The 109,010-nt window shown below is 40.2% G+C and overlaps 2 protein-coding genes across 9 annotated transcripts; both read right to left on the reverse strand.

Moving 5' to 3' along the window:
- Positions 1–9,213: 9,213 nt before the first annotated feature.
- KCNJ11 (potassium inwardly rectifying channel subfamily J member 11) lies at positions 9,214–12,457 on the reverse strand. Its single transcript, XM_080405565.1, has one exon. It carries the CDS (start codon positions 12,451–12,453, stop codon positions 11,251–11,253), a length of 1,203 nt encoding a protein of 400 aa, XP_080261691.1. The 5' UTR covers positions 12,454–12,457; the 3' UTR covers positions 9,214–11,250.
- A 5,863-nt stretch (positions 12,458–18,320) lies between these two features.
- On the reverse strand, positions 18,321–100,693 carry ABCC8 (ATP binding cassette subfamily C member 8; the record flags this gene model as incomplete). 8 transcript variants are annotated; one of them, XM_080405476.1, is made up of 39 exons in its annotated part: positions 18,321–18,459; positions 22,761–22,823; positions 24,173–24,306; positions 25,068–25,171; positions 26,744–26,852; positions 27,757–27,835; positions 28,387–28,517; positions 28,678–28,798; positions 29,443–29,556; positions 30,979–31,081; positions 34,642–34,734; positions 35,659–35,816; positions 36,513–36,582; positions 37,962–38,122; positions 39,123–39,370; positions 39,923–40,022; positions 40,722–40,847; positions 43,267–43,404; positions 45,944–46,024; positions 47,246–47,330; positions 48,179–48,277; positions 51,385–51,420; positions 52,992–53,027; positions 57,721–57,826; positions 57,918–57,993; positions 59,845–59,955; positions 60,188–60,293; positions 64,657–64,802; positions 65,133–65,173; positions 69,946–70,108; positions 73,117–73,251; positions 79,668–79,823; positions 81,829–81,993; positions 87,064–87,252; positions 88,111–88,353; positions 90,491–90,657; positions 96,236–96,357; positions 99,032–99,173; positions 100,370–100,565. In XM_080405476.1, the coding sequence occupies 39 exons, from the start codon at positions 100,563–100,565 to the stop codon at positions 18,322–18,324; spliced, it is 4,791 nt and encodes a 1,596-aa protein (XP_080261602.1). In that variant the 3' UTR covers position 18,321. The 8 variants fall into 8 exon arrangements, 7 of the variants coding, with proteins under 7 accessions (XP_080261602.1, XP_080261603.1, XP_080261605.1 ...); XM_080405477.1 differs by lacking the exon at positions 48,179–48,277 and having other exon boundaries at positions 100,370–100,693; XM_080405479.1 differs by having other exon boundaries at positions 90,491–96,357; positions 97,816–99,173; positions 99,733–100,476.
- Between the last annotated feature and the right edge of the window lie 8,317 nt (positions 100,694–109,010).

Genomic DNA, 109,010 nt, shown 5'->3' on the forward strand with positions numbered 1-109,010 from the left:
ATAAATGGTTCCCACAACAGAGAAACCACTTGTACTCCATAATTCACCACCTTTTAAATTGCTCTGTTGTAGCTGTTTCAGGGACTGTGAGAAGGACTAGCAAGGAGAAGCTGGGAACTTCATAAACCTGGGAAAAATAACAAAATATATAATTATGTGTTACATTTGTTATAGAAGCCCTGTAGCTGCAGAAGTGCTAATTTATTATAAATAAGTACATTTTCATATCCAGAGGACTATGAGTTCATTGTGTTTAAGCTGTTAAAAGAATATTATTTCTCGTACTGATTGTATTCCTTGCTGAGACTGGATCCCTCTTGCTTCTTGTATAAATAGCCAAATATATAAATACCAAGGCTATAAAGACATAAATAACCAAGTTTCTTTGATCTCCTTTTCAGATCCTTATCTGCTTATCTAGCATTAGCAAATACTATATCATCTCCCCGAGTCTCTGTGTAAAGTAAGTGATTTTTGCCCTGAAGAGATTTAAATGCAGTGGTTACTGGAGGAGGATATAATCAAGGATAATGTCAGAAAAGAGCTACGGGGCCACTCAGGCGACTGCTTTTACGTACAGTATGTGCTTCAGACCATACCTACAGCTTTCATGTTTGCCAAAAAAATTGCTTTCAAAATAATGTACAAAGCCTGGAGAAACCCATCACAAAAGAGGTATTTCTAAGGCTTCCAGGTATGTATAATACATCTATGGTCCCTTTCGCTTAAAGGGCAGTACAGAGCACTATTTGATGTAACTTGAGGGGGATGGGAATAATTTTGTTGCAGGTGTACAGAGTCCTTTGGGACAGGAAGGTATAACTTATGAGTCACTGTGCAAGCCCCAGGAGACTCTGGCTGTAGCTTTCAGTTGAATTAGTCCACACAGTGCTCCAGTAAATATATTCATCTGGCATGTTATTTATGCTACTGAGAGTCTCTACAGAAGTCCCAACAAACTGGTATAAACAAAGGTTGAATTTAACTTGAGTTTTTGCTTTCTTCAAATTGTTTTATTTTAAGTGAGTGATGAGTGTTCTATTCCCCACTATGAAAGTTGCTAAAAATAAAGTGGCTGGTAAAAAACATCAAAGCCAGAAATTGAGGTTCTGTTATCTTGAATTCAGCCATTCCACCACCAGTTTGTTTTCCAGGAGATATCACAGCTGACAGGAGCAATTTCACTTTCCCTCTCTACTCTCAACCACAAGATGTAATTGTATATTTACCCTGCTGTGAAATTCTAGTGATGAGAAAACAATATAGATCTTAGATTTCATACTTGAGGAGTGTTAGCATCCATCCCTTGTGGGGGGTTTACATCTTAACTAATTTGTCCTCCAACTATAGCTCTTCTCTTACTTTGTAGCAAGGTAACAATATTTTAGTTGGTGGAACTGATAATGAACGGGCTGCAAACAGCCTGCTCAAGACAAGTGCTAACTATCATGTTGATAGGGCTCATACTTTGGTCTTACTCCTGCTGCCAGAAAAAAACCCACACCCTTAAAAAAAAAGAGAGCAATTTTTCTTTCTTTTAATATATGTAGTATGACACACTATGTATGTATATATTAAGTGCAGTGTCTGTATTACTGAGCCCAGGTACAGAGCAGCAGGCGTATACTTTTTTTCTGTTGCAATTTTCTTCTGTAATAAACCACTCTTGGTTCAGTGTCCCAGGAGTATTCTACTGCAGCAGCTTTTTAATGGAAGACTTTCTCTGTTACTTTAGCAAAGTCCTCTGTTGTCTCCAAGGTAAGAGAAATTCCTACACAAACCACAGTCAACAAGACCGTCTGTCTTCAACTTCCCATATCAAATTTTGTACCTGACAACATCAAGCACTACATGTATGTATCAGAGCCACAAAGACCAGACAGTTACCTGAAGCCAACCAAATAAACAAACTAGTATTGGAGAAAATAGATTAAATGTTTGTATGAGGAAACTACAGTTGTCTCCAAAGGCATCTGACAATATTAAACTACTAAGATGCGAGGTTTTTCATCCAGCAACCCAACACTGCATAGAACAAGCCTTTCAACTCGACCTTGCAGGTAAACTCTATTGTTTTATTGTTTTTTGTTATTTCTTAATATTAATTATATTAATTAATATTAAGTTAGTTTAAATTTGGATACTAGTTTGCAAATACTCATACTTCTTTTAGTGTGGCTGGAAAATGGAATAAGACATCCCACAAACTTATTGGAGTCTTACCTAAAGAAGGTTATAACTTTAAGGGAGTATTTCTGTGTGTCAGAAAAATGTGGAAATTATCAAATTTTCCATCCCACAGTTATGCACTGAATGAGCTACAGCTACACTGTGAACTTTAAAAATGACCTAACAGAATTTCCCCCCTATGATTCACTAAGGATCAAATCAAACTTCTCAACTAATGCTCATCAGTTTGGTTTTGGTTCTTTTTTTGTATTTAAACTGTTTCAAAAAAAAAAAATGAAGTACAAGTGCCAGCACACCATTTTAGTCAGGCATTCTGTGAACTTCATCCAGATTTTTTTTTTTAAGTCAGTAAGAAGACACCGGTTGAATTTAGCGCACTTTGGTAGTTTCTCCAAGAGTCAATGTGAAAACCAGTGATGACTGAATATTGAGTAATGACAACACGCTAATAACAATTTTGTGGACTGGTGTAAATTTGGCAATATGTTTTAATACAAGATTGTGGATTTTCATATGGATGCATTAACTCTACGATACGTCAGTATAAGATTATTACTATCATAAATACTTTTATTTCTTCTACAAAGTAGAATAACCTAACAGGGCTACTAATAAACTGTCTCTGACTGCAAGTCAGAGCCACACAGAACATCTTAAGTATTAGTTTTAAAGCAGAACAAAACTATAAAGGCCGTTCTGATAACAACATTCCTGGGCATGATTCTCGCCTCACCAGGTGAACATCTCTGGAAGGTATGGCAAGTGAAGGATGGCTTATGCAGCAGCTGCACACCCCTATATCTCCTAAAGGACTCCAGGTGTAGAATTAGCAATACGTGTGTAAAAGGGGAAGAAACGCAGGGTGCATATTGTCCACCACCACCAAAGGAGCTGTCTTCAAGATAATACTAGTAGTTGTTAAACAAAGATTTTATTTTTAGTTTTGTTTCTTTTAAAAATGGATGTCACCTGAAGGAGGCAGCAAGAGATCTCTGACAGTCCAGACAGAGGTTCACAGAGAAGGTTTTTAGGCATTCAACAGTTACACATTGGGTCACCTCAAGGCCAAGTCCAAACAAGGAGAATAAGCAGGCAGGGAGTCTTGTACTTATACTAGTCTCTTCAGGTAGTTATTTAATGTTATGGAACATCAGCGAAAAGTAAAAATTGCAGTTTTACTAGTAGAACACAAACCACTCAGGCAACATAACACATTTATGGAGTGGCTTTGGTGCCAAGACCTTTATCCTCTTCTCTCTGAAAACATAAAATCAAAGATTCTGGTTCATCTAGCCAAGAAGCAGTTCCCACTTTGAAGATAAAAGGCTAGCATGGATGTGGCATTTCAGTGCTGCGTATCTGGAAGGAACAGAAACAGGGTGAGTTTAGTTGCCAGGTTTAAGGGACTATTCCCAACTGAGGAGGAAGCAGAAAATAAGGACTATGAGGACTGATCTGATTTCATCTCCTGTGTAACTTGCAAAGCAGAAAAGCAGAGCGAAGAATGTAGGATCAGATGTGAGGTTCCTAGTGAATATGAAACTTTTGAGGAAACCTGTATTTTAAGACTCAGTAGAGCTCCCCTTAACAAAGGAAACAGACTCAGTGAAAACAGATCTGCACATAACAGTAGAAACACCTGTGATACCACTGAACTATCTTGAATGGTAGTACTATAATTTAAGAGTTCTGACTGTGGGTCAAAGGGCTATGCCATGCTGTGGAACTTTCTATTTTTCTCCTTAAGCAGATGCTGTTCAAGAACACAAAAGAAGTGACATATTTCTCAGGCTATGTACAGTAACGAACAAAATAAGTAGGAAAAAAATCCAATAAAGGAATAACAACTTTGCTTCAATTAAAAGAACAAAACACGAAAGAGCAACATTTCAAATGTAAACCTTAAATGTCACTATCAAATGCATCCATTCAGTAAAGCAGGTAGATTCTGAGTGTAAAGATTTCAGCTACGGATGTCTAGACAACACTTGATAGAGGAAATATGTGAGAAAATAATGGCTACTTTCTACAGAGACATTTCTAAAGATAGATACTGCCTTTGGAAAAATACCTGTTTACTGCCTATAATTCTAGATAAATTCCTAGCAAGCATGAGCTTTCTGTGGCTGGCGAAGCCAGCCATTAGTTCTTCCAAATCAAGCCACCCTCACGTATTCAGTGATCAGCACGCCCACAGAGTGCTAGTCATCTTCTCAAACATCGCTGGGGATGGCTGCACAGGGTAGCTCCTTTACCCTCAGGGTCAAAATCTACTGTCATTTTACATTAGGAAGCTGCTCTCTGGGCACTCTGCTCCAACAAAATCCATACATTTTGCAAGAACACACCAATCTTCCTGCTCTTCTTTTCCACCCATCCAATGAAAAAAGCATTATCTTCTTAACTGTTTTTAGAGTAGAGCTAACTAAATTGAAATAATGCATCTGGGGCAAAGACAGGGTATAGAAAATGTTGTCCCCGTTACTTGTATGCACCCACCAGGAAACAGCAAGAAATTAGAATCACAGAACCATTTAGGTTGGAAAAGACTCTTCAGATCATCAAGTCCAATAACTATATCTCCAAATACAAACCTAACACTGTTGAGTCCACCTCTAAACCATGTCCATAAGTGCCACATCTACACACCTTTTAAATACCTCCAGGGACAGGGTCTCAACCACTTCCCTGGGTAGCCTGTTCCAGTGCTTGACCACCTTTTCAGTGAAGAAGTTTTTCCTAATAGACAGTCTAAACCTCCCTTGGCACAACTTGAGGCTGTTTCCTCTTGTCCTGTTGTTTTTTATTTGGGACAAAAGACTGACACTCATCTCACTACAACCTTCTTTCCAGTATGTGACAAACAGTGCAGGCTGATCTCAGACCATGACATAAACATTCAAGTCATTCAAACCCCTCAGCATATAGAATTACACAATATGCACATGGGCCATATTGTCTCATACTGAAGAAAAAGAAACAAATGAAGATTTTTACTCACAAGGCACAGGAAGAGGTTCCCAAGAGATACCGAAGCAGAAGGAGACTTTTAACTTAAAACATAGGAAACAGCATTACTGTTGCCACAAAAGCACCATCAGGGACTATCTGGGTCAGCTGCCCACCCCATTAACCTAATGGTGCCCAGCCCTGAGATGGAAATCCTGGTGCTAATGAACCCCCTGGCAAGGCTGGATTTAAAGGCCCAGGATTTAACACCGGGACCTGATTTGAAGCTCACTGAAGGCAAGGGCTCCTACTGCTAGCATTGATGCTTGCTTTCAATCTCTATGCCTCAGCTCTGCTCAGGAATAACATTATTGTGACTATAATGACAATAATGCTCTTTATACACTGTGCCTACCCTCTCTTGAGCAGAGAAAACATAAATGCAAAGCAATAAACAGGTATTTGCTACTTAAAATAGCAAATGAACAAAAAAACACCCTGGGAAGGAAAAGTGTGGCTCTCACCTACTGCTATAGCACATGGCAGCCCTGCTCCCAGCTCAGGATCTGGCCACCCTTACAGCAGCAGGGGAAGAGGGATGGGATGGGGTGCTCAATGCCTGCTGCCAGGGCAGGTGCCAGCTGCTGTGAGAGGAGAAGAGACACAATCCGCTGTGGGGTCCCTCCAGCTCAGATGGAATTGCTTATTTAAGGCTGCTTAGCTTTGCAGTAAGGGAGCTGCTTAGGAAACTTCTCACAGTTGCTATCTACATTTAAACTCAGTAAGTCCACCAGGCACAAAGGTTGACAGGGGAAAATTGTGAAAAGGGGCTGTGGGTTTTGATTTTCGAAAATCACTTTTAAACTGAGTCATTCCCGTGTGATGATTCTTTAAAGTCACACTATGTATTAAAATAGGGGCATAAGCCATAAAAACATGCAGCATACGTCCTCTGTAGGCACCCAGCAGTGTTGAGAGCAGGATGGAGGCAGCAATATCTGCAGCCTCTCAAGAATGTCTTCTGCTCTTTTAATAGTTCTCCTTGGGAGGTGTGGAGGTTTGTATCACATATCTTTCTCCTGTTGCTGAATCAAAAATAGTACACTGAGTCATTTGTTACAGGCAGTTAAGACAGTCACCAGCCATGTTAAGCGCACATCCCACCACCCGCTCTGGTCCACCTTACCCAAGGCCTTCACACAAGGGTCTTCTCACCTCAAACAGCAGCTTTGATTCAGTAAGGTCGGCAGCACCGACTAAATCCCTTTCTGCTGTGGCACATGCTTTCAGTAGGTTGGCAGATTACATCCTTTGATCCAAAAATCTAATGAAATAGGTGGGACTTTTCTACTCCCTTCCAGGAACCTTGGGTCAGGGATGTTGGGTTTGAGATGTCTGCCTTGGAAGGGGGCAGCTGGCCCTGGCTAAATGCGGGGCCCATGGGAACATGCATTGCAAAGAGCACTGACCCTGCCCGTTTTCAGTGACACCACCAGTATGACTTTGAGAGAAAGGTGTAACCAGGGAGGCTAAAATGCAGTGATTTTGAACCTTCTCTTCTCCCTTAACCCTAACCTGAAGAGCTAAACCACTTTCCCTTCCACAGGAACCTGCAAAATGAACACCAGGGAATAATCTATGGTAGTTTATTAATACCAGGTTCCTAGGAATAGATATTTCCATGCTTTGTACAAGGAATCACTGTGAAAGTTGCAAGCTTGGCAATTTCACAGAGGTTTCTGGGTTTCTAATATCTATTTTATTTTTGTGTTTCATTTCCCAAAACACTCTTGTGCTTTATCCCAAATCAAAACAATCTGTGCCAGCAGACCCACAATAATTACCCTTAAGGGTGGATGATGTACAAAGAAAGAGCGGAAGAGGAAGGAAAACATGAAGAAACATTTTTTTTTTCCCAAAGAGCTATTAATTATTCATTAGATTGATATTATTAACTATTAATAAATAACTAACGATAAGAATCAGTCACCACAAAGCCCTCCTAACACTGCTTCCAGCAGGGCTCTGTTGTGACTTGTACCTTGCTCAACACGCAGTAATATTTACCCGCTGGATTGAGCAATGCTGCTCATGCCCAGCCAGCAGTCTCGCCTTACAGGGAGGACTGAATTTTGACAGTGACCCTGTTGCTGATCTATGCTAGCGCATAAACCTTGGCCTTGTTAAAGCCTTTTACACCAGCCCCTCATATCTGCTTTTTAGGTCTCTGATCTCTCACCTCAACATTGTCACAGCTTTGCTGGTAAGAAGGGCTTCAAAAGGAAATAGTTTATTCTTAACACTGACTTCCCACTGTGTCACCTGTGGATTTTAAATGTATTTATTTTGTGTCTGTGACCCTCTTTTGCCTCAATATGCAGCCTCTTGAGTTCAATTCTGTTTTCTATTTTACAGGGACATTGTCCTACTGAAGTACACCGCTATAATACTATACTTATCAAGTGCCTTGGGGGATAAAGAGACAAAGTCAGACCTTGTTATACTCTAATTTTGTATATGAATATCACTTGATTTCATTAGGAAACGCAACATGAAACTGATATGCCCGGCAGGCTACGTTCTCACCAGCAGTCACTGCAAGTATTTTAAAACTATGGCATATAACATAAGGGTTCTTCAGTCTCTGTTTCTGATTAATAAGCTTATCCTTCTGTCGATCCAAATAGTTTAACAAACTCCAATTAGAATGCACTAAACAGTGTGAACTACGAGTATAAACCGATAATGGTCTCCAGACTCTGAAGTACATGAAAGGCAATTCCCATGGACACAGTTAGTTCTGCCACAACCTAAACTCAGTAACAGGTCATTACAAAACCTACAGCTCCCCACTTCTTGTGTCCGTGCCCTCCCCTCAGCCAGGGCAATCCCTTAGCACGTAGCCTCCAGCTTCCCTCACACTGGTTTCTGTGCAGAGGCCATGTGGAGAGGTAGCAGTGGAGGGAGCCACAGCACACTCCCCTGAGCTGTTTGGCAGCATCCCAGAGGCGGTACCACCTACCAAAAAGCCGATGTAGGCTGAGAGAGAAGGTTCAAGAGCCCACTCGCTTTGGATTTCAACTATGGAAAATTTAGTGTTTGCTCATTGCTAAGAATAAGAACTTTTCTACGTCAAATGGTATCATTGGTGCCTTCTCCAGAACCTTTCCACAGAGAATGAGGGTTGTCAGCAGAAGTACAACTTTAGGAACAGTTTCAGATATTTGTGTTCCCAAATACTTTGTAAATGACAAAATGAAAGGATCCTCACAAAGAAGTAATATCCCTAGTACAAAATAAATACACATCTAGTTCAAAATAAATAAACTTCTTCCTTGCTCTGCCCCTGAAATGTTCCTGAATATTTTAAATGGTCAAAGAATAGAAGGATTTAAAATCACAAGAACCCTGAGATTCAAAATCACCAACACTTTGATTGAAATAATTCACTATGGTGATGTTAAAAGTACAAATCCTGCCTTCCTCATAATATTATGATACCTATTTACTGCAAGACTTCAGAAAATTAGGCAGATTCTTGTCAAAGAAGTGACATAAAAAGTGGTCCTGAAAGCAGCCCAGCATACGCAAGCTCCTGTCTTTCCCCTCCCATCTCCAGTGAACAAAGAGAATTTTCTACCTCTCTGTAGCACAGATTTCCCTGAGGGAAAAAAAGCTTGCATCAGTTCCTGAAAATAGTTGCACGGTAGTGCTGCACAAGCTGCTTTACATTTAGGTCAAATCTTGAAAAGAGCTTTAAAATGCTACCAGAGCTGAAGAGGTTTTGTGCGAGAGCCTTAAGGTGTATTTTACACATTGAAATAAGGCACTAAAGAGACTATGTAGAAGCCAACGATTTCGAGTCGCTGGAAAGCTAATTCTAGTATTTTGTCTATGACACTGTAAGAACAGAGCAGTGGTATTGTGACAAGTGATAAAGAACAATGAACTTTCAAAGGAACAAAGGTGTCTAGGAAATGCAAATAGCTCTACTGTCAGTGCCCCTTTGATGGGTGATGGGAGATGGAATAGAGGGAGTAAATGGGAAAGCTGGAAAATAATGTGACAATTAGACTCAGTCTTACAGAAGAAATTTAATCATCAAAGGCATTTAATCATTCCCTATTTTTAAAAATAGGATTTTTTTATCATTACAAATGTAAAATGTGCCTTTCCAATTTTTTTGCTGGCTACTTGTTAATGCTAGTTTTTTTTTTCATTGTGAAACGCATATCACATTTTCAGAGCTGTTCACAGACTAGTATTGGTGTATTGGGAATCTGAAAACTGAACAGGCATTTATTCTCTTAACAGGCAGCCTGATAATGCTGATACAGATCTTCATAAAACTGAAATACATAAATATTGAAAACATAACTACTATTTCATCATTTTAAAACAACCTTTGGTTTCACCCAAACATTATTTCATTTTATTATAGATGCCTGAAAATATTCCATAGTCAATACGGAAGTTTTGTCACACTTTTGAATGAGTTTGTCATATTGTTACACTGATGAGGCATCAAAAATTTGCCATATTATTGCCAACACGAATTTTAGGTACCTGTCATGAACTACCTAACACACAAGAACTCGATACTAGAAGCTCTTTGAATAATGAAGTTGAAAGTAACTTTGTGCCTCTTTTGCACAGCTTATGTAACCAGGTGTTGGATCACTTCTGTGATGCTTATTTAGGTTTCATTTGGACAACATTACCTTTTTTCACTTGAGTGGCAATTTGCCCTGTTAATAGCACACTGTAGTTAATACTGCTGCTATCTCCTAATAACCCTGGATCGAAATAAAATTGCTGCTGTTACTGATATCTGCAGACAGAGGATCTGCAGGAGTGTGCTAAGGGGAATTGCTCCTATCACCACTGTGGAACTGAAGGGGTGAGCATGGCTCCTTCATGTTTGCCGGTAAATACAGGATCTTGATTTCAGCTAAAAACCAAGACAGGCACCGGGTGTGTCGTGAGGTCAGGGTGTAAATGGAAAGGGAGTAATTTCCTCAGCAGGTGTATGCTTTGTGACACAGCACCCCAGAAGTGACCACACGGCCTTACACATCCCTTCTTTCCCCAAGCACAAAACCCTCAACTTCTTTGACAGAAGGGAAAGGAGAGAAAGGTTTTGCCTATTGCATGCAGATATAATTTCAGCATTCAGCATTGCTCTTTCATTTAAAATAACTAATTCTATGAATAGTCCCTGAATCAAACACAATTTGCTCTGGCCTAAAGGAGAGATTAATTTTCTTACTGAGTATCCCATGGCCATGTGGCTCGGGGCAGAGGGGACATTACTTCTCTTCTTTTAGAAATCAGAACACGGATTTTTTCCTATTGGTAATTAATATCAGTTGTATACTATCTGCTACTCTTTTTAAAGGCAAAGCATTGCTTACTATCAGAAATGTACAGTCCAAAAAGGCATTCCTGAATGTTTTATTTTGGAAGTGTAAAGAGTTTTAAAATAAACAAAAGTAAATATTCAAATCCATTTCATATTGCATGTAGCAGGAGTGGCTCCATACCATACAATATGGATGAAGCAAATCCGGCAGTTAATTTCTTTGAGACGTAGAGTATAATACATAGACACTTTCAGATCTGATCTTGTGTCATACGTAACATTACCTGACCCTTTTGTTATCATTTAAATCCAGCCTACTTTATTTATTATTAATATTTTGCTATATTGACTGTTCAAGTTAGAAAAAAACAGTTAAAAACTACTGACTTGAGGACACTGCAAGACCCTAAGTAATGCAGTCTCTGTGGATAAATATACATTTATTCTTTGAGAAAATATATCATTACCTGCAGATGAATCAACGCAAAATGATCATGCAATTAAACAGGACAGTCTGAATGGAAATTTAAAGCTGCAGACAGTGATTTTTCTACTCCCAGTGCTGCTTGAAATCTCTCACACCTTTAAAAAAATATAATTAGCTTTAGATTTATCCCACAATAAATAACACCAGAACATACCTTGTGCTACCAACCTGAATTTAAAAAAAAGTAAGAGGCCACCTCAGTGTTTTGAGTTTATGAGATTTTTCAGACACAAAGGCCTAACAGTTTCCCAGTCCAAAGGCATCAGGAAGGATCATCGCTTATGGTAAACTTGGGCTTTAACTTGACAGACCTCTTCCTTATTGTGCCTTTAGGGGACAATGGCATGGTGTCCATAATACTCTTGTCCTCCTCAAGCTGCCTAGCAGTGCATGAAGGGGTGGGCACTTTCACTGTGTTGCCAAATTTAGAGTAGTCCACAGAGTATTGCCCATCTTCCTCTGCCACAATGGGCACAAACCTTTGGCCCCAGAGGATTTCATCTGCCAGGTAGGAGGTTCTGGCTTGAGTGGTGATGCCGGTGGTCTCCACCACCCCTTCCAAGATGACGATGATCTCCAGGTCCTCGTGGTGGTGAAGGTTCAGAGGGGAGATGTCGTAGAGGGGGCTGTTCTTGTCTATCACGTGGTAGATGATGAGTGGGGAGACGAGGAAGATGCTGTTGCCCCCCACGGGGTTCTCCATCTGGATGTCGATCTGGTTGAGGGGCACCACCTCCCCCTCCAGGCTGGCGGTCTTCTTCACCACCTGCATGCGGATGGTGGCACTGATGATCATGCTCTTCCGGAGGTCACCCACCCGCAGCATGAAGCAGAGCTTGCCCTCCCGCAGGGCGATGACTGCGTGCTTGCTGAAGATGAGGGTCTCGGCCCGGCGGTGGGCCTGTGAGGTCTTCATAAAGATGCAGCCCAGCATAATGGCGTTGATCACCAGCCCCACGATGTTCTGCACAATCAGCACCAGGATAGCGGCTGGGCACTCCTCTGTCACCATGCGTCCCCCAAAGCCGATGGTCACCTGCACCTCGATGGAAAAGAGGAAGGCAGAGGTGAAGGAGTGGATGCTGGTCACACAGGGCACGAAGCCAGCTGGGGCCCCCGCCGCCCCCTCGCCATTCTCACGCTGCAGCCGGGTGCTGTGGTCCAGGTCCCCGTGGGCGAAGGCGATGAGCCACCAAACCATGCCAAAGAGCAGCCAGCTGCAGAGGAAGGACATGGTGAAGATGAGCAGCGTGTGGGGCCACTTGAGGTCCACCAGAGTGGTGAAGACGTCCTGCAGGAAGCGCCCCTGCTCCCGGATGTTTTTATGGGCCACGTTACAGGCACCGTTCTTGCCCACAAAACGTGCCCGCCGCTCCCGGGCACGGTACCGGGCATGATCCGGCACATCCTCCGCCAGCCGGGTCAGCACGTACTCCTCGGGGATGATCCCCTTCCTCGACAGCATGGCTCCCCGCCGCCGCTCCGCCGCTCAGCGCCGCCCCATGCAGCCGCCGCTCCGCCGAGGGAGGGAGCCGGGAAGGGGGGGGGACACGCCGCCGCCGCAGCCGCAGCCCCTGCCGTAGCCGGGAGGCGGCGTCTCCGAGGCCGGGAGCGACCGAGACCGGACCCGTACGCCGGACCCGGCTTGTGGGGCCGGTCTCGGTCGCTCCTGGCCTCCATGTTGCGGTCTCTGAGGCAGCTCCGGCCCCTCAGGCTGCCCGAGGCGGGGGGAGAGGGGCTCTGAGGTGTTTCCCGCCCGCGCCTCCACCTCACGGTCGTTGGGTAACGGGCGCAACGGCAGGCGGTTAAAAACCGCTGCACGCCGCTCCTCAGCGTAGCCCTCTGAGGAGAGAAGGGGGAGCCGAGTCCCGGCTTGCTCTCCGATGTGCGCTAAGTGCGTTTCTTTACCTTTTTTACCTCAGTTTTTTTTCAAATTATTTTTCATTATGTTTTTTTTTTCCCTGAGGAAGGGGGAGGTCGGGCTTTGGGCCACGGTTTCTGTAAATATTTGCCAGTACCTGGCTGCCTTCCATTAGCAGCACCTACTTTGTAGGATGGTGTGGTTTCAGGTTAGGCGATTATTCTGTGAAATAGAAAACAAAATGGTAAGTAGATTTTCTAAAAGGAAATCTTTAATAATAATAATAAAAAAAATATCCAGAAATTCACCTGCACATCTCTTTAAATAGGAGGAAGGCATTCATCTAATAGATAGAGCAGGCATTGATAGGAGATGGCCTTGAAGAGGCCAAATCCAAGCACATAATGGTTAATCAGAGACCTGCAATGAAAGGGTCTCAGTCCCACTTAGCAAATTTGCTGGAGTTATTTTGCCATGACTAGGGAAGGATTTTTCTAAAAGGAGGAGCTCATGAAACAATATGAGCTGTGACTGCTCAGGAAAATGTCTGCTGTCCAAATAGGAGTAAAAGTTGCCAAAGAACAATCTGGACACAAATGGTTAACCCACAGGGACATGAACTTCCAGACAGACATCAAAATTACCAGAAGAGGCAATAAAAGGAGACAGAAGGCTGGAACCTGTGTGTGGCAGTATGATGTCTGCATGTTTATAAATACATATACATACCTATAAGGATGTGTCTTTGTGACAAGATGCATTATTTAAAAACACTCCAATGTGGCTGCTCCACTGTTTAAATGCAGCATTCCCATTCATGTGTTTACTTTGGTTTAGGTACTTGTTTCTATTTCACTTGTAGACACCATCATTACAGAGTTGCTAAAGCATCCTAGGATATTCTGGATAAGAGGTTTTTCTTTAGTGCCAGTGGATTTTTGATTATATTTTTCTAATTGTATGTGTCCATGGTCTTTCCTTTGAGTCTTGGCTCTAAGTGCTTTGGCTCTAAGAAGAAAATTAACTCTATCCCATCTGAAACCAGGACACGCATACTTTAAGCAGTTATTGATTGCCTGGGAAAGGCAGTTGCCCAGCTGGTGGTTGGGAGCCTGCCAGTTGGTGTTGGAATTAACTTTCTCCACCTACAGCTACTTACAGTGGCCCACCTATGGATTTCCGAATAGTATTTTTAAGTAATGGCTCTGAGCTCTCTAGGCATTCATTATAGGTCTTGTAATTAACCGATTACTATTACTTTAGACTATTTCTACTTCTTATGTATGAATAGTTGCATGTCCTTGGGCATCCATTCCTTTTGGAGGGGTCAGTTTCCCAGTGCTTTCTCTTGTTCCACTGTCTTTCTTGCTGCTTTGAAAAATTAAAATAACAACAAGGTGTGGCACCTGGCTGCCAGGCCACTGAGCTTAGTCAAAGATATTTCTCCTTTCTCTGTATCACTTTGCTAGACATTTTTTTGCGTGCTTCCTGTGAATGTCACCTACACCTACACTTTTACTTTACGTACATGATTTATAGATACAATTTAACTTCTAAAATACTGCATTTTTCATACTTTTTTTTTTTCCAAACACTTTTAAAAAATGCAAATGGATGAAGGAATTTGAAGATTTACTTGTCAAAGATGAGGTTCTCCAACTGATGGCAGCTCACAGTTGCTTCCAGCATTTTGCAGTGAGCATAAAGGGGCTCTATAACACCACGCAGGGTAACATTTCACACTCTTTTGCAGAGAAGGACATAGCTACCTTGCAGTGTTTGGTTTACAGTTGGACCTGATGACCTTAAAGGTCTTTTCCAACCTAAATAATTCTACAAATCTAGGATTCAAGAGGCAGTCATGTCTTTCATGCCATTTTTCCTTACTCTTTTCTAATTGCTTTCTTATTCAGTACCTTTTCCTCCAGAGGGTGGTAACTACGTGAATGTAGACTAAAAAAAAAAAATGTGTCAGAGGAGTCTTTGCAAGGGAAAGTTAAATTGCTTCATAGTCTGGTGCTAGGAACGATCCATGGAGCCTGCTACAGCAAGGGGTATTGCATGAACACACCATGTTGGTTTTAGGAATCCTGAACTCTACAGAGATAGAAGGGTGTTGTCTTGTTTCCACTTCTGTTCTTTATTGGGACTGTCATTTGCCACTTGTTTCCCTTCACTTCTGAGCACTTACTGGCTGAGATGGGACAGCAAAGCAAGTGGCTTCTGCTGAAGAGTTTCTAGAGCAGAGTAAAAAGAAGCCCTGTCTTTGTGGATCAAGTGACAGATACTTTAAAGAAAAAAGTGACAGATCTTCTGTGTGAGCCAACATATTTGTGTTAAGAGCTGCTGAACAAATTGGGCTCACAGGAATCAACAGTCCCACTCTGTAGTATTGAATCACGAGGGGTAAGTTTTTCCACCCACAAAATAGGTTTTATATTTCAAAATTCCCCCACCCCCACCCTAATTTATCCTAATTTTAATGGCTATCAAATAAGATATTACTATAATTGTTAAATTATAATTTAGTTGGCACCATGGTGTTACTCTGCCTTTAGAAGCAGGTCTGTCTTTCAAAGGCTACACAGTGTTAACCTAACACAAATTAAGCCCCAGAAATCCCCTTGCTGTATGAGTGGGTAGAAAAAAGAAAAGAGATGGGAGCTGTTTATGCAAAGCCACAGGGGAAGGCATAAGCACAGCTGGAGAGAGGGCTAATGTAGCAGGCATGCTGTGCTTCCTGGCCTCCCAGTGACACAGTGCTCCCTTAAAAATAAATAGAATAGGATGAAATGGTCACACTAAGACAAGGAGATAAATGCTATAGCGGTTGTTGTATAATGGGAGCATTTATAGAAAGCAAGCAAAATAAAACAAACTTTGTGTCTTCATGGACAGCTTATCCTACTAACACCTTTGGGACTGAGCCAAGTCCCATCCCAGAGGAAAAATGAAAGTCTGGACATGGCTGCTCTGGGGCTGTCTTGTACCTGTTTTAGTACAGCACTTTGCTTGGTAATGCTTCATAGCCCTGCAAAATACACTTGTGAGCCTGATTCAATAGTGACTTCTAGCCTGCCTAGCTCAAGGCAACAGGTTTAACAGCTCAGATAATAGCAGTGAGTCTCCCACCACAGGATAATTTTCTTGGATGCTGCTTCTGGTCACTGTTGAGAATCTCATCCTTTGGAGTTAGGGAGCAGGCAAATACTCCCCTGGGACTTGGGCCCATATAAACAAGACTAGATAAAACGTGCTGAGGCAATGTGAAGTCTACTCTGTCCAAAGTGGCAGCTGAGAGGCCTCCCTGTTCACACGTTTGTCCAGTAGTGTGGTACCATCAAAAAGATACATGATCATTGGATATGAACCAACTCACCCTATGCTCCTGCAATGCTGCTTTGTGAAATAGAAGGCCCATTTTCAATTGAAATGTATGACACTTGTGCTTTGAGTGTTTTCTTAATGCTGCAAGATATAATGCAGTCTTAGCGATATGCTCCCTTGCATTCCTTTCTAGATAAGGTTGTCAGAAGCTTATGGATTAGAAGCTGGTCCAAACCGCAGTGTCAAATCCCAGGCACTTTATTAAAATTATATGAAACCTTGCTTCCCTGTATCTCTCCTCTTGCCGTTAGGATTTAGGACCTCCACAGACACTTGCAAAGCTTCTGAGGATCTCTCTCTGCAGCGTGAGTTTGAGATGTCCTGCAGAGCAATGTTTTCCTAAGCCTTTACAGGATGAGATCCTGCCTTAGACCAGTGCTGGGCAGCTAGGAGGCAGCAGGCACAGTAGCTGTAGCGGAAACCTGCTGTGCCCTCACTCTGCCTTTCTGGTGCCCTGGAAGGACAATCACCCATCTCCCATTTCTTCTCTCTTAGCCCTGATGGATGCCCGGTACCCTAGGGTGAAAGCACACCAGTAATTCTGCAGCTGTTTTCTTTGCTGCTGCCCAGCGATTCACTGGGGAAGGAAATCTCTCCCAACTGCCCATTTTCATTCTTCATCTGCAGCAGGTAATGACAGAGCTCATGCACTCGTCTGCATAACTGCATTCCACCTCCCCACTTTTATGCAGCTGTATGTTCTGTGGCCTCAGTTTAATGCCCTTAGATATTGCACAAATAATAGCAGGCAGATGCTGCAAATACTCCACTGTGGAACTGTTAACACTACTTAAACTGCAACAGAAGTTCTTGCTTTCTGCTGCAATGCTAGAAGTAATGCATTAAAAATATCATGTATCCCATGAGAATACAGAGGTGTCTTTTTCTAGAAATTAAAGCTTTTAAAAAACAGATTCCAAATTAATTGAACAGACTAAAGACAGAAAAAAGAAAGACAAAGCAATTTTACTAAGTGCTAGAAATTCTTCAAAAAGGGGAAGAGTACATAAATGGATGTAAAGCCAATGTTGCTATAAAAAGATTAACAGTGAAAAATTTGTGTAGCCTTCCAGTTTTTGACATTCTAACCCCTTAGCAACTAATAAATCCTGAAAGGATTGTCACAATGAATCAATAGGGCGGGGGTAAGGTGATACCTAGCCATATTAGGATAATTTCAGGGGTTACAAGTTAAGCATATATCATCTATTGGTAAGGATCACAGTGAATCTAGAAACGGTGTGACAGCGGGTGAAATACCTAAAACTAGGAGACAATGAGTCAAGCTGTCATGGCTCTGAACTACAGTGAAAGGTTTAATGCTCTTTTTTTACTAGACTTGGAGGGATAATGTCCAGATGAATTGGTACATCTGTACTGGTCTGGGCGTGCATTAAACACTGCTATGTTATCAGAGCCTGCCTACTCTTAGCTTCCTCACAGTTTGGGAGGGAGTCTAGCTCAATGCTGTTTGGAATCAGTATAGTAGTATTCAATGGGGGTAGAGGTGAGGCAGCCTAAGAAAAACTAAAGGAACGTGATTCGTTTCTGAAAGGTATTAAAGGAGAGAACAAGAGACACAGGAACTATCAATAAAGGACAATATAAAAAATGCTTTATAGATTTTATATTTAGATATTAAAGCTTTACAGAGTCATATGAATAAGAGATACAAGCTTTTGAGAAATCCCTTTGGTATACAATTTTTCCTTCTGTATTTAGTCAGCCATGAGCACTATCTACAGTAGGACTATGACATAAAAATAACATGTTAGTAGAATGACAGGAGAGGTTTAAGAGTTACATAAAAACTCCATGCCGGCTATGTTTGATGTGTACCCTCTCATATTTCACCCATATCATTTTTTCAACTATATTTCATGATTCTTTGGTAGCAAATAAAAAGAGTAGTAGTATACATAAAAGGAAAATACACAGATAATTTGTTAATGCTTCAGATGGAGAAAAATCGCTCATTTTATTAAAAAAGGAAAACCTCAATTTATTATGAAATATTTATTTACAGGTATTTTACATTTTTAGAAAATAATACAATTATACTTTAAAATGCTTCATTTATTTTTGTTATTTATCTGCTTGTACAAAAGAAGCAAAGACACTGTCTTCTTGTTCTAGCAGAACCTCAGGCTTGTCATATTCCAAAATAACCCCTCTCTTCATGACAATAACCAAGTCTGCATTGAGGATTGTATGCACACGATGCTGAAAAAGAAAGAAAATGCTAGTTCAGCATATCTACCAAATACATTCCAGGATAAGACAGAGTTGCAGAAATTATCAAGTTCAAGTTTGATTAAGATTACTTATCCTACTTTCATCCTAATTTACTGTGCAAATACTGCAGATAAACATACAGACCAAAAGCCATGTGGACACTCAAGTATCATAAATTGCACATAGGTACTTGAGGTACTTCAGTATGAGGAGTCATGTAAGTTCAGACTACAATGTCCCTAGCTCTGAGTCCTGCCACCGAGTGTTGCCACAGGAAGGTAGCCAGGAAGTGAGAACAGGGCAAGCAATTGTGGTACTGCATGCAGGCACCCTCCCAGTCCTGGACTACATCTAGTTCACGGGGGTTCCTGAGATTGGTGTGGTTTGTCTGTTCGTAAAACTGAATGGATCTCTTTTCTAAGACCTTGCCCACATCTTCTCTTGAGCTTTCATAAATGTTTTTCATCTACATTCTTTGGAAAAGATTTTTCAAGGCTTGCGCCCCACTGCATGAACAAGTGCACACTTTTGTATGCTCTGGGCCTCACCACTCAGAACTTCATCTGATGCCCCTTGCCTCATGATTTTGCAGACCAGTCTCACATATCCTTATGTTGTCCTTCTTCCAGGCAGAAGAGGCCGAGCCTACTCAGCTGCTCCCCTTAAGGAGCAGTTCCACTCCTTCGATCATCTTTGTGCTTCCCAACACTTTTCAGTTACAACATGTCGTTCTGGGGATGAGCGGACTGGAACTATACACAATATTCAAGGTATGATGTTGTCTCTTTTTATTCTCTACCCTTTTTCTAGTGACCCCTAACATTTGACTAATTTATATTATTAGGAAGAAACCTCCATAGTTCTATTCACAGTGGATACTAAAAATAATTAATTTAGCTTTCTGCAATACCATTATCTTTCCTGAGCATTCCTTTCATGTATCAACCATCAAATACCCCTATAAATTGACAGACTTCTTGCTGCGGTGTGTTTTAGGGATTCATGAATTCATTATTAGTTTTGATAGCTCCCAGAAGCTACTCTCATAGGGGTTTTTTTTTGGCCTGCCTTATTGCATTTTCATATAAACATGCCAGAGTTTATGATAATTTCTGTTTTCTTTATGAGTTCATCTTTTACAAGAATGCCTTCTTGTTTCTAATCATCTTTATTTGTTTAGCCATACCAGTTTCTATCCTTACTCAAGCCTTTCCTAATAAATAGCATGCATTGGCTCCAGGATCTTTGAATAAAATCCTCCAGTAATTTCCATGACTCCTGGCAGATTCAATTTTCTTCTCTGCTTCTTTTTAGCTAGGTTACCCCCACCCCCCTACCCTGCGTATATTTTTGAGGTTTGTTTTTAGCAAGCCTCCTTGATTTTTCCAGAATTCTTTCCAGAATTCTACTTTTTAAAGTTGAGTGTAACTCCATTGGATTTTTGGGGTCTGCGTTACTCCTGCAGGGATATTTAATCTTAAAATACTACGGCCCCTGTTACACAGTTGCTCTTCACCTGTAAAGTTCCTAACCAGATCTTGGGCCCCCTCAGTACCAAAACAACTCTTGTATTTCTTTCTGTGGCTTCCTAGCCAGATGTTCCATTAAATAATCACTGATGGTATCTACAAATCTCATCTCTGCCACAGTCCTCCTGTGACATTTATCCAATCCACAGGCAGGGGGAGGGGACTAAAATACCACATTCCAGTTGTACTCCCTGCCCTGGTTGTCTGACCTCTTTCAGTATAACACAATCACTGGTAAAGTAACGTAGATGATAATACAGACCAAATACTAGACTCTTCCTATTCTTCCTAATGCAAATTGGGAATATATGGCCTTCTCTGGGGGAAAAAAAAACAATCAAAAAACCCACTGAAAACACAACAAAAACCACAAAGAAAAAGCGAAAGCCATCACCTACCCCACCCCTAAAAAACTTGTTATATTTTTACTAGAGAATGTTTTGAATACAAACCCACCTGCTGTAAACCACATTTACATTTGGAAGTAAAAACATTCACAGTAAATTTCTTCCAAAATGCTGTTTGCTTGAACTGTGCAGTTTAAAACTCACTAAGAGAGTGAAAGATTAATAAAACTTTCTCAGCCTATCCCCAAACAAACTGAAAAAGATACATAAATGCAAAATGCAGTGCAACTCAAGAATTTTCAGGCAGAGAAAGCAGGAAATTTCAGGCTTATGATTCCTTTGCCTTTTTAATAATGACACAATGAATGGATACCATGAGATAAATCAGGTTTTCTATTACACATATGCTAGGTAAAAATAAAAACATACTGTAACATTCCTGAGCATAGGTTTCTTGACTTGTATTTAATTTTTAAATGTTAAGAAGCTTAATGACTTTACTTCACCTTCCTGAAATATGTGTATTTCTAGAAAACAGTGAACTAAAAGATCTGTATTGCTTCTGACACATCTGTTAAGCCAACTGCTTTGATTCAGGTCAAATCTCTTTCATAAACAATTTTTTAAGAGATACTCAAGTTCTTTGTATAATCACTTCAAGGATATGCAAACTTAAATTAAATCACTGTCAGCAGGGATGGAATGTTTATTTTTAAAAGTTGGTAAGATTCTAATTTATTTAAATTCTGAAACATAACTGCTTTATCCAGTGGCAGAACTACCACATAATTTTACTTGTCCTTAGTTAAATTATTATTGTAGCTTGATGAAACTTATTCTTAGATTTCACAGTAGTCAAAGTCATATTATATTTTAAATTAGCCTAAAACGGGTAACAGAAAACAGACTGTGTACTTAAGACTGCATGCCTTTACAGGCAATCAGATCTAGCATCATGTAACACATTAAAGAAGCTGTTATTATGTATTTAAATATCCTAAGCGCCATCACGTGGCACGTGCAGGACAGCCGGGGGGTCAGGCCCAGCCAGCACGGGTTTAGGAAAGGCAGTTCCTCCTTGAGGAACCTGATCTCCTTCTATGCCAAGGTGACCTGCCCAGTGGACGAGGGAAAGGCTGTGGATGTTGCCTGTCTGGACCTTAGTAAAGCCTTCGGCACCGTCTCCCACAGCATCTCCTGGAGAAACCGGCTGCCCACGGCTGGGAGGGGTGTGCTCTGCGCTGGGTTGGAAGCTGGCTGGACACCGAGCCCAGAGCGCGGCGGGGAATGGAGTTACACCCCGCTGGCACCGGGCACAAGCGGTGTCCCCAGGGCTCGGTGCTGGGGCCGGTCCTGCTTAACGCCTTTATCGATGATCTGGGCGAGGGGATCGAGTGCACCTTCAGTACCTTTGCAGATGACACTTGCTGGAGGCAGGCAGGCTCTGCAGGGGGGTCTGGGCAGGCTGGGCCGATGGGCCAAGGCCAATAGTATGGGGTTCAACCAGGAGAAGTGCCAGGTCCTGCTCTTGGGTCACAGCAACCCCACACAGCGCTCCAGGCTTGGGGCAGAGTGGCTGGGAGGTGCTGGCTGATGGCTGGCTGACCATAAGCCAGCAGTGTGCCCAGGTGGCCATGGTGGCCAAGGGCATCCTGGCTTCTCTCCAAAACAATGTGGCCAGCAGGACAAGGGCAGTGATCGTCTCCCCATACGCGGCACTGGTGAGGCCGCACCTCGAAACCTGTGTTCAGTTTTGGGCCCCTCACTACAAGAGGGACATAGAGGTGCTGGAGCGTGTCCAGAGACGGGCAACGGAGCTGGGGAAGGGGCTGGAGCACAAGTCTCATGAGGAGCGGCTGAGGGAACTGGGGGTGTTGAGTCTGGAGAGGAGGAGGCTCAGGGAGGATCTTGCTCTCTACAACTACCTCAAAGGAGGCTGCAGGCAGGTGAGGGTCGGTGTCTCCTCCCTGATAACCAGGAACAGAACAAGAGGAAACAGCCTCAAGTTGTGCCAAGGGAGGTTTAGATCGGGTGTTAGGAACAGTTTTTTCACTGAAAGGGTGATCAAGCACCGGAACAGGCTGCTCAGGGAGGGGGAGGAACCACCATCCCTGGAGGTGTTTAGAAAACGTGTAGATGCAGGGCTGAGGGACATGGTTTAGGGATGGAGTTGGCAGCCCTGGGTTGACAGTTGGACTTGATGATCTTAAAGGTCTTTTCCAACCTAAATGATTCTATGATTCTATAAATAAGAAAGTAATTTAAAATGGAAAAGAAAGCTTATGTTTAAACACTGCTTTAAAAGAAAAGACTAATGGCCAAATTAACACATTTATCAACATTTACAAGAATTAACTAATGTGACATTTCTGATTCTTGTTTACATTAGAAAGGTAGCAGAAACTGTACTTACTGCTATTGTAACCACAGTACGGTCAGCAAATGCAGTCATGACTACCTTCTGGAGTATGTTCTCCTAAGTAAAGAAAAATGTTTGTTGCTCTTCAAACAACAGAAGTTACACGACAGACACACAGATACTAGGAAGGCTTAAGTAGCCAGTAATTATTCCAGGCTTTTACTGATCCTTCATTGCAGAAATGAAGAATTAACGCTGTGCCAAAACTAAGTCAGAGCCTGGTTTCCACTTAGACAGCCCTTGCTTGTTCTTGCCACCCCCGCTGCCTCTGGCATTCAGCACACATGACAGTTGTGCTCTGGTCCCCAGACCCCTACTATCCTGACCTCAGTCCTACAGTGAGGAAATCAAAGGTGAATTCAGGGTGCTGCCAGGCTGCCTGCACAAAGGTGCCTCTGTGAGGTGTTTTTAACCCTGCTGCAAGCCCGGGAATGTCCCAGCAGACTAGGGACTTCTAACACCAAGGGGTGTCAGGGATAAGCAAGGGAGTATGCTGTACCTGGCATATTTAACAGTGGAGATAACATTTAAGATGGTCTTAACATACATAGTTCTCACTCAACAAGTACTCATCCTTTGCTATTTAGGAAACATGATGTTGTGTACCAAACTGCCTAGAAATGTCACTAGCACAGATATTTTTATTTGCTATTACCTGTTCTTTAGGTATCTCAAGAGAGGAAGTATATCCTCAATGAATCAAAATTAAGAATTTTAACTGGGCTGCATACAGTATAATTCATAACCTTACTGACACCCAACACAGTAACATTTCATACAAGTAAAAATTGTAGCTGTTACAATAAACCCTTCCAATGATATTCTTTACTCATCGAAAGAAAAAGACTGAAACGTTTCTCATAACAGAAGAAAAAAAAATCCTAAGAATGTACTGTTATTTGGCAAAAATCCAGTCAGTGCACTAATATTGTGTGGTTTAACATGTGTCTAGCAATTTCAGACAATTAATGCAGTAATCCAGTATGTCTTCTCTGTCTCTTTGTTTATTTCCTTGACTCTAATTTCAAGCCTTCTAACTTCCTGACCTGTCCTGTCCACCATACTGGGGACATTATTCTGCTTGCCAGTTTACCCTTCACTGACCATCTCAGCTGACCTTCCAAAGCTTTGCTTACTTTAGGAAATAAAACTGCCAATGAAAATAACGTGCTTCATTTTCCTAATGCAAACAATGCTGGAATAACTATTAACCCCCTAGTAAAATGAATTGAAAGCTCTATAGTTAGCAATAACTCACAACTACCTGGACTTGTAAACATGTCTGCACTAAATGAGATGTAAGCGTATTACAGGTTAGAGAGAATTGCTTTCCACCTTTTTCTTTGCCTATTAGCAGTTCCCTCCCCATCAAGGAAAACAGGAAGTCAGCAACACTCCAAACTCACTGTTGCCATGTCAATAGATGCTGTGGCTTCATCCATAATGAAGATGCTCGTCTTCCGCACAAAAGCCCTTGCTAGGCAGAACAGCTGTCTTTGGCCCTGGCTGAAGTTTTCACCCCCTTCTGTGACTATAGCATCTGAAAACAATATAGCAAAACCACTGTTTATATGGTGTGCATGCGTGTGTATGAGAGGGTCTGATCAGAGTAGAGCACATGCTTGGAAAATAATGTCTCACTTCCAGCATAAAGGCTTTCAAAGTAACATTTCCTAGGTCTACAGCTGCTGGTGACCCAATTATATGACCAGTACTTCTGCCTCACTATATTCTTTATATCTATTAGACATCAAAGTAACTAAGTGTGTTTAAAGCGAGTTTATCTGGAACACTTGCGATCTATGACACTGCATCCCCCTGTCAAAGTAGCATCTGTAATTTCTGTACCCTAAGGCTGTATAAGTTTCAATTTTCAAGGTTTTTTTTAGTTTTGTTTGTTTCATTGCATGGCCAAATGAATCACATCTTCAAGCTTTTGAAATCTTCCTCCCTGGACATGACTATTGGAAAATACCAAAGAACATATTTTACTAACACCTGACTTCTTGGCACCTTCTTTGAATTCACAAGACCTGTAAACCTCAATGTTTCGTAACAATGACATACTGAAATAAAATAATAATTTTACCATTGATTTGAGTAAAACAGGATTCTGCCCCACAGGTGCAGCTGGTAGGTAAGGCAGTTAGATGGATACAGGACTTTTGCCTGCTGGCAAGCACCTTTTGTCATAAACCAAAAGTTTTTTCTTCAGCAACTACTTTTTTAATAAGCAGTAAACGTGAAACAGGAATGTTGTGAACACTGGAAGCAATTTTCTCAAAAAGGAAGTCTTATTACCTAGACCCCCAGGTAGCGCTTTCACCACATGCTTGAGCTGTGCTATTTCCAGTGCCTCCCACAGCATGCTGTCAGTGCACTTCTTCTCAGGGTCCAAGTTAAACCTACAGTTCCATGTAATTCAAGAATATCAGTCAATATAAACTTCTGCCATGTATTTATTTTATTATGTTTAGAAACAAAGCTGCAAATAATCAGAATCATATGCTAAAGATCTATCGTTGGTATAAATCCACTGAATTTTGCAGGCTTGGTCAACATTTACACCAGTGTGATTAATAACAAAATTTGACTCTTTCAGTTGAGCAGTACTGAAAAAGCTTCCTGTTTTGCATGTATCTTTGTGCTTTTAGAATTTCTGTCCTGAATAAATTAAAGAAATTCTCATGCTCTATTAGAAAAAGCTCTGAATAAAAGCAGTAAATATGATCAGTTTAACACTATTTTTTTAAGAAAGACCAAAATTCTACCATCCTTTTAAATCCAGTGTCTCTTTGTTCTTTACGGCTATAGAAATGCTAAACAGAACAATCAAGATTCATATTGAATTATGAAACTCAAATCTTCACTACAACTGAACAAATCTTGAATTTATGAACAGATGAATGTTAATTTAGCTTGCTGTGGCCCAGAAATGACAGCAACAAATGTGACTCTCCTATTTATATAATGATAATGAGAAATAAAAGATTCAGCAGTATGTAACACTTTTAATGTTTTACTCCTACTGTATGTGCTGTGCAGATCGACGCTGCCTTAAATACATTTTTTAATAGATGAATTAATAGAACAAAGGTATACAGTCACCTCAACTTTTGACATGAATGAATCATGCTTTATTCAGGCAAGTTCAGGAGATAATCCTGAGATCCGTATTAGCACGCAGTCAGCAAACCAGAGAAGCCTGTATCATTTTCAGTGAACTCTAATGACTTTTATGCAGAAACTGTAACAATAGGTGATGTAACTGTGCACTGAGGATTGCACTGTTCCTCTCTAAGGGAAATGCCACAGACATAGGGAAGGACATTTGTTGGAAACTGTGGATATTTTTGCCACTGTTTCTACTGTGTCATCCTCTCAGAGGAGAAGGAAGTGGGGGAGCGGGGGATGTGAAAAAAGAGAGAAACAAGGTGTTTGGTCTCACAGATGAAAGAACAGCTCAAACACTAGAAAGGCAACACTGATAGAGGCTCCATGATAAAATACCCAAGACTTCCTCCAGTACTTCTCATATTGTTTTACTGCTTTTTTCCTACATTAATTTTTTAGGCTGCATTTTTTCCATCTCATATTTTAAGGCAGACACATGAAAACAGATGTAGGAGAAAGAAGGCGAAGGTTTCAAGAAGTGCTGGCTGATTATGGGTATTTGATCAGTGAGCTGAAATGATTGCTCAGTCCCGGAGGAACAGTGACTTTCCCTACTTCCCAGGCACGGGATGCCTTCTGTCGACAGCAAGCTGTCCAGGCTCAGGCACTGGGAACGTGCAGTCTGGCAGGGTGGCTAAAAGGCACAGACAGAAAGCAACAAACCTCTCCCTACTCCAACTAAGGTGACCAGAACTGAACAGCTTGCTATCAGCAATTCTGTAAAACTCATGACATGATATAATTTTAATATATAGTAACATATAAGTCATCATAAGTTTTTATTGCTGGTGCTTAACGCTTACCGGATTGTTCCACTGAACAAAATAGGATCTTGGAGAATGATCGACAGCCTCGATCTCAATGTCTGTAAGGGGAGCTTAGCGATATCTATACCATCAATGATAATCCTTCCTATTCAAAAGAAAATGGATAGTCTGATAGACCATTTATCACGCCATGCAGCTGCTCACAAAGACATGGCTCACTTTCAGCTTGCAATACAGTACAGCAGGAACAGGCCTTGAATTGCATATCCCTTTATTCACTAAAGAAACAAGCTGTGGTCAAGAAGCAAGCACAACTGTCTTGGGACTAAGCCTCAGCTGGGAAGAATAAAAAGTATACCTGTAATATTTTATGAATGATTAGACACACTACTTATCTGCTTGACCATTATAAACATCTACTGAACAACAAGGTAAGACGTTACTTCAACCAGTGACTAGTTAACGGTTAAGCATTTCAGAATGCCAAATTACTATTGAGCACTTTTGAAATTCTATCTCCAAGTACAACCACCTGGCTCTGCATACGGGCCCTGTGGGTGATGTGGCTGGGAAACTGAGGCTAAACTATTTTTAAGTTGCACAGGAAAACACTCCATCAGGCACATAGATATGGTGCACATAGCAGGAAATATGGCAGGAAATTCCAGGGCAGCAGGGCAAGCTGCAGTCCTCAGCTGCTGAGTTTTCTGGGCCCAGTGGGCCCTATCTGCGCATGGATCCTTCACTGTACTTGAACACCGCCCCCTTTTATGCTTTGCTCCTACAGCTGTGATTTAACAGCACAAAAGGCTGTCCTCTGGCACTCTTGGACTTTTGCTTCTGTCAAGCAGAACTTTTATTGATCCAGCTTATGAATGGCACAGCTGTTAGGTAACAGATGATACTGTATTTAAAGTACAATACAAGGCCAGAGAGTGTGTCCTGCAGATTAAAAAAAATAATCACAATTCAAAGCTGTGGCTAAGGAAAGGACTAGCAAAGTACCTTCAGGAGCTGAGCTTGACCAATATGCAAAAGTGTCATCTTACCCTCAAAAGTGTCAACCATTCTGAAAAACGCAAGAGAGAAGGAGGATTTTCCACTGCCTGTTCGGCCGCAGATCCCAATCTGTGACACAGAACACAGATGAACGCCACATGAGCGGACATGGATAATGTCTGTATTTGACGTTTAAGATGAGTGGATGGAGAAGCTGTTCTGATCCCCGTGACCCTCATGGATCAGCCAAACTGAACTGGCCATAACAAAATCCCTGAGTTCACTCTTTGTCTTCAGGGGTCTGAGCATTTAGGAATAAATCAAGGCCAGTCCTACATACAAGAACAACAGGAGAGTGGCAGCAATGGGAATAAAGGCAAGAGAGCCACATAGGAATGATGGAAAGTAGATCTAACACAATCGCTTCTTATGGCACTGTGTGCTGACAACAGGCGCTGGGATACTGAAAAGTCATATGTAGTTCTAACTTGTCACTCTTTAAAGTATGCCTAAACACACCAAAATAAGAAAGCCCCAGACTCCTGCCCAGTGCGCTACATTCTTTTAGAGAAAGACTTTGGTAATTCAGTCATCAAAACATACTGTGGTATGTTTTTTTAACTCTGATTTCTATGATGTGCTAGTCTAAAATGCTCCTCAGAACCACTGCAGTTCTTTACCTTCTGTCCTGGAGAGATGTGGGCATTGACATGCTTTAGCACTGGCTTTAAGTTGCTGTCGTATCGGACACTGAGGTTCTGGATTTGGATCTCCCCTCTGTCTGGCCAGTTCTGGGGAATCTGCGAGGAAGCTGTACCAGGAGCACAGGGGAAAAAACCCAATCAACCAACCCTCTCATAATAAATTAATCAGTTCATTAAGTGATTTACTATGTTTTTCATGGTAATACACTGCAAAATCATTAAAATTTCAGCAAGCTCTTTCTGCATGCTGCACAAAACTGCACTTACAAAGGAGCCCTTCGTAATTTTCAGCTTCTGTTTTGAGAAGGCCATTGATTCTTTTCACTGCACCCAGCTGGATCTCCATGTCAGCCAGGTTACGAACCATCCAATTCAGATAGTTAGACACCTGATGTAAAGCAAATACACTACTAAATTCCAGATTTTTAGTAGTTTGCATCATTTGACCAGCATGCAGTTTATATTCCTCCGCAGTTTATATTCCTCCACAGAAACACTTTTTCAGCCTCAATAAGCTGGCGTTGCGAATCTGTATGGTACACATCAACAGGGTGATGGCAATGTCTAATGGTTACATTTCCTAACTGCAGTGTGCAAATGCTTTGGTACTATGGAGATCTGATCTACAGGAACAGAAAAGAGGGGGAGGAACTGTAAAGACAGGTGAAAAGACATCATCTTGCTAACTTAAGGTTTGACAGTCTAGAATGATGTACCAGGGCATAAATATAATTGATGCACTGAAAAAATACTCTTCACGATGCAAGACAATATTAAAAATATGACGCAACTTGGCCATATTTGGTTGACATATTTGAACTAACACTTCAATATTTTATCTAAAAACTGAAGAAAGCACACACTCAAATATGTCAACCATTGAATGAGAACTGAAGGTAACACATGGTTTCAATGACGTTTCTTTACCCACTAGAGAAGTACAGACACCTTCAATCTTCCTGTTCATCTTCGTGCCGTGAAGAATTACATAAAAATGTTTGGGAGAGACAGAAAGGGTCCCAAGATTCTTACCATAAGAGCATAGGTTAGTCCCAAGCCTACAAGTCCTGAAGAGAGTTCATTATACAGGCAACTGGTAATAGAAGTGACAGCTGCTATGAGTACCACACATGCTCCAATGTACTCCTGAAGGAATATGAATAAATTCCATCACTATAAGTCTACAAATGATTAAAATGTCATAATTTCACATACTAAATAACAAACCCGTTGGACAGTTTGAAATTAATGCAGAAAACACCACATAACTCTAAAGAGACCCTGCCTAGGAACCCATTCTTAATGCCTTTAGTGTGGCCGTGCTGTTTGGAAACACTAGCACACAGGAGGAGTTGTACCAACACTCCTTATCTTCTTCCAGAGAAGTCAATGCGAGTATCTTAAGCATGTAATGGGGGTGGCTGAAACCGCACAGCTGGTGTTACCTGGGATAGGAGGGAAATGCTCATGTAATCCCATCTGTGAGCAGATCCTCTCTGCGGCTGATGGCTGGGAGGCACTGCTGTCACTGCTGAGTGGCTACCAATCCACATTTGTTCAAACCAGCTGTTCTTGCACAGCATGTATTTATTAGTTGGATTGCATCCAACCATGATGGGCTTTTGCTGCTTTAATTTAACTCATTAGTGATTTGACCTCCCACAGACAAGTCTTTGCGTAAAATTATGTAACAGACTAGAAAACAAACTCTGTAGGAAGGAAATTGTTTCTTGTCTGTATTTGTACTGTTTAGTGATATACGCACTGACCAAATTAGGGTCTTCAGATGGTCTAGGACTGAACATATAAAAAGGAAGTAATATTTTATTTAAGTCATACTCAATATCTGGATTTAAGTTGCAAAAGATACCAGCTAAAATAGAGTCCAAAATGGAGATATAGTCTGAGACATGAAATATGAGTTAACATACACTTAGCACACATAAAAGGAGCCCATGTTACCACAACAGCAGTACTCCACCTGTATCTAACAAAGTCTGATACAAGTATCACCATCCATAACATAAAATTCCTTGATTTCCTTCCTAGGGAGTTATTTTTAATAAATAATTTCTCATGCCAGGCTACTTTACTGAGCACTTTTAAGGAAATGGGCACTTGAATATCTTTGGCATTCCTCAGATGACCCAAACCCAGGCACAAACTGTCTGCATCCTTCTGCTCATTGAGAGAGCTTCCAAGATGTTGAAATGTCCTGGGGACCTCCAAGGCCAAGGCCTGCTGACACTGACTAACATGGTCCCACAAAGGCATCCTGGCTGGCAGCACAGCTTGACCAGCTCTAATCACTTTTCACACACAGAGGAGCCAATGTGACCTATAAAAACTATTCTTGTCTTGGAGAAACAGCTGCAGGCTATGGGGAAAATGTACGACGTTCAGTTTCCAGGGTGGGCTGGGCACATATTCGTTACAGACAGAGAGATACAATGGGTAAAGGCACAGATCTGAAACCCAGATGAAGCTGGATAACTGTTGGATGCCGCCTCACAGATTGCTTGGAATGAAGTCAAATTCATTGTGTATACACAAAAATAATGTACTTGCCATGCGGACTTCCAGCCAGCGATTGGCAGCTGTAAGGAAAAGGGAAGCGATGTTGTTGGAATCTGTGTATTCAAGAAGCTTTTGGCGAAATTTGGCTTCATACCTGAAAAAAGAAAAATAAAAAGGAAAAAAGAGAAAAAAGAGAAAAAAAGTCATGCATTGTGTCTTGGAAAAATAAAAAGTAAAATTTAATTGCTGGGGATATATGCTCATCGGCAGTTTGACACAGGGTCTAAATCAGCCTACCAATAGTTCAGTGACATTATCTGTAGACTTGTATTAGACACACGCAAACTGTATTTGTACAGTATTTTTAGGAGTAAATGGATGTTACTGCATTGATGAAACTCTATGTGGGACTTTCAGATCACACTGGGCATTTTGTAAATGTAATTTATTACATGGTAATTGTGAGACAGGCAATCTGAAACTAAAAATGAAAATATGAGAGAGAAATAATACATGCATGTAACTTGTGAAAAGTATTAATGCTGCAGAATGCAGTTCCTCTTCCCACCTGATCATATAAGCTCGTTTTAAAATTTATATTACTGTAGTACCTAGAAATTGTAACAGTTTATTATAAACTCAAAGTACCTCCAGTCATAGTAGCTCCAGTGTTAGACAAACACGCCCTTATCAATGGATAAATGGAGCACTTTGTAAACAGCAGTCCAAGCACATGGAGCAACAAGAAGTAACAGAATGGAAAGAACTGTGTCTTTGCCCCCACCTGCCCCCAGAGAATTAGTCACAACACAAAACGATGGCAAATAGAGCTGCTTATGGTTATTATATTGAATCTGCACCCACTCATCATAATAGCCGCATCAATGAATTCTGCCTTGAATTCAGCAGATATGTAAGGTGATTCCCTGCTACACCTATTTAGACTGGGGTCTTGGCAAGCATACAAGTCAGTCAGTCACCCCTTTTAGCTGGGCATATTTATTTGCATAGGTATTAATTAATATGATGTTAATAACATGTATCAAGCATTATGTCTAATAACAAAGAGGTCTGGCACAAAAGTTTTTTCCAGAGCATTAACAGAAGCTTGAAGTCATGAAGGTCTAGTTTAAGCACCCAGAGCCTGAAATTTTGTTCTCCTTTATTACATTAGCAAGTTTAACAAACACGCTCATTTCCCCCTGTTTATATCCTTTAGCTACTACAGTTGCAAGAAGCACTAGTTATTTCTAAGTTCAGCTCTCCTTATACTGATACGAGAGAAAGATAGGACAATGTTTTCAGTATGAAGTACGTGGCTTAGAGAAGCTTTCAAATTTGTTCACTGCAGAGCATCTTAATTGTTCTTCTGAGTACAGCATAATGAAGTTAAGACTTTACATAAACCATTTGTGCTTTTGAGGAAAAGTAGTAAGCGCCGCTTTTGGAAAAAATTTCGCTGTTCAAAACTTAACCATTTGCCAAGACATAAGAGATGTGTCTGCTGTGTGCAATGAAGAATGGCCATGGCTGGCTCTGAGCATGTTGGTGTATATGTATAGTCTAGAATGGCTCTTCCTGAAAGCAAGTGCTAGCATCACACAGTGTCAGTTAGTGAGCCCTGCCTTTCCTCAGGACTAATTACCCTCGGTGTCCTACCATACAGAGATGGCTGTACTGCTTCTGGAACCAATTCGGTCATGTTTAACTCTCCTATCTACACCATGAGGTATTATGTGACGCAGATATGCCTCAGAAGACGTGAGGTATGTGTCATGAGTCAGCCATGCATATATGCACGTGGAATGGGGATGCAAACAAAGTTACCACTATTGGTGGAGGACTGCAGAAATCTTTCTCTTCAGAGAGCGTCCCCAGATCACCAGGCCTCTCAGAAAACAGACCAGTCTTTGCAGAAGCCTTCACATTTACATTTTATCGATTATTCAGCACCAACACTATCTGAAGTGCCAGATAGCAAACTATAAATCAGGCCAGGGCATCTGCTGAAGGCATATTTATAGCTGCAGCAGTAGCTGTCTTTCTGATCTCCCCCTGGATTTTTTGTACATTTCTTTCCTTATGCGTTCTGAGAAGTGCAGGATAAGAGAGTTACCAAGGGTAAGGACACTCCAGGAATAACTAGCACCTCCAAACGTGGCGACTGGATTCCTGAATTAGTGTTATTTTTAGGGATGCTCAAGCTAGCAAGTCTAAACTCCACTCCTGCTAATATGCGAGGCAGCTGAAAAGCTACACAGTCCTATAAATAGCCAGGTTACCAGCTGATGCAGGAGGCTGGCAGGCAGATGGAATATGGAATTTACTGAACGCACATGGCTCTCTGGGTCACAGGCACATCAGTTACTGCAGGATTTAAGAAAAAGGAGGCACCAAACACAATTCTTTGACATAGGAATTAATTTCAAGGTGATAGGAAGAACCAAGAGGGAATGCTCCAGAAGACTGAAAATACTAGCTAGATGGCATTGAATATTATTTATTGTATCAACACCTGAAAATATACAGCCATAATACTCTAAAAAGCCTCTTGATGGAGTAGAATACACAAATGAGAAAAGCAACAAATAAAGCAAAATTTATTTTCCTTAAAAGTGAACATAGACATAGCTACAACTGTTGTAGCTGAGAACACTGTTGGCACTTAACGAATTAAATATCTAATAACAGTAATTAATAATAGAAAATACTATGCCTTTCTACAACTCTTTGGGAAGCTACCTTCAGTCAAAAAGAAAAATCTTAAACTGGTTGTTTTTTCATTGAGCTATTTATATTCTATTTAGAATATTTAAGAAAAAGTTAACTTTGTGCATTACTTCTATTATAAAATTAAAATTACATATTAGGAGGAATAAGCACTACCATTTCAAAGATAGAATAGTAACAATTAACTAACAAAATGTGTAGCCATCTAGATGAGATGGATGTGGAAGACAGTTAATTGCATTTGAATCAACTGGGAAAAGGCAAGAGCAGCACTAGCTCAGGGAAAGCAGCTGGTAAGCTCTGCAGTAGTTTTATTGGTACCTCTGCCGGTACCAGCATGACTGCCATTTTTGTAACAGATGCAGCCCAGGCATGCCATCAGGTATTCCTGGGCTGCTCCCCTGTGAGCTTACGTGGACAGAAAAATGAATCAAAACAGGCAATGAAAGAGTTAGTCTCCAGCTTGTGTACTTTCAAAATAAGTACAAACCACCAAGTTTTCAGCTAACAACCTGAAGAATAACTTAGGGTGCTGAAGTCACTAGCATGCACAAATTACCTTACCAGGACATCGACTCATATGCAAATTACTCTGGCATAACAAGTTAGTGCGTATTAGTTGTTCCACGGAAACTGTCCAAGCAGACAGTCTGCCACACCGCACACTGTGGTAATTGCAAGCTAATTTAGCTTCTTTAATCACATTTGCCCTTAAGTTGTTTTTTTTCAGGTTGTGTGCAAGTGTGTGGACCATTACCACAGGGCAGCTGACACACATCAGCCTGTTTTTCCACAGTAACTCCTTCACATGCAAATACTTAAAGTTCCTCAGTGTTTTGGAGTTCCCCCTTACCAGTGTTTTGGGGACTCTGGCTTTTCCAAGTGATCCAAATAACAATTACCAATAACTGCACAACTGTAGAACAGAATCAGAGATAGATATTCAAAAGTGAGGTAATATACGTTTCTTAAATAAAACTGTACCTGAAGGCTCGAATGGTGGTTAGGCCTTCAACGGTCTCTGAGAAATGGGAGAGTAATGGTAGCTGAGTGCTGTCATCCAGCTGCTGCAGGTCCCTGGAGAGGGTTATGAAAATAATTTTGTAAAAAACCAGTTTTGTTGTGCAGTTCAGTCTCTTGAAACAGGCCCAGGGATTGAAAGGGAATATCATCACAATAATTATATATATGTACATATAGGGTTCAGACAGATTGCAAAGCAGTGCTGCATGTCTCCGAGCAAGGAACAAAGACCCCAGGAGGATTTTCCTTTTTTAACATTTTAATACAAACAATGCTGGAGTTCTGATGGGTCTTTTCCCTTTACTGCCTTCCTTTGTTTCTCCTATATTCCTATTTCTTATACTCAATTGTTTATTAATTTTAAACAACATTCTGGCTCTATCTTGAATATAAATTCAATGGGATACTGCAAATAACAGCTCGAGTTAAGCAGAAGGCAAAATGCAAGTTCCTCTGTCCCCAGTCTCCCCCCCAGATAGCACAACTTCTCACTGAGCTGACAGCGTAACTTACACAGTAACTGAGAACCCACACTCATCATTACGTTGTTTCTCAGTTTTGTGTTTAGTCACCAAATCAGTGGAAACACAGGTGGGGTGAAATTCTATTTAGTCTCTGTTTCTTCCAGCAGGAAGTAAATTGGTTGTAGAATCCCTCTCAATTCATGCATACATGAAGGGATAAATGCAGCATTACTACGAACACTTCTTGAGCGCCACTGGGAGGGAAGCTGTATGTCCTTAGTAGCAGAACAAAATCACAGATATGGCTAGAATTTTTCAACTTGTTAGAAACTAAAAGGCACCCAGAACCAGAGAGGATGCTTGTGCACCTTAGATCCTTAGTGGGCAGCAGTAGCACCATGGTTATACTGCGTTCTCCAGATTCTTCCTGGATTGACAGATTTCCATTTTCACCTGGAATCACGCATGCAGAAGATGTTTCTATTGCCAGAATGATACTGGTTTATGCTCTTACCGTGACGCGACTCGGAAGTACTTCTGGATGAAGTAACACATGATTGCGAGGGGAACCAGGGCAATGAGAAACATTGGTGTAACATATGAGATGACAGCAAGAGCAGATACACACAGCAAAGTGGAACGACTCAAGCACTCCAGGGTAGCTGGAATGTGCTGTATAGATAAAGAAGAATAAGCACACAGAATCTTACATAACATATCCAATTTAAACCGGCATTATTTCATTTTCCTTTGTCCACTTACACAAGGACAAAAAAAATTTGAGGATCTGAAGCACTAAGTATACAGGTCTGATTTTGAATAGAGTGCTGGGTTTGAGAAAAATTTGAAGGGATTTCTGTGGGGCTGCTTCACATGTCTGCATTGTGGCCCACAATCCTCATGTCAGAGGATTACAAATGGGATGCAATGGATGATTTTAGCATCTGTATTAATCCTATGAACTGGCAGTGCAGTCTGGGTAAAAACTGATAATTTGAATCTCACTTATTTCTATTTTGGGCAACAGCGTTTGCATTCTTCTAATTTCATTTGCTCATATGTGCCAAGTGAATGTGTCTACCCACTTTTAAAAAAAAGATTCTCTTAATTTGGAGATATCACTATTGGTCTAATTTTGCTTGCCTTTTATATACAGGGCATCTTAATCAAATAAATGGTTTTTCAATGTGCATTTAAGATGAGGAATGGATTCTGAACCTAGAAAATCACAATACAAATTGATAAAGTAGTCAAAACTATAGATCATCAGTAAACTTCATCTAAATGAGTCTGTAATAAAACAAAATCCAGCCTTTCAGACTGGGAAAGAAAGGACAACTTGGGAGCTTGAATATATTTATTCAGTACCTGGTCGATGGTATTGCAGTCAGCTGAAAATCTGTTCAATATACTTCCCAGAGGTGTTGTTTCAAAAAACCTAATATGAGACAAGGAATAGGAAAGATTACAATATTGGACACTAGAATAGTTTTAGGGGTTTTTTGTGTTCCTTAAGCTAGGTACCCTATCACAGACACAAGCAAATATATGGACAGCCACAGTAAAATTTCACATTTTTTTCCCATCACCACAGCTTTCCAATGAAATGGCAGTCTTGAACGTAATCCAAAAACAGCAAGCATCTCCTCAGCTCCCTCTACTGCCTAAGCTACGCAAATCATGATTCCATTTAAAGAAATCCTTTGATTGCAATTTGAGGCCTCTTCAATGCAAGAAAAATGCAAACAAGTTATATTGAAAATGCTTGCATTTTTCTGGGAATAGAAATGCATAACTAAGAACAACTGTTGAAATAATATATTAAGAGACCTTTGCATATGCAAAATGCAAACTTCATTATTGCTCTGTAATTAACTGTTCCATAGCTTTTGATGAACCTCAAGTCTAATTCTATCCTGAAAAAAAAGTATTTTAAAAAATCTGAGGTTTTATGCGTACATTATTTCTACAAGATTTCTGGGTCAAACACAGTTAACTTGAAAATAAGAAGATATTTTTCCTAATATTCAGTAACAGCTGCAGGTTTGAATTAAGATACAACTTGCCTTTCATGTATTAGAAAGAAAACTTATGCAGGACAAAGTCCTTCACTGGTATCTGTGCATCCCAGTGTACTCTAATGATGCCCTGATGACTGTCTAAGCCCATTACCTTTCATATACTTGCACAATCACTGCATGACAGTAAAGATTTTCAGTGATTAAGATTATGATGCATGCTATGAATGTACTGTACAACATCTAGATCAATAATTGTGTTTTCTCCCTAATTAAAAACAGCAAAGAGAAATTAAATATGCAAGGAAGTAAATCTCTGAAGTCACAGTCAGGCAGCAGAGGCGCTTGATCACTGTCTAGGAACTCAAGCAGCCTGGGTACCATTTTCAAAAATTGCTCAGTAGTGTGATACCTGGTGATTTTCAATGATACAAAAAAATGTGATTCACAGTCACTTCTTAAAAACTGTGCTTAGAAGAGCACCTTGAAGGAAGGAACACAAAATGGCCTTGACAGGCTTGAGAGGTGGGCCCATGTGAACCTTGTGAAGTTCAACACAGCCAAGTGCAAGGTCCTGCACCTGGGTTGGGCAATCCCAAGCACAAATACAGGCCGGGTGGAGAATGAATTGAGAGCAGCCCCGAGGAGAAGGACTTGGGGATGCTGGTGGATGAGAAGCTTAACATGACCTGGTAATGGGTGCTCACAGCCCAGAAAACCATATCCTGGGCTGTGCCAAAAGCAGCACAGCCAGCAATTTTTTATGACAATACAATTTGTATTACAATCAGAGCAATACCTCATTGGAGCCAAAATAATCTTATTTAGTAAAGAAGAGTGTAGTTTTTTGGTGACTTTCAAGCCAGTCCACTCCACCGCTATTGATGTGACAAGACATAATACAATCCCAAGACAGCAGAGAATGCTGAAAACTTTTGAATATCGAGAGTGGTTGAAATCCTAAGAAACAAAAACCAAGTAACAAAATTATTCACTGTAAATTATGTTTAATATTTATTGCAAATGCACAAACACAGGACTGAAAAAATGTAAGGAGTAAATGCTTTTTCCTCCCTAAATGAAACTGCCAATGGTTTTCAACAACCTTAAACCACAATGTATTATCCTTTGGAGAGGGGCATGTTTGCATGAAAATAAGAGATTAATCAGACATTTAGAATCACAAAATACTATAAAAAAAACCCTGAAAAGATATATTTGATAGTTTCATCTGAAGGCAAAAAAACATTTTAAAAGCATTTATTATGGCTTTGTTGTTTTGGTCTGTTTTCTGAACAGGAACAGAATATAATAGTTTTTTATTTTGAAATACTAATTTAATATTAAAACTCAGCATCAATAAAGCATCTTTTAAAGATGACAGTGTGATCCACGAAATCATACACAAACTTCCCAAACACTAATGTAGGATTACTTGTAGAAACTGAATCCCGATAAAGAAAATCTTAGTTCTAACAAAATCCCTCCTCTACAGAGTATCCTGATAGGTAACACAGTGGTCAATTCCATGTGACATTCACATTAGAAAAAACCAAACAACTGAAAAAAGCATGCACATCATAAAAAAAAAAAAGAAAAATAATCTGTGTTCTCCATATTACAAAATCTGAAAGCCCTACTTGCAGTAGAATGCAACAGTACAGAAGAATTAGAAAGAACTATGATATCAAAATTACTTTAGAGACCAAGGTTTAGGCATATCAGCTAGATGATGAAAATACAATAAATCTAGCAAAATGAGAAGAACGGCACATAAAACTTAACTGTTAGTTTTATTGCACTGTGTACCCAAAAATGCATTAACCTTCAAAACACTCTCCAGTAGCTAGAAATTTACTAGAAATACAGCACACTGCATACAGATCTTGGAGCAGAGGTTGACAGCGGGAGATCCCCACCGGTTAAATCATAAGAGGAAGATGAAGAAGGCGTTGCATACCTGATAGGAAGAGCAGTTCTTCAGCTGTAGCTCTGTTTTCTCAGAAAGGGCATCTGAGGTCCAGAGTGCCAGGCAGTAGTCAATGGCCACCATTATTGTGTGCTTCAGCAGCTGGGACAGAACCAGCAGTGGCAGAAGAAGGATTCCTGCCGCGCTGAGGTACTTGCCACAGGCACTCCAGGGCATCTTTGCTCTCTGATGCAGCACCGAAGACAGGTTGTCTTCATCATCGCTTTCTGTTACTTCTTCTGCAATGTGCAAGAAAAAAGTACTTACTCGTACACACCTTTCATACGGACTGGCAAGTGGCAGCTACAAAACAGGTCTTATACGGGATAAAGAGTGGCTTTGAAGTGAAATTACATGCTCAGCCACACATGCTAAAAAGGTGCAAAGAACCTTAGTACTTAGTTATCGATGTCTTCAGCCATGTTTTTGCAATTTAAAAGTACTGGCTTGATAAAAACGAATTGTAAAACCTTAAACAAGTGTACTTAAGCTATTGACAGATTTGAAGCTCACCCACAATAAATTATTCAGTATTATTCCCTATTAATTATCAAATCATGTTCAAGTATAAGAAAAAAACCCTCAAGAGTTTGAAGGAACCTATGACTCCTGAATGCTTGAAATCACTATAGTCCAGATGTAAAAATCAATGGAAACAGCCCTCTTGCAAATCATGACCACCTGAAAAATGGTTATTCTCTTGCCAGTTTGCATTATATTAATTCGTTCAAATATAATTGAACTGTGAAACAGTAATGTAGCAGTACTGGGCTCAAAGGCTATCCTTTTACCTTCATCCTCTTCATCATCTTTCAGCAGGGCTTCACGGGAATACATAGTCCTCCGGAGATTTGTTCTTTCCAAAACAGTTTTGCTCTCAATAATCGTCTCCTAAAAAAGGGACAGTTCATGTGTTTTCAACTAGAGAATTAATAAAAAAAATCACTAGCTGTGACAAAATTTGTTTCCAATCAGAACATGATTGAAAAATGAAAGTAAAGCTCTTACAAGCAGGCAGTCATAAGTGATGTATTTGCTACCTCTGTGTAAAACTGAAGGACATAAATTAGATATCTGACATTAATTTCACATTGTCAATCCCAGCTTCCTTGGAATCTTAACGTGGACAGATATCCCTTAATTAATAAGAACTAAGATTAATTATCTCATTCTTGCTGTGTTATAGCATTAAAGTCAAAATGTCTTAATGATTTAGAGAACTTGATATAGGCACATCTGAAAAACTTCTACCCGATGCAATGAGTAAATTCAGCAACTTTTATAGAAGCAGCTATTGTATCGCACATTAACAATGCTTTTTCCAAAATGGCCCCATTTAATATTCCTTAGGCAAGAATATTTTGATAGGGCTTCCTATCAAGAATGGACCAGAGGCAACAGTATCAAGGAAGGATGAGCTGTCCAGATGGAAGAATTTCTCTTAACAGATAAATAATAAGGGTAAATGCAGTACTCCAAATCACACACAGCATGTCAATCCTTGCTAATGCTTCCAACCTAAGGAGAAAAAAAAGAAAAAAAAAGAAGCCACATTTTCTGCAAATGTCGATTGCCCTGCCCATAAACAACCTTCTCCAGCTCTTGGTCTTGGCGATTCATTAATGTTTTCCAGTGTTCAAAAAGCTCAGTCTCTGATTTCTGAATGTCCTTGAGTGTTCCTTCTCTCTGGATGTTACCATCTTTCATGGCAATTATCTAAAAAGTTAGAAACACAAGTGGTGAGATAAAGAGCCATGTACCTCTATTTATTTTAAAGCTATGCTGCTGGGCCTGGACAGAATTTTCTCTTTTCTCAAATAAAGAATACTTCTGTGAATAAATCTGTCTTCTAAAAAGGCAGTGAAGTTATCTCTTGACTCTATCCCCTTTACTCAAGATGCTGCAAAACCATAAACTTCCTGCACTTCATGCTTTCAAGAAGGAAGGCTGCTTTTAAGTAAGAAAGAAGAATGGGGTCCCTGTCAGCACACAGAGAGTGCATTACTCTTCCTAAATACAAGTCATTAGCAAGATGAGATTTTAGAGTTCTCTTACCTCCTAAAAGGAAAAGGCTTTTGGCAACACAGTGTGTGCAGCATGTTTTGCCCTCATTCAGGCAATTAGATACGAGCATGCCGGCTCCACCGTCTGTTTGATATCATGGACCTGATAAGGAAAAGCTAGGGAATTTGAATCCCTAAAGCTTTTAAAAGCATAATCAGTGGACACAGTTTGAAAAGAATTATATATACAAGACAACGGCTGAAGGGTGTGGTTTCCAGGTTTATCTTAGTGTAACTACATTATATACACAGTGTAACTACTTTTACTTTAGAGCTGACAAGGAAAATTGGAAAATGAGGCATGTGGATTGTAAACTCACATGACATCATAAGAAAACATGTTAATGCAGTATTTATTTTTCTCTCTCCCTGGAAACTCGACAATTTCCATGGTCAGTGGGTGGGGAAATAATCTATTCTGTTTACTGCTAAGAATTTACAACAGAGCAAAGGAAAAAATAATGCAAACGGAAAAGGAAAAAATAAAGCAAACAACAATCTTGTGATCACTTTATTCTGTAAACCTATAATTGGGCTGGGCCTTGAATTCTTCTGAGGGTTTTGCTATGAAGATTTAGGAGAGCCATCACATATACTTCCAGTTATATTTTTATTTAAAATTCCTTAATAAAGTAAAATAAATATTCATGCTGCACTCCATTAGGTTAGACTTGCTAAGCCTTAATGAGACCTGTGCTTAGGAAAAAGAGCCTGAACTATTTCTGAATAAATATTTTTAATTATAAATGTAATTAATACAAATGGTTACTATCCTACAGGCTGGTTGGAACAGTATATTTCATGAAACATTACTGAAACCCAATTATAAGATAATAAAAATAAAATAATTCTCAAAGCATCTCATAAAACACAACTACCTAGAAATGGGTCTGACTCATAAAGAAAATTAAAAAATTATACTGACACAATGCCATAGCTCTGCATATTTAAAAAAATCCAAATACATAACAATTGAAAAAGATGAAGCTAAGAATGGACCTCACAGGGAGGGGAAGAAGGCAGAAAAGTCCTGTATCCTGACAAGACACTGACTGGAAAACCAGAACTGTGTTGAGAACAATAGTAATTCTTAAAGGTGTACAACTGAGGGACAAGGTCACAGCAGACCACAAAGGATAAATGCTGCCCACCCAAAATGTGATCAGAACAAGATTAATGTCTATCTGCAAGTTTATAGCAAGCCAATATGAAGAACACAAAGCAGCTGAAACATGGTTATTTCTTGAGACAGAGTAACTGCTGCTTTAGTCTGTGCAAGCTGCAAATGAGAGACAAGTCCTGCTAGGAGGCATAACTGCAGTCATCAATCATCGTGAGCAAGAAGACCTGTGATATTGTAGCTGGATAACTATAGGAGAACGAAGTACAAGGTCAGTGTGAACCAATGAACTAAAAAACAACTATTTGCAAAAACCAAACTTTATCCTGCCTGATTTGCTTCACCTTTGACATTTGCAATTGCAAACTGTTTTAGGAAGTATACCTTCATTTTTTTTCTGTAAACAAGATATAACAAAGAAACCTAACAAAACAATTGAACACTACCTATTTCTTAAAATTTTGTCAACATACAGAGGGTAAAGATGTTCTTGATACATTATGTACTAGCACTAATCACAAGGAAACACTATTTTTTCCTTCTATTTCCAAGCACAGTATCCATAAAACCACCATTTTCTATGACAGCACAAATTCCTAGTCACATCCCAGCAGAGGCAAACATGTTAAACGTTTTACTGTTTTTGAGATAAAAAATGAGCAGAATTTTCCAATACAACTGATTTTTTTGTATACTCAATATACTTTAAATGCAGCCTGCTTCCATAAGAGTATTAAATATCAGCTCTATGAAAATCCAACCTATCAGGTGTTCTAAGATGGGAACTCCAAAATCGTCACCCCAAGCTCACTGGCTAATTTTCAGATCTTTATTATGTCTCTTCTCACTATACTACCTTGGCAGACAGATGAAGAGAAAGCCTTGTTTGCAGCAAGACTTACTCATGCCACATTCTTGCCGCCTCATTAAAAAAAGGGAAGAGCTTTCTTACCCAGTCAGCATGGGGTAAGTACTGAAGCTTGTGAGTTACAAGCACAATGGTCCGCTTGTCTTCCCGCAGCATTTTCAGGATCCCTTCTTGCATAAGATGGTCACTTAGGTGGATATCCAGTGCAGAAAATGGATCATCCTGTCGCAAGGAAAAAAGGTCAACTTTTGGAGACAGCACTTACAGCGTTAAAGGAAACTGACAGATTTTAACACCAGTAAACCCAGTTAGATCAATATAGACAATCAAAAGAGGCTGTCAGAAGACTAAAAGTGTTCTGAGGAATGGCTTTTTTAAACTAAGTAACAAATCTTGAACTGTCTATTTACAGTGAGTACTAAGACATATAGTAATGTCAGCTGTGTAAACACTGTGATTTCGTGAGGCTTGCGGAACTGCTCCTCTCAGCAGATGTGCTTCACAGCCTACGTTATCTGCAGTGCATTGCTTCTGGCAGGCTGAAGACAACACAGCAACGTATGTCTATGGCATGGATTACATAACCGCTCCAGGGCCAGGGACAAAAAGCACATTTTCTTTCCCTTATACATAATGGCCTTCTGCTTTTTTTTCTTTCATTCATAAATCAAAAGAATCACACAAGAAGAAATATTGATAATTTTGATGACTGCTCAGATGCCTGATTTATGACCTAGATTAGTTTATGCCTAAATTTAGTGCATATAAGTCATTGCTTGAACAAAATAATCTATATCATCTTTTGGGGGACTTGTTTACCTAATCCTATTTATATGGAATTACAAATCTGTTATTTCTGCTTGCACTAATGATATTGGCTGTGAGATATCCTTAGTATTATTATTTCATACTATATTACACTAAAACCAGGATGTCTTAAAAATCAAATTTTGCTTTCTCCAGCTGTTTGCTGATAAAGTAGGGTTGAATTTGAATTAATTCTGCTTTCAGTGTGACATCATTGCTACCAGTTAGTTAGAGAAAGGTACAAGCAAAGACAGGAGTGCTTCAGAAAATCCTCTTGAACTTTTACTCCCTTCAATTCTGCAACATTTTGTGACTCCATCAGATACATGAAAGCAACAATACTAAATTATCTACAAAACCAAAAATTTCTGAAATCAACAGTAAGATAAATATGATCACTGAAATTCTAATAAATCAGAGCCTAACAGAGCACTTAAAATGTGCTTTTGAAACACAGTAGCTTTGACCGTGGTACAGAATTTATTCTTAAAAATCTGAGTGCACTGTGCTCAATAAGCAAGGATGTATGTTGCCAGCTTTCCTGCTGCAACTACTGATTCTGCTGTCCTACTGATCCGGCACAGACCTGACCATCATTTTGAGCCCCGAGTTTGTACACAGCCACCTTGTCTGCAGTGCTGCGCTTCTGGGGACCGTAAATGCCAGTTCACAGAACACGACACTGCACTGTGGAGTCGGACAAGGCTGTTCATTATAATGACACATGGATTACAAGGCACGTGAAAAAACACCAGCTCGTGCTACAGGACTAGTCTGATAGGCAACAAATGAAACACGCAGAGTCAATTAATGTAGTTAAGAATAAAATCTGTAATGAATTATCATATGACCTTTTTTCATATCTGCAATGATCACAAGAAGTTTAGAGAATGTGAAAGGTTATGGAATATGAGGTGCATACTTGCCAGAGAGAAGCTTTTTGCATTTGTTTACAAAAGCAGTCTTAAAAGAACTGAGTGTTTGCAAATGCTACTGTATAAGATTCCTGATTATTTTTAAAAGATTTAGTAACTCAAAAAAGGTTTATTTGTATGTACTTTGACATTATCAAACCATAAGAGAACCTGCTACTATTAGGTGCTTATTGAGCGTCCTGCACAAAAGGACAGAAGTGACAAAACCAAGTTACAGCCCAATACTGGGTCTGCTGATTTGCAGCACCTGGCCCAGCTGCTGTCTACTCTCCTGCATTCTGATCATTGCCTGGAAACCTCCTACATGTGAAGCAAACACATATTGATCAGCCTAATTACAGGGAAAGGTCTAAGTAACCTCCCAGACTTTTAGGGATGACCTTGAATGCGGACAGCTTCTCTGATCCGATGTGACTCACTGTTATAACAGCTGGAGTCAAAGCTCCTTGAAAACCGAGCTTAAGAAAGAAGTCCTACATCGGAAAGCTGGCAAGCTAACTACTAGCGGCTGTGTAGGTGCATTCGTTTTCCCACCTACTAGGTTTTTAGAGCCTGCTCTCGATCCTTTTTCCATAGCACTTCTGTTGAAGTTGGGACAGGATATACAATGAGCAGTTCAGGGTGGGAAGACAGCTTAGTTTGTTGCAGAAAGGAAACACCCCAGACACAGGACAACATTAATTTTAGGCCTGAGACAGCTTCGGAATTTCATGAATACAGCAGAGACTATTAAATTTCTAAGTACCAAAGATAAACACAAGGGTCAAAAAGAAATTTCAGCACACCAAGAGGGGAAGCATTAGCATTTCGATTTGTATCTTAATACCTATCTGTCTGTCTGCAACATTTACAAAGTGCTTCTTACCTGCAGGCTAGCTAACAATAGATATAAAATAAACAATGCACATCTGGCTTAGCTCAGTGAGGCACAATGTTTGGTGTGTGTTACCCATGAAATACTCCAAATGCTCACATCCCATGCTTCCGTTTGGAGCATAAACATAATGGCACCTACTCACCAAGAACACAACATTTGTCTGCTGGTAAAGTGCTCTTGCCACACTGATACGTTGGCGCTGCCCTCCAGACAGATTAATACCCTTGGAGATAAGCAGGAGAAGAACAATCAGACAATTATAAAAACCATCAACTGAACATTCATATTCTGATTGGATTATCCACAGAATACTTTCTGGACAAAGAAACCCAAAGAAATTTTTCAAAAGTGTGGGCCTGCATTCAGCTGGGAACACAGTGCACAAATTGTTAGAAAAGCCAGAGCACTGTCTGGAGCTGTACTCCATACATACCAGAGGGACGGGAAACGTTCAGTACTTTGTGGTGGCATAGGTATTCTGCAGGCAGTCTAAACTAGGCTTCTACTCAAAAGTCAGCCTTATGAGTTTGGCTATGTCCTGTTTTTTGTTTTTATAATCGTATGCTGTCACACTATATCAGCTCCATTATACACTGTAATCAGCAAGTGCTGGTGGGAGGTCAGACCATGCTGAGGTGAACATTACCTGGTTGCTATTGTACTTGGGTTTGGCCCTTAGTCCCCTGCTAGCACCCTGCTCTGAGTTACTTACCCTTCCTGTGATCCACCCACAGTTCCACAAATGCCTTCAGCTCTCATAAGCCAGAATTGCTGCCAAAAGACAGTACCCCACCCTCTCCCTCCCCTCCCCTTCCCTCCTCCTGTCAGAAAGCATTTGGCTACACAATGAACTGGGTTAGGAACAAATCCATTTAAAATTAAAATGGTAGCCAACATGAAGATTAGGTGTGGAAATGTATCTTGAAGTGTATCCTCATGTGGTTTGTTGCATTTTTTTTGGTGGGGTTTCGCTTGTTTGTGACAGTGCCAGTATAGGCCAGAGTAAATTGTTTACACATTTGTGACTTCCATTTCCTTTCTTGTCACTCCCTAATCTTCCCCGATGTGATAAAGCTTAGTTTGCCATTGATTAAACACCTGCCCTTTTCTAAATGAAGGGGCTCTCAAAATTTATGGATTATTTTTACGTTAGTCCTAAAGAAACCAAAAAATGCACTGTGAAGTCAGGATATCTGAGAGAGCAGCCACAGAATTAGTCAAACATTCTGATAGCAGCACATTTAAGTCATTGCATCTCATGTAAATGACAGTGTTTCCATGTTTACCGAGCAACGACCTTTCAGACTAATGACCCAAACGTACACTTAACTAAAAGATTACCTTTGTAGCCAAATAACCAGTAAGGTTTTAATAACACAACAAGATAATAAAAAACCTCCTATATGTTTGAAACAAAAATAGAAGCCTGTAGCTGTTTACTGACCCTCTCTCCAATTTGGGTTTGGTCTCCGTGAGGGAGAATGTCAATATCAGGCTGGAGGGAACAAGCATCAATTACTGCTTTGTACCTGCGGAAACAAAAAAAGGTAATGCAAAATCCACACAGATATTGCTAAAGCAGCACATTTCCTACCTGCAGAGGAACAAAAATTAACCAGCTGGAAAAAATCACACAGTGGAAAACATGTTTGTTAGCCACTAATTGTTTTAATGGGATCTCTTTCAATCACAGGCAAGTAAATAACATTTCAGCTAAGAAAAAACATCTTACATCAGCTTCTCAATTAAAAGTATTTAATAATTACAACCAAGCAAAACAAGCACAACTTCTTCCATGGTATATTGTTACTGCTTAACATTTAACTTTTTTCATGGCCAGGGCCTTTGTTTCTTGTTTCAGCTTCCAAGGATGATGGAAAAAAAACATGCGCATAGGATGTGAATTCATAACCAACCACTTCTTTTAAGGGGGGGAGTGGGGAGGTGGGACATCAGCAATTAACTTTTAAATACTTCAGAATGTTTGGTGAGCATTTATACTGAATAGAAAGGCAGCCCTCTAATCCTTCACAATGTACCAGCCACTGAAACTGTAATAAACACATTCCCAAACAGATAATGTCCTTCTAAGACAGTTAAACTAGTCAATTAGGTGTAAGAAGAGAATACTGCATTCTAAACACACACGGTGCTGGGAAATGAAAACTCTTCTACATCTCAGTTGAAGTGAGACAGAACTCTGTCCCTTGTGTCCTTCAGGAAAAACACGATCAAAGGGGGACCACGCAGAGCTCAAGGTCTTTTGTCATGTTCAGACAGGTGCAGTACATTAGTCAATAGATAGAGATGGGGACATGCAACCCCACTGTTTAGGGAAAAGGGGAGTAAAGCATGTGACAGTGCTGGAACTTGTTACCTCTGTTTGTTAAAAGGGCTTTCAAATGTGATATTCTCTTCCACTGTAGCATTGAGCAACCAAGGCTTCTGTGATGCATATGCTACTGAGCCTCTTTTCCTGAAAAAAACCACATCAAATCAACAACAAACCTAAACCAAACTGAAACAACAGAGTTGCCAGCTCACCAGTGCAGTAGGGTTTTTTGGAAACCCTTTTCTTGTAAATTAAGACACTGGTATTCAGTCTTCAAAAAACGCTGTCTTTCATTTCTTTTTTTTAGGACAATCAATAGCTCTCCCATGAAAGAAATATAGAAGATGTTAAATTTCCAACAGAACACTGAAAAGGTTCAACTAACTGAATTTCAGTCTGTTCCCTTTTTCTGCTGTGAGCAGGTTTCAGTGAGGCTAGCTCAGTAAAGCTGCCTCTTGAGCATCACAGATGGCAGGAAGAAAATTACCAAAGAATGAATCCCAGCTCTGTTTCGACAGACTAATAAAAAAAATGTATAGCATATCACTAGCAGGGCAATACATTTCAGGAGGGACATTATAAAAATGGTATTTTTAAATGTTTAAAAAACACCCCAAAATTCCACATATACACAAAGGCAAGTCCCCCCTTCTCCCAACACATTTATTTTCCCCATTCTTAGAAGAGAACTTGAGTCATAAAGTAAATGGATAACCATGAGTAAAATCTTTCTATATCTATCAAGACCACAGAAGAGAACACAGACAAAAAACGTTTGCTAAATTTCCCCCTGTGGAATTGCCCCCATAACGTACCATCAGAAGGGACAACTTAACAGGTACGGTCAACAGGATCTCAACATGCGTATTTTATTTCATAGGGATTATTATTAGTACTATTTAAAAATAAAAGCATCTGCCTACTAGTGAAGTAGTAGTGCTTTTGCTGGCTGTAGTAAGGACCTCAGTAAGGCACAGCTGGGAGAAAGGCAACGTTTTTCATTAGAGCAACTGATACTGCTAGAAAACTCACTGGCATATCACCACCTCTCCAGAAAAGGGCCAAACGAGGGATCATACACCTAAAAGCATAGCTGTTTTCTTTCCAACTGTATCAGCTAATCCAATAAAAAGACAGGACCTCTCAACCAAACGCAGCCTTTGTCTGCTAGACAGCCATTACACCAGCCTCTTTCTGGTAGACCTGAATGCAATTCAAACCATGTGCTGCCAAAATACATCTTTTTTTATCAGGAGCTAAGGTCACTGGCCCTGTTCATTTTCTCAGGCTTTCACCAAGCTTGCTTAGAAGTCATTATAGGATCCAATTTTCTTTGATGACCTGAAAGAATACACAGTTACACTACCCTAACGTGTTTCCAAGTTCAAATATCTGATGACTTGTTAGAATTCAATTATGTTTTATGAATTCTCTTTACTGGAAAATGAAACAGAAAAAAAAAAGAAAAAAGACAGAAAAAAAACCCCTAGGCAGCCGAGCCAGCAGTCCCAAAAATCTAATTCAAAGAGCATTCAGTTCTGCCTCAAGAGGGAAGCATTTTTTCAATTAGTATGAAGTTTTCATTCCAGTGATTGAGAAAAAATTGCTCTGGGCATTCCAAGATGAACATGTATTCCCTTCCCCACCTTTTCAATTGCTTGAAACTGAGCCTTTGCTGCTCTTAATTCTCCATGTGATTGAAAAGTTACTTCTATTTTTTGAAAAGTAGTAGCAATGTTTTGCTACTCAGAGGAAAATGTATTTACAGCTTTTGTAAAAAGTATTTTGTTCAGTGAAGACATGGGCACTGCCAGTAAGATGCACTCCGTGCTGAGAACCAGCACAGTGCCTGGGAACACCATTCATACTTGGCTTGCTTTCTGCTTTTAGGCCATCACTGAGGACTAATTACTGCAAGGAATCTGGGAACAAGCAATAAGCTTGCCAAAATTCATTACGGATTTAAAATTTAGTCAACCCCTCTAAATTAATCTTAATTGCAAATTGACACTAGGATGACATATATCAGGGCAGATCACATTTTGACATAAGCAAAAAGCTTGCAAGTGCCTGATCACATGAGAAGCCTACCGCATGTCTACAGCTCTTCCTATAAAGAGGCAACTGAACTAAACTTTTACTGAAACTGAGAAATATGAGGCCAAGAATCCAGAGACCAAATATTCTGAAATGGAGTGTGCAACACTTTCTCTGAAAGCCTGCCTTGAACCTGCCTAAGGTTTCACACTTAAAATACTGAATGCAAGCAAATGGCTCAGCAAAGATTCTGGAGGAATTTATTCTGCAGGTGGAAGTAACTGCCTCCTACCCCCAGACTGCATAAACGAAGAAATGCATTTTCATCAGCAGAGTGTAACTTTTTTCCTCTGATAACACAAGATAGACTAACCATAGCCTCTTAATTATCACAAAGAGGCAAACAGCAAAATCCAACCCTACAATAAATAGGAAAAGCTTCCCTGAGCTCCCCGGAGACTATGTCCTTTGGCTAATTTAGGATCAAACCTGATCATTAATTTAGAATCAGAAAAAACATTGTTGAGATTATTTGTTTGAAGTTATTCATCTAACACTCTCATCACATCTCATTTTGTTAAGTTCAGTAGGCTCAGTATGCATTCAAGATCACTGAAAATAAGACTAATTAAGGGACATTCATATATTAATCTCAGTGCCTTAATAAACCTACCAACTCTGGAATGTCAGCAATTTTCAAAAGAAAATAGATGCAGTTAAAATGCAATGCAGTTATGAGTATAATGGTAGAGGAATTAATACACTGCAAAGCCATTCCTATGTGTTTTGGATTGCTGACTATAGTTTTAACTTGATTATTTTGCACAATTCATGAATTTCTAACAGCAGTCAACAACTCATAATCAAACGTTCTCCAGACGAGAGAAATGCGTGCTGTCCTGTCCTATGCTATTACTGCATGAACAGAAAAACACATCCTTCCACTATTTTCAGCCTGATGGTAGGTAACAGAACATTCTGATACTGCCAGTATTCAGGAGCATACTTTTTTGCCATTATTAAACCACAAGGGTCACTTCCTTGGTTTTACTTCTGTATCTTGGAGTAGCTGCATACAGAGACCACCCGTTTGCTTTCTAAGGACGAACAACTCATTAAGTGCAGACACTTTTGAGGAATGTTCAGGGAGTCACAGAATGGCTGAGGTTGGAAGGCACCTCTGGAGGTTCACATTAGTTTTTAAAGTGTTGTACCTGAATTCCGTGTCAACAGGAGATTCTTTCTCTGGGCTGCAGAAAACAAACACAAGGGTGATAAAAATTGAATTATTTTAGACAATGCAAATAATACCTTAAAGTACTAACACTATGCTATAATTAAAAATACAACAAAAATACTGCATAACATAAATAAAACTCTTTAAGTATGCTAAAATTCTATACTACATGATGCTGACCTAAAAAAAGTACAGTTAAAGCTTCAGTTCTGAGAAGTGCTAAACAACCTTGTAGAAAGCATTCAACACCTACGAGCAAATATACTCGAGACCTCACAAGACTTTGGCTCAATGTTCTGAGAACACCAGAAATGTTCTACAGGATGCTAGTGCACCAAACCCACCAGACATATTCCTACAGCGCTTAACTAACATCACTAGGATTCCCAGAACGTATGATAATATAGGTAATTGTTTCATACGGTCTAATATTCTTTCCTACTTTTACATATGCTTGTCATACTGCTGTGCATGTTATTTTGCTATTTGCTGTCCATCCCCATAACAGTTTCAAATATGCAGATGTCTAATTCCTATCATATTTCTCTTGTATCTTAATGGGTTCAGATGGTTTCACTTTAACTTGGCTCAAGAATTGCAGTCTTTCTTATACAGAAAGAACTGTGAGATTTCCAAGTACCTTCTACTATGAGGCTTAGTAGATAAATGAACCTCCCTCTTATACTACACACAGATGGGAGCAGAAGTTTTGCAGGAGTCAATCTGACAACTAGGTAACAAGACTGAGAAATAAGGTGAATGGGAGAGAAGAGGCTGAAAAATCTAGAGAAAACTCAGTAGAATAGCTGGTGCGTCACAGAACCAATAAAATACTCTGCCAGTAGAAGGCACCCAGTTTAGCGTGGTTTAGTCAAGAAAAGGGACATCACATGCCATTTTTCCTCTGCCAGTTTCACTAACAAAGGTCTCGCTGACTTCAGCAGGGATTGTCACCTTTACAAGGTTTACCATTCTGGAGGTTTGTGTGCCACACTAAAATGACAACCGTGTCAGAAAGCTTTGCTCTCAATTGATTTGGTAAGCATTCCCAAAATCCAAACTGAGCTATGTGAATCAGGTAAAAATCATTTCCTTGCAAGGATCTCCTGCCAACAGATGGACTAATCTGCTACTCCCCACACCTCTCAGTTCGTGTGTACCTGAAGAATGCCAGATGAGAAAATAAACTTATGACAGATCATAAAAAAAATTAATAAATGAAGAGAAGCGTAATGGGGAGAATTTGCTTTAATAAATGAATCCTTTAAAGCAATACTTGATACTACGTTTTGTAGTGTGGCATTAGGGAATAGTCTAGAAGGATTTTCAGTGACATCAAGGGAAGTTAGGATACAATTTTCAAAATCACCAAATGGCAATGTTTTCATAAAGGAATTCCAGCCTTTATTTTCATAAGTCACATAGGATACAGTTTTTGAAACCACCTAAGCTAATTAATGCAGTGAAAGGGTCGCTGACTTTCAGAATTTTGACTCTGAAAATCTTAAGCATACATTTTTAGAAACCTTTGGTTCCTTCTATTGCATTCGACAGGAAGACCAATAACCCCATACAATACCATACCTGACATCTTCCCCCGTCTCGCTGTCAGAAGTACAGCTGCATCACAAACAGAAAGCAAAGACTGTTTACTTAAGTAAGCACAGGCAATCTGCCCCAGAAAGAAAAAACTATTAAATTCCACTTAGTGCACAGACTGCAAACAGTATTTATCACAGAGCTGCAGCACAGCATCTGTTCCTTCTACACAAAGTGCTTTCATTTTAGCGGTCAAAAAAATTTGGTGACAGTTTTTTTTCCTCCTGTTTAAACATTTAATTTGACTCAACAAATAAAATCACCTCCACTCTGTCCTGGAGGTGCTAACAGAACTGAAAAGTCCTAGTGTGACAAGAACACAGTTCCATTAAAAAACCCAACGTTTTCAGGGAAAACAAACAGGTAATTCATGATACTGTGTTTTTCCATGGCAGTAACTGTACCTTTGCAGCATATAATGGGCTAGTTTGAACCCCAAATCCCATCTTCAGTTGACTTGCAACATGCTGTCCTTTGGGGGATGTGCCTGTATAAATAAGCGTGGGCAGGACTGAGGGATGGACAGGTTTTGATTCGGCTGTTTTTGAATGGTGTACCAAGATGTTCACAGAGCTGCTTTGACAGGATGACTGGCCATACTTATTACCGATACTAAACTCAGCCCCACTGAATAGAATGAAAAACCCGTGTGTCCAGTGGTATAAACAAAATCAAGGAGAAAAAGTTCTTCATGCTTTAAAGAGAACCGTCTCAGTAACTTCATGCTAACAGCATTTGCTCATAAATATCCAGGAAAGAAAATTACACCTGCAGTTTAAAAGGCTAGTTTGAGACACTTCCAAGAAGTTCACCCATAGTAAGCAATGACCACAACTAAATTCAATTTACTGTAGAATGTCAGAGTGCCAACCAGCCAGTAGTATCTTTATTCCAAAGGGCAGTGTACTAAACAAAGCTTTTCCAGAGTAACCTCACACTCCACTGGTCTTCACCGTGTGGACCCACTGGCACCTTCTCCAAAAACCCATGAACCTGCTGCATATCGTTAAATAGCACCACATTCTTTACAGGAACTGTCAAGGAGCTGAAATAGGGAACATCTTTTTCCAGCCGTTCCATGCACAACAGAAGGATCCTGAACAAGAAACATCAGCTCCTCCTTCATGGACCACCCCAAAAATGGCCAGGCACCCATTCTACTGGGGAACATCCTGGTAATTTGCAACATCTAGTAGTTGTGCATGGCAGCAGCACCCCCTCTACTGTGCTCTTTTCCTACGCCAGCCTGCGACACAGGCAGCAAACTGCACAACTGGTATAATCCACCGAAGTGGCTCAAGAAGCAAAGATGGGGCAGGGTCCCTTGTGGCTACCACAGTTTGCCTGGGCTCACTGCAGGTGTGCACCTTGACCAGCTCCTGCTCAGAAATGGGGCAAAGCGCCATGCTCACAGGGCACAAGCCACTCTCAGAGTAGCACAAGGTACAGCAGTGTGCAGCAATGGCCTGACCTCCTCTGTCAACTGCGTTCTTCTGCTACACAGCCACAGGTGCCACAATCTTCTGCAAGTACTGACAGATCAATTGCCTGATCTGTGTTTCTGTTCTGTAGCTGGAAAAGATTAATTCTGCATTTGGAGTTTTAGCTCACCCTTGTCAATTCACTTTTTCCCACTTTGACTTTGTGTTATCACTCCTTTCCCCCTTTTCCTGCATACTCCTGGCAATTAAGGATGCATTTACCTCCTACCAGTGTTGAAATGTCCAAGTAATTTATGTTTGATAATGCGATCTAGATCTATTTTTTCAAGGCATATGGATATCTAAAGACACAAATATGTACCTACTGAGATTTTCAAGCCTTCAGAGACCTTCGTTTCCAATTTAAATACAATAAAATTAAGTACCTGGATGTTTCTGAAAACTCCAGTAAACAAATATTTATAAAAATAAATGTATTTTTTAGGCATTAAAAAAAACTTTTAAAATATTGTCATTTGATGAAAACAGTCAACTCCACATTGAGTAGAAGAAAATCTACTGTTAACAAACAACCTTCACAAATCCAGTGCTTCCGTCAAATTATAAGGACTCTAGATTCACAATGGAGTACATATGTTGCTTTAAGAAACAAATGTTTTTTTTAGAAACAAATTTTTTTGAGAAAACTATTTCTCATTTAGGTCAATTTTCTGATATTATTTACACCAAAAAGACTTATATTATAAACTGCTCCCAGGACTTGAACTGGGACTATTTAAAGCGAGACACTGCCCAGAAGAAATTAGCATGCAATATGCTATAATTATTTACTCAATAACCAGTCAAATCAATACTATTTACCATCTGTTCAGAATGTAAATAATGATTTCTTTATTTTTGCCAATCTCTGACCACATTATAAAATATTTATGCTTAGATGCACTCATCCTGCTTTGGACAAGGGGCAGTAATCTGAGCTGGATCTTCCAGACACACACTGTAACACAAACAACAAATTAAAACTAAAACTGAACTAGTGCTCACTTCTGATTAGCCAATTCCTAGCCCAGGAATAAGTTAAACTTTTTTAAGGTTTTGAAGGAACTAAGTTTTATAGGAAGCAAATAAAGATGGCATGCAGTTAATTATCAATAGAGCATGGAGGCACAGAGGAGAAAAATGACTTGGTGCAAGGTTATCCACCTGACCAAGCAAAGGCTCAGGAATAGAATCCAGATTTCCTGAGCACCAAGTGACATGTCAGCAGGATGTATCCTTCGTCTTCATAGCTGTGACCTTGGAGGAAGGGAAGGGGAAGGAAATCTGGAGCGAAATAATTTAGGGCAATTCTTTAATGTGAATGACTGAAGCCAAGCATTTGTCTCATCCCAAAGAGTGAGCTGTAACAAGGATCTTACTGATTCTGGTGACACATTTTATTGCTTGAGCTAAGGCTACAAGCTCTGGTGATAACCCAGTGAAGACTGCTCTCCTTAAACCTGGGATAATGTCGCATGTACCTGCTCAGGTGTTAGTATTTTCTTATCAACTTAAGGGAGCTGTCATCAGATAGCTTTACACACAGATGTGCAGCCTACACTGACTGCATCTGTCATTCTGAACAGACTAGTGCACATGGCAGCAGCTCTGAAAGATGAGACAAAACATAATCAGTCCCAGTGTAGCTAGCACTTACAGTCCTCAGATTGTTTCGGCCAAAAGCCCCTTTACACATATCTGACAGATAGCAAAGCAAATGTGATAACAACTGAATTTCACCTTGTGACACTTTGGCACATACAAAAGACACGAAAACCAGTTCTGACCTTTACACTGTTGTGTGCTTCTAAACAAGTGCTATTTAAAACCACGGTCTGATCAGAACCATCATGTCGTCTATTTTAGTTTAGCATCAGACATTCAAATTACACTTCTTAATCATGTTATGTCATCTATAAAGAATTACAGCCTTGCTGAAATGAAATTAGTTCACCTCATAAAGCTGCAGGGATCCTGTATGGTTCCTCACCATACTCTGTTTTTCTGCTTAGAGAAGTAAATTTTAACAGACAGATCACCACATTCTGGAATTTTGGCTCCCTTACCAGCTGAAAGGGTCACCTTCCTACGTTTCATTTTCCCCACCTATAAAATAGGGAGCCTTCCTTCCTCATGCTATTACTATTAAAGCATGTGCAATTCTGAGTAGCGTGACTGGCTTATGCATTAAGGCTGGATATAAATATCATCTCTCTACAAACTTGAGAAATCTGAGAATTGTTTCACAAGATCAGTGCAGAACCTACTGGGCAACAGTGACCCTCCATCCATCGGGGTGTGTGGATATGACTTACAGTTGCACTGTTGTTCCTTCACTCCCAACCAGTTGGAAATAAAATTGTTTCTCTAGGTTCTTCTGCAATTTGTCAAGCTTTACCTACAAATAATTGTATCCCAAAAGGCAAAGTGTAGTCTGTATGGCTAGGAAGACTAGTACTGTAAAATAAGCAGGTAAAAAATGTTCACACATTGATCAGATGGTGTACCAGAGATGGTAGTAATTTACTGGAAACCACAAACAGGAGTCTCAATATATTATAGCATCTGTCACCTAGTTTGAGGGTCAAGAGACCAAGTGCTAACAGTTCAGCTGTTGGGAGTTCGGTAGCATTTTTTTTCCCTCCTTTCATGACCAGTACAAAAGCTAGACACAAGTATAATCTGTAACTGGCTGCGAGAGCGCATCTGCTGTGTCCCCTTGGGAGGAGAGGGAAGGACATGGCTATCTCTCTCTTGTCAAATCAGGCAGGATGCACTGCAGGAGCACTCTGAGGTCACTGCCACTTATAAAAAACTCTGCACTCCCCCAGCGCTGGGATGGAGCACACATCTAACAGCACAGCCAGGGACTACTCCTAGAGAGCCAGTACCTCTTCAGAGTTCCAGACATGAGCTCAGGCCTGAAAGCACAAACGCCGTTCTGTAGCAGCCTAACACTTCAAGCTAGCTAATTCTGATTCCAAATTAGCGACGATTTCACTCAGGTTATGTTGCTGGGGTGTGGAATGCCCAAGTATGGTGATCTATTCCTGTGAATGGAACAGACTCCAGCTGGGGGTTCTCTCTGATGCGCTCCCCTACCCCTTGGGGTAAGGTTTTTATCTTGACTATGCCTACAGAATCCCTGACTCCACAAACAGATCCCCAGGATAGATGTTGGGTTTTTTCTGCATTACTAATCAACTCAAGCTTGAATTTTTAAATAGCACTACCTGCTCCAGAATATGTTCCCAGAGATCTTCTGCATCTCACCAAGTATGGCTAGCAAGAGAGACGACTTACCGCAGCCAACTTGTCCTACAATCATTGTCAGCTGACCTGTGAGAGATGAAGGTATAGATAAGCTTACCATTTACCAAATGCTCACAGAAAAACATCTTAATTCTGTATATCTGATGTCATTTTGTACCTTGAGGGATTCTGATATCAATGTTGGACAATGCTGGAGGACCTTCAGGCGTCCATGTGAAAAATCCATTTGTGATCTGTGCCAAGGTAGAGAGAAATAAGAAACAGAAAACCAGCTTTAGAGCTGACTTCTTTTTTCGACATATGAGACACTTGGATTTTCATTACACGGCGCATAGGAAAAGAGTTAGCCTTTGCTCAATGCAGGAAACAGATCTTCAAGTAACTGATTTTGTAAAGGCTGGTAATTCTGATGTGCAAGGATCTCTGAACTCAAACAAGCACAACAATTAGAAAATTATGGAAAATTCCTGTGAAAAAATAAGTTGGTTAGGGTTTCTTTTGTTTTGTTATTTGTAAGGTGGGCACATGAAATAAGTGAAATAATTACAATATGATTAAACTATATACGGTGTCACGGTGTGCTCTTTGCAGACACATTGCAGCACATACAGCAATTACATGGTCCAAATTCCAAGCAGATTTGCCGAACTTTCCACAGAAATTATATGTTGCTGCCTATTAAGAGTATTTTCCTTTGTATTTCTGATATGATTCTTGGATAACCTAGACTTTGCTAGATACAGAAATCTTTTCACTGAAAGAGACTAAAACCAAGAAACGAAGCCTGTTCAGGACTTTAAATGGAGGACATTTCCATGAATACTGTGAAAAATAGGAGATGGGAGACAATTTCAAAAGGCCTGTATTTATACAGGACCCTCTTCTCTTACTTTTTCAGAGCCACTGAAGCCTTCAAAACCTTTCAGCAATGCAAAGTACATTTTTTGATCTGAGTGAAATGGGACATTTTTATCCTACCCTACAGAAAAAGTGATGGAAAACCACCTGAAAAAACGAGCAGAAGAAAGTGCACTGTTCCTCCCTCTAGATTACTGAAGGCAGCCAGAGGATCCTCTCTCGAAAAATGCCCTTTCATGGGCAACAAGGTGCAGATAGACACGAACTGCAGAAGTTCCCTGACCCAGGTGCCACCGCTGACAACGATGTCAGCAGATGGAGCCAAAGATTACAGCTGGTCCTGGCTTTCTGCTCAAGACTTCACAAATACTGTCCTTACAGAGGTTACTGCTCTGGCTTCTCCCAAATATTCCTCTTATTTTCCTGGAAGTCTATTTAAGAAGGAACCTGCACAAAAGCAGCAAGTCAGATGACAGCCCCTAAAAAAAACCCAGAAGTACTACCAGTTGTCCTACTTGGTCCCTTGAAATGGAATTATTCGTTGTCTTCTGCCAGAAATGCAAACGTAATAGCAGACTTCCTAAATAAACACCATTATCACTACAACAGCTCTCACGTTTTTTTATTATTTCTGGGCATCTCCACAGCAAATCAAGAGCAACAGTCTTCAAAGTAGCATGGATAACTTCAATTTTTTCTTCAAAGAAGTTATGTTGGTTAGTTTTTAACTTCATCTTGAAAGGCTACTAGGAATTACAAAAGAGGAAGGGAAGACCCATGAAAAGATTATTTTAGGAATGTCTAAACCAAATTCTTTTCAATTTTCTTCACATCATTTTTCTGTACCGGCACTGGAAGTGGAAGAAAGAGCCTGGCATACACAAAAGGCAGGATTAGATGATGCTTCAAGGTTCCTTCCAACCTGGGCTGTTCTATGTTCTAAGTTGGAAATTTTTGTCATGAGAACAGGACTAATGGCTTGAACACTTCAAATAGAAAATTGCTGAGTGAAATATAGAGGAATATGCACAACTAATCACAACATAGATATTAGTAGTCAATTCTTAAATTGGAAGGTAGAAAAAAAAAAGGTGAAGGTTAATCTGTGACGCGAGCACAAGTGTCTGACAGTTCACATCAAAATGAATTTGGAACTGCCTTCAGAATATTGAAGTGACTATTAATGAGCTATATAGTAAGTGTTATTAGAGTGACCTTCATATCACCTTTACACAAAACTCATCTGCTTCTGTGATGTTAATGGGTCTTCTCATGTGAGAACTGTAATTGTTCCAGTCCTCCCTGGCAGGCCTCTTGCGGTTAACAACTTTGAGTGGCTGTGCAAAATCAGAAACACAGAATAAGCAGTAATTAGTGGCAGCACCAGCAAGATGTCCTAAACACAAGCAACCGTCTTATGACCTATACAGTTCAGAGCATTAAAAAAAAGTTTTTGCAAGATTTGCAAGAATCACAAAAAATAATCAGTAGGAAATGGAAAAGTAAAAAATTTATTCTGGGTACAAATTACTCCAGCCAATTCACCTGCAATTAAACAGCATTACTCACCACCGCTTGGTATTTGCTGTGATTATCTCCACTTCTTAGCTCTGAAGATTTATCATGCTCTTCTCCAATTTCTTCACTTGACAGGAATTCACTCAGTTTCTGCACGCTGAAGGAGAAAAAAAAGAATCACACCTCACCCTGGAAGGCAAAACTTTTGTTCACCACAATGTTTATCACTGAGCATCCCTTTTAGTACTGTCTGCTGCGTAGTGTGTTTTCATTTTGTTACGGGTGTATGAAAACGCACAACGAGAAATTACTGCGAGGAAGCTGACAAAATTTGCCCTGTTGTCTATTAAGAGCTACGGTCTGTACAGATGCTTCTCAAGTCTTGTCTTTTCTGATACCACCAGAGCAGTTACACAAAAGATTTTTTCAGACGATCGGTGGCATGCAGACTAGCTACAAAAGCAGCTCATTTTGAAACCACATGCTGAAGTAGAATTGCTGTCATTTATGTTACTGAAGTGCTGCACAGTCAGTTCTACTGAACAGTCTTATGAACACTAGCAGTCTGATGAAACCTGTACCAAGCAGCTATGATGAAATATGAAGTGCATGAGGTAACATAATAAAGGAATATACCTTAACAGACAGTGTTCAACAGACGAGATATAAAAGGAAACCTGACAACCAGCAACAAAGGAGAAGGCATAAAATCTTCACAAGCTGCTTAAGATTTAATTAGCTAAGAGATAATGTGCCTTTATTATGACATGTAATAGATCATGCCATCAATTTTATCTCTGTACCTGACTTTATAAAACGTATGTCTAATCTACACACAGGGACAGCAAATGAAATTTGCAGAGGATGTGAACTGAATCATGAACTGAAAATCAAAGGGATTCAATTAGCTGGAAATAAGTTAATTACCAGTCTCCAAAATAATAAACTGCCAGAAGGCCTTAAGTTCCCAAAAAAACATTTATGGTCAAGGACTGAAAAAAACTCATTTCGGTATTTAGCCTTAGGCTAACTAGGGAGAAACAGGCAAAGATGCCACTGTAGCAGAGTGATATGTGGCTGCTGTTAGTGTGCAAATCTTAAAAAAAAATGAACCCCCCAGCATTTATTTTGCATTCCACTGCCAGGGATTTCTTCTTCAGGAGACTCAGCTTCCTCCAAGAACCTCTTGAGATACCCCACTGGTGCCAGAACAGTGCTTGGACCAAGGCATGACAGGACTGCCTGGGGCAGGCTCCCTGTACAGTCAGCACTTGCCCTGCAGGTAGCAATGGAAGCCACCTGGGGACTCCCCAGGACAGAACTGGTTCTACATTTTTTCTGTCAACCTGCCCGCTCGCTAATAGCAGCTGAGGAATAAGAGATACATAGCAGCATAGATTTAGCTAGATCAGATACCACAATCTAAGCAACTGCAAAGGGGGAGAGTAACTGTTTGGGATGGGACAAGAGGAGTAATATCTAATTCAGGCTAAGTGTTGGACCAAAATTCCTCAATGGGAAAGTCCGTTATCTTAAAGGAAGAAATCAGAAGCCCCATCACTATTAGAGATATTTATATCTATTTGCACAAAGCTCTGGAAAACAGGGCTAGGATTTTTTTGTTCAGAGAACCAGACATTTACAAGAACATTTTAAATGTCTTAAAATGGACCAAATAATGATTTAGATGCAGCCTATATGGAGTTGGTATGCAGCTGCACCTACATTCTTTACAGAAAAACTATATTGACATTTGAATAATTGCTCTGAAGGTATCAAAAGCAGATAAACAAATCCCCTGGGACTCTACTCCAGGGTCTAGAGGAGGAGGAAGAGAAGACAGCAAACATATTTTTGGACCACACACACCCAAACAAGACTGTGTCTCTATTAAGTCATTCAATACTTTGATTTTACTCTCTTCTCTCTAGTTGTGTATCAAGGTGGCTGTACTCTAAGTGCTAAGGCTTCTCCCTGCAAGCCATCTGCCTGATGCTCTGCTTAATTCTGAAACTGCTGCTCCTGCGGCAATTACTGAGGAAACACAGTACAGCTGTGAGAAAGTCTTTTGTTAGAGGAAGCAACTCATGTTTCAGGATGCCACACTGTTCTACACTCTTAAAGATTAAAAAAAGTATGTTCTCTGCAGAGCTCTAGCTGACATCAGTTTCACTAGTATGCCAGTATCTCCATGGGGGAGCTTATTTTTAAGCCACTGAATAGATCTATTGATTGAAACATGGTTATTTGCACAGCTGAACGGAAAAGCTGTTTCATATTAAACCAGCTAGATACATAATGCACTGTTGCTACTTGACCTTTGCCGATGGAAAAGTGTACACTGTACCTACCCTTTGTCCTTGAAGACCTCACATTTAAGAAATACATCAACTGGCTGCTCAGTTCTAATTTTCAATGGCACAAACTCTACACATTAAAAAATACTTTCCAAAGAGATAACAGAATTTCTCACCTTCCTAAAGAAGCTCCCCCTCTCAGAAGCAAACACCTTAGCACTGTAACTTGGAAAGTTTGCAGAGGCCTTATGTGGAACAGAAGCTTTATGTCTGTTTTACCATTGGAATTGATCACACTGTTGTTCTGATAGTGTCAATGACAATCTGTGAGGATGCTTTGCAATTGGGCATATGTGTAATGACTAGATACTGACGAGTTTATTTGTGGAAATTATTGTCCCTAATGGCCTGTGGCACCAGAGACTATAGCAAATATTAACAGAGCAGGGGTTGTGAAGTGCCTAAGATGCAAAGCCAGTAACACCCACTTAGCATCCTTCCTGTGGGGGTTACACTACTGGATCACCTGCTTCACTTAATTCCTTTCTGTCACTACAGGAGAAGCTGCCTTGTACCCTTGCTAAAACCAGTTAGAGTATCTCAGCCTAAGGAAAGCTAAAGTACAACTTTATCAGGTTAGGTTACCTTTACCTGATCTAACTGATCAGCTACTTATTAGCAGGAAGGTGTAACAGCAGGACACACTTACAGCAAGTAAATATTAGCTTTGCTCAACTGGCACAAATGCTGCTTTCCAAAAACTGGCTGCTTTTTCACATTTATCAAACTATTTAAATAAGCACGTGTTTGCATGGGTTGAAAATATCTGGCACATGCTTCCAAAGCACTGCACTGACGGATGGGGTACTCAGAAGACACATCTAGAACAGCACCAGCAGTGCTATGGAGCGACGCACTCTGGACCACCACCTGTGTTACTGTGACACAGCCAGCCAGGGAGACAAGGACCACGTCAACTTTGTTATCAAGCTTGAACCGCGGGATTCCTGTCTGCATTACAAATGGCAGGGCAACAGCCTGCTAACAAGAAGATAACTACAAAATAACTCATGAAGAACTCCCAGCTAGCAATAATTAGTACTTGGCTGATACCAATTGCTTCAGAGTTGTTCCTGCAGCATTAACAGGCACACAACTCATTTACAAAGAAATCCTTAGACAAGCCAAAATAAATGCCCATTACCAGTGCCAGTGCAGGCACCCAGACATTTTGCTGGCTGCAGTCTTAGTGTGACAGCTTGCTATGACTCTAGGGACTACAGCGGTGGCTGCAAAACATTTCATGCCAGCTGCTGATGCTCTCAGCTTTCACACTTGTTAAGGGAGAGGACACAGCTGTGACTTTGCACTGTCAGGAATTTTGAAACAGCGAGGGCAACTGAGCCTCCTGCGGCAGTCTCCTTTCCATCTTCAAAGTGACACAAAGGCAATTAAGGAAGGGCTGGTGTCCAATACCTGTCCCATAGCTTAGACAAGCTCTGCAGATAGCTATACTGGAGGTCACAAAGAGGTCCTAACAAAGCAAGAAGCCCAAACTCTGCCTTCCTCCCCTATCAGTCAGGCAGAGTTACACTGCAGAGGAAAAAGCATGAAGATGTTTTTACACGAATCTGTTGATACTCAGAGTAAACCTCCCAGTGAAACAGCAGTTCTACTGGCTGTTATTTCAGGTTTTGAACACTCAGACTAACATGTCCATAAGAAAATAAAAATACATCATGTTTGTAGACACTTAGTCATTAACTTACTCTCACACTTAACAGTGGTTTTTCTGGCACTTTGTTTGTTAATTTAACTCTCCACCAACAGGTGACCTCTCAGGCAGAGAGGCAGAGGCTGAGCACACCCCAAGAGATACACACTGGAACACCTGTGCTTCTGCGATTGCCTTTTTCCCTTCTACGTGCCTGATGGAGGGAAACATTTGGGTGATTTACAAATCTAAATCTTCAGTAAGTTTTCATATCTTTTCTTGTTACCACACATATGTTGTATGCAATACCAATAGAGCTCAACCTATTCTACACAATGAATTATTAGATGTGGACCACCTAATATTGGTTGTGACAACTGTTATCTGCGAAGAACTTGGCTCACATGCTACAACCATGCCATTTCTGAACTTACAACTGTACAATGAGCAATAAACATTCTCAAATGTTGGAGAGGTGGTAGCAAAAATATTAATTTTACAGTTCTCACCTTACTAATGCTTTGACAGTGGATCTAACCACACTGGAGAGCAGGAACAATGGAGACACAAGAATATGAAACAGGGAGATGGAGGCAAATGCTACTGATGGGGAGAAGTCAGCCTTTCTTGTCAGATGAGCATGGACCACAAATGTCTACAAAAGAGATTTGTTATTTCAGTGAAAAAAACCCCACCATCATTATCAGCATTTTGTCATAAAGAAGGAAACGCGCAAAGACTTCATATTTCATAAGGATTTCATTTACAGAATCTCAGTTTATACTTTCTGAACAGTTTGGGGGAGCGTTACATACTCCAGGCTGCTTCTGGTCACAGATGACAAGCAGGCATTCTCCATTCTCCCCCAAACAAATTGCAAATGTGTAGCAGGTTTGCACCCTGTTCTCCTCCTTCCTCATTTCCAAATCACATATACTTGAAAACGCAGTTACAATGAACACTACTTGGAAAAGTCCATACTTACTATAAGCACAGCTGCAATTGGTATTGCTGCATTCATAAAGACTGTGAAGGAAAACACAAAGGAACATTTAGAAACAATTTCCATTCAGGCATGCTATATGGTAAAATACTACTAGCACTCATTTGCAATGGCATTTTCTACGCTTAACATAGGAAAAATGCACAAGTATCTACTACGCACATCAGTACACTGTTCTAACACGCCTGCAGTTTATTTCTCTTCATGTCATCAGAACAGACCGAACCCAGCAGTGCACCCCAGAAAAAGACAATCGATCTACTGGTTTTGAGCTGCCATCAGCTCACACACAGTTCAGGCCAGGGGTGCTGCAGGTCTCTGCCTCGTGAGAGGCAGAAAGGCTGAGCTGGTACAAGGTCTGGGGGGCACCCTGAATACCTGACAGTGAGACAGAGGGGGACCCGCCAGAGGCTGCACAGGACACAGCGCTGGGGCTGCCCTGCGGGCCGGCTGCACACCTCGCTCTGCCCCATCCTGCAGCCCAGCGGTGGGACCTCCTGGCAGAGCCACTGGCACGTACGTCCAGTTGTGACCTACTTCTCGGGCACCACTTCTGAGGTACAGAGCTTTGTGGCCCCTCAGGTTTTGGGATGCAGTTCAAAGGGTAGGGAAAGATTGACAAACCTGCACTGATCATTGATTTAGCTTATTCTTTTGGAGGATTTACTCATAATTACTCCTGCTTTGTCAGGGTTGGCTTGTGTGTACATCTTTGGGAAGTCAATACAAGTTCTAACAGTACCTAAATGCAGTAGAGCTTCGATTTTAGCTGGGCCTTGAGTTATTAAAATGCAAACAATGAACCAGTTTCCTCCCTGACCTCAAACAGTGTCTGCCTTGGTACCCTGGACTCCCTCACTATGGCAACTCACACACTATAGCATTCAGAGGTTATTCAACCGATGGGTGGGGGGAAGCAAGCAAATACTATTTCTGTATAGGGAACCCTTCTACATAAGGCAGGAATATGGGTTGAGAATGAAATAATAACCAGTTCTCCATCTGGGAGCTTGAGTCAGAACCAGAGCTACGTCTGTCCCCTCCATTGCAACCTGAGGATATTATTTAATCACCACTTTCTCATTTTGACTTTCACTCAACTTAATTTCATTAAGTAAACAACACAGAGAAAGAGTACACAATCTACAGCTAAAATAGAATTAAAAGATCGGTACAAGTGTAACAGAAAAGAAAGAGGCTAACCACTTCTTTTCTTGCTTAAACTGGGCTGTGCTTTTCTCCTACCAGGCACAGCCAACGTTCAGACAGTAAAAGCACTCCCCAGTTACTTTATTTGAAGTGGAGTGTCATCATTTGACCCACAAATACTTCCGGCTGATTGGCTTGGCCATCCTTTGCTGGGCATAAACCCCCTGAAGAATATACCATATACAGTATACTTAACATACCACCAGACATTGCTTTTGCCTACATTTAGAAGATCTTTAATGAAACCTGTAAAATACTTCTAAACTCAAGCTTAAACAAAACAGCTGTGTTATTTCACATAGCTCTAACTCCAACTAAATGACAGAGGGGAGTATCTGAAAACATAGGTATGTTTGTGTATATAATTGCAAAATAAAAGCTTAGCCTTTGAAAGACTAGAACGTATTAAAGCCTAGACATTCAGAGTTTACTTCTCACCCTAAGGAGAAAAAAAATATGTATTTTTCTGAGGGAAATGTTCTTTTCTGTCTTGGAAAACAAAGTGGCTTCAGTTCAGACTTCCTCCTAATGACTCTACCTCCTGCCCAGTTCTCACACTTCGTATAAACTTGAGGTAGTTACGGCACAGAAATTTTGATAAAGGGCAACTTGTTGCCTGTAACTATGGACTTCTTAATTCCACTAAATCCTTGCATTTGCAGTTTGCCTTTGAGGCTGCTGTAGTACACGAGTTTGCTTTTATGAATGAATCTGAGGAGAGAAACTATCAAAGCTGATAAACTTCTCAGAGGTGGATTCTGCTCTTCTGCTGTCTACAGTATGAGATCGTACCTGTCAAATGTGAAGCTGGCTGGATTAAATATACTGTAGGGTTGCCCACTGCAGGGCTTGGGTCACTTGGCGGCTCCCAAGAAGTCGATCTGATTTTTGCTATTATGTGACATCACAAGTACAGCCAAAGACTTCACTGCCAACTTCTTTCAAGCAAACAGATAAGGCTTATTGAGCCACTAGAATGTTTTTTTTTGTTATTTTAAAAAATTATTTTCATTTTTTCAATTAAGCAAGTGTCCAGCATAATAAAATGTTTTCTAAGATAAATTTATTTTGCAGCTAAGACTTTTGGTTTAATTAGATTTGGTCAAAAGTACTTTGTTACTGGAAAAAGGTAGTCTGAAAATTGGGAAAAAACATTTTCAGTTGTTTCTGAATATTTTAGGATAGCAACTACTGTTTCTTTTCCTGTGAGAAAGCCTGGAATTACTTTGCTTCTGACACATTAAGCAAAAATTCATAGAAACAGGAAAACCACTCCATTCTTTCTGTCTTTCCTGAATATATAGCATATACTAAATCCTGTAAAACTGAGCATAGGGTGATCTTACTCATCAGTATGAAAAAAATTACAGAGGAATCTTCTTTGCTACAGTTAAAGAAATCGCTGCCAAAAATCAAAAGGTGTCACTACAAACTTTGCAACCCAGCTTTGATTCTGGTGGGTACCTTTCATTAAGATTATAGGAAGAGCTAATTTCTAGAATAGCTCTTTTAGTACACATGAACAATTCCATATACACACAAACTGGATCCAGACCCAAGGGTGAGGCAGAGGAGATCCAATTTCCATGTGGTCTTGAAACGGAATTTTCTTTCTGTCTAGCCAACACTGCCCTGAAACTTGTAGGTATATTTTCTGTAATCCAATGCAAATCCATTCCTCATGAACAGAAGTAACTCCAACCACAGTCTTTCATTCATGCTAATATAACTAAGTGTATCTAGAAAAGAATTCCAGAGTCTTTTCTAAACTGTATGTTAAAAAAAAGGTATATATAAATATCTCATTTCTGCTTTCTTATTGTTCCTCTTGATCAATAATACATACAATCTTGGTCATCTGCCCTTTAAATTTTTTTTCTTTTAATAAATATATGAAATTATATATTCACTACAATATTAGCAAACACGTTTTGTGCTGATTATGCCTACTATTCTACTTATGGTAAGAAGAAAGGAAAGTTCTGTATTTATGCTCCTTTTTTAGTCTCCTAAAGTCCAAGTTTATAAAGATCAATATAATTTCTGCTAAAGACAGCGGGTGTAAGGAACTCTTGGGCTGAAACTACAGGAATCCTTTATAAGCCAAAATGATATGCACCGTCAACATAACAAAGCTGCGCTGGTCTACCCCAGCTGAGAAATTAACTGCTGTATCTCACATACACATAAATATCACACATAATACAAAACAAGAATGCAAATGCAAACATTAAATCTTTCAAGAAGCATCAGTAATATTTAGAACAGTTCTTAATAATACAAGTTCTTACTTATGTCACTATTTCTTTACAGAACAGTCAGTACTCTTGGGATGACTAAGCCTTCTCCTAGCTGTTACAAATGATACTGTGAGGACTGGAAATCAAATAAGCCTCTACAGCTCCTTCAGTCCTACAGCTGAACCTGTGGCCCTGACTATAAATAGATTTTAATGTCACATGTCACACTGCAGACAAAGGGAGCCCGTCTGTGTTGATCTGGGTGTAAGATGGAGTTTCTGGTCACACAATCTACCCCAGTTAAATTGTGGTTTATGTCAAAATGGAAACTACTTTTCAAGCACAGAGCGCTCAGGATCTCCAGAGAGAAATTCTGGTCTCAGAACTCAGTGAAATCCTCAACTTAATGTCAGTTAAATTCAGTGGGATCAGGATCTTTCGCTCAGGGTACACTAGCTGTATAATCATTTGGCAGGCAAGAAAGTCAGCTGCACGTCTCTCGGGTGAATGAAATCACATGATACTATCCTGACTGCAAGTTATTTTGCTAAGGAGTAGTCTTCCTTATTGGCCTAAAAGGTATTTGTACAGGTACCTCGTGGCATTTGAATACTAAAAGTTTCCATTTCATGAACATCTCACACATTATACGAAAAGTATTCTTCAGTATGACTTTACTAATTATTTCTAAAGTAAAACAGTAGCAATGATATAGGTGATGCATATGATCCTCTCAAATACAGAGTTCAATTGGCCCTAGGTTGAAAAGTAGGTTGAAAGATAACATGAGACAAAATAATCTAGATATAGAATGACGAAATTGCTAGCATTCTTGTATTTTTCCTTTCTAGGATATAGAAATGGTCTTAAGAATCACTTATTTTTATAAGAAATCCAGATTTTGAGTAAGAAAGTGCAAGAACCATCTGTGGGAGCTTCAATGCAAAGACAATGCCTGTTGCATATAACAATACACTATACTGTGCAAAATGCAAGGAGGAAAAAATAAAAAAAAAATCACCAAACCCCTCCCTAATCAACAAAGGCTTCATCCTGAAGGCTATGTCACAGAGGAGAATATTTTGGCTGGAGGCAGCCTGTGAAACACTTGTCCCTCAAAAGCTTTTCTCCAGGAAAGCCAGTGCCACGAAGCATTAACCTGGACTTTCTCTTTTAGGCATATTTCCCACACAGGCAAAATTCTATTGAATTAAATGGAAACTGACTAAATGGAAAGTGAGGAGTACAGAGCAGAGCCTAAAGCAACTGGAACAATCTTAACTCATTAGTAGCTAGTAATGCAGTAGCACTTTAGCTGAACAGTGGATTAGAATGAAGTGACTTACTGGATATGGAGGTATAAAGGGCAAAAGACTTGAGGCTAGTCATTTCCTTCTGTCTGGTTTCCTCCACACTGCTGTGAAAGATGTGTTCCCAAGCATAGAGTTTAAGGAGCTTAATGCCTCGGAGCATCTCATTTGTCTTCTTCAGTCTCTCATTGGAGTACTCCTGCAACATTTACAAACACGTTTACTTCAAGAGTGTAATTAAAGCACCTGTTCCCCAAACACAAGGATCACATAAATATCGTACGCAGTCTCTTGTAATCAGTTAAGTATACTTTATTAGTTCTGTCCATTTAGACGCTCTGTTGCTGTTTATCATGAAGGTGAGCTTTGCCAGGGCTCAAGTGAAAAGGCCATTGGTTTGCACTCCTGAATCATACAGCTTGTACTGAAACATTTTACTCTGTCAGCTTTCTGATTACTTGCAAGGCAGCCTCTCCTGATGTCTACTGCCCAGCGCATGGGCTGGATTTTCAACAGGCACACTGACAGCATAGAGATCAGAACACACAGACAAGCTACAACGGGGCGCACGGCTCTGCCCCATCAATACGATACAGAAACAACAGTGCCAGGCTTCAAAGCAGCAAGGACACATCAGCAAGAAGCTGTGATCCTGTAGGGATCCTTGACTCTCAGCAGGGCCAGCTGGCTCAGGCACAGTAACACACAGGTAGTTGTACTCCCAGTAAAGCATAACTGGAAGGTATGCTGCTTCCAGTTTTGAGGCTAGCCCAAGGATCTTTGTACCATTACACTGCACAGTGCAGACATTCCTAGCAAAAAACACACTGCTCCCATCTGCAGGAATGTTTAGGTGATGCTGACTGGTGTCTTGGATGCTACAGGGATGAATGTCTACAGCTCTTGAAGGGTGTGCATGTTGATCACAGAACAGTCAAAGTTGGAAGGGACCCACCCAGTCCAACCCCCTGCTAAAGCAGCTTCACTTAGCGCAGGCTGCACAGGATCTCATGCAGGTAGGTTTTGAATGCCTCCAGAGAAGGAGACCCCACAGCCTCTCTGGGCAGCCTGTTCCAGTGCTCTGTCACCCTCAAGGTAAAGGAGTTCTGCCTCATATTCAGATGGGAGTTCCTGTGTTGCAGTCTGTGCCCGTTGCCCCTTGTCCTGTCACTGGGCACCGCTGCGAAGAGCCTGGCCCCGTCCTGTCGGCACTCGCCCTGGAGAGATGTGTGTGCATCGATGAGATCCCCTCTCAGCCTTCCCTTCCCCAGGCTGGGCAGGCCCAGCTCTCCCAGCATTTCCCCATAAGGGAGATGCTCCATGCCCTCATCACCTCTGCAGCCTCTGCCAGCCCCTCTCCAGCAGCTCCCTGTCCCTCTGGAACTGGGGAGCCCAGCACTGGGCACAGCACCCCAGATGTGGCCTCACCAGTGCAGAGCAGAGGGGGAGGAATCGCCTCCTTCGACCTGCTGGCCATGCTTCTCCTCATGCACCCCAGGGTCCCACTTGCTGCCCCCCAGCAGGACAGCTCAGCCTGTGCTGGTGCCTGGGGCTGTCCCTCCCCAGAGGCAGGACCCTACACTGGCCTTGGCTGAACTCCATGAGATCCCCATCCGCCAGCTCTCCAGCCTGCCCAGCTCTGGCTGAACGGCAGTGCAGCCTCTGGGGAACCAGCCACTCCTCCCAGTTCTGTATCATTATTAAACTTGCTGGGGGTGCGCTCTGTCCCTGCATCCAGGTCGCTTGTAAGTTGAACAGGGCTGGGCCCTGGGGAACACCGCTGGCCACGGGCCTCCAGCCAGGCTCTGCACTGCTGGTCACAGCCCCTGAGCTCTGCCATTCGGCCAGTTCTCAGCCCATCTCACTGCCTGCTCACCTAACCCACTGCCTGAGCTATGAGGGTGTTATGGGAGACAGTGTCAAAAGCCTTGCTGAGGTCAAGGTAGACAACATGCACCACTGTCCCCTTGTCTACCCAGTTGCTCCATCGTAGAAGGCTATCAGGCTGGTCAGGTGTGAATTCCCCTTGGTGAATCCATGTTGACTACTACTACTAGCCTTCCTTTCCTCCTCAGGCTTACAGAAGACCTCCAGGATGAGCTATTCCATCACCTTTCCGGGGATGGAGGAGAGGCTGACTGGCCTGTAGCTTCCTGAGTCCTCCTTCATGCCCTTTTTTGAAGACTGGAGTGGCATTTGCTTTCCTCCAGTCCCTGGGGACCTTTCCTGTTCTCCATGACCTTTCAGAGGTGATGGAGAGTGGCTTGGCAGTAACACCTGCCAGCTCCCTCAGCACTCGGGGGTGCATCCCGTAAGGGCCCATGGATTTGTGGGTGCCAAGTGTGCCTAAATGATCCCTAACACAATCCCCCTGGACCACAGGAAAGTCTTCCTTTCTCCAGACTTTCTCTCTTGCATGCAGGGTCTGGGATTCCTGAGGGGTGGCCTTAGAAGTGAAAACTCAAGCGAAAAAGATGTGAAGGCATTACTTTTCACACAGGAAGGTACACAAATAACTCATTACCACCCGTGATTTGTGGTGGAAGATTTCTGCAATCTGTCTGGCTCCATTACAGGTTCATATGGCTTCCTTGGCAGCGCATCAGTCGCTGAAAGTGGGGATAAGGTTCAGAGCAGCTGGGCATAGTAATTCCAATAAACCAAAGAAACTCTCTCAGCAGCGATGCAAGCAATTCAAATTATAGACAAGCCAAGTGGGGGATCAAGGAACAGCTTGTGAATTCTCAGACCTCTAAGCTCCCCAGTTAAGGAGAATGCTGTTTAAGTTAGGACTGCTCAGTGGTTATTTAAATAAACCAGCCTGATAGATTTCCACATCTATAATGTATCTGGGGGTCTGAGTTTGGATGCAGCATTCCTACTCCCTTTTCCCTCAGACAGCTTGCACCATCTGACTGCACAAAGCCATTTCAGTCAATGATCACTGACCATTTACATTTGCAAGTTAGAAAGACCTTTAAGTGCTTTTTTTTGCTCTTAGGGAAACATACAGGGTTTGGAGTTTGTTTTTCAACAAGTATCTTTACTCATTATGCTTATCATGTTCTCACATTCTTGAACATTAAAAAATGTTTGAGAATCAGTTCTTACTCAATGTCCATGGTCAGCTTTATAATTCAACACACCAAGCAATGCATAATTACCAGAGGTGATATCTGTATCATGTACAAGTTCGAAGAAACTTACCAAAGTGCTTCTCTGGGCTTGTGAGAGTTTTGTTGCTACAAAGTACTGAACAGGTGCAAGGACTATGATTACTGCTGCTCCAATTAAGGCACTGATTCCAAGAAGGTAGTAGAGCAGAAGAACTCCTACAATTATCTGTTGGGAGAAACAAAAGTGAGGGGAAGGCTTGGGATGGCTTCGCTTTGGGTATGCACCACAGAGACCAGTCGCAGGGTCACACAGGGACAGCACATTCAAAGCCAACTGCTGGTGCAGCTAACCCTGCCCCCAGACATCACACGTTCTGCATCACGGGCACAGTGGGGCATGAGCGGTCAGGATATTCTGTCGGAGGACCGAATACACCCAACGCAGCGTTCCTCCTAAGTTGTGCCCTCTGCGTGTTTCCCTCTCATGGATTCCCCATTAGGAACAGTAGAAGGTTGTACAGATTTGTGTATCTTCTCTAATATATTTCTCAAAGCTACTTAAAATAACTATTTAAAAATAAATACATTTATAAAAATATATTTAAACAAAAGTTATTTTAAAATACTTTCAATTTGCACTGTGACATCTTCTCTTTAGAGTCACTATTAAATATGGCAGGAGTTTGGAATTAGAGGATCTTTAAGGCCCCTTCCAACCCAAACCATTCTATATTTCTGTGATTCTCCATTGGCCAGATTACACAGCATGCATTTCCTTTGACATACACGTGGGTTTTTTTCCATTGACATTTAAGCATTTTTACACCAGGAAAGTAATTAAATCTCCCAGTTTAATCAGAACTCACTAGCCTACAACACTGGGACTTCCACAAAGAAGAAATGTTTCTTTGCTTACTATAGAAACTAATATGAAACTTTATTAAAAATAAAACTGATCTTGCCAACGTTAACATGACATTATGTCTGACCAGTAAATTTTAAAAAAAAAGATCATCATATTCATACCACTAAGATCTTCCACTTCAAATAAACTCTTAACATAAACTTGCAAGGAAGTGTTTGAAGGATCCACAGTACCAGACTGGCAATGACTCTTAAAAAATGGTTAGAGAAACAGCTTAAAAACCAAAGGTTTGTCTTTGGATAAATGAGAATCTAGAGAGAAAGCCACAGTCTGGATGGAAAGGGGTATTGTAAGCAGCTCAATAAATGCAGAAGAGATACACAAGCTACCAGTATTAATTACCACTAATCTAATGACTGGCTCCTGAACAATCTGGGGCATTGACACTACATTTTTATCAGTATAAGCTCATAAATCATTCAAGACATAGTGACAGAAAGTTCATTTCCTACATAATTTCCCTTAGTTAAAAAAAAAAAAAAGGAGATTTCCTTAAAGCATTATCTACTATTCTTGCTATACTCGCATACTCTCATAACCCTCACAATTATCTTCCATCATTTTATGGCTCAGCAGTCACACACACATCGATTCCCACACGTATTTATGGGAATTGCGTGTTTCCATGAATCCCTAGTTTCCACATTTCCATCTTCCCGTTTTCATGAATTTAAGGCACACAGAGAGAAAACATAATTTTTTTTCTGAACAATCATTTTATGCCTCTCTGCAGAAGAACTAAAATGTGACCCAAAATAAGTCATAGCATTTACCTAGGAAACATGTGGTAAAGTCCTATTGTATATACACCACAGATCTAGTAAGGGCAAAGCTTAAATTGTAAATTAAAGATCTTTTAGTGACGAGTAAGTGCACTATCTACTTCCACCTGAGGTCAGGAAATTCATGAGCGTACGAAGCCAAACAAAACACACAAGGCCTCTGTCACAAAGCCTTGGCAGAACTCCCCTCCAAAACATGAAACGGTCTTGGTCCTCACAGATAAAGATACTTATTCCCAGCTGCTTCTTCATGGGCAGACAATCTAGGCACCAGAAATACAGGAAAGCATTGAACAGTGCACAGTTAGGAGATGTTCAAAAATACCAAGTCAATGTGGGACACTGACTCCCTGCTTTACTGCTTTCCCCCACTACTGGTTGATTGTCAAGGACATGATGGGACTGGCTGGTTCTAGAAACATCCTCAGCTTTTCACACAGGCAAAGGGAAAGCTATTAGCTATTCCAGCTACTGGATCCCAAGGGAATCGCTAGCTCACAGCTGCTTTTCCAAACACACGTGCGCACACCCCCAGCTATTGAAAGGGTCAGTCTTTGCAATAAAAATTCTATGTTTTCAACAAGCGAAAAATGATCCCATTTTCATCTTTATATTGTGATAAGGGCAAACTTTTAAAATGCACTTGTCTGTGGCACAGCAAAATGAATACTTGTATCTGAAAAGTGCTGAAATCTGTAAGCAATGTTGCAAGTAATTCTATATTTATCATACCACACACTACATCGTCAAGAATAAACAGTATGTAGACAATACCGGAGCTGCTGGAGGACAGTGTCTGGCAGATGGGAAGGCTTTCATTAATATTTCTGAGAAGGTAACGATCATATTTTTAAAAGCCTGTGTAATGAAACACGTTGCTTCCCTTTCATCAAAATCCAAAAGCTCTTACCTGCCAGAGATATATATCATGAGCAAGAAGCTCACCAATAGCTCTGGTTATTTTGTCTTGATTATTTATTGAAGATAGCAAATACTGTCAGCCAGAAACTGCTTTGTGGCCAGTTTTGAAAGAAACAAAATGTCCTTTCATTACAACTGTAAACTATCCCTGCCAATGAATCAGAGATATGAGAATACAGGATTTTTTAAATAATGACAATGAAATCAAACAAGAGTCTTTACAAAATGAAGGCGGGGGGAAAACCTTTACAGGGCCTCATTTGGCTCCCAGGGTTTGAGCCAAAACTACTGGGGGCATCTTTCAACTGATGGGCATCCCCAGGCCTCTTTTCATGGATTTCAATGGCCTTCAACAGTAACTTAAGGCAATGATAAAGCTCCTATTGACTCCAGCCAGAGCAAAGATGGGGCTCGGATTATCTGGACTGTATAGAAAACCTAACTAGTTATGAATGGCTATTACAAAATCCACAGCAGATGCTGAAATGCTAATTGTCTGGTTAAGAGCTGCAAAACAATTTAAACCCCGTTTTAAATAAAAATGAAGCTTGTGCAACTTTTTAATAGCCATCGCTTGAGCGTCCAGTAATTGCTTTCACTGCCTCATAAAACAAGGTATTGAGTGAACGTTGTGGAAACATGTTTTGAAGAAACTTTTGACCAATGTGACTCCTTGATTGCAATGCATGCACCATCACAAAACAGGCGCAGGCTTTGACACTGAATGTCCTGATCTGCTAAGGAGCACCACAGGGTGAATTTTAATGCAAATATAACCGTATTTTCAGAACACTTGTCAGGAAATCTTTATGAGTCCGTGACTTCTGGCACATTAGAGCAAAGTGTTGTTACAGAATATGCAATGACGTTGGCTTAGTTCTCAGTTGCCCTATAGTGCTCTCTATGCTGAGCTGCCTTACAGTGGTCTTACAAAAAGTGTACGTGAAACTGGTACCTCTTATATTGACTGTTTTATTAACGGACTTACAATGGAGATGAAGCCTAGGGGATAACTGGATCCTAAAAGTAATCATTAAAGAGGTGGATCCCTCTTAATGCCTCATAGCTCTTTCAGCAATATCATTTTAGCAGAACACAACCACTGACTTACTGCAGGGTACTTCTAGTAAATGGGCAAAAAATACCCTGATAAACAAATTACTACTAAACAAAGTGCCAACCCATAACCATATGCAATATGATATTTCACATCAGTTTATTTTCCTTATAGCTGTGTTCTCTTTGGTGAAAATGCAGGTTCCCACTACCCCTCCCCCCCCCAATTCCAGGGAAACCTTCCTGATGCTAAAAAATGTCAAATTTCTTCCTGAAAAATTCCTGCTGATAACTGCTGTATCCATTATCCTTTTTTAATTCTATAAAGTAAAATGTTTTTAACTGGCATACAAGTGTCTCCAGAGTAGATCGGGAAAACTAGCCTATACTCCAATGTAGTTACTCCTACACAAAAAAAGAGACAAGTGCATTTATACTAGATGAATGCAGTCACACTATGACCTGTACAAATACGACTACATTCACTCTAAGTCTTAATATTTTAACAGGTATAGTTATATACAGCTCACATATGTAGAGTAAATGCAAACCCTAGGCATGAAGGCACAGTTAAAAGAAGTCATCAGTTAGTAAGCTGCTGGTTGTTTACACTTTAACGTGCTCACTATCCTGATTAGATGTTTTACACAACTCTCATTGGAGTTAGCAAGAGTTTTCCCAGAGATTCAGACAGATTTATTCTTTCTCCACATCCTACTGCAGTCTCAGAAGCAATCTGACCCTCACTACCACAGAGGTACCAGAAGACATATGGTAATATATCAGGTTTCAAACACATAGCAGAAGTGTGAAAACTTCCAGAGTTTTTCAAGAGGACACCCACTGGTTTTCCAGAGAACAAATACTCCCCGAAGACTGAGACTACACAAGAGGACACAGATGCATTCAAGAACTCACTGTCACTGATAACGAAGAACCTGCACCGCCCTCCCCCGTATTTTCCTCAGTGAGGAAAATAACAAATCCAGGGCAAACAGTTAAACCAGGGATTTTTTCCAGGTTTGGAAGTTAATCTGGTTTACCATGCAATCAGATTATTTTAAGACCATCACAAAGCAGAACCTGCTCTTCGGATCTGCAGCAGCTTGACCAAAACCTCTTGGTTTTGACAGGAACAACTGTAAGATCCACTCAATTCTACTACATATCATTATCAGAAAAGAATCCAGATCTCGATGGCCAGCAGTCTAGCATCTTACTCTTTGAAGGACATTCATATAATTTATATAATCACCTGAACAGCTGGCTTTTCTTCCCCATCCCCAACTTGTCAATGTAATATTCCAACGTGCTCCTCATCGTACAGAAGAAAATCACTAGTATCACATGTTGATGGACACAGGAACTCCCAAACAACACTCCTAAAGCCACGTTAGAAACTCGCTGGAAATATGACCTGCCAGTTGCAGTCCCATATACAGGCTCATAAAAATTATTTCATTTTTGGGCAAGGGCAGACAACTCAAAATGTAATACTGCCAGATAGATTACTTGCAGCTTTCTGACTTCCACATCAGCCAAATGGGCCTCTGCATAGTGCTGCAGCCAGCCCACCTTTGTGACATGAACACAATGGAGTTTTCATGACGATTTTGAAAGTAATGACACTTTTCTGAAATTCTGAGTGAACTCAGAACTGCACTGCCTCTTTTGTTTCTATTGACTTTTAGCACTGAAGCACCCTCAGCAAAAATAAACAGAGTAGCTGGAAGAAAGCAGAAAGAATTGTGGGGTACTGTATTAACACCAGATGAAGCTATGTGCTTTACTGTCACTTTTCTCAGGAAATTCCTACATGGAAGTGCAGGAGGTTTCTATGGTTTTAAGTACAGGCTCTTCCTAACTAAGTATTTTGCACTTTTCCACTGTTTCAGTAAGTGAGAACCTGAAAAAACGATCCAAGGTTGTACCGAGATTGCTCTGACCTCCTACTGTGTCTGCTCTACCCTCTTACTGACAAATTTAATCACATGGCCATGAAGTCCGATCACCACTTCACACACTCAGAGGAGTACCACCACACTGAAAAAAGACTAGTTTTGGTCAGATGAGTTTTTCAGTAGCTCTGCCAGCTCATGTGACACAATGCACATTGTATTAAGCAGGAACAATGAAGGAGGTACAAATTCTGTGCTTCCATGTTGGACTTTGCACATGAACTCCCGTTTCAGTAAGGGAAGTAAGAGTTAAGATTAATTTAAGTCAGTCTTGAAAGTATGCTCTGAAACGGGACTCTGCTTTCCTCATTTTAGAGTTCTGGTAAGATACAGCTGTATTTCCTTGGGCATTACACAAGACATGGAATATGGAGTCACCAGGCAATTGAGTGTGACTCAGAACAGTGATCTGCTCCGTGTCATGCATGTGGGAAAGGAGACTGAAGGGATGAGAGTGGCATTTAGAGACAGGAGACCAAATACATCAGAGAGGATAAAGTAGCAGAATCATATCATGTAACAAATGAACCTGTGGAATTTTGTACGCTAGAATTTGCCATCCATGAGGCCGCAGTAGTTTTAAGGGATGACCAAAGGATCATATATTTGATCACTAAGTGATCATATATTTGAATAAACTGCTACTTTGCTTGCTTCTGCTGGGGTTCACAAGACAAATGATCGCAATACATTTCAGTTAACTCCCCTGATGTAATAAATGAATGCACTGGAATAACACAACCTGCTGCACCCTATAAATTCTTATTACAAATGCAAAGCATGTTTGGCAGCAGTCAAGATTCTAATACAATCCTAAAGACCTAGAGTCCTGTCACAGATGTGAAATCTATTATGTACAATGTTTCTAGACGTTGATAGCTTGACATCTCATTTCAAGTTATTCTGTAACTTTACTATCTCTGCTTCCATAAAATTCTTAAGTAATACCTCACTACAGACTGACACACGTTAATAACAAAAGCACATTCAATCGCCTTACCTGTACTGGCATAGCCCAAAGGTTAGGGCAGAGGAAAAAGAACCACATCAGCTGATTGGTGTCTATGGCAACCAGGTTACAGATCTGGCCTGCTGTCATCTCCCCCATAGACATGTTAGAAGTTGAAAGCTGCATAATTTTATTGTATATTTTTGTCTGGAAGAGAGATCAAAAGCTGTTAGTATACAGAAATAAAATAAGAGTTCTAGCTTCATCTAAAGCACAGGTTAGTCCAGCATGCTTGAGGGAAACCAACATTCCCAGTAACTTGAACGAAGAGCTTAAAGTTTGGCCTTTATGATGAAAAATTTTAAGCTACTGTCTTACCATTGATCTACGAAAAGCACAGTGCAATTAGGCCCATAATGATTATCTAAGTACTCCCTTTTTGCATCCCTGTGGATCGGTAAGAGAATAAAACCTCTACTGGCCAAGAACCACATTAGCAACTATGATTTATACCTCCAGCTTCTCCACAGAGTGCCCTTGCTGTAACGAGTAAAAATAAAAAATATATTCATTACATTCAGTATATTATATTCCCTGTTATTTTTCTCTGGCAATTGATGCAGGTCCCATCCAACCTCAGACCCATGTTCCTGGCTGAGAATATTGCTACATTTTGGCTAGACCACCCAGTCCCATTACAAAGTTTAATTCACAGACAACTAATGTAAAAGGTTCGACTCTGTACTGAATTAAGTAGTTGCCTCTGTGCAGAATCAGGCACCATGTAAAAAAAATAGCTTTTATGCATCAATGGAAGTTTAATTTTACTAGCTGGTTTGGTAAAAGGTTACACAGTGATGCTTTGCAGTTATGAGACTTAGCTGACAAGAGGCACCTTGATTCTGTAAGTGCCTTCACATCAAATGCCAACTGTCCATCATGAAGCATAAAGTCACATAGGGCACATGGAACAGGCACGGGTTTACACAGGAGAGGAAAAGAGATAAAAGATGTAAAGAAAATTGAAAAATTTAAGAAAAAAATTTTATGAAGATACTGGCACAGAGACTACCATTAACACTAATTCTGCTGCTTGGAGTGATAGCTAGAAATTTTCCGATTTGAATGGTCTGACTGCTGGCATTATCTGGACCTATGTGTAATATCCAGTGCAGAAAAGCTTTTCTAAAACTAAATGAATATAGCACTATTTTCCAACAATTCCCCTTTTACCCTTGCTGTGGTCCATACACTTCTGAGTTAGTCGCAGCTCTTCTGCTTGGTACAAGACATGCAATTTTTTTCACATATGTTTTGGGTCAAATTTTTATTTCTTTAGGAATTAAAGACGTTAGGAATTAAAGTATTTAGGAATACTTCGTTCTAGTGAGGGAAAACCAACAGATGGAATCCAGAAGTCTGGCAGCCGAGAAGTGCTTCCAAGTGTAAGATCAAAAGAGAATTAAACAATTACGCTGCTATTGAAAGCATCTATCTATCACACAGACTCTCACAGGATCTATGTAGTTCAGCAGATAAACAGCGTTAACTTATAAGGCTGGCTTTCAAGCTGTCAGAGGGTACGTTTCAGCCAGTGCCCTTGGCAATACCCCCTTGTAATCTTACACCTAATTCTCTCATTTCCAGGCACAGATCTTTGTACACTACATAAAACTTTGATCTGCTGTTCACAGTTAAACAATGATTATGGACTCCATTTTATCAATCTTACTTACGTTCAGTCATTAAAGACTCTGCAATAACTGGTAGATTTTGTGGCATGACCTGTGGAATAAGACACTACTCCATGCATTGAGAATACAACCTATGTTTTTGTCCAAAGTATATTTACAAGACATTTTAAAGCTGTATTATCTGCATGGGATGTTACAAAAACATGCCTTGGAGATGAGTGAGGTATAGTTCACGATTTAACTTTTTTCAAAAGACACATTCAGTTTTACTGCCAGCAAATTTATACTCAAAGTTAAGAAACACAGAATTAGATATTACAAACAAACGTTTAGATAAAATAATCAAATAAGATGCAGAGGAAAGAGAATGCAGGTCTAGGTTAACAGTCTTTAATGGCAACAGTTACATTCAATACTTCAGGAGTGAAGTGTTTCAGAATTTAACGACTACAATTATAACTTGTGTTTACAAATACATGTATGATTGTATGAAAGTTGATTAATAATATATTGGCTACCTGTATTGCGCCTCTCAAGTTGATTCCTGTTTCAATAGCAACATAGTACGATGCTTGGAGAAACGTCCTTTGCAATAGAAGGGCAAAAAACAACAGTACAGCCAAAACATAAGCATTGGACAGGAACTCTTGAGATGAAATAAAGAAAACACCAATAATTTTAGTCTATAAAAAAAAAAAAGAAAATTAGAAGTCAGGTGTAATGGTTATTTAATTACCAGTTTTGCATAATTAATAAGCAGATATAACCACAGTTTTTTACTTTGAAGGTGCTCCCAACTTTATTTGAAACCTCACAGTTTATCTTTTCAAGGAAACAGTCATAACGTGCCAACTCAGTAAGTTTTATTTAAATGCAGAGTAACTTTTATAGGATTTCTGATATCCTTCCAAAACTCTAGGAAGCTTTGAGTAATTCCACATGGTCATTTGCTAAAGATGCACACTGCCCATTGTCAGAAAGGACTAGTTAACATCCTTTTGGAGAAATAAGTCTCCTTTTTTTAAGCACCTCAGGTTACTAAACACTAATATGACCTTCACAACTTGCCAAAAACCCACATTCTTCCAACTCTTGTAACTAAGCACATTCTTCCAACTCCTGGAACTAAGCACTAAACACATTTTGGTTCGCAGCAGCTTGTTCAGCATTTTTATTTATGGTCTTTGACTATTCTTCAAACACTGGCCAAACTAAGAAGCTGTAGAAGGACTTTTGTCTGCTGTGCAACACAGATGGACTTGCATGCATTGCATAGGTTTACTCCCTTTTCCCACTTATCTGGCATTTCTTACAAGCTACTGGAATTCAGACCAAGGCTGGACACAAAGAAAACCAAGTCATTATGATTCCATTCCTGTAAAACTTTGCTCATGCAAACGTTCCTTATTTCCATATACTACTTTCATGTAAGTATACAGTGCAAGAACTTAAAAGAACATTGAAAATTTCCACCTGTGACACAAGTGCTGAGTTTCATTCTTTGAAAACAGAGAATAAAACCTATATGATTCAACAACTTACTTCTTGCTCTCAAAGGCAGATTGTCAGACAATAACATTTTCCAATTCAGCTAGGTACTTCAACTACAACCAGATTCGATGTACATAAACATTTCTGCAGTCATGGGGCCACTGAACTAAATAGAATTAACCCTCAGAGAAGCCCTCTGAATATATTTTCAAGCATATGGAGTCTTCAAAGGCAAATCAATAGAACGCAAGCAAGCACTGGGCATACTTGTTTCTTTAAGCCTGTATCAAGTACAAAACTCTGAACAGTTACATACATGTCAGCAATCATGTTCAGATAGAGACATTTAGCTACAGTTTTAGTTACTTGTACCTTGAAGAGATTTTCAGCCCTAAAGTATTACTTATTCCATAGTTATTCAAATCGGTTAAACCAGCATTATATACCACAAGTCTCTCTTTCAGATTATTTAGAGTCTTTAAATGTTCAGCTTTTCAAATCAAGTCAACCTGCCTTTCACCCTTGCAAGACTGTAAATTTATTCTTGCTGTAACTCTGAAGAATAAGAAGGAAAACGCAAGGCTCTACACTTGGCCTAGAAGCTTTAGAAAATGTACCACAGGTGTGGAAAATTACAAGTACAATCAAGTCTTCTCCCATGCCACCTGTAAGGCCTTGACAGAGGAAAAGAAAAAAAAAGTCACAAAATGGTCAAGTCCATGGCCAGTTAGATGCATCCAATTGATCTTTCAGACTCTAAAATTTATGCTAATAAGCATGAAGTATTAGGCACAAGTGAGGTGGAAGAACTGCCCCAGTGTTTACGAGTCACCTGTTGTTTCCCATGCAGTGTATATACACTCCAATACAAAGCAGAATGCGAAGCACTGTAACTGCAAAACTTGGTGTTTTGCAGGAAAAAAAAAAAAAGACAACAAAGAAAAGAAAAAGCACATTCAGGGAAATCCAGGATCATTTACATTTGTGATGTTTTCACTTCAGACATCTTCTAAACTTGCAACAGTGAGAATCTCCCCTTTATGTTACCCTTTCTCAAGTCAGCTATTATTTTAGCAGTTTTTCACTGGGATTTCTTTTTATTTCAATACAGTGTCATCCAGGAAAAAGTGATACATTTCTAACATGAAAAACTACAAAAAACTTCTTATGAAGGCAAAGCTAGAACAACATATGGGTCTAACACTGGGAGATCACGATCGTCAAAGATACTAACATGACAGCAAAGAGAAAAGCTAGAGCATTATCACAATCACGAACCATGAAGGTTACAGATTGTGCTTTATTATATCAAAGGCAGTAATAGAAACAGAACAATTTCAGTGCTGTCCTACATATACATCTGGCTAGTACTGCTAATCACTGCACCTAATACCACTTCTTACTGTATGTAAAAGAATATAATTTTTTACACAATTTTTTTTTTTTTTACACAAATCATGCTCTTCTAGCAATGAGATTTTGGTGCAGTGTTGATTCACATCAAAACATTATATAATAGAGAAACAAGAAGGAAAAGTAAGATGAATATTCTTGTTTTTCTTAAGGTACTCACTTGCAAGGAGGACTTGAAAATATAAAATACATACATAAACATCACACACATACGTGGTGAAAGCACCGAGACGTTTGCCAAGTCTCAGATGCATTATTAGGCCATTATGGTTTACAGAGTTACTGAGCATCTATGTGTTTTAACTACAATAGTTATCTAAGTACACTTGTCAGCCTGCAAGAAACTTAAGGAAATAATTAGCTATCTGCTGAACCTTTCCCCTATAAAGCAAATAACCTTGATAAGTTGATGGAAATAATTAGATATTTTATTTTCAGAAATGATTTTGGGGACATTCAGTGTTCCACCTCCCTGACGACCTCAGGATAATACCACTTTTAAGTGTCAGTAGGCTCTAACCAGTAAAAGGCTGAGCAAAAGGCCACTATTTAAATTCTTAAAGACCCGAGACTCATACAGTCTTAAATGTCAGTACTGGGCCTTTTGCTACACTGGGACCTATGACTTCTAGAGATTTTAAAATAATGAGTCTCTAGGTTTGGTGTACCATTTGAATGTGTTATGTCAGCAGATATTCCTAATACTGGAACTGCTAATCCTAACATTGCAATGTGGAAGATGCTACCAGCAAAAATATAAAGGTTATCATTCTGTCAGTCTCTTCCTTGATGTGAAATGATTAACACTCAGAGAAATTCATGTCAAAAGAATGTTCCGGGGTGGTCATAAATATTGATACTAGAGTTATAAATAAACATGAAGAGCGTGACAGAATTTAAGACACTGTTGTGCTCTGACTAACCGCAGCACTAACTAAAGCAGCTAATACTGCCTGACACCCACGTGACCTCAGAGTTCCAGCTCCCTGGTAGTTTGTATCTGTCACAAAGAGCCTGAAGAACAGAGCAAATATTGTATCTTGGGATTTATCTCTTGGCCTTCAATTTCACAAACAGAATTGCAGTTTGAAAGATACAGTTAATTCACCACAACATCTCAAGCTAACCTATTTAAAGTGAAGAAATGTCACTTTAATGAACGGGTAAAAGACACTGCTGTCCTCACAGCTTGCTTTGCGTGTTGTTTCTGTCCCACTGTATGGCAATTCCTTCCAGTGTTTTCAAACTCAGCAGCACATCAGACACAAACAATGTTTTCCCCCAACTCATCTTTGCCTTGAGTGTTTTAGAGGCTTCTTTCTCACACCTCTCAGGAACAAACAATAAGGCATGGTTCTCCTTTTTATGAGTCATTACAAGTAAAAATATAATGTTCCTAGCAGTAGAGCTATATTTTTTCCAAAGTAGACCCAGTTGGCTAGGTGTGTGCATACACGTGGGAGTTCTCCTCAACACCTCCATCTGTTTACAGATGATTTGAACACATTTTATAAAGACACTTAATTTAATCCAGGAAAAGCAACTTGCAAATGTAATTAGCCTCTTAACAGAAAACCAGTGTGTACAAACCAGGCCGAAACAGAAGGACAAGCCTCTTGAAGAGCTTTTAGCGAAGGTAAAATACACCCTTACCAGTCACTCATATCACCGCCAATGAATTTTGCTGATAGGTGATCCCAAATGGCGTAAATGACGACAATGACAAGGCTACCACTTAGCTAGACACAGTGATGCTGGCAAGGCTGGATGAGGCTCTGTTGAATGGCCTATCCGGACCAGAACTGAGCTTTCTTCACAGAGAAGCACTAGCTGACAGCTTAATAGGAAAATTAAATAGGATAATCCATAAATTGTGATTCAGTATAATTTCTGCTGAAACGCCACTCCAAATTATCAAGAAGCAGAGCTCAAAAGCTTCCACAGTACTTTGCTGCAACATAGCCCTATAGCCTTAATTTTTTCATTTCCTGCTTTAACTGGTTTCCATTGAATCTACTTGCTATATTAAAGTTTCCAAATATTAGGATAAGGACTGTAAACAACTAAATTTAGCCTGGTCCTTTGTCAAATTTTCTGCAATGCATCTGATGTATTTCAGTATTTACAGTGGACCTAATCCAAAGTGTACTTGAGTGAATGGGTCTATAAGCTGCAGAAATAAATTGGTCTTTCTCATAGAAATTCAGCCTGAGTGACCACACCTTACAATTGAGAAGATGCTTCCCCAGTCATCTGCTTTCTGGGTTTTTTTTTAATTTTTTTTTTAAAGTTAATTAGAAAGCATGTATGTTTCTTGTTGGGAAATATTCATTTAAGTAGCATCCTTTAAAAATGCTTCAGTTGATCTTTCAAAACAAACCTCCCCAAAGACACTAGTGGGAATTCTTTGTCACAGTTAAATTACTTGGCATTTTACTGTGATGACAAAGATCTGCTTTAATCCTCTTAGACAGTGCTTGTTTTTGGAAATGAAAAGCCAAGCCTTTTAAAAACACACTTTTTCCTTTCCAAAAAGCACTCAGTAATGTGCTTGATTCAATCTCTACTCAAGACTGTACGTAAAACCCTTATGACACTAGTGGGATTCTGGATCCACTTCATTATCTTGAATGAAGTTATTTTCCAGAATGCAAGCCTGACTAGATGCGTGGGTAACATATTCTGCTCCCCATCAAGGTATAAAAGTGGATAACAGGCAATACATACATACTGTCATTTCTAGCACTCACAAATACATCACCGAGTTGCTTCCTTTACTGAGGCCAAATAATACGTAGTCATAGCATTACTTTTTTGACTCTTCTATTTTTATGACATTTTGACAGTACCTGTGGGCGGATGGTGTTATTTCCTTTTCCAACATTGTGAACAATCCCAGAGATGCAGAGTGGACCAGCAAATCCAAGCAAGTCAGCCAGAATACGGAACGTGCTACTGAGAAGTAAGGGTCTTCCAAAAGCACAGCAGAGAGCACGCCAAATTGATCTGGATCCTTGTGGAGATGACGACCTTCTGTTCTGTTCAGAATAATAGTAATAATAAAAATATCAGTAAGGATTATGTCATACATCAACCTCAGATGTGATAAATGATTGGTATTTTTATCCCTGCTTTAATTCATTGACAACCAGTTGTGCAAAATTTGCGCTAAACAAGCACAGGAATGACAACCATTTTTTCACTTATTTTTATAAAGTCAGAACAAAAAAGTAATTTCTACTCTCCTCTGCTTCACAAAACAACCATGATTGCTTTCCAGCCTTTAATAAGGACCAAATAAGTGTGGTGTTTGTGGCTTGCTGGGGGAGAAAAAAAAGAAAGAGGGAGGGAACTGACAGGTTTTGTTTTCCTGTGAACATAGAGACTGGAAACGTACATGTTTTTTAGAAGGATGCAAAAGACTTGTCTTAAAATCCTGAAAAAACGCAGCTCCCACCAGGCAGTCAAACAGAATTTGAGCTGACGAATCTCCTACAGATGAACTGTAACTGAAGTAACATGGAAAAAAATAGTCCTGTGAGGCCTCATTAAAACTGACTCCGTAACTGAATGATTCCAGGGTCTTATTAAGAAGAACAATAATGGTGTTCGGTGAATACAGTTTGTAATTACTTTGCACATCAAAATAAAAGCCATATGCATTTTACACGTGTTAAACCAGTAATGTGTTTGACATGAATGTTTGGGTAGAGTAATTTCGTTATTTGTACGAGGTACCACTGAGTATTTGATCTCTTCATATATGTAAAGGTAAGCTAATGGATACTTCATTTGCATAATGTCTGTTTATATAATTTTATATCATGCTTATAGCATAAAAAGTAACGGAAAGCACAAGCACTGAGTAAGCAGACATAATTCCACGCTTTGCATACCTTCTGTGCTTCAAAGGCCTCATTAAGGCGAATGTAATTGGTCAGAGCTCTCATAGCAATGGGAAGCTTGCCTATGGTTTTCAAGTCTATTGGTTTTTTATGGGCAGTCTTGATGAATGTATTCATCCACCAGTATGTTCCTTTGGATAACAGATTCACAAATGGCTGTAAGAATCGAACACCAAGGTCCTGGAGATCCTCGGGAGGTTTAACTTCTTTAGGAGTTTTGAAGAAAACATACCTCTGAAATTCAGAAAAATACCCAAAAAGTAACACTAACACAGAAAATACAAGACCACAAAGAATAGCTAAGAGATAAAGGACACTGCAGACAATCAACCTGTTTTGGTTTCTTAACAGTACTTGAGGAACTTAGGCATTCAGATCCAACCAACATAGCAATCCAGTTTCCTCAGGTACTGAGGAAAATCAGAAGCATTCTATCTAGAAATAAATCATCCTAAACAGTCACTGTTACTTTGTTTATGGGGTACAAATCTGCATACTTGTTAAAAAAAAATACCATACATTTCAAATAATGCAGCCCCAGCCTCTTGTTCTGAGTTTCAGACAGTGCAACACGGGACATCCTAGCTTAGGTACAGTCCTGAGGCTGTCACAGTGACTCATCTTCCACAGCACACTGCTTCACACTTAGCTCAGAACAAGCTACCTGTACTGTCCTGGATGGATCTGGGAAACCACTGAACTAAAGAGTGTGTATGGCACTAACAAATGTTTTCATTGGCTTAAATGCCAAAAGAGCGAGGGCAGACTGCTGATGTCTTCCTGTTGTCAAGACATAACTTTTTCAGACATCACACGTTCTTGGGAACGAAAAACAAAGCCTCTTAAAACCATACCTTTCCTTTCTGAAAAGTACTCAATCACGTATTTCATTCAGTGTCTGCTCATGACTGTATCTAAATCCTACTAATCTTAGTAGGATTTCTGGACATGCGTCTCTGCTACCTTTTCTCTAACCATAGTTAGAGAAACAATTCACAGATTGTAGAACAAATGGTGATGGGGTTGGGGATGGCCATCTCGAGGAACATGGGGAACAATGAAAGGAAAGGAGAAGGTAAAGCTGGGTCTGAAAGTCAAATCTTCTGTCTAAAGGATGATGGGGAAGGCAGGAGAAAAGAAAGTGAGGCCCATGTCCGCTGTTTCTGCTAGCATAGACTTCACCTCTTATTTTTCTCCCCACCCCTCCTCCTCCTCCGCAGTGGCCAACTCTCCATGCATCCGAATCCCTTCCTTCAGCAGCTGCAGCAACAAGCCTGGCACTCTAAACTCTGCCACAGACACAATCAGCAGTAAAAAAATCCATACTGAATTCTATGCATCAATGACATCCTTTAATAATTAAACCAAACAAATATGACATGAAAAAATATTATAACAGCTAGTGACCATTTTTTTTATTCCTCTTTGTGACCTGTAACCCCACAGTGATTAGATCTCATTTAATTATGCAGTTCTATTATGAGGAGGTTTATGAGCAAAATCTCTCCCATGTCACATTTGAATTTCTCTTTTCGCACAAGCCAATCCACTGTTTTTCATTCATGACAAATACTCAACGTCAGCATTGAATTTTTTATTCCTCTTTCAAAAATATTACTGAAAAGGCTGCTTTTAGACATATTTTTGTCCTAAGTTGTCAAATAAACATACAGACACACAAAATCCCCCAGGAAAATCACAAAAGATCAAATAAGTGATAGAGGAAACTCCAATAATGCATTCAGCAATGTGAAAGAGTTCATATACTAATGTGAGGAAAAGAGTAAAAGAATTTACATGGAAAAGGTTCCTTTCCACCCTGAGACTTAAGTTTAATTTCTCCGCACAGTTAAGTGAGGGACAGGTGAAGGGAAAAACCTTGGCATTTATCTATCCAACAGTCTCCAAAGCAATCTCTTAGTTCGGATTATGAATGCAGACACCACACCGGAAAAAACACACACAAACAATTAGGAGGCTAGACAGCAACCCCAATTGCCCCAATAAATCACTTCTTGTGATTGCCTTCTGGAAAATGAGAGCTATTATTTGTGTGTCTAAGCCATTCTCTGACAGAGCAGACTATTCCTTTCACCCAGACTTTCATTGCTTCAGAAATATTTGTTTCTGATGACTGAAACTGTAAATCATAATAAGATTTATTTAATCAAATAATCAAATAAGATTAAACCTTAACTACAACGGAGTCTGGAATTTTTTGAAATTATGGATTCATCTGGCTCAAATATGTTTCTATTTCTAACTTTTTTCTATTTCTCCTTTGAAATGCATGTGATACTACGTATGTAGAAGGGGGAATAAAAAAACAAACAACAAAAAAACACAGGAGACTTCTATGATACTAACTTACCCTCACCCTGATGACATTGATTTCTACAGCTAGTAGCATTCCATATAGAATAACGAGGAGTCCTGTGAGGCAAAATCGAAGCTGAGAAAATCCAACCCCATTATCACAGAACTTGACAAATTTGATGGTTTTAGTTATGAAAGCTAAAGTCCAGTAGAAGAGCAATGCTGTAGGGAGGGGGAGGGGGGGGGAAAAAAAGTAAATCAGTTCCACAGTTGCAAAAATATGCAATAGCAGTATTAAATATTCATTCAGAAGGAATGCAGCAAGAATACATAAAACTAGATTGGCCTTTCTCATGTCAGAACAGAAGCCTAATTCAATTTCACAAACATAAAAATATTAAGATAATGCTAGTTCCAAATTCCTTTCCTATTAGATTTAGTGATATTGGGAAAGTTTCACAAGATGAAGTCTACTGAAGGAAGCTTCCATCTGTTGTAAACATGCATCCGCATGGTAAGTTCAAGAGAAGGCGTTGCTCCACAAATGAAGGTGGCTGTGAATGATGCTCTTCAAATTTGGTTAATGCTACAAGACTGCTGTGAGTTTGGCTTGAAGGAAACTGATCTTGTTCCCCCTGCAGATCTCTGGGATTACGCAGAAACAGATATTAAAATATTCCCTCCAAACTGCTACTGCTCTATTTTTCAGTGCAAATTCCATATATGTAATTTATAACGCAGATACACAGGCACATCAAGGAAGGATGTTCTGCCGCTCGTAGAATACAACTATACAACTTGAGCTTTTTAGAGTTCTACTGAACTTGTCTAAAAGTGCTCATGCTAGTGTCAGTTATAGGTAAATAAACCCTGCAGTAAGATCTGATGATTTGGAAACACTCTCCATGCTATTCATCACACCATAAACCAGCTCCTGTTCCCCATTCTTAAGGAAATACCTCCTAGGGTTACAGTCTTTTACATTAATCTTTCATTGCTGCTGGATCTACCATGGTGCAACAGCTGGAATGTGCTTTAGCTGCCAAGAAAAACGTGGATATGCCTTCTGAGCACCTTGCTGCAACACCAGAGCAAGTCTTCAACCAAGACAGTACCAACAGTAAATCTCACAAACACAGATTAATCATCAGGAACTTGCAAAAATTCCAAAGAATTTGTGGTGTTCCAGCTACCCAGAGAAACCCCAGAAAGCCATGTGGGGATGTACTGTGGGGCCACCCTTTCCAAGCAAAACGAGATTCAACATGGAGAGTCTGCGTGGGACCTGGAGCTGCCAATCCTGCTTCTATGGAAATCAATTTCAAAATTCTCATTTAAATGAGGGCAGTAAATGGAACAGTCCAGGAGTACTGGGCATTAGGACATTTGCCAATCTTCCTCTAAAATTAATAGGCCAGTTTCTAAGAAGAAAGCACTAAGAGGTCAGGTGTTTCAGCACTGTATTTTAGCGGCTGATGTAGCTGCAGAGAGGATTTAAGAGACATACTTACAGAATCCCTTCTTATGGGAGGCCTCCTACCATCTTCCCAATTTAAACTGCATCAAATCTAATCTCCTCATCCTGCTTCGGACTGCTTCCTACCTTTGAGGCACTATTCCCTCCTATTTGCCATGTGTCTGACTAAAATCCCACTTCATCCAAGAAAACATTCCACATGGTTCTACTCCTAACCACTTTTATCTTTTAATCCTTGTGTTTTGTCTCATTCTTATAACAGGCTGAGAACACATCCTTCTCAAGCTAAAGAGGACTTAATTGCACACCGAAAATCTGCACCAGCAGGGCACACCTAAAAAAACCACCAACCCAACTGGTAGCTATGTAGAGCTCCTGGAATTAGAAATAGTAACCAGCAAAGCCATTCTCCTATTTAGGATGTAAATAAAGGTCTATATGACCTTTTTTATTACTAGTATTTTATTAGGACACTGATTTATCTTTTATCTAAGAAGTATTAGAAAGTGCCAAGCACAACATTTAACTGACCTCCTGCTACCATACCTACTAGAAACATTTGAACATATTTATCTTCTTTCTTTTGAATACAAGTGTATATAATCTAAATCAGGCAGACGTTCTCAGGCCCCTCAAGATAAGGCTTCTGGGAAAATACAGTTATGGCTCTTTCTTTTAATCTGTGTTTTTATCATCTGTCTGGTGAGTGGATATTGGCTGGGAGTTTCTAGAAATGATCATCAAGAACTTCCACAGGCCTGAACCACCTAGCGATCAGACCACAGAGGCATGCTTTAATCTACTTGATTGCTTTAGATATATTATACATGCCTACAGCCTAAAGGACCTTGCTTTTTCTTGGGCCATGTAAGCTACCTCAACCTACAACACCAGGGTGTAAATTCTCACCTGGCACCAGACTGCTGAAAATCAAGTGATGTGAAACTCAAAACTGTTATGGGATTAAGCCCAAGATCTAAAAAAATCATGCACTTAACTGAATAGGATTTATTAACTTGTGTCTGTTTTGAGAGGTACTTTGTGTACCAAACAATAAGCTTTATTTTTATACAATAACAGGAATTTCCTTTTTAAACAATAAATTACAATGCCGAGCTCCAAGAAATTTAAATTAACAAACTAGCTTACTGTCAGGAATGGTAAGGCAGTCCTATAATTAAGATGGGTTAAAGAAAAGACAATTTTCTGAAACAAAAAGATTCATGTGTTCCCATACCAATATTCCTTTCAGTTTAAAAACTCAAAGTCCTATTGTTATTTCATAATTTTCTCCTGTTTAATTTCTGAGGTTTATTTATCTATGAAAAAAAAAAAACTACCTTAAAAAATAGTGCAATCAGATGCTACCATTCAATTACATATTCTGAATGTCAAGAAAGCTAGCAGATTTTCCAAATTCAGTATGAAAACTATTCTAAAATATGTCCTGCTAAACTGTACAACCATTATGCATCCATTTTGCAACACCGTGCAAAAAAGCACCACAATTAGCATTATTACAAGAGTCCCCTGGTATACAGAGCTACACTGGAAAAGCTATCTTTATTGAAATACAATTACAGGTCAAAAACATGCAGAGAAAAACAGATTTAGACCACATCAAAGTGTTTCAATAGTCTGGACACTCAACTGGGACCCTGGACTCAATCATTAGCTTCAGATAATAAGTATTCCAAACCTTGTGAACTTTTTTTAGTACCAGATAATAAGAATGACTACATCAAAATAGCCAACAGCCTGGGCATAAAGGTGCAAGGCAGGAGCAATATGGGAACTTTGCATCCTTGTCTTGCATTATCCCAAGGGAACATACTAATCCTCAGGTCTGTTATCTGCCTCTTGCTCGTTTATGAAGAACTACAAACAGGCTCGGTGTTTTTAAGGTACAGAGTGGAAAAACATTTTTTTAAAAAGAAACCATCTCAAAGTTTCACAGGATTGGAACATTTTATTCTGTTCAGAATTAATGAGCAGAACTTTAAGGGTCTTCTGCACTGCACCAATGAGAGTTTCCCAGGTGGATTTAGTAAATCTTGGATAAGGCTCTGTTAGCCTTTGCTTTATACGGCTACCAACTCTCTGCAAGCGCAGGAATCGATCCTACAGCTGAGGCAGATGATACCCTGTAGTTAGGTGGAACTTCACTGACACTCAGAAGTAGCACAAGTCATCACATAGGTAATTTACTTTTCTCTGTCTCTCTGTGTGTGTAATATTAGACCTTCTCTACAACATTTTATTAACAAAGAACTCTTTCCATTTCCTTCCTTACACACTCAGTAAAAGGTTTATCACCAACTTAAGCTTGTCCTCATGGTTCTCACTACTTCATTTGTATAAGGCTCTAAAAGAAAGCTGCTTCATGGCCACACTGCACTCTAGTGGGTTGATGGCTGAGTATAGGTATAATTTAACTGTCTCACACTGGGCAAATTCCCATAAAATTATCATTGCTTAGTCTCAGGTGTCAATACAGAATAGCTGCAATCAACATTGATAGATGACAATCCTCACAGTTAGGTAACATTAAATGTGTGCAGTCAAGAATAAAGGATGGACACTTCCAGAGATGTCTGTCTTACATCCTCTTAAACACACAGAACAGTGAAAAGAAAAACAAAGTCAACAAATTAAATAAAAATCAAAGACCATCAGCTTATGAAGACTTTAGACTAAAATTTAAATCAGACCAACCAAGCGGAAAAGACTGTGGCAGTCTGATATTCCTTTTTGCAGAAGAGTTAGCTATTAAGATTAGATTTTCTAAAGGAGTCTATTCCTTAGAAATTCTTACAAAATGAGAATTCGTAATTATGAACTTCATTATCGATAACACTTGTTAGCATTCACTAGTATAACTGTTTACAATTCAAGTACTGTTCAGAGCTTACCCAGCATCAGTGCTCTAAGTACTGAACAAAATTATCATAAAAGAGAAATCTACAGAGAAGGAATTACACAAAAAAGGATAATCAACTACCAGCTCTAAGTCGGTGCTGCCCTTCTCAATGACTTAACAATGGGAACGCAGTAGCAACACTGAATTATTAAACACTGCATTATACATCTGCAATAACAACAAAAAAAAAACCCTCCAAGAAAATCAGTGCTTGCTTTCCACAGGTAATTGTAACAGGCTACCAATGCTTTCCTGAGACATAACATCTAGTCCTGTAAGAAGGTGTTAAATAGACTGTGTTGACTTATAAAAACAAAAACCAAATGACCCCACCTGGTTATAAAAGACAAAAAAGATCCTCCTTAAAAGAGGGGAACAAGAAGAAAAGCAATTTCAAACAAGAAGACCTAAAGCCTGTGAAGCCTGGATCAAATTCTGAAATTTTTGAAGAGGAATGACTTTTTTCTTTTTTTTTTAACAGGACTTACAAGCTCCTTCTGCAGAAGATGCTTACTTACAGTTCAAAATAATCTTCAGTATTTAAAAGCTTTCTCAAATACAGCTGTTACTGACTTTTTATCACCTGACAAAAACTAGAACAGAGCTTTGATACACAGAGCTACAATGACACAAGACAAATCTTAGCAGGATCCACTAATACAGAAGACCAGCTCAAACAAAATTTGATGAGCCAGGACCACCAAAGAAATAACAGCTGACACAGGATGAATAAACATGTATACATCCACAGTCTGCAATCTACTTAAACAGTAGAGAATACATCACCAACTTCATGACTGTCAGCAGTAATGGATTTTCTATAGTTAGCTACAGTTTACTTAGAATCTGGCAGAAAATATATAGTATTCTAGGTAGTTCTTATACATAGCAGTTTCCATTCAAAAGGCTTAAAGCCGTTTACAAAGGGAGTTTTAGGAATAGGAAGCCAGAACAAGCAGGCAAAGTAACATATCCAGGGTCATATGGAAAGTCAGTCATGTCCTTCATTTCCCTTGACTCTGTGCATATTTTAATAGACCACACACACGGAGATGGCTTCAATTTTTCATCACGCTTAAATGTAACATTGTTGACAAGCAGGGGGATTTGGATAGCTTTTAGGGTTAAGAACTGGATAGCTATCTCTCCCGCAAATCTATTTTTCCTAGAGAAGCCTTTGGCCCATTGGATCCCCAAGAACACCACACAGAGGACTATTAGAAGTTAAAATTAACTGTTCCAGGAAAACTCAGAAATTAGTCTGGTAATGGCAACCAGCAGACCAGAATATAGATAAAGCTTTATCCATACAAGCTAGCACTGAGACTGGAACAACCCGTCACAGAATGATCAGACACACAGCATCACTGTCACACTTCCAAGCCTTGTAAGTTGAGACATACCAATTAACAGCTTCGGGAAATTGGATGTTTCGATATTATGGTAATAGACAACTGATGTGATGGCCGCCAAGAACGCCATCCCAGCTGGCATGTACAGGTGTAAATGTCGTGATTCTGAAACCCTTAAAAAGAAAAAAGTGAACATCTATTAAAATCAAACCCTTTTAGCTATTTAAATGTTTTTCTTTAAATTTATGAATTGTATCCTGTACTCAGTCCTGAAGTAGGATTTTCTAGAATGACTTATGGGTGTAAAGCTCACCGATTTTCAATTGAATTTATACTCCTAAATCACAGTTGGATTCCAAATTTCTCCCATGCTGAAAATGAAATGTGTGTACTCCTATTTCATACTGAAATCAATTGGAACATTCTTTAAATCAGGATAAGCAGTTCAGCTCCAAAATGAGAAAAGTTAATTTAAGCTAAACTAGTTTGGGAGCTGTCCATCAAAATATGTAAATAAGACCAAATGACAGCACAGTTTAAGATTTTCTATAGAAACGCTTCATTTTGATTTTCCAGTTTGGGAGAAGGAACAGCACCACAGCACAGGAATTGAGTTCTGTTTTCAGTGACTGCAAGCCAACAAACAAAACCTACAACAGAATCATATAGCCTTAAATTTTGTTATATAAAGCAAAACTCTCCTGACACTTTGCTTCAAGTACCAGTGGAGGGGGTCCTGCCAACTACAGCCTTTGGGTATATGGAAAATTTTGAGCTATGTTGTTGGTTTGTGCAGAGGTAGGTAGAATTGTGTTCCCTCTCTCCCCCGCCCCCCCCCCCCGCCCCGCCCCGTCATTCCTCTTATTAGCCACCTTCTTCTCCTCCCCTTTTATTTCTTTCACAAAAGTAATGGAGCATCCCTGTGCTGTCAAAAGGTACAATTCCCTCTGTCTCCAAACAACTCAAGGAGAAGAGGCACCAAGAGGAAGTCTTAAGGATGCAAACACTCAGGGACACTCACACCTTGCCCTCTAAACCTCACAGAAAATAAATTAGCATCTCTGGATTTGTTCTTGCTGCAGCAAAAGCTACCTTTGTGTTGTCTAAAGAGACAAAAGGGGCTGTGCTGTCAGGGTGCTGGAGATCATTACAGGATGGGACATGTCTGAAAGCAGAATATCCCAAATATCTAACAGGTCCGTAGGAACTCAGGAGGACCACTTCCTGCACCTGCACTAGGAAAGGAAAGCCCTCCCTCACACAGACATTGTGATGAACTCTGCAGAGCTGACTGCAACTATGCTGACAACCTGCGTCATGAAGTCTTAACTCCCTCTTGTTGACAATGAGTTGTATGTGTATACAGCAAAATGAGAAAAGTTTCTCCAGCCCCTGAATTCTTATAATGCCAGGGTTTTTTGTACACCAGGGCTGAAACCTCAGCAAGAAAAAACAACCAATAGGAAGAGATTTCTTCAGATAGCCTAAGCTTCAGTAGGTGAACACTGCAAGAGTATGAGGGTTTTCTAAAATTTATTTCACAGACAGAAGTTGATGGAATGTAACTTATCTCCAACAGGCTGCCTCTATCGCTGGCACTTTTTCACTCAACTGCTGTTAAAAGGACTTACCAACATGATCCATTTTGGTCTTAGAAAGCTGATGAGTCTCAAAATCTGCTATTATTCACTGGAGCACTCACTAGTCTCTGGAGTGCTCAGGAGGCACGACTGTGGGCTGGCACTCCCCCAATATTGCTAGAAGCTTTGATTCTCATCAGGTGACACTTATTACTTAACAACAGCATTCTGAGTCAAGTTAAATAGCAAATAAACAGAATAAGAGGAACTGCTAAAGAGCAAAGTAAAAAAGAAAACTCATAGCAGGAGATTTCGCTCTGAGCATCCCACACCCTGATAACTCTGAATAAGCATGAGAAAAATCCCTTTTTAAAAAAACTGGCACTGAGAAACATCCTATTTATATATGTTTAAAGGAAGTTATAATAATAATTATGATATCAGCTTCTACAGCAGAATACTGCAATGCCTGTCATGCTGGTTGGTGGAGAGTTGTTATATAGATGGCTAAACTGAGAGGTTTTGTTCTATTTAACGATAAGCTTCAACTTTATAACCTTTGGGTTGCAAATTCATAAGTTACAAAAACCAGACCTGTCTTTAGAGAAAGAGGATCATAATCATTGTTAGACAACATTTATTTTTTTCATAATAAATTGCTCTCTGGTATCACTTGTTTCACTTAGAATAATTTTTTCCCCACAGATCACTGTTTAAAGACATCCTAAATTGAGTAACAGATGATAGATCATGGCTTATACATTGTGAGCTGCTCTGCTCAAGGTAACAATCCTAAGTACTGCACAAACACCAAAAGAAACTCTACGGGGTATAAGATAAGGCCCAGTAGATCCACTCCTTTTAATAAGATGAACAGAACTCTGTGGGGGAACAGTGTGACCTACTGTGCACATGGGAGTTCTGCCTGAGTAAGGACTGTGGGACTGGGTTGTTGGACATAAAACATATCACAAAAATGTCACCATCTGCTTGAATTGTTAGGATTTATCTATGATTACTCTTTGGAAAGATACTGTCATTAAGCTGAACTAAAAAAGATTAAGGTCATTTGTGCGTGTGTACATAACTTGGCAAGGTCTATGGAATTTCTGATACAAGGTCGGTAGGTTAATCACCAAGAATACAGATTGCATGTTCGTAACCACAAGGAATATGGTCCCCATGAGAATTTATACAGGGAAGAAATACCTACCCTGAGACCTTTAAAATGCTCAGTGCTATCAGGAGAAGGTGGACACACACTTACCCATCAGACACTATGCCCTCTGCAATTTCACACACCAGAACAAACAAGAGGATAAATGTCAGTATCCAGCGTAAATTGTGGCCAGGAAAATGAAGCCATGTGCTATGATGTATATGTACTTTGGAACTCTGACTCCCCCATCCTAAACAGGAAAAGAAAATTATGAAGAGCTTTCTTAAACAGCAAGAGTGACATACAAAGCTCCTGCATATGGAAAAGCATGCATAAAAGAAACCACTTTACTGAAGTTAACACAACTGTGTTGTTAAATATGCTTGTGATTGAATATTTTCAGAACGATGTGCTAGTTACTTCATATGGAATAAAATCAACAACGCAAACAGGACACAGCCTTAAATTCCTATACTTTTAGCAACTATGAATTACAGGCATTAAATGTTTTTCAAATATGTTAACAGACAAACAAACAACAATTGAACATATTGACACATATCCACAAACACTATAATATGTATGCTATTTTATCTTTGCTTCAATACATTTAATTGAAGCATTTACACCTTAACTTTTTTTTTTTGAAGTAACTTGTTCTCTCGATCTAGATAAAAAATAGCGATACTAAGAAAAGCCAGATGAACAGCAATTACCAATTACTACGCAGTTCTCCAGCTGACCCCGTTTTAACAGTTGTGCTGTTATTTCTGCACCGGCCCTTTTATGCTCCAGAGAATGAGCGTTACCTCAGGCAGCCGGTCCCAGTGATGTCGGGAGGGCAGAGCAGGCTGAGGAGAGCCCCACTCGGAGCAGTGACAGCCACATGTGTTAAGCCACCGGGCCACCTGCCGGTAACCCCAGTTTTATGTCAGCACGAAGCACCCGCTGCAGACAGGGCGCGTTACAGCCGGGCACCCTCCCGGCCGCCGCCGGTAACGAGGAGCGCTGCCCGGCTGCGGGGACCCCTCCGCAACCGCAGGGAACGCGAACGGATAACCTAAGGCTGACTGACCAGCTTTTCTGGTGTTTAACAGCACGTTTATTTCTGCTTCCCGCGCTGCCAGTCACAATCTGCTGGCAAACCCCGCAGCCTCCCCCAGCCCGCCCCGCACCCGGGGGCCCGCCCGCCGGCCGCCCCGCCTCGGGCGGCCCCGGCGGCGGGCACCGGGCACCGGCAGGCACCGAGCAGCCTCAGCACCGGCGCCCGAACGGCCCCGCAGCGCGGCAGAGGCGGCACGGCCAGGCCAGGCCGGGCCAGCGGCGGGGGCACCGCACCCGCAGCGCCGCTGAGGGAAACCCGCGGGCGCAGGAAACAAGGCGGCGGGTGCCGCGGGCAGGGCAGGGCAGGGCAGGGCAGGGCGAGGCGGACCCGCCAGCACTCACCGATGAAGAGGATGGGGAAGGTGATGAAAAGCAGGAAGACGTGCGGCACCACGTTGAGCGCGTCCACGAAGCAGCCGTTGTTGAGCACGCCGTGGTCCACGTTGTAGGCGGTCGAGTTACCCTCGTCGCCGCAGAAAGCCAGGGCCATGGCGGGACCCTGCGCGCAGCCGGGCGCCGCCTCCGCCACCGCGCACATCCAGGCAGGGCCGGCGCGGGCTGCGCGGCTGCGGCTCTGCCCACACCTGCCGCCGAGCGACGGCCCCGGCCCGGCCCCCGCCTTGCCCGCCCCGGGCCCCGGCCCGGCCGCCTGAGGTAAGGCCGCGGGGCGGGGGGGCCGCGGGGCGGGAAGGCGGGAAGCGCGCGCCTCGCCTCACAGGGCTGCGCGGCACCGGCACCCCGGAGCTGCCGCAGAAACGCTCTGCCAGCGCTCTCGCGGCGCCCTAATTAAATGTTCTATGCGTCGTTAATAAGACAGAACATCGAACAACAAAAAAAAAGGCCAACACTGAATCAGTGATGAGAGGAGCTATTCATTACAAGTGTACTTTTTCACCTTGTCAGTGCAGACACCAGCACCAAGCTATGTGACGATATTGTTAGACTAAATCATGTAAATAGCTGCACTCTATCCTCAAAGGAGACTTCAACATATCCTAAGCAGCTATTATGTACACGCTTTACCTTTTTTTACCTCTAAAACGAGTTCAAGCCCACCACACACGCACCCCACACACCCCTTGACTGCTGCAGTCAGGGGGAATCAAACCATTAATTCGCCTGGGTTCTGCATCACTCCCTAAGCAATTGTATACCAAAATAATCTAGATATCAAATTTTTCAAATCCTTTTGTCCCAAGTAGAAGTTAGGCTCAGCTGAGCCAAAGCCAAACAAAAACTCTAATCAAATACCTCCATGCTGGGGGATAATACTGCAGAAATAAAACGTGATGTGCATCACAAGTCTGCACCCGGCATACACTTCCAAGCACAGGTTGAGTCAAAGCCTGATATTCCAATATCTCTGGTACATAGTGATGTAATACTCAACATAAAGATTTGTAACCCAAACCTTCACCTTGAAGCTCCTTTTATTCCCAGTCACATTTATCCATGGCTTAGCTGAGTATTTAATAAAACTTGCCACATCCTACAAACAGAAATGCAATCAAGTAATGCCCGTGTATCCAGGCTTAACTCTTCAAAATCCAAAAGCTCCAAGTTGGCCAAATGCCTCTAAGGGAATTAACCCCATAAATGAAAAATTTCCTTTTTTTCCTTTAAGAAACAAGCTGTGGATGCTCAACATAACAGTGAACATTTTTTTCTAGGACACACAGCTCCACTAAGATCCGAAAATTACTTTTGTCATGCTGCTTTTATTGATCTTGCTGTCAGGAGGCAAGAAGTAGTAATTCACGTTACATATTATTTCTTATATAGGGTCTTTTGGGGCTACTGCAGTGTGGTCAAGAATAAAAATTAAACGACAAACCCGAAGCCAAATCCTGTGTATATGTATTTTCAAATGTTAGTTACACCCACAGTGGAAAGACTATAATTATTTTAGGTTTTGGACAGAACCCAGCATTCATCTGAGCTTCTGGTTAAGCTCATCTCTGTTATCCTATTAGTTATTTAATAAACAGTATGTGCAGTTTACATGCAGATAATTTTAAAATAATTTATATTTTAGTATTTCCTGAGGCCGCGAGTAACACAAGGGCTCTGTGTTACAGATGAAGAAACAGCAGCGAAGAAGTCTTAGGAGTTTGCACTCTAGAGACTGAAATCATGGGGTGAGATCTGGGAGAGCAATCATCATCACGGTCACTGTGACCAGAGAACTAAAGCAGAAACTGAAGTTTGCCAAAGTCTCCAAAGGAATCTGGGAACAGAGCACACATCCACAGCCTCTGCGTGGTCTCTGAATCTTGAGACCATCTTCCCTTACTACAAAGTGTCAATCACAATATCTTAAAAAAACCCCATATTTCTCAAAATCAGGAGTGTTCATAGCTGGGAATTTGAAATTTATATTTTCAATGGTTTCCAAATGCAGCCAAGATTACACAGTTAATGTGGTGGTTTGAAATTCATGGTCTTGGTCCTGGTCATACAACAGCTGTGCACCCATCACAAAGCTAAAGAAAGAAACATGTTGGCAACCTGAACAGAAATGTGGTGAGTTAAATGGGGAAGAGTCTTGGATTACAATTAACTACTTAATGAGGTACTGAAAAAACCCACACTGACAGAAATCAAAACATTTGGTAAACTAAAATTTGTAAGTTGAGCATCTTAGCAATAAACAGGCACATGCATACACACAAATTCTATAAAGAACAAACACTTCCAGTAAGAATGCTAGGATTTTGTCCCTGCTGCAACGATGAAACCAGGAGTGTTGAATTTGGACAAATACTGGTTTTGCTCAGTAAAGCATCAAATAACAATTTCTTTTTCACTCACAAATGATGAAAGAGCTTTTCTGTAACTTCACAAAACAATCCTAAAACAGAGTTTGATCCTTTTCTGAAAAGCTTAGACATGATTGCCTATGGTGTCAAAAGATCAAACCCACTTGCCCAGACTCTGCTAGTCCTGCATCCAGTGGGTTTTGGAGCAGCTCACAAAGGAATAGGGTTTTTCTCAAAGCTGCCTTTTTGTGAAGCTTTGTGAGAACAGAATTTCCATACTTCTCAAAGTAAGGAAAAGGCAAAGAACAACATGAAATCAACAAACTATGTTTATCTGCGTCTTGCAAATGCAACCTATTTTCTTACAGAAGTCCCACTAGATCCTGTTTCCCCTCACTCTTTTCTATTTCCATATCACAAGAAGTCAGTTTTCTGCTTCATCCTTTCGGCATATCTACTAGAGATGACAAGTCAAGTTAGAACCTGGGAGCCACCAACACATTCAATAGGTGACTGGAAATATTTCAGAAGCACCTTGATTATTTGACATCGAGTTCCAGGTAGACAAGGGCAATATTTTTACTCCAAGGTAAATTCACTTTTTATGCTTGCCTTGGAATTTCAGTGTGCCTACAGGATACAGGTAGGTTTTGGTATTTGTAGTAAAGTATTGACACTTCAGAGTTTTAAATCTGATAGTTGTTTTTAACAGATAAAAATATTAATTTATGTGGAAGTTTTCATTTTTCTTTTCTACCTTTGTCATTTGTTTCTTCCTACTCTTACTCTGCTGCTTTGCACTGACCTCTCTCTCAACAGTAGTATGTAGAGGAAGTGGTCTATCCCTAAAAAACAGGCTTTGCTACCGTGAATCACTCTGCAGGTTTTTGCTTGTGTGTGCATCTAGAAACACAGATACAAAAGAAAAATAAGATTTTGAAAGTCTGAACAGCCACAGACCACATTCAAAATTAGTTAAACATATGAGTTTAGGCATCAAAACAGGAAAATTTCACTTTCTTATGTATTTTAAACCCATTAATGGGACCAAGCATCTTAATCAGAAAAAACCCTAATAAAGCAAATTCTTATTGTGATTTAAAATTTGCTAAACAAGATGTACTGATATATGGCTTTTTGCTTCCCTTTGAATTCTACTCTTGCAGGTAGAGAGAAAAAGCAATTTACATGAATGGGAGTAAACTATCAATCTCTTTCAAAAGCATACTGGGAAAGGCTGAGAGGAAAAAAATTCAAGAAAATCACCTCCAGAGGAAACTGTTGTTTTACTCTTGTGAAACAAAGAACTCCATTCTGTCATTTCACAGAAGATATCATTTGACAAAGCAAATGAAATTTCTTTGTAAAAATTGTCTAAGGTGCTACTATTAAAAATAGCGCAATAAGCATAATAGTGCAAAGGTTCACAGAAATGGCTGGTTTGGGCTAAATAAACCTTATTAATTTTTAATTGCTGTCCCTCATTAAAAATGAAGAAAGAACTTATGAGTAAGCAGATCTATCTTAGAGCGGAAACAAAATACAAGCTCTTAGTTGGAAAATCATCTTTAGGCAAATACTCAGAGAAGTGTTTTAGATTAGAACAGCTTATTTTTAAATGTGTTCCTGTTATTAGTTTCAATGGAACTCTGTGGCACTCTTCTGCATCCACTGTTACATCACCAAAAAATAGGGGCATACGTATTAGCGATTCAAGCGTTCTGTTTGTTTCCCATAATTTACACAGAAGGAATGGTTAACAGCACTTTTTCTTCACTCTATCTTCACGGAACACCATTCTCCTCTACCTATGACTGGGGAAGCCACACTATGTTATTGTAGTCCTTGAACACTACTCTTCAGGCATCTTGTGGCTTCAGCTACATACATAAGCTCTATCATTCTGTTGGTTTATGAAGGACATTTTCCAACATGAAGCATAACATTCAGGCAGTTACACTTGCTTTGAACTAGCTCCCTCCATTGAACTTTAGCTTCCAAGTTCAAATACAGCTGGAGCAATGCTGACTTGGCAGTACCACACGGCGCTTGAAACCTGGGGGAAAAAAGCTTGCTCTTCTCTTTACTCACCTTCCTTTGAAGCGCTAAACAAACAATCGTGCATTGGTGATACCTGGCAAAATGCATGGTGAATTGACTGCAGGGCTGCAGGCTGTTGCCCTTACTAGACAGACCTAAGGATACACTTGGTACTCCACTGCCCTCCTGCATCACCAGGATTTTTCACAATGAGGACAATGTTCTTGAAGTATGGTGCTTTCCTCAAGTGACAATACCCCCCATCTCGCTCACAACTAGGCAGAGGGGTTACTGTTTCACTCATCAGTTCTCTCTCCTCCGGCCACCCACTTCTCATTCCCAAGGAAGAGCCAGCTCTTCAGTAAAAGGTTTGCTTTTCCTCTTAACCTGCCCACTTATTTACTTCACCTACAGCTCTGATTCACCCTGCATGTATTTTGGAAGGGAGTTTATTACCCCAGCTTCAGTTAGCTTGGTTGGTGCTCAACACCTGAAAACATCTTAAGTTGAGCTGAGAAATGCTGAGGCAATAATTTTGGAAAATCAGGCCTAAACCAACTTTCTATTCACTCCTGACTATCCTTGTACATAGAGGCACTCTTACAATCTCCACATTATCTCACTGATCACATTGTACCTTAGTTTATTTCCCAGCATTTAAATGGTTAATATTTTGAGCACTGCCTTTGTAGTACTTGTACTATAAGTGTTGTGTTTTCCTCAGGAGAGTAAGTTGAGTGCTGTGGACTAACTCATGCCAATAAACAACTCGTGTGCTGGCTTCAGTGTGGTATTCTTCAGCAAATGTTATTTTAGTTACTGATTCAGTTAAGTAAATGCCTTTACGATGTTTGCCTTGTATATAGACTTTTGTATATAAAAGATTATTTTGCCTGTTTATACTACAACAATCACACACACTAACAAATACATACATAAGATAACAGGGCTAACAGTCACTGGCCTTTACAGGAATTCTTCCAAAAAACCAGAAATGAGACTGAAAACTAAGATTTTTAATTGCCTGTTAAAGATTATTAGAAACAAAATGGAGCTACTATCTTTTCTTTTCAGAATAGAAAATAGTTTTCTGTTCAGGTACTCTAGAGAGTTATAGTTAGTTGATTTGTTTCTTCACCACCTGGGAATTGTTGCAGGCTGTGCCTCGATTCATCCAGTGGGTAAAATCAGCACAATTAAGGAGAAAATCAAGCTATCAATTCAGACTTAGGTTTGGAATGTATTTTTCCTGTACCACTATTTGAAAAAATTATACAAAAAATTAACAAAAAGGGTGTTACAGTTCAACAAGGTTTTGCACTACAAAATTTTCTTGTTTAATAGATTGCAATATGGCATTTATTCTAACTCTTAAAAGAATGACAAAAATGATCACATTGTGAATTTGTTAAAAAAAACCCCACAAATCATGAGTATGTACAAAAAGCTCCATCCTGAATAGCCAAGACTGTTTATTCCCTGTTGTGATTTATCATATAACTAACTAATTGTCAAAGGCCCATTTCAGGAGGCTTTCCTCTTGAGTTCAGCCCACATACCGACTACATCTGGGGTTTTCAGCGGCTCAAGGGAATTAAAACAATCAATACCCATACCAAATGTAAAGAAAATTAATTTACTGATTTTCTAATTAGAAATGGAACTCCTAGACAGTGGGATTTTTTTTTCCTATTGGTTTGCATTTTTTCCAAGACGATTTTAACCTGAGGCTCATTATTGCTTACAGACAAACAGTGTTGTTCATGTACAGCAATTTGTACAGGTAGGAGCTTTGCATGGAAGTAACTGTAGACTGTGCCACTATTACCTGGCAGCAGTAAATCCTGAATGTCCTCACTTATGGCCGATGGTCCACAGCCTTAGCCTTCAAACCAGCCAAAGGTCCTTTACCCTGGATGGGGATTTTTCATACTGTCAGTATTCAGGAGGAATCAAGTAGCTTTGTAAAGGGGAGAAAAAGATAGTTTCACAACTCTCCTCAGTAATGAAACATGGCACTATTCTTTGCCCTCTACAGCAAGAATTTATTTTTTTTTAAGTGCCCACAGACCCTGCCCACAAATTTATAACAAGAATAAATAAGACTAACTAAATACCAAACCCTCAAATTAGTGTGCATTTTAAAAAAAACCCTCAAGCTGGGCAAAATGATGCAGAATCAAGGGGGCTAAAACTATTTACAAGTCTGGGTCGCATTAAATTAGTATTTTTGGACAAAGGAAAAAGGGAGAAATCTAAATAGGAGCAAAAGCAACTGCCCAGCACAGAACACTGTGGTGGTCATGTTTGTACACAGAAAATGGGTTTCACTGAGACAGGCCAGGCTACCAGTCCCTCATCAACAGATTGTTTGTCCTTGGCAGTCAGGAAGGCCAAAGAAATCTCAGCTGTTCAAACTAATGCCACAGGTCCTTCATGCTCTAATAACATAGAGGACTAACCTCAGGAAATGATCCTGCCTGATACCTTGAACTCTTACTCCACTCTTACAACTAGGAATTCCTTAAGTGGCTGAAATAAGGGGTGGGTGAGAGTAGTAAATATTCAGGTTAGTCTTAATGTGTTATACAGTGCATTTACAAGTTGTTTTTTTCGAAGAGTGCATGATAGAAACACGGGCTTTGTATAGCTACAGCATCCCTCTAAACTTTGTGTGGTAAAAAAATGCATTGAAAGTAATGAAGACATTTATTTCCAACAGGATTTAAAATAAAATACTACATCTATCAGCAGTCCTGGCTAACTGGGGAGGTCCCAGAAGACTGGAGGTTGGCAAACATGATGCCCATCTACAAGAAGGGCAGGAAGGAGGATCTGGGGAACTATAGCCCTGTCAGTGTGACCTTGGTGCTGGGGAGAGTTATGGAGCAGAACATCCTCAACACCGTCATGCAGCACATGCAAGACACCGGCAATCAGGCCCAGCCTATGAGACCAGTTTGTAAAACATAGTAAAGAGACATACAGGAATTAGTTTGTAGGAAATTGTTTGTGGAGTCTCCTTAGTAGGAGACTGATGTCCTAATCCAGTCCCAGGTACTTTTCAAACCTACGTCCATAGCTCCTCAGTAGGAACACTTAATACTACAGGTATGCAGGGTACAATTCCCAGACTCTAATCTTCCCTCCTACATGGAATTATTCCTGATTCTCTCTTTTTCTTATGGTTGTAGGTAGCCTGTCTCAGAATGCTTTCCCCAAGCTATATTTGTCATCTGTGGCAAGATGGCAATATAAGCTGGTGGAAACTTTCTCTATGTCTGCATTTTAGCAGTCCAAATGTGAAGGGGGCTATCCAGTGCCAAGGCTCAGTCATGGAAGTTTTTCATGTACCATCATCTGCTGTCTGTTTTTCATCTACAGTGTAACAGCAATGAAGTGGAGACAACCACCACATCCAGCTGGAGAGCACTGACAAGTGATGATTTTCTCACATGTGCCAGGGACACATCCTCAGCACATGCTCGAAGTAACTGAGCAGAAAAAGTAAGATTGCTTTCGACATATTCCCAATCCTGAAAGTGGCCAGGACTTCTTTAACAAATCCTGAACAGCCTATTCTTTTCACCACATCATAAAAGAGCACTGGCCACTTCTCCATTTACTTGTGTTTTGGGCCATGAAAGCTCAGGATACTGTAAGATAAGGAATGGATCATGTTAGAACTATATAAAAACTCTGTTCTCTTCCACTATTGGGAACTATATTGGCTGACTATACTGGTCATTGCTCCATGACTAAGAAACTAGATCAATAATAAAGAATAGTTGAGATTTAATCCTCAGGTGTAATATGCTTTCTAGGAAAATGGTGACATGCCTTGCATAAAAGTCACTTGCATTGTCCTAGTGTAAAGAAGGGTAAGCATTTTGTCCCTTGGTGTCATTTTTAAGTCTAGACACTTCTCTCCATCTATTTACCATGGTATTTTAAACATATCTGTTCATGTACATGCAGGTTTAAATATACCATTAGAAAAGGCAACCAGGTAATCTTATCATTCAGAAGGTATGTAATTCATTAAGTGCTTCAGTAACACAACAGAAAAAAAAAAGTCTCTGCATCTGTTTGGCTAGAGGTATAGAAATATGAATACTGACAAAGTTTAAAAAACATACATGCACATACACAGAGCTTTCCTGCAGAACTACCATCTAGGACAA

This window comes from Falco punctatus (assembly GCF_963210335.1).
Source record: "Falco punctatus genome assembly, chromosome: 10".
Lineage (NCBI taxonomy): Eukaryota > Metazoa > Chordata > Aves > Falconiformes > Falconidae > Falco > Falco punctatus.

Coding starts and splice junctions, on each gene's coding strand:
- KCNJ11 (XM_080405565.1), bottom strand. CDS start 12,453: ATGCTGTCGAGGAAGGGGATCATCCCCGAGGAGTACGTGCTGACCCGG.